At 38.7% G+C, this 134,384-nt stretch overlaps 2 protein-coding genes across 3 annotated transcripts; one reads left to right on the forward strand and one right to left on the reverse strand.

Annotated features, from left to right (window-relative positions):
• Positions 1 to 29,004: 29,004 nt before the first annotated feature.
• Positions 29,005 to 69,878, reverse strand: LOC140247000 (cornifelin-like). Its single transcript, XM_072326305.1, has 5 exons — positions 69,778 to 69,878; positions 47,379 to 47,439; positions 45,561 to 45,651; positions 35,366 to 35,505; positions 29,005 to 30,030 (listed from the first exon to the last, which is right to left on the reverse strand). The coding sequence occupies exons 2-5, from the start codon at positions 47,427 to 47,429 to the stop codon at positions 29,923 to 29,925; spliced, it is 390 nt and encodes a 129-aa protein (XP_072182406.1). The 5' UTR covers positions 47,430 to 47,439; positions 69,778 to 69,878; the 3' UTR covers positions 29,005 to 29,922.
• A 4,504-nt stretch (positions 69,879 to 74,382) lies between these two features.
• LOC140247001 (uncharacterized) lies at positions 74,383 to 104,774 on the forward strand. Of its 2 annotated transcripts, none has more exons than XM_072326307.1 (11): positions 74,383 to 74,516; positions 75,468 to 75,646; positions 76,357 to 76,475; positions 77,191 to 77,253; positions 80,452 to 80,616; positions 84,622 to 84,678; positions 87,835 to 87,889; positions 88,813 to 88,967; positions 91,170 to 91,288; positions 92,993 to 93,070; positions 103,610 to 104,774. In XM_072326307.1, the coding sequence occupies exons 2-11, from the start codon at positions 75,502 to 75,504 to the stop codon at positions 103,716 to 103,718; spliced, it is 1,065 nt and encodes a 354-aa protein (XP_072182408.1). In that variant the 5' UTR covers positions 74,383 to 74,516; positions 75,468 to 75,501; the 3' UTR covers positions 103,719 to 104,774. The 2 variants fall into 2 exon arrangements, with proteins under 2 accessions (XP_072182408.1, XP_072182407.1); XM_072326306.1 differs by having other exon boundaries at positions 74,401 to 74,516; positions 75,483 to 75,646.
• The last annotated feature ends 29,610 nt before the right edge of the window (positions 104,775 to 134,384 follow it).

Genomic DNA, 134,384 nt, shown 5'->3' on the forward strand with positions numbered 1-134,384 from the left:
ATTTAAACTCATCATTCTCATTTTTCTGCATGAAATTCACAATCAATGAAAAGATATGTCAAGAAGATTATAAAGTGCAAAAGTGTGACAACCTGTGGAAAGAAAGAAAACGCTTCAAAGGGTAGAAAAGTAACACTGAGTTCAGTTCAGATGAGCTGAGCTGAGTTGAGCTGAGTAGAGTTCCACTGAGTTGAGCTTATTTATGTTTTTCTTATTCATTTCATTTCATTTCTCCGATTGATATACACAAATAATTAAACATTATGTCAAACATATAACATTATAAAATGCAAGAGTTTTGACAACCTGAGGAAAAACTCGTGAAAGGGTACGAAATTACCACTCAGTTGATATGAGATGAGTTCAACTGAGTTATGCTTAGTTCAATTCAAAAAGAGGGTATTTCCATCTTGTTCATTTCATTTTCCTACTGAAATACGCAAGCATTGAAACAGTTTTGTTAAAACATACACTATAAAATGTTAAGGTTTGACAACTAGTTGAAAAAAAAAAGAAAAGACGAGAAAGGGTAAAAATGCAACACTGAGCTGAGTTGAGTTCAGATTCAGTTGAGTTGAGCTGAGCTTATTTCTCTTTTGTTATTTCATTTTGTTTTTCAATAGAAATACACATCACTGAAACAATATTTCAAACAAACATTATGAAATGCAGGAGTTTGAAGACCAGTGATGGGGGGAAAAGAAAACACGAGAAAGGGTAGAAAACTAACACTGAGCTGAGTAGAGATAAGTTGAGTTTTTACGTTATAAAATGCAACGTTTGACAACCAGTGGAAACAAAAAGGGTAGAAAAGTAAAATTGAGTCGAGTCAGATAATACGTAAACTGTAAGAATGTACAAATTGATGACAATAGCAGTGCTCAATTCCGTGACATTAGGCCTACTGACTATCGTGATTCACAATCCCAAATTATTCTAAAATTGCATAATTAATCAAAAGTAAGAGAGGAGAAAAGAGGAGACATCTACCATAAGCAAAGCCTAACCATACGACATGTATTGGCAGACGCCCTAGCAAATATATAAAATACATTCTAAAAATAGTTTAGAGCTTACTATACATTGTACTTGGCTTTGTTAATGGGATATCATTTTGCTCTTTTCTAGTATTTTTTTTTTTTTTTTTTGTCGTACATGCATTGCAGCATAGAGCTGGTAGTACGCACCGGCTTACAACCAGACACCTACTCAAACAGAGACACATTATTATACATGCATCCTGCAAGAATAACGGGGTGTGGGTATGTGCTCGGCTCCGAGCACAATAGTGTCATGGTTTGTTTGGTGGGATTCGAATCCATGAGGGTCTGCCCCATTTACTCTCGGGTATGCAGACCACGTGATCGCAAGAACAAGCGTTGGTCCCAGCACATTGCGCTGTATTGTCCAAAACAAACAAAGCTCAGAGCGTGCCATGGAACAGCCATTCTGAACTCAGACAGTAATGTGAAATTTCACACGTCCTTGTATTGTACCGTTGTTGTAATAAAGTAATGTTCCGTGAACATGATTTTACATAATCTCTGTTCAGATCGTGCAAATCTTGGATTGTCAATATCGTGGGCAGGACAATACGGCAACTAAAATCAAAGTTAAAGGGATGATATAGTTTTGGTTGAGATGGGGGCTTCAGGTTTCCAATTTCTTTTGTGAGACAATCAGAAACCTCTTATGATATGATGACAGCCCATACAATTCTAAGAGGAATTCAAAGTTTTAAATTGGTTCTGAATTAAATGGCTTAGATATCCAAAAACAAAAAATAACCTAATAAAGGTGGGACCCACCTTTTTTTAGGACCACTTTGTTTTATTTCTTTATATATATATTTCATTCATTCCAAAACCAATTTTAACAAACAAACTTTGAATTCCCTTTCGAATTGTATGCCATATATGTCATTAGTGGTTTCTAATTATTTCGTAAAAAAATCAAATTCTGAATCCCCCATCTCAACCAAAACTATAGCATCCCTTTAACGTGCAACAAATGAATATGACAGTATATCTTTAATTGCTGGGTAGATACGAGCGTGTGAGAGAGAGAAAGAGATATACAGACAGATAGACTGTTACACGAAGCAAGAGACAATGCACAATATGTCATGCTGAAAATCCTATGTCAAAAGTTCCGACTTATCTTCTTTTCTTTCTTTCTTTCTATTTTTTTTTGGGGGGGGGAGGAGGTAAATCACCTGCTACTCCAGGGATATTATGAAGCAGAGCGGAAGTATGAAAGAAACAGAGTGAGAAACGATTGAAAAATAAGTAGAATTCCATGTAGAGATATTTATGGAGAGACAGACAGAATAGATAGGGATTGGAATAGATAGATGGAGATATAGTGATAGATAGATAGATAGATAGATAGATAGATAGATAGATAGATAGATAGATAGACAGATAGATAGGTAGATAGATAGATTAGACTGATAAATGTAGACTCCAATAGATAGATGGGTAGCTGAATAGATAGATAGATAGATAGATAGATAGATAGATAGATAGATAGATAGATAGATCTTTCGTAGATAATTCCTAAGTGGTTTTTCATTATCTTACAAAAACGCTTGAAACCTGAAACGCCATCTCAACCGAAACCTTATTACCACCTATTTAAAGACATCCTTGTCAATCAAACCTTTGATTAACTTACAGACCATAAAAGTAAAAAATAATAACATCACTGAGGGAGAAAACTGCAAGGATTACCGTATGGTAATGAAATAACTAAAGTGCAAAAGGAATTCTCAACACAGTAATATAGCCAATTTCAAGCATTCTGGAATAACACTCGACCTACGTGTTTCGGAAGGCAAGGGGAATAAGATTACCTTTTCCTGGCATACCCGGCCAAAAAGTGTCTGTGCCATAAGGCGTAATGTGCTATATATGTTATATAGTTTATATGTTTGCATTGTAAGATATAGTATTGTTTATAGTATTATTATATCAATGAGTAAATGTACAATAGTAGATAGAAGAATTTAATATGAATAGTAATTGGTATAACAAATTAGTGTTGGTATACTGTCGTTGTTTTGTGCCAGTGTTCCACGTCTTACAAGCTGCTTGGCTTTTTAGTGGAATACTGTATTCCATCGTTATGATAATTTGCTATTTTTGTTGCCATGACAAAGTGCATTATTTCTTTATTACGACGTCATTCGTGCATATGCTTTATATTGGAAAAAAAATGCCCTTATCAGACGAATGAAAGACAATTCGACAACTTGTACCACTTTGAATCTAGTTCTGTTTTTCTTTATTTCTTGATGATGGAAATAGATAAACTACTGAACTGAATTGAATTGAAATTAAGATTACCTTTTCTACATTTCCACTATGTCAGTCAAAGGAATGTGTACTTACATGTATGCATAGAATTCTCAACACATTTCCGTTTTCAAACATACTGAAATAACACTCGACAGACCTGTTTCGGAAGACAGGGGAAATTAATATTAACCTTTACATATCCACTATTACAGTCGATGGATTGTGTACTTCTCTTCACTTTTTCAGTTCTCTTTATATTTGCTTTATATGGTTTTCCTACTGCGACAAATCTCGAAAGATCAGACCTGTCAATGGCAGTCCTCAATGACAAACCTCAAAGACACATGTTAACGAGCTACAGGGGAAAAAAAATGAAAAAGATAAAAAGAGGAAAAGGACGCAGGCACACATAACATATCAGAGTGACCTTCTGCATAACATTATACCCGAGACCCTCAGCACAAATCCGCCGTATGACATGTATGAAGAGCAAAGTGGAACAATTACTCCAATGAGAAAACCCGAGGGCAGCAGTGTGCATCGATTAATTCATTCATTACTGGAGCTCGTTCAATTCCCGCATTATCATAGAATGGCATTGAAGGTTATGCAAACATGGCTACCAATAGGCAACTGGCATAGGCTATTTAGTATTAGTAGAACAACATTTCCATTAATCAAAGCCAAAGTACATGGATACATAACTAAATGCGAGTATTCACTAATAACCTTTTTATATCCCCTGCTGTGGGATTTAAGCTCATTTGCCGCTACTTAAAATGTGGTTCATTTTCTACCCCAGCGTATTTACCTGGACTACTAAATCAAAACTATCGGTTACTTAAAAACAAAAGAGGCAGAGCCAAAATAACCACAGAATAGAATAACATACACATGACGACCAGTGCGGACGTTCAGGAAAACTTAAATTAGGGAGAGTTAATTGTGCGCAATGTAGCCTACAATTCAAATGGAATTCAATTCAATTCAATAGTTTATTTATTTCCATCATCACAAAGAAAGAAAAGAAAAAGTTGACATAATCCAAAGTGATACAATTTTTTTTTTTCAAATCAAATGACCTTCGACACTACCTGTCAAACACAGCAACTCTTACGTATAGGGATAAGACGGCCATGATATATCATAAAGATTTAACAATGTCAAGAATATTGTGTCTTTACAATCTAGTTACACAGCGAATCATCATTTCCGACACCATTGGCGATGTATAACTAAAGTCGATAGCTTCAAAAGAATTCGTAGGTGATACTTACGCGCCTCAAGACTCTCAAAAAACGCATTACAATCAAAGCGTTCAAATTAACTGAAGAAAAAGAACGAAGTCATTATATCATCCAGGTAATCATTAGAGAGCTTTTCCATAGCCACATGTGGGCGGGCAGAGAGACATATTAAGTGTGTGGAGATTAATGTAGGCGGCTTCGACGAGTATCGAAGGAATCTAAAAGTGCATTTATGTCATAATGTTTTTTTCTTGTTTTGTTTTGTTTTGTTTTCTTCTTTTCAACACATAGTGAATCTCTGACATTTCATCACGCAGTGGAAATAAAAACACGGAGGCCCCGTTGAAATATTATCTGGAACGTACTGAAAGAATCTTTACCATTCTCACTTAAGAGAGCAGAACAAGAGACAGCATTTGACAGAAATGTCAAAGAACCGCGATGCACATTACCTGAGAATAAGGAATGCCAGAGTGCGTTCTAAAGTCTCCTTCAACATGGGTGCGGGAAAGGAGGAAGTTAAGGTCTGTATGAATAAATGGTAGAGTGCCTCGGGAACATTCCAATCAGAGAGAGAAAAAAAAAAACAGAAGAGAAAAAGAAAAGAAGAAGAAGAAGCAAGCACATTATGACGAGTGGGGAATTGACGATATACCGACATTAATTACGAACGTACACGTTTGTTGCTATTCCTGAAGTATCAATGTCCAGAACTACGGGATTATGTTCAGGCATTAGAAGCATTGTATCAAGTTTGGGAAACATAAACTGTTTTGTCCATTATGGTACCAATACATCTGGTAGTATAGGCCTATGTCAAAATGAGGCAATCTAAATCTTCCTGTAAACTTACTGTTGAACGCGTCAGTCATGTAACATCTATCTACGAGTGATCGAACATACCAGCAGTATGGTGGGGTAACATCCCTTTGTAGAATTTACCATGCACAATGTGTACTGGTTTGTGTTAGGGCCATGTTGGAAACGGTTTAACAACATGCGATAATACCTGTCCTTCACGATATGTTATTTGAAGGTATTGTTAAAGTTAAATCCATTTCATTATCATTTCACAGTTCAGTGTTGGGATTGGGTGACAATGTGTATAATTATTGAGCCACTCCAATGTTGATCGTGTCCGAAAGATCCCCCTCCCCCCCCCCCCTCCTATAAGCAAAAAGCGTGCCTACACCATTAGGCTTGTGTACCTGAACTACTGAACCGCCCCTCAATTTATAAAATAAAATTGCAATAAACGAAATGGGTAATCTTCATGTATAGTCTTTCAACGCTGTCTCCGTCCTATAGTCTCTCTTAACCAGTTCCTTACGAGATCATGAAAATCCACTTTAAATGTGCCAGTAACCCCACACGTCCCCGTAGGAAACGGATTAACTGAGTGCTTTGACAGTTATTAGTGACTTTTCTGTTCTCGCCTGGCCTGGGCTGGGCAAAGTCTGGGCAATTAGCTAAATGCGATCCGACTCATCGTGTCCGGCATTCATCCAGTCTGTTCCGTAAAATTGGAATCCTGCTGTACCTGGTTATTCGTTCGCACTTCGGATCCTTGCTCTGTAATGGAGATGGTGGTGGGTGTGGTGGCGCTGGTGTGTTGATCGTGTTGGTGGGATTGGTGTTTGTGTTAGTGTTGTTGGTGGTGTTGGTGTTGTTGGTGTTGGCGTTGTTGTTTGTGGTGGTGGTGGACAGGTGGTGGTGTTAGGGTTGTGTTGATGGTGTTAGTGGCGGTGGTGTGGTATGGCGTGGTGATTGTGGTGGTGGTGTTGGGGGTGGTGATGGTGGTGTTGATGGTGGAGTTGATTTTGGCGGTGGTTGTGTGTGTGATGTTGGCGATGTTGGTGTTGGTGTTGGTGGGGGCATTCCCTTCCCGGTAACTGAGTGCGATGCATGTAACTATGGCAAATTGGATCTGCACTCTTCATGACGACATCCTGTAAATGCGAATTGCTTCAATAGATATTGGGGGGGGGGGGTATTCAGTATCTTTGTGTATTCATTCATGTACTTATGCATTCATTAATTTATTTCATCTTTTTTATCGACGTGTGCATCTATCAACACTCCCAATTGTTGTGTTTATTCATTAAGGCATTTGCTTTCTGGTACTCTCATTGGTAAAGAACCTTTTTTTTTCGGTATACTCTGTTTTACATCCCCACTCGACTTTGCAATTGTATTGTATATTAAAAATCTTGCAATGGCAAACGTCAAATTGACTTGCCATGATAACGAACCTACATATTCGCAAACTTGATAGCGTCACACCTTACAAAGCCAGCCAGCGATTCCCAGGCACGCGATCCTCCCCCCCCCCCCCCCCCCCCAGCCCGTCTATTGTCGGATGATCGCGATGGCCCTGACCGTCGCTCGAGACTCGCGGAACAAGAGTTTAGCCTTGATCAATGCTGTTTCGTATGATATCCGCAACTCACTCGATCGTGGATGACGCGCACAATATCCGCCGAGCAGGCTGATAAACAATACAGCGGTGACAGTTGGTCCGGAATCGCTACCTTTCCTTCCTTATCCACTCGCCCCCCCCCCTTTTTTTTTTTTTTTTTTTTTTTTGGGGGGGGGGGGTAATACAATTACCTTAACGTCAATGTTAATCTCTTCGCATTATAAATTTACAGTACACCATGTACTAGGTATATATATTTTTTGACTGCCCCACAATACCTATAGCATGCACTGGATGCTATTGCAACGGTACATTCAAAAGCACAATATGAAAAGTCATGCCTTGAGTTAAGAGATATATCATAATATGGGACCATAATATATATGTACTCAAACCTGTCTATAGAAGCCACCAAAGAGAAATGAAAAAAAAAAGTGGTTGATATACACAAGTGCCCGCTCTATAGACAGGTTGCTTTTCTCTCGGGGGAATGTTTCTAGTGACCGTATATTTACGGCTGGTGTCTGCTATAGACAGGTGGCCGCTAAGGCAGGTTTGACTGTATCTGCTTAAATGCTTAGAGCCTCAACTCTAACGATGACACTATTCTTAAAAGCAAATATGACAAAATAGTCAAATTGAGATAAAATACCTTGGTCACAATCATAATCGTTGGTGGTGGCTCACAAAGATTCAGGATGCGCTTCATTATGGCATTGAAATTTTAGCATTTATTTGTGTCGGCTGCTGAAATAATTGATACATTGTACATGACACGATTGAATGCAGATATCCTGTGACGCCCTCTTTGGAATCATCGTACTTCGTAAATTTGATGAGATTTTAAAAATAACTTTTTCCTTGATTGTTCACGCGACTATTTATCTATTATTCATTCAGTATGTAAATCATCAAGCAATCTTTTTCCAGAAGCAGATACTAGGGCGAAATCTTGAACAGCTGGAGTGAGAGAAAGAGAGAGAGAGAGAGAGAGAAGGAGATACAGACAGACAGACAGACAGACGAGAGAGGACCGACAGCGAAGGAGCAATACAAAATCAGGAGATCAGTTATCACAGTAAATCAAAGTGGTCTTAAATGTTAGGTGGGTCCCACCTTTCAGTATAGGACCACTTTGTTTTGGATATCCAGCCATTTTAAAACCAAATTTCATCAAGTAAACTTTGAATTCCTATTCCTCTAAGAATTGTTTGCTCTTTAATATTTCATATAAGAGGCATATATGCTCATTATCTCATAACAAAATGGAAACCTATAGTCCCAACTCAACCAAAACTACCCCGTCCCTTTAAGGGGATTTTATGGTATTGGATGAGATGATGGTAGGGCTTTAAACCTCTTTGCAAGATACCAAGAAACCCCTTATGAAATAGCACAGAGCATACAATTCTAAGAGGAATTCAAAGTTTGTTTGATGAAAATCGAGTTTGGAATGGCTGAGACATCCAAAAAACATAGTAAAACAAAGTGATCGTTGTAAAAGGTGGGTCCCACCTTTTATTAGGATTGCTCTATTTTGATATCTCAGCCATTTCAAAACCAATGTTCATCAAATAAACGTTGAATTCCTCTTGAATTACATCCCCTTTCACATTTCATATGAGATATCTCATTATCTCACCCCCCCCCCCCCCCAAAAAAAAAGTGTTAACATGAAACTAACAGAATGCGAGCCATTGGCCTCCAAGAACCCCTATGGCCACTACGCCGTGGTGATAACCTATGAGATAACCGAGTTATGAAACAGCGCACGAACGTATAGGCGCCTTGAAAATGCTGCTTAATTCAGATCACGCTTGTACGATGTGCCACGCTTATTTATCATTATAGGTTGTGTATGAAATTTGTGCATATTTGACTTATTGGCATATAAAGGGTTAATGCAATGAACAGATAAACCTAGGTGATGGAACGAAGAAAAACAAAGAAGAGGAGGGAAGATGAGGGAAGAGACACTGAGAGAGAGAGAGAGAGAGAGACAGGGAGAGAGAGAGAGAGAGAGAGGGAGAGAGGGAGGGAGAGAGGGAGAGAGGAAAGAGAGAATGAGACACAGTGTACAGTGACAGATAATGTATCATTTGCCCTTTACCATGTCTTCGAGCATATGAAGAGTTTGTTTGCAAAAACCAATAAGTCCATATTTGCCAAATGGAGATATTTGCGATTAAAGGTCAAGAAAAATAAAGAGAATAATAAGAAAAATTTTACTTCTTTTGACCATAACTTCAAAAATATACCTTTATACGTAGTGACCAACATATCATTTAAAAGGTATTATTTTGTACTTTATGACAAAGACCGTACTTCAAAATCTTCAAAAATGGACTTATCGGGTTTTGCAAACAAACTCTTCATATACACAGCCAAAATGATGAAGATAGACGAATGCAACGTTTACATTTTTTTTTTGTACGACACCTTTACTGACTGCACTACACTCCTGCATGTCGCAAAATTCTGTTTGGTTAAAGAAAATGTCGAATTTGGGCATGGTCATTAGTCTAAATACAGGACGAAAACGTCGCATAGATGTAGCCTTTATATTGTTCTTTTATCTTTTTGCAGTCATCGTTTCAAGGTTTTCGGTCCCTCGACAACAGATGACAGAGATCGGTAACTCGTAAGTGGGGAAGTAATTATTTTATTTTAAAAAAAAAATGTTTTTAGACCATATACCTGATAACGGAGAGAGTATAGCGACAATGCTCACTCCGTCAAAAGATAATTAAACAAGTTGAAATAGCACCTACGTAATTTTGCTTTGTAAAAACAGGAAGCAAGTGGCAAGCGTTAAATCTATTGCTGAAGCATTCATTGTTCTTTTACTACCAAAAATGTTAGCCTTCTCCCAAATGTGATCGTCACAAACTTGTATTGTAATGCGTTGGATGGTCATCATGCTTAAATGTCACATTGAAATATCATAAATCAGTAATATGATTATAGAGATGACAGTAATTAATTTAGAAAGGTGACTGTACGAGCATTAATGAAAATGTGTGATTTATAGTAGTGACATTAAGATTTCTAAGAGGAATAACAAAGATAAAAGAGAAAAGTAAATGATGAAAATAAAAAACTTGAAAATAAATCGACTATCATTGAGGCGAGGCTACGCCAGCACTGACTCAACCTTGTGATTCGCTTGCTGTGCGTTGTCCTCCGTAGCCATGGCAACGTGTTTCCTCAGATCGATATCTGTGGTTATTGTTGCTACGTCCTGGCAATTAAAGTGGCAAAGATCGGCATAATTTGCATAAGGTAATACCGAAGGGGAAATACCAATAACAATAACAACGAATACCCTTCATGTCTAGGATACTATTACTAGTATCTTGTTGTGTGTGTGTTATGCAACTTATCAGATGTTTGTGTGTAGGGCTCATGGATATGATGCTATACTATGATGTAAAACACATTTTGTGTGATGCGTGTGTGTATGTGTGTGTATGTATTCATCGCAAATGCACAATTGTGTTTACATGTGTGTGCCGTATATATATACACACATCATCACATGAAATGAGAAACATGAATTCCTTGGAGGTAAGTAAAGGTATATCTATAGGCCTATGCGTGTTTTAATTGTTCTTCACCCCTGCTAAGCATCATCGTATATCTTACCATGGAGTGGAATTGCTTCGCATAATTTTAAAGGTAGGGGATACCTTTTACAGATCTCCCAAAATGCAGCAAAACATTAAATATGAACCTCAGGGGACTTGTTTAGGCCACTGCTTAGAAATTTGGAAGTCAACAGTTATCTACAATTTGAATAATGCACAAAACTAAACTACTCAGTAGTTCTGTGTGTCAGCCACACTTAAGCCTTTTTGTTGCATTCTTCTGTATTTGTGATCTATAAACACAAATCTAAAAGTACAAGAGCTGATGTAATAACATATAGAGTGTGTGGCAAGATTGTATATAGAAATGTTTGTAAGTGTTGATGAACTTTCTTCACAAAATATACATGATGGACACACATGCAGTACATGGGTCTGCAAAGGTAGCCTAGTAATGTACTGGAATTTACGGTGAGCCCCGAAAACAATTCAATTCAAAATCTAACGGTCAAAAAAATGTACTAAATGTTACCTTCCACTTTCAATACTTTATGGGAGTTCTAAAATGATACTCTCTTCAACATACCACTGTATTTATACAACTCTTCATTTAAGGCGTGCAAATGGGATGCCCTACCTTTAAGCATCTTAAAAGTGTGAGTGGGGGGGGGGGGGGAGAAAAAGTGTGATGCGTTCCTTGAATACATTAAGATATTGATCGTATTGTTGACGTGCCTCCATTGTTTTTGTGGGTTTTTTTTCCAAAAATGGTGATAATGATAATTAGCTGGAGGTTTTGGTGTTTTTTTCATATCCAAAGAAATGATCATATTAGGCTACATATCAAGGGGTTGGATAACGTAACTCTGCGAGGGTTCATATAATGATAATAATATTAATAATAAGGTCTTATTTACCCACTAAGGGTAGCCTCTTCAATGTTGCCACTGCTCTCCCAGAGGGCCCTGCTATTTTCATTACCCTGCTCTACCAGAGGGCCCTGCTATTATCATCACCCTGCTCTACCAGGTACCCCATTTGACAACCTGGGCGGAGAGGGACTTATACCCCTTTTATACTGGGCGTTAGCTCGCTTCAGGTGCGGACCTGAAGCGAGGTAACCCTCAGTATAAAGGTCGAAAAATAGTTAGTCCGAGCTAAAGTTAGTCCCCTCTAGGGGGGTGGATCAGGTCAGCTTCAGAAGCGAGTAACGTATACCGTATAACAACGGAACTGAATTCGTACTCGTAAGTAAGCATGAAAAACTGTCACTGAATTTTCGCGCTCGTTGGAAGGACAGCAGGCTAATGGGGGGGGGGGGGTTGGGGACGATAGGTCTGGTCTTGCACGTAACCTTGGGTGGTCGAGAATGGCAGTATGAAACGACTTGGCCCGAGCTAAAGTTAGCTCGCTTCAGAAGCGAGCTAAAAGTCAATGACGTAAGCACTGGGCGGGATTCGAACTCGGGCCCCTCCGATTGGGAGTCGGGAGTCGTATCCACTATGCCACAGCGCCCCTACTATTATGACGTGTTGTTGCTCTGTACATAGATCTAGAAACATCTATCAGCCTTGATAGATGGTTAACTGCACTCCTGATCTTTAACAATTCATTCACTGTGAAAACAACACTGATCAGTCACGGATCACTTAATAAATAGATGAAAAAAACTAACATATAAACTTCAAATAAGAAGAATTTTGAGAGGATTTTTTTTTTCATTCGTCAGTAAACATCCTCGTTATTGTACTACCATAAGCTCTATTTAGATAAGAATATTGGAGGGTCGCTGCAGCAGCTTTCAGGTCTTCAGGTCTAATAGTAAAGATTGTGCACTTGTATGCAGAATTAAGGGATTTTTTTTTTTTTCCACACCAGGACCGTCGTTTTTATCCCTCGGTTTAAATTCATAAAGAAGGATGGAGTCTCAACTTTTTTTTGCATAGATGCATCTTTTTCCGCGCGGATAAAGGCTTCTACCACCATCTTTGGTATAGCATATGGCAGGTGAAAGATGACTGAATGTTTTGGAGCTATACGTGCCATGTGTTCATCATATGTCAAGATCGGGTTTCCCCAGAAGTTGGCGAGAACAGTGAACGATTCTACTCAATACGTTCACGGTCGGCTGTGTACTCCATACATTGAGCCCCTTCCTTTTCGGTTTGACATGGTTTCACTGGTTTCAACTGGTTTCATCTGGTTTCACCTGGTTTATCTGCTTCCAGCTAGATTTAGATGGTTACGGTATACACATGATCTTTAATCATTTATTCACTGTGGTATAATTCATGTGACGATTTAGTTTTACTCTGTTTGAAATGTACGTATACATGCATTCATAGTGTATGTGCATACATATTTTAATAATGTACTGGAACTCAACTCAAACATGATCACGTTATGTCCGGGAAATTAGGAAGAACGACGGCTGTAATGCATGAGCAGGCATCACAAGAATAATAGGCACACTAGCTTGCATTCAGTGTTTTCCGAGTAGCAACACGGAAATCCAGTATGATCCCTCTCTCACATACATGCTGTCGTAAATGTCTTTATTCCAGCTGAGCAGGACCGCATTATACAATACAATCATAATGTTGTTTATAAAGACCAAATCGCCTGCATGGGGGAATGAACATTAGTGTGCCATGTTTAGTGTGATGATGAATAGCGTGGGTATTACCCTGAACCATCTCTATTTCATTGTGACAAGTCTAGCCTGGCCCTATTATTCAGTGCTATCATCTACGTTCATAACATTACCAGTATCAACGCCACGATAATATGTTTAATCGACGTAATCAATGTAGCATCACCATTGTTGTCGAACCATCATTCTCATATTTTTTGTTACCATCATCATCATCGAAGACATTGTCCTCGTCATCATGACTCGGCTGTCATTATTACCACAGTTTATAACCATTACCAACACCTCAAACATCAACTTAATTATACCATCAACAAGTGACAAATACCTTAACATCAACGGGGCCTCTACCACAATCCCAATCACAATCTGCGTCATTTAAACTATCCTTTTCTTTAACACAATAAACTTTTAGTATTAAATTACAATGACTGAAATACAGGTGTCATTATAAAGTTACTATTCTTATCTTGATTATCATTGTGTACATTGTCTTTGTCAAAACATCAATATCATTTTCCAAGAGTCACATAATATTCCCAAAGCAGTGATCATCCTTGCGACATCATGGCCTTCATCATCATTAACATCACCACCATCATCTTCATCGTCATTGAATTGAATTGAATTGAATTGGATTGGATTGAATTGAATTAATTGAATTGGATTGAATTGAATTGAATTGAGTTGAATTGAATTGAACTGAATTGGATTGAATTGAACTGAATTGGACTGAAGTGAATTAAATTGAAATGAAATGGATTGAATTGAATTCAATTGGACTGAAGTGGATTGAATTGAATTGGAACGAATTGAATTGAATTGAACTGGACTAAATTGAATTGAATTGAATTGGACTGAAGTGAATTGAATTGAATTGGATTGAATTGAATTGAACTGAATTGGATTGAATTGAATTGAATTGGACTGAAGTGAATTGAATTGAAATAAATTTGATTGAATTGAATTCAATTGGACTGAAGTGGATTGAACTGAATTGGAATTAATTGAATTGAATTGAATTGAAACTGGACTGAATTGAATTGAATTGGACTGAATTGAATTGAATTGGACTAAAGTGAATTGAATTGAAATGAAATGAATTGGATTGGATTGAAATGATTACTTTGTTTTGTTTATACGTGGCCACTATATAAGGAAGCAATGAACGCTTGGAAGAAAGCGTCCAATATGTCCGAGGGACCAACGACACTAAATTCCCTGCGACAGACTATAGGCCAGTAAGGATTAGGTGTCAGTGTACGGCCACAACAGCTTCAGCAAGTGGACTTGGACCAATACCAGATATTGTTTGGCTGTCAGGTCTTATCCACTAATCCACAACAACCATCGTAATCACCGTGACTATTGGATCACTATCATCATAATCATCATCATCATCAACAATTATCAATAACCTCATTCTTCTCGTATGAAAATGGTTATCATCTACACCTGCTCACTGGCTTTTTATAGTCTGTACGATCGTTATCGTCATGGCAACGTTACTATCATCATCATCGTCGTCATCGTCATCCTCATCCTCATCATCATCATCAGCTTCACCATTACTGCAGCATAATGATAGAATTAAAACGAACAACAGGGGCTTATGATTTGATATTCTCATTTCTATGATAAGATGATTAATGATGAAAAACCACCTGTGAGATACCACGCAAAATTGACAAAAGTATGATTTCACGTCACCCATAGCAAGACCTATGCCAGACTTTCATTCTGTATGTAGGGAAATAAAGTAATTATCGCTTAAAAGACAAAGCAATGACAGACATACAAGAAGATGTGTGCATGCATCAACTATCAAATTCCTATATGACTTCTTTGGAGAGCGTTGATTGGGCCTTTTATAATTAGCTCGTCAGCAATACGCCCATGTAAAGCCGCCTACCATAGGCTGCCCCGTAAAGAATAAACAAGATACGACCCAGCCACTCCCTTTTAATACTACCAACACCAGAAAAGAAACGGAAACCGTCAAATCAGACATGCATCTTCTTTTCCACAATTGTCTTGCTCAATTAATCAAAAAATAACGCAGTGGCATGGCCGAAAGAAATGGATGAAGAGGTAAAAGAGAAAAACGATGAAATTCATCAGAAAAACTCACCTGAATTGATGATGTAGTTACTCCGTGAAGCTCTGCACTTCGTGAATAATGTGCGTGCGTTGAGGAGCTCCCGCCTTGCACTGTATCAGCGAATGCTTATTGCAGACGATACAAAACGCAGTGAATCACGTTTGCTTTTTCTCGCAGAACTAGGGTTTTTTGTCCTCTGTTTTTTTTTTCCCTCTCCATCTCTCCCACCTCCCTCTCTCTCTCTCTCTCTCTCTCTCTCTCTCTCTCAGCCTCTCTCCGTAGTCAAACCCAAGCCTGTTTTCGCTACAGCCAGTCTATTCAACATCACAAAAGCCAAACCGTTATGAGTAAATAGAGTCCGTCTGATGTTGGGAACAATTCATTATTCTCTTATAGAATAGAAAAAGAAGAAAAATTATTGCATTTTTTTTTCTCCCTCTCTCAGCACAGATATTGATGTCAATGGCTAGAGATCATAAGGTTACCCCAGGGTCGCATTTCAGTAGTATCTCTTCTTTCGCTTTCTCTTTCCCAATTCCAATATCTCTTTACATTTCTCAAAGACTTCTACATGATGTATTACTGCGTCTTTGAATAAACTTGTCAAATCAATGTCAGACAGGAGAGGTGCGCCCGTCCTAAGCTGATTTGGGAGACAATTGCGCTATCCCTACCCCCAGCCCTCCCCTCCCCCCCCCCCCCCCTTAGCTCTCTCTATCTACATATATACAGTATATACTCTACGACATTTTGACATCCGAAATATGAACGTTATTGACATACTTTTTACAGCGTTGGAGATAGATAGACAGGCAGATATATATATTTACTCTCTAAAAAAGAAAGAGTGAATTTTCACTCGATTTTCACTCCCCTTGGTAGTGACGTCAAGGATCACTAGAAGTGGAGTGAATTTCGAGTGAACAGAAATTTCACTCCAAAAGAGAGTGAAAAAAGACGGAAATTTTTTTGGTGGATGTTCACTCCTTTCTCACTCTAAATTCACTCCTGTCGTATTTCACTCTTTTGTCAGTCGTTTTTCACTCCGGAGTGAAAAAAGACGGAAATATTTCTGGTTGGATATTCACTCCTTTTTCACTCCAGGAGTGAAAAAAGACAGAAATATTTCTGCTTGGATATTCACTCCTTTCTCACTCTCAATTCACTCCTATTGTATTTTCCTCTTCTTTTGTTACTCCGGAGGTTTTTCACTCCTTTTTCATTCTTTTTTCAATCCCAAACGGAATTACACTCTACATGAGCACACATCTCTATCACAGCACTCAGTGCACTAGTTATTCAACCTGGAAGAAAAAGTGACAATATGGTGATGGATTTGGGAATAATGTAGGTGGTCTGGAGCCATTTCTGGATAATGAATACCAATCAAACTAATACAAACAAAAACAAAAAGTAACGTTCATAATATAGATATTTGTTAATATTAATGCATGTATTTTGAAGCAAACCATCCACCACTGGTAGCCCAGTGCATTGCCAACTTTGTGTTCCAGTTTTGAAAGTCATTCCTACCCGAGCTGGATCAATACATGAAACTGAATAAATATAAGCTAGTAATCCAAATGGCTGTAGTTTCATTCTTTCTTATTAATTTATTCTTTCTTTAAGTAGCATTGAGGGGGATATAAGAAGATAATGTACTAAATGCTACGCATGCTATGCTTTTTTTTATGAGCTGATTCTCTATATTTCATAAATGTGTGATGTCCACTGGATCACCTGAAAAAAAAAGAAAGGAATATACCTCTTGAAATATCTACACTTCAACTACAGAGCAGTACACCATTACAAACAGTCTTTATGTGCCGAGTATCTGGTTTTCCATGAATTATGTGGCCAATAATAATTTTACATATTTGTATCATTTAAGAACAACTGTCAGCATAATCATCACAAAGTCCCTGTAAATATGCTATTCTAGCTGTCATTCCCAAAGCTCTACAAATGAAGAGTTTGTTTGCAAAAACTGATAAGTCCATATGTGCCAAATGGAGATATTTGTGATTTAAGGTCAAGAAAAATGTAGAGAATAATAAGAAAATGTTTGCTTCTTTTGATCATAACTTCAAAAATGTACCTTTATATGTAGTGACCAATATATCATTTAAAATGTATTATTTTGTACTTTATGACAGAGACTGTACTTCAAAATCTCAAAAAATGGACTTATCAGTTTTTGTGAACAAACTCTTGAAATATTAACATCACACATTTCCCTGAAAATATGCCAAATTCATAAAGTTTGTGCAAAAGTGACAAATTTTACAAGTACCCTTCCTGAACATGTTTAATTTTTGACTACAAGTGAATATGGCATGTTCAATGATAAGCTACTAAAGACTTGCAAAGTATAGTCACCATTATCTATATTATAATACAAAAACAATTACACATGTAGTAGGAATTGTGATTGCTTTGAAAAATTGACAAAAATACAGAAATTTTCAATACTGCATGATTAATCAAGTTTGGATCCTCTGTCATGTAACACAGTGATGCTCTACAAGTACATTATACAAATACCTAAACTTACTCGATCAGAGAAGCATGGTCTTGACTTTAAGTCTTTAGGTGGGGTATTTATGTAGATGATAGAGCCAGAGGGGGGCCTCCCTGGAACCCCCCCCCCCCCCCAGACCTCGGCCATCAACTGTGCGATCATTACAAAATCCACACACAAATTGCCTGTGACACAATTTATAAAACGGTAATATTGATTTTCAAAAAAAAAAGTCACTTGGCTAAATTATGCTAATTTGAGTATGAATCAGACCATTTGCTGTAAAGTTCCAAAAAGGCACATTTTTTTTGGTGTAAATATTCTTTCTAGTGTCCATAGCAAATGTAAGAGAAAAAAAAATGTGCCATCAAAAAATTCTGAAGTATCTATTTTTTCTATTTACTCATGTATTTCTCTGTTTTTTACTTTTTGATTTTCACTGCCTTTTCAATTAAATTTGTCAGCGACACGTCCAGCATGAAAATATTTATGTTATTGATTACAATCAATAACCCCCCAAAATAATAATGCCTTCATGAAATTTGGCATGGAATGTCAAAGGGGGAGGAGGGCTCGTAGCCCCCCCCCCCCCCCCCCCCCCTCAACCGGGCCTACTATTTATGGAAAAAGAATTGCAATCAATACAGTTGACACAACATGCATCATATCATTGATCTTCTTCACTTACATAAGGCATCATTGTACAATATTGAACACTTGTAATCCTTCTGAGTTTTGCCAGATGTAGCAACAACTAATGCATGCAAACTGAATTTCTTATAGAGTGATTTCATGTGACGTCATGTTGGCCACCATAATGGTGGCTTCCATAGCAAAGGCGATCAATATTCACTCATGCATGCCTCTCTAACAAAGGTGTTCTTTTGCCTTAGGTTTCCCTGAAGTAAACATTGCTGCAGCTTTTGTATGCAGGCTTGATTTCTAGTCAGTTTTGGCAATTGACTTCACTATGGTGGGCAATTGTGACATCACTGCAAACACTCTATAGAGTAATTCCGTGAAGTTGGGGCACAAAGTGTTACATTTTAGCATAACTCAATACTAATTATGCTATACATATATTGTTTATAGTTGAGACTATACATTTTCCTGGAAATTTTGTGCCATTCAGACTCAATTTTGATGAAGTTGTTAAAACGATATGTAACGGTGTCCTGTAGCATCGTGACCCGTCCATGTAGCATCGTGATAGTTAAAATCTGATCCTAAAAGACAAATTAATGCAATTAGCTTGACCAAATTTGATACATGTATATGCATAATTACTAGATTAGTCAGACAGCTAAATATCTTAACCCTCCTTTCCACCGTTTTACTTTTACAAGAAAATTACACAATGTGTCACTATGCTAAGCGGTGGCCACCAAATGTTGCAAAAAGACACCGCATAGCATCATGATACATTTTGTGATTTTCTTTTAAAATTCAAACTGTGTACAGCAAATTTGAGATATTTAGCTATCTCATTCATATCTTGTAAATGCATATTGCATCAAATTTTGGTCAAGCTAATTGCCATAATTTGTCTCTTAGGACCAAATTTTAAAATATCACGATGCTACAGGACACTGCTTCATATTGTTTAATAACTTCATCAAAATCGAGTCTGAATGGCACAAAATTTCCAGGAAAATGTGTGGCCTCAATGCAAATGTAAAGCCTACAAACAAAAAATGTATAGCATAATTAATATTGAGTTATGCTGAAATGTATTTTTAAATATCATGATGCTACATGGACACTGCCCCAACTTCATGGAATTACCCACATCAAAATATGATTGTCAGTTGCAGGTTATCTTAATAATTTGTGACGAGGTCAAGGGAAGAATTATCCATAAGTTTGACTTGGCACATTAGTGAACTAATCTATTTGGCTCCATCTACTCTAACGCCATATATTTTTCAATGATGGGCTGCAGATGTTTGTGGAAAAAGAAGTTGAACCAGTTGAGCTTCTACCCTCAAGTTTTTCAAAGTACAGTACATCAATTACATAGAGGTGAAAATGTACAAAATAACTCTGGGTCCCGTAACCCTAGGGATCAATGATTCCATCAATTTTGTTTATTTTTCCCCCTACTCCAAAGAAGATGGATGCAATAAATTCGAGCACATGCATATTGTGCTGCATCAATGTTAATCAAAGGGGTGACAAATGTATGTGGTAACTTAATCACAACATGAAGACATGATCTTCATCCCAAGAGCATGGATGACCATTTGAAGAGTCTACTATTTAGCTGCTATTTGTAGAATCCCCCCCCCAAAAAAAAAAAAATAATTAATAAGATCGAAAAAATTACATGCAAGTGTCTGTCAACAGTTAACTTCTGTCTTGAATATGAGACCATAAAAAGATTTTATTCAAGCAAGTCAGAATTGCCTGGAGAGAAGGGGGTGCTTAATCATGAGCGCAGCCAGGTTCGTATCATGCGGAATGCCAAGCCAAACATTCTTTGATATGCTTGGAACACCTCACAGATGAATGTATTGATTAACATGTGGCCATGAAGAGGAGATTTTTTCTTGACAATATAAGTCAAAACTATTTTCAGTTACTAGTACAACAATCAACAATTTAAAGCATTAAGAAACTCTTTTCATCGGCGAGTCCGGTTCTACTTTTTATGTTGAAGTGCTGCAGTACATCCTGGTAACAGCTTCATGCTAAACTACCGCTGAGCCTGATGAGGCTGACTCTTCAACAAGAATGTAAGTTCCAACATCAGAGGAGCATATACTGTATCTCAAAAGATATCTCAAAAGAGGAAAAAGAGCAAGGGTATTTAGACCTAAACACCGATGGTAGCTGTCTCTTCTCATTGGGCTTCTAATCTTACGTTGGAATGGTGCTCGGTCAGGGGCTTGGTGGGAGCTGCAACTACTCTCTCTCTCTCTCTCTCTCTGCCTGAGGTGATGAGTGGTGTCATAGCTCCTCAAGGTCTTCAAACGATACTCAATGAATCCATGATCCTTGCCATACAGGTATACTCCTGAAATATAAGAATGCATTGTAAGTCAAAGTTTTTTCTTGAGTCTCAACAAATTTGACTTTGGCACAGAGTTGACTATAACTGATGAAGATCTGGTAGCAGTAGAAATACATGTAGTAGCACTCTTATGGAAGAAAACGAGAACAGGTTTATCATAAATGAACGGCACAACTGGCATGTTGGAGCTTATCAAGTTACATTATGTTACGTTAAAGCTATCGTTCATTGAACCTAAGTCATGGAATCAGGCCAATCTGCACACAAACTTTTTAGACATCTATGAGAAGGTACATCAAAGATTATAAAAAGTCCCCACATTGCCTATATATTTGCACAATGATTTAATTAAGAAATAGATGCAATTTCCCTGTAAAGGCCATTTTTTTTTTTTTTTTTTTGGGGGGGGGGGGGGGGGTCATGCCCATGACCTGAAAAACTTTGGGTCCTTGCCCCCTAACTAAACAAGGATGATCAACTCCTAGTTTGGCTGCTTAATTCTGTCCACTAGCTCTGGAGAAAAGTTGAAAATATTGAAGTTTTTGCAAGCTAGATGAATAAGATACCATGTATGTCACTTAAGCTTTCTGCTAAAAAGGGCTAAAAAAGTTGTAGATCACATAAACTTATGAGTATAAACTTACATGTCCTTTTGCACCTTGTGTGGCGTCTCACAAAGTGGGGTACTGCATTGCAACTGCCTTGGCTACAACGTCTTTTGCTCACTACTTGGGTATCTGAATTTAAAAAGAAAGCAAGAAGAATGTTAATCATATTATATGACGCAAATATATAACATCAAAAATTTGGCCCTCATCTTCATCTTTTAACGGACTGAACTATTTTTATGTTTTTTTCTTGGCATTAATTTTTATTGCTATTCAGTACCACTGTTTCAAGTACATTTATTGCTACTTGAGCCAGATATCAGTTAATACATATGAAAATTTCATGCAGATAGGTTAAGTGTGAATGTGCACAGTTAGTAGAAAAATTTATACAAGATGTGATTATCCATTGAACTTCATGGCACATCAACTCCAACTTTTTTATTCATCATTGTGATGATCATATCATAAGTATTAGGACTATTACCAAATCAATATACATGTGGCCTGATGGGGCTACCAAGAAAATAAGTCAGCGTGGAGTCTTGTACGTTAACTCTGTTTACATGTTTCATACAAGTATATCAGTCTTTATTTTTAAATCTATAACCATCACTTCATTAACAATGTTATACTTACCGGTCCCTTCTACTTTCTTTCTTTCTTTTTTTTTTTTTTGGGGGGGGGGGGCAAATTTTAGTCTGTTGTTCTCTATACTTGAGGAGACAATTAAAAAAAAAATGAACAGGCAAATTACATCGTTAGGCCTATATATTGGATGGAAATGTAGTACTAGACATGACAATGGGAAACTGGTATTCCAGACCAATTTTCAATAATTATAATAATAATATCTTAAATAATTGAACTTACGCTGTACAGTTTTCAGCTTCCATTTTCAACAATAAATATGCTACAATGATCTGGATGTGCAGATGTCTCCTCGGAACAGTCAGAACTCCTTCCCTCAGCTTTTGAAGTATCTCCTCCCCCTTGAAGTGACGTGTGTGTGTTGAATTCCTGGGCAAATAAGTAAAATTTAATGGTTTTATGAATCATACAAATGGCATGAGGATAGTAGGTCCCTCTAGTTTACATTATAAACTTGAAGTGCAAAATCATTCAACATACATATTTGACATAAGCAACAGCTCTACTTACACAACTCAAGACTGACCATAACATGGTTTTCACTTCTGTCGATACGGCAAGTACCCAGTACACATTTTTTCTTAAATACAAGTACTAACCTGTCAAGAAATTCATTTTCAGAGGGAAGGACAGCTCCAAAACTGCTCCATGAAGTATCTTGAAAATCATTTCTTCAAACAAAATAAAACCAACCAAGCATTCAGTCTCTTAATGTAGCCTCTTATGTAATTACTGAGACTCTAGAATGTAAAATAAATGTCAATCAATTTCAAACTAGTCTCCCTTCATTAATCATCGTGAAAAACAACAGAATAGCTTACAGCAGGGTTAGTGCAATGGAAGTCCATATCTCAGAGGCTCCTTCGCTGATGTTGGCCCGGTGTTTCCAGCATTCGTCAACCCTGAATTCAATGGCTAGTCGTTGACCACATCTGGTACTTTGCAATCTGGTGATCTGCACCCTCTTTGTGTGACAGAGACTGTACAGCTATCAATATCCGTCTTTGTGCTCCAAATGATGACCCCTACACCGAGTTCCTTTAAATCACCACCACTCCCAAAGAGCTGTCATGTATCTAAAACTGGAGGAAAGTATGAAAACACAAGGTTCAGAAATGGATTTAGAACTCGATCATTTCCACAAGACAATATGCAGTTGTTTTGTCCACACAAATACTAAGTGAGCACCAATACAAAAGCTAGTAGGCCTAATTACTTTTTTAGCTACATCAGCATATCTAACGTTAGAAAGACCCAAAGATGATCTCTGCCAAATTTCAATACCTAATAAGGTCACCTGTAACTTTCATAAAAAACAATGTTGAAACATAGAACCCGTCATCGTCTGCTACAAGGGGGATCGATCTCCATGACGTGTGATGAGCACGCTGATCTTTACAGCTAGAAGTGTGATGTCACAGTGGACCAACACTTAACACGAACAGTACACGCATCGTACTTCTTACCTAGTAGTAGGCCTACAGTACAAAATGTAGTAGATGATCACCACACATGACATGGGAGTGTACGTGGTACTAGTATATTCTCCCAGCTGTTTGGATACTCGAATGTAGTGGCAAATAAAAGTCCTTTTTACTACATACAGTGTATATAATGAACAATAATCATAAATCACCAAATTTCACCATTTTTCATTACCGTACTGATCGAGATCACCATCTCGTCTGGCAACACAGTGTCAGTGATTCGGCTGTCAACTCAACGATCTGATAGCAATGTAGAGTAGGCCTACGTGTCTAGTGCTAGGCGCTTGCTTTAGCACAGCTTTAATAGTAACAGTTATAGTATTTAATAAGTTCTATCTTTATTTACACTCGACTATAATTAATCTCTGTGTGATGAGTATGCTTGTACAATGTCAATTCAATGACTAACGACCAACGTTTCACTCATCACTCATTTTTTTTTTTGAAATCAGAACTCAAATTAACTGGTCTATTTTGTTTGAAAATTAGTTTCTAAAAAAGTTAAAGACTTTACATAGTCTGCGAATAGTTCAAGCCCTAGATCCCAACGTGTACAATTAAAGACTCAACGTATTATTACATCCCAACACCCACCAGTTGAGTTTCGGCCTCGGATTCTACAACTAGCTGTTCGTAAGGTGTTCTTCGACCAGCCCCATAGCTCACTGTGTATAAGGAAAGCCCCGGGCCCGGGGTTATTCGTAAGGTAACTTACATGTTCGTTTACGGAGAGGTATAACGTTAGACTAGCCCGTAATACTGGGAAAACTCAACAAGTTATAATTAGATCGATCTTTTATGGTTTGCTTACCTTCAAAAATGTGAATGATACCTCCGCCCCACTCAATTTGAAGACAGAAATTTTCTCACGTCCATCAGAACATCCAGCTAGGCTCTGATTCTCACGAATACCACACGCACGTAAATCTGTGATCCTATGCATAATACACGCACAGCTAGCACACACACAGCATGCACGCAATTGCACACAGTCCACGCACAGGCGACGCGTCGCTCTTCAGGTAAACCATGCCCGCGCCCAAGCCAGGGGAAATTGCGGCTGGTGATTGGCTTAGAGTAAACACATGACAAGGGAATTCTCAATTCCTATTGGCCTAGCCAAATGCGTTTAATTATGTATTCACTCGGAATTCACTCGGCTTAATTTTCACTCGGAATTCACTCGGCGAATAGGTTTCACACAAATTTCACTCGTTACAAGAGTGAAATTCACTCGACAACGAGTGAAAGTCACTCTTAATCGAGTGAAATTTTATTCACTCCTTGCGAGGAGTGAATTATTCACTCGAAAATTTTTAGAGAGTAGGTAGATAGATAGATAGATAGATAGATAGATAGATAGATAGATAGATAGATAATATGATAGGTAGATAGATAGATAGATGCATGGATGGCTGAATAGATAGATAGATAGATAGATAGATAGAGATAATCTCATAGATAGATAGATAGATAGATAGATAGATGAGAGATAATCTCATAGGTAGATAGATAAACAATAATATAGATATAGATATGATTTTTTTAGAGTAACTGTCAAGTACCTTGGATATAATTTTCAGATGTCATATTGTTGGATCTCAAGCAAATCTTCTGGTTTCACTTAATTAATATGTATTTAGAAAGATAGATATATAGATAAGATAGATAGATAAATAGATAGATAGATAGATAGATAGATAGATAGATAGATAGATAGATAGATAGATAGAGAGAAAATAAACGAGAGATGTATAGGCATCCCCCGTAGATTGTATACACAGACACTGACAAAATCAGACATAATTATACAGAGACAGAAAGGAAGAGAAAGGAAATAAACATACAGACAGAGAGGGGTAAGTAGAGCCCCAAACTCCTGAAGGATAATATACAGGTATATATATATATATATATATATATATATATATATATATATATATATAAGAGATACAAGAGAGAGATACATTATACAGATAGAGATGAAGGAAAAGGAATGGTGTAATTCAAAAATAGTCACACAGAAAGAGATGGACAGAGAGAGGGGGAGTGGGAGAACAGATAGAAACGAAACTCTCCCAGATGACAACAATGAAACCGTGTAGACAATGCGTGGGTACCGACGATCTGTGCCTCAGTGAGGGGTGCGACTCAAAACCATTGTACCTACAGCTACACTGTATAATTATCTTGTCACGTGTAAGACTCAAAAGCGTGTATTAATGATTCTGCCCAACCGTGTCTGTGTACTCACACACATCTTCTTAATATCAACCTGGGCTACAATGCTTTGAGGGTATTCTCTCCCCTTTCATTCCGTTGATCATTTTATGATACTCGTGATATATGGCTAGTATACATGCATGCATACCAAGCTCTCGTAAAATCAGCCTCTATACTTAAAGGGTTTCGGAACAGCTGCTGTGTGTATTGTATGTACATTGTTCATACTATAAGTTTTGTAATACCAATCCAGACGATTGGAATCAGTACAGTGATCCTCGACGTGTTCTTTTATTTTCTGTTCATTTTGTGTGCATTTGTCATTCAGATGTCTCAATAATTTTGTTGCATGTCGTTGTTTTTAAAAGAAATGCAACATTCTAGAACGATGATTAAAGAATGGAAGAAAGATATCGGCGGTGGATTGAAGTCTTCATTATCTTGCTCAATCAAAAATTGTATCAAGAGATGATTGTCTCTTTTTACCTCGTCAATAAGGGAGCGATGAATGCTATAAGGAAACAGTCTCGGGACCGAACATGAGGATTAGATGCCTTGAGTTGGCGGATTGGGGAGCAACTGCTGGGATCAGTGGACTTGAACAGGGAACCTTTTGATTGGCAGTACGGGGGCGACAATGGGTTGGTTCCATTCAATTCTAATGGTGGATGGATATCTAATTACAATGGGATATCAAATGAACAATCGCTTACTATTATGTGTGCATGCTCGTGTGTACAGGTGCTCCTCTGAAAGACCAGTTATTCCGTTGAAATGGTTACCGTAAGCAAGTAGTAACAAAAATAATATGTGAACCTTTAAAGGAAAAGATGAGCTCACACGCCATATTACAGAGATGTAAATTTGTGATTGATTGATTATAATTATCTTTCAGAAATCACAACTTTCTTCGTTTTGATCAGAATATCCTCAAACTTTAATATTCAGTCTTGTTCCAATCATATTTCTGCTTCTATTCACACGAACTCATTAATTTCAGGGTGGGCACCTATACTCTGTACACACGAAAATACACCTACACCTGCACACACCTGCACACACCTGCACACACACACACACACCCACACACACACACACACACACACACACACACACACATGCTTCCATTTCTACCATTGACCTTTTCCATTTATTCATTCGTTCGTTCCTTCATTCATTTTTCTTTTCCATCAATTTCGTGCAGAAGGGAATAAGTGTCAAGCTTTTCAATAATGAACACTGCAAAAAGTCCGGAGTTAAATATGAAACACCGAGCTGGTGTTAAATTTCCGGTGCTCATTCATGGTGTTAGATTAACACCTCCGGGTGTCATTTCAAAATTCATCAATTTCATCAATTTCGTGCAGAAGGGAATAAGTGTCAAGCTTTTCAATAATGAACACTGCAAAAAGTCCGGAGTTAAATATGAAACACCGAGCTGGTGTTAAATTTCCGGTGCTCATTCATGGTGTTAGATTAACACCTCCGGGTGTCATTTCAAAATTCATCAATTTCATCAATTTCGTGCAGAAGGGAATAAGTGTCAAGCTTTTCAATAATGAACACTGCAAAAAGTCCGGAGTTAAATATGAAACACCGAGCTGGTGTTAAATTTCCGGTGCTCATTCATGGTGTTAGATTAACACCTCCGGGTGTCATTTCAAAATTTAAAATTGTTTTTTGAATAGTTTCTTAGTTACAACACTTCTTGTTAATTTTGAACTTCAACAAGACGATAAAGTACTTGATTTTTGAAAAAATCTGTAAATACATTTACACCACAGTAACACCAGTTGGTGTGGTCCCCTATTGAAGCTGGACGGGTGTTATACCATTGAAATTAACATCACCAATATCAAATCAACACCATGCGGTGTCATTATTGAATTAACTCTAGCGCAGTGTCAAAAATATCACCAGCCACAGTGTCAAATTAACACCACGAAGTGCCAGGCGAACACTTTTTAACACCGTCACAATACATTTTCTACACCTGTGGGTGTGGTCCTCTACTGAAGTTTGATCGGTGTTAGATTTAACACCCATGGTGTTGATTCTAACACCGATGTTTTTACAATGAATACACGTACGTCATTTCAAATACAGGGTACGAATGACTCACAACCGTACGGCATGTCGTAAGATTCGATAAATTGTAATAATACAAAAAATAAAATGAAATACATTGTACAGTGTAGATCACATTTACGTTAGGAGTTGAGCAGTGTCACCAGGGAGGTGCTTATACATTGTAGCACCCTCCCTGCTGTCACATAGATTTCCAGCAACATTAACAATTATATTACCAACAGATGGCGCCCTACAGTTTCTCTTGTCGGGGACCGGTGAAGCAGCTGCAGCAGTCGGGTACACCGGGAGGCTGAACAGGGTGCATGGTCCTCATTTAGCTACCCAATATACCGGACTGTCGAGTTCGTTACCTTTTACTCAACTACAGGGTGTAAAACATGATGTACTGTACTAGTGAAGGTATATTTTTTATCAATAAGTTATTATTGTTGATGTACGCTTGGTCAAAGAATGATAGAAAACTATTTTTTTTAAAATCAACTACGGAGAACGTTTTTGCTCGTTTTTATTGACACAACCACTGCATACATAGTTACTCTCGTACATCTACCATGACCTTGAAAACAATTGTCACAAATGAAACACAGACACAAATTCTAATTTTATTGAAAGCCTCTTTATTATTTTATCAAAAAAAGTTACTTTAAGTTTGGACACAAAAAAAAAACAGTCGGTGACTTTACTGTTACACTTTTTTTTAAATATATCATGTACAATATAATGAGACATAAACTTACACACTAAGAATGATGGAGTAAAAAAAAAATAATAAAAAACACATAAATTGTACTTCAGCAAATAGGTACGTGGCAAAGTGTAAAAAACTGAGTCAGACATGATGGTTTTCAAACTTTTGCTCAAGGTATCAAAAGTACCTTAGACTCATGCCAAACATGTATCAACAGTCTTTCTTAGGCATATCATACTACAGCAGCAAGAACATAGACGAACGAAACCAATGATTATAAAATACTTGTAAGTTTTCCTTTCCTTTTCAAGCTTATTTCAGCACATTAGCAGTACTCCTTCTTTAAACTCTGCTCATTTGCTCCTGAGAGGACAGCGCAATCCCCCTCCCCCTTCACAAAATGAAAAGCCCCCCCCCAAAAAAAACAAAACAAAACAAAACAAAACAAAACAAAACAAAACAAAACAAAACAAACAAATCAAACAGGCAGGAGTTGTCCAGTCGTCAGTCATTGTCAGTAGGAACAAAAAAAAAAACTAAAAATCCCCCATGCAAAGACTATCAATTTTGAGTTTATCATTATGAAGAAGATCTAAAACAGTAGCTTGCATAAAGAACGCACGAGATTTGACCTACAGAATCATATGATAGTGTTAGCTGTATATGGTCTCTTCATGTACACTGTAACAACGCCAGTAATTTTATGTTTATTTCAGTGTTAGTGTCAGTGCAGTTCTTCAAAGGGATAAGTGTTTTAATGGGTTTTTTTTTTTTACTAATAAAAATAACTAACTTTTTTCACAACAGTATGCTTAGTAAGTGCGTGTCTTCAAGTAGCGTCTGCAAAACGACCATCCTCACTAACAATAAAAAAGAAATGACCATACTTCCCGAAATTAGGTATATGAAGAAAGCCAAAAGTGCTAGTATACTTCCACTTTTATGGCCTATTAGTCGTTGTGATTGCGTCAGCTCTTCACAAAGGAGGTTAATATCTTACAAAAAGGCGGCTACAGTCTTCATTCTTTTAATATACAAGCAAGATTTGGATGTGCATAATTTTTGTTAATAAACGTGTATGCCGATATTACAAGCCTGATGCTGCTCTACAAACCCACGTTTACGAATACGCAGTAATATAATTATTACAACATCACCTCAGGTTCCTGGAAAAACTACGGATAGGCACAACATACAGCATAAAATGAAAGAGACGCAGAACGTCCGCAACTACGAAGCCTATTGAGACGAATCACTGCAGCACCCTCTATCGACAGATCCAGTTCCATGTTGCCATTTCACGACAGGACCTGGTGCACAGGGCCGTGATCTTTTTACGCCTGCACGCGTCCGTCCTTGATACCCTTCACCTCACGGTGGAGTTGGCACTGCGCGCACGGCCCGCAGAAAGTGGTCGTGCAGCAGTCGTTCATCAGTGTACCCTACGCGCACACAACGGGTGAAGAAAACAATAATAATGACAGACATCAAAACCATTGAACAGTTTATGAGGAGGGGGTACTGTGGTAGGAAGTACTGGGTGTGGGGTGGTACGTGTTTGGGGTTGGGAGGGTTCATGGTGTTAAATGAGTTGGATCATGGATGTAGTACTTTGGATCTGGGAAAATAACGGAAAAGCTACGGATAATTTCAACCAAAGCTTCGATACTGTATAAACTTCTCAGAGATTTATTGATTCTGTTTGAACACTTGATCTTCTTGGGAAAACGTTATTCAACCAAAATCATCATCATTGTATTTTTGTGTGTCCATTGTATTCTTGCCAAATAAAAAACTAGAAATGTCGCTATGGCGACAGGTATGCCTCCGCCATAATGCATGCTTGTCCTAATAGGTATATAGTAGATCTTGACAATGTGTGATGAGAGTTTCACATAATTGGCAAAATATTAAAATGACGTTTGTCACATACAATATGTGTTGAGTGTTCACTTCCCTTGAATTAGTTTTAGTTGGATTAATTGTTATATTGTCTAAGAGAGCAGGTATTTGGGGATTTGAGGATTTTTACTGGACCTTTGACACTTTCATATATTTATGTATTGAACAATTTCCAAGGCATGGAGAAAAAATGTAATTTCAATATCAAATATTAAAAATGAAGCATTTTAACCGGACCTTTGACCCTTGACCTTTGACCACATGACCCTAAAATTCCTAAGAGAATCACTGTCAGGCAGTACATGCATAACTACGTGTATGTACTTAAGTTTCATGAGGATACCTTGGGCCACTTACGAGATATGGAGGAAGAAGTGAAACCATGCATTTACACTTGATCTTTGACCTTTTGACCTTTGACCTCTTGCCCCCCCCCCCCCAAAAAAAAAAAAAAAACTATCCAGAGAATCTCTATTGGGTAATATATGTATACACTAAGGTTTAAGAAAAATCCTTCAGGCATTGCATAGATATGAGGGAAATAGTTTAATTTTGAGGAGTTGACCTTGAGCTTTGACCCTTGACCTTTGATCCCCAAGACAAGGTAATCGCTGCTTGTCAGTACATGCATATGTACTAAGTTTCATAAATGTTCCTTGAACCATTTCCGAGATATGGAGACAAAAGTGAAATTTCAACATTTTCACTTGACCTTTGACCTTTGACCTTTACCTCATGGCCCGAATCTTTCTCTACAGAATCTTTATTGGGTAATACATGTATACACCAAGTTTCAAGAAAACACCTTCAGGCATTGCGTAGATATGGGGGAAATAGTGAAATTTTGAATTTGACCTTTGACCTTTGACCTTTGACCTATGGCCGATTTCACTAAAAAAACTAATGAAGTTATTGCCCCATCGTACATAATCCTTGGACAAAGTTTGGTGAAATTTGTTTAATCCAGTCTTGAGTTATCGCGTAACCGGACACAATTTGATGATTTGACCATTACCTTTTATCTTTTACCTCTGGCTGATATACCCAGAGACTCCAACCGCAAGTACCTTCTGATCTGGAGATTCTCCCGCCTGAAACCCCTAGCAAACGGGAGACTCTAACTTGATGTGCGCGAAGCGCATACCACGAGCGCGAAGTTCCTTGCGGCCTAGGGTTCTAGATGCTCTCTCGCGCTATCTAAGGCTTACTTTCAACATACAATGAAAATAAGTAAGACATCATTTTCAAGCGGGAGAAATTAAATCTCAAGCGGGAGAACGGGAAATTCTGCAAAAATGCGCTTTCGGCGGGAGATCTCCCGTCGAAAGCGGGAGAGTTGGAGTCTCTGTATCCCCCAAAGTCTTATCAAGTAATTGCCCCCATCATACTTCATACTTGAACCAAGTTTGGTAAAACTCCACTCAGTATTACTCAAGTTATCGCGTAAACAAATGGGGACGGTCGTACGTACGGACCTACGGACGGACGGACGAACAACCCGAAATCATAATGCCTCCGCCACCCTTCGGGCGGAGGCATAAAAAAGCAGTCGCAGAAACTAAACTGAGATTGAAATTGAAAATTGAAATTGACATACTGGGCACATTGGTACAATAATGTGGTACACTTGTATACCGTGCAGGAGCAAATATACACCTTTTGAAGTTATCCCGACTATACTTTCGGCATAAATAAAAATAATTCCACTTGATATGGGAATCGATGCGACAGACTCTCGGCTCAAGATGGAGTGTGAAGGCATTTCCACCATTACACCTAGCCAGTGATTATTATTACTATGAAGTATTTTTGTGTGCACAAAGATGTCCAAGACACAAGTTTCCACTGAAATATATTTCTGAGCCTACTAATAATAACTCCTAATATACTAATCACGAGAATTCATTGCTCGCATTTAATATTCTTATATGCATTTCAATGTCTGAATTATTATGCAAATCAGTATGAACTTACATTCACAGCACTATAATAATTTGCCATGCCTGTGGTCATCATTGTATCGTGAATGGTTACTGGCCACAAAGTCTTACACAATGTAACAGTTTAATGTTCTTGGCATGCTTATGCTGGCAAAACTCCATTTCCTTTCCCGAGCAAAAATCATACAGCGATGAGAATGGGATTTATAATGAAAATAGAAACTGACAATTCTCATCGTGGGGAAAACAAAGTTCAGTGACGACTCTGTGTATGCGACCATAACATTTCCGCATACTTGTAGTTCACTGCATCAATATTTACAGAAACGGAAAGAAAACACATAAAAGCAGACACCATTAGACAAACAGAACATGCAAACGAGAGTCTTTTGTCTCATAACTATGCTGGAGGCACGTAGGTTTAACTCTGTATTCTTTCAGTACATATTTGCACAGAAATGTGTAGTACACGTTTGACGTCACTGTCTAAGGTCCATGGCACACAATAAGCTTATACATTGTGTCTGTCATGACTACAGTCGAACTGACTGTGGGCTATCCTTTAAAAAAAAAAAGAAGAAAGAAAAAACGAATTTTGTCATATCGTCAATCATTTTCGCATGTCCACGTCAGCACTCTTTAAACAGGGGAATAAACCCCAAATAAACATACGGATTGAGTGAATGCAGCAATATAATTTAACGCATCAGTGGATGAAGTTTAAGGAAGATCGGACTTTCCGTTCAAAGGTTGTGAATTATTAAAGTCTCAGTGCAGCCATCGCTGGATGAGAAGACTACAACAATTGGCAACGTAATACTGTATTATTATGGAAAACGATATAAAGAAAATAATTAAACATGTTTTTATTTTTCTAGTAAAATGACAGAGTACTTGACTATATTTCTCTCAGATGGCAGAAAGAATAACATTATTATCAACTTAATACATGTATGTCAGTAACAGTTCATTAGAATGTGTATTTTTCATTGAAAAAAAAAAATGTAATACTGGGGAGTTCCCTTTTATGTTCTTTATATCGTTGCCCTGCGCTCGAATTGTTGTGTAATCTTCTTCTCCAGCAACGACGACACATGAACTCGACAAAGACTACCGGTATAAAATTCATAATTTTTGCACAGACTACCTGATTTTCTCGAGCTTCACAAATACGTAGTATACTTAGTGCATTCACTCGTCCATCCGTACATTTCGGGTAAATTCCCCTTATACTTAGCTAGCGCTGAGTACATGTACTCGCTTTCTGTTTTTTTAGATCTCCATTTAGTCCAACCACGATTAAGTCTCTGAATGTATTCCCTGACAGTATGGGCAGCCAAATTTTTAAGTATGTGTTTAGTTTAATGTTTAGTAGTACACATGTAGTAGTAGTAGTAGTAACAACAACAATAATAATAATAATAACAATAATAATAATAATAATAATAACAATAACAATAATAACAACAATGATAATAATAATAATAATAACAATAATAACGATAATACATGTACTAACAAATAATCCCGTCAGCCGAACACTATTTTCTCATAAATATTGACTTTATTTTGATGATGATTAGGCTCATATCCCTTCGTCTAAATCCAAAATCTAAAATAGTATGGATGTTGCGACAGATTGATAAATTACCCTTCATCGACGTAATCTAAACTCCTCTTATAACGTTTTGTAAGGAATAGTCATAATAAGAATCATGGGCAGGCATACTCGGGTGGGATTCGAATCCCTGATCCCCTGATTGCTTGACAAGCGTCGTATCCTCTAGACCACCGTGACTACACAGCTAGAGATGGTTCTGCCAAGTAAGGACCATCGCTCACTCTGAGGGTATTAATGCCGGTTTCTTTAGAGTTTGTGTGTGTGTGTGTGTGTGTGTGTGTGCGCGCGCGCGCGCGTGCGTGTCTGTGTCTTTTTTCTACACTGAAACATAAGCATTTAGTGAATGGCAATGACGCGAATAGTATTGTGAACCTACATTTCATCTGTAATTGGTCTTGAGGAAAATTGTCATTCCTCAATACATAAAGGTTACTTACCTAACGGTTATGATTTCAAATCGAATCAGTGACGAATCAGTCACAACTTCTTCAGATGGTCAGATTAATACGTGATGTGAACTGACCAATAGACATCAAAAGGAATATAAAAAAAAAATGAAAGCACAATCGTTGTGGTACCTCTATATTAATGGTGGGAAGACTACAGTTATCAAATGAAATTTGCCTTAATCCTAATCCCACCAGGTTTTTTGAGGGACTTGAAACCATCGGGGGGGGGGGGGGCCTTTTGGCCCCCCCCCCCCCTTCAGATCTCGGTCGTGGATCGCGCGATCCTCGCGAAAATTTGGACTAAGGTAGAGGCCAATGTAATCTACAAGACTGTATAGTTAGATTTTTCAAGTTTTAATTTATGTATTTTATATTAATTAATTTATGCTACTTTATGCAATTTTTTTTTTGCCTATAAATAAAAAAATAAAGCTCCAAGACGTATAATTTTTGGCGAACATATTCTTTTCAATATCCTCAACAATACTATTGAAGCAAAAATTTTATTGTTTATTGAATTTCTCATGTATTTCTTTGTTTTTTTACTTTTTGTTTTTGTTGTTTTTTCGTCAAAATTTATTGCAGAAACTTTTTAAAGCATAATCAGGCTAAAATAAATCATTATTAGGAAAGGAAAAATATTTATTTTTATATGAATTAATTGCAAAAACACAATTTACATTGGATTTGTACACAAAATCATGTTTTTGAGCAATTTTTGGGTCGACGAATTTTTTTCAAAGGGGCGTGGCTTCAAAACGGTATGCCCGGGAGCGACAAATTTGGTGTCAAAAGCGCGCGATACTTGAAAAAAAAAGTCATAAAATGTCGCGGCGAGAGTATCACGAAACAAAATATTACGTACCTGCACGTTGTGTCGTCCACGGTGAAGCGCCCTCATTGATATGAGTGGTGCAGGCAGACACATGGCTGTGCAACAGTTCTCGTTCATATCAGTAGCCACACAGCAAAGATGGCACGGCCCGAAGAAAAAGCCAAGCAGACCTGGTGCCAATAAGAACAATATGAACAAATAAAGCACAGTAAAAGTGAGTTTTGCAAAATATAGAATTTGTTAACCACGCACTACAGGAGGTTTCGATGTAGGCCTATTAACTCGTAAATTGGGCAATGAAAAGCGATAACTGGCCACGTTAACTATATTACATTGGAGGGATGCTCAATGAAAGGAGAACGAAGGTTTACCATCATACTACAAGACACCTGATAATTATAATTGATGGTCTCGATATACACTTTTACGAGGTTACACTGTCCTGACAAGCATAGTTTACATTGGAATATTTCTCTCCCCTGTCCTTTTGAAGGAAATGCCCAAATATCTCACAATAGCTGAGTGTTGAAAAAACTATCAAGAACACCTCGCTGTAGAATTGAAACTACCGGAGTTTTGAAACAAGATCCGACCGTTTTCTGCCAAAAGAATTTTTGCAACTCATGTTGCCAAACATAAGCTAGAAATGATCCCCATCAGGTGTAGGAACAAAATTATCTTGACAACTAATTAAGCGTTAATGGTCAATATCAATCATTTCCCCTCTCAGAGCCATCGTGATGCAAAAGTGCAAAAGGTTGTTGCTGTTGTTGTTATTGTTGTTGTTGTTGTTGTTGGTGGTGGTGGTGGTGGTGGTGGTGGTTTTTAGGATTTCATGTAAAAAAAAAAAAAACGAAAAAAAAAACGGGGACGTTTCGAGGAAATCTGTCACTTGCGACTTAGGATGCACTGACATCAACAAGCTGTTGTTGATGTTGTTGATTCTAATCATCACTGCTAGAGCAAACTTTCAAATGATAACTACACTGTAGATCTCTCTCAGAACTCCCGATACAGGTCCGTCTGCAATGAATCACACCACGGTTTACATTCTAGAGTCTGCTGTTATTTTTTTTTCCCGGCAGACAGTGAGGCGCCCGCACATCAATACTGCATGTGATACAAGTCTGCACGAGCTGGCTGCGTTCACGCATAATTCGCGTTTTGTCCTTCCACAAAGTCAAAACAAAAACAAATTATGATATCATTATTGGCAAAATGTCAGATTTTAAGCGTCATGTCCTAGTACGATAATAATTACATGAGATCCTAGGATTCCAGGCTAAGCGCCAAATAATAATCATGCATGCGTGTTGACAACGTAGAGCTGCGATGGCCGTTGAATCGGTTCAGGTCCAGAAATGGCGCAAAATCGTATCAATGACGTCAAAATCACTTTGAGTATCCAGACGATTGTGTTCAGTGTTTAGTCATGCAGCATGACAGACGGTGTTTGACACTGACACCTTAGGTTACACGCCACTGCACAACAGGGTCGCCAAGAACAAAAATATACGGGTGAACATTTCCTATTATTTACGCGGACCCATAACTCCTGCCGTACTAATTCAATGGTCTCTGCGCTGTAGCAATTTGCAAGAGAAGCGAGCAGACGTCGGGCTGACGGTGCCAATTTTATTTCACAAATAGCAAAAGCTTACCTCTAATTCTAATGAAATAGATAAATGTGTCAGTGATTCATACTTAGAATTATCATAAACAGTTTGATGACTTTACTCGGCAGTCATTTTAGGAGTACAACGGTAATGATTTATTATTGTGTTGTCATAATGCTTCATGTAACGTAAATGAGAAGCAGACACAAATCGAGTTTCCGAGTAAACAGTCACCTTGAAGGCATTTAATGGAACCCAGCTTCAGACCAGATACCCAGCAGTGTGTAGCAGACAGTAACCCTACAGTCACCGAGAGGTGGCGCTATATAACAAGCTTGACTTGTAACATTGATAATCATTAACAACACTGGCGTGATTGCCTTTCTTTTTTACTCTTTCATTTTTCACCTGAATGATAAAGAAAATATAAAAGCTCTACTTGAGCTTAACAAACCATTACCTTTAAAATGAATAAAGGTGTAAACTATTATAACATACAAGTAATTGCACTGTTCATGACCTATGATACTTTCAAGAGTAAACTGCCATGAACTATAATAGGCAAGCTGGCTTATAAAAACACTAAGCTAACACCTGAAAATAACAATTACACTAACACCTGACTTAGACACCAAGAGCGTAATCACAAAAACTTATTGGGTACCGTACGTTTAACAATAACACCAGATACGCATTCTACCATCAATTCTTCTCGTCAGCGTTAAAGAAAACAAAAACAATCATGAATTGTTACAAGTATATAACCATCACATCATACCAATACCTCTCTCAGACGTGCTGACACTGAGTCATACAGTCCTGATTGACATGAAACATACCGTTCAGCAAAAACAACAAATTTGACAATCATGTACGACCTGATGGGGCAAGCTAGGATGGCATGAAATAAGTAGCTCCTATAAAGGCATAGACTTACACAGTATAAACAAAAATATGAAATGATGTACAAAATGTTCATGTGGGGACACAGGAAATACACATATCTATATGAAAATAGAATTACATATGCACGTAGCAGAAAACATTGATATGTACGAGTAAAGGTGCAATTAGGGACAGGCACCAAACAGACACCAGAGAAGTAAATATATAAAGGTAACTGGGAAATATTAAGAAGATAAGGGTATGTGATAATAAACCTGGTATTACATACACTCAGAAACAAGAAGGCGTATGCACCCACTAAGGATATAAGCATCATATGTTATACACAGCACAAAGGGGCAAATCACTGAGACATAAGCGGGGTGACTGAAAAAAAATACACCTATAGAACATATCCACAACTAAATTATTCGCAGAACATACCAAGACAGCTAGGTGAGAGACAATAAAGATAAACAAGGATGTCATACAAAGACGTATTGGTAGAAATGAAGAATAAACATGATACAAGTACAGCTTAAAAGAAAAACAAAAAACGCCCGTTTGGGGCACCTCAGAAAAAAGGTTATGTTAAGGGACATAATGTAATAAACCAGATGGGGGAAATGAAATAACATATGTGGCACCAGGATAACATGGCTATAAGAGAGGTACATTGTAAGGATACACAGTGAGTGAGGGAAGGGGGGGCATTAATCTGAGGTAGCCAACAGTTCGCACAGAAAACAAAATACATGTACATTGTATATCATTGATTAATACATCAAATAATCATCAAACCTAGGTGGGAGGCGTCGGGAGCGCTGAGGGCGCCCAGTGGGGGTCACATGGGTGGGGGGACAACCTGGACCGTTAATAGTCGGAACAGTGGGGGCAGGTTCCTGGGGCAGAGGGGGAAGGGGGGCTTCAGGAGGGGGCTCCTGCAGGGGGACACACGGGACATCTGGCCCAGGAGGCAATGAGAGTTCCTGTGGAATGTCTCTGCAGGTGTCCGGGGGGAGCAAATCTCGCTCGTCATCTGGGGAAAGCAAGTCTGTCTCATCTTCGTCGGACATCTGGTGCTGGGGAGGAGCCACAAGGGGAACAGGGACCCTCATGCATTGCGATGTCTTCACACGATATGACGATTTTCTGAGCTGAGAGCCAATGAATTTGCGAATGTTACACCACTTGCCATCTATTGATGTTACAAGGTATCGAGGGCGTGCGGAGGACTTGCTGCGATCTGACCGGAGATAAACAAGGTCCCCAACTGCGAGAGGGTCATCATTGGGGAGGATGCGGGAGGGAGCCTTGGAACGCTCGCTGTGGGGATGGTTCGAAAGGCGCTGTTCATGTTGTGAAGAGATGAGGTCTGCATCCGACAGTGGAATTTGGCTGTGCGTGAATTGGTCACGCTGAGTCCACATTTCACGTGCAGAAAGGCCACGCGAGCGAAGACGGCTATTGAGTCGGGCAGTGGCGAGGGACAGGGACAAGGATGTCAGTGGTCCTCCGGAGGGCTCATGCCGCAGGATTTCATCTTCGAGTTCACGAATGGCCTTCTCAGCAACCGGGTTCTTATTGGGATTTTTGGCATGACCTACTTCAATGGAAAGGTGAAACTGGGCGAGCAGGGCATCATCTTGTAAGGAGGCGAAACCAGGGGCGGGGTCGGTGCGGATGACAGCAGGGGGCCCATCGAGCGGGCGAAGTTCCACACAGAGACGGATCAAGGTATCGCGAAGAGTATCTCTGCGCTCATCTGGAAGGAAACACGTGGCGGTGTAGGAAGTGACACATTCGCGGAGAAGTAAAATCAGTTGTTTCGAGCGCTTGATGACATCAGCGGCGAACGATGTACCCACGGCTGCGGGGGGATCGCCAGTGGTCTGAGGGACAACCGTGTGTGGAGCATTCCGCAGGGATGCACACTGATGGCAAGTGTCGGTGACACGTGTGATGGCAGAGTCCATGTCCAAGGCAAAAAAATGCCGGTTGACAACGGTCTTGAGTTGGTGGTGGGTGGGATGATCAAGTTGGAGATGGAGTGAAGTAAGCAGGCCATCAAGAACGCTACGGGGGATGATGATGCACTCGCGAGGTGACAGGAGAGCCTGTTCACGGCGGACAACCAACAGCCCATCTCTAGCTATGGTAGCAACACGGAGATAGCGTTTGACGTCTTTGATATTGGTCAGTTTCTTAGAAGGTCGGGTGCCCTGGAGAAGGTGAGCATGAGTGCGTCGCAAGTCTGGGCACTCAGATTGTATGCTGACCCACGCTGGACGGGAAGTGAAGGGTAACTTCTGCTTCCCTGTGAGCACGTCCGTAGGGGACACTCTGTGAACAACAGAATCCTCTGTCTGACGAATGAAGAGGCATACCTGACAAGAGGAATCAGTGCACTCTGGGGCATTCCTGCTAGCAAAATCTGACGGAACATTGGCAGATCCAGCCAGATGGAGCACGGCACATTGGAACCGGCTAACTGTGGACAGGAAGGTTGACACACGTGGGCTGGCAGAGAACTCACCACGACAGAGTTTTTCAAAAGCCTGTACACAGGGCTTGCTATCTGTGAGAATGCATGGCCGGTGCTTGGACTGCACAATGTACGGGCTGAAATACTTGCAGGATGCTGCAATAGAAAGGGCCTCTATCTCACATGGGAGCCAAGTAACCTGCCGATCACGAAGTTTGGAGCTAAAGAAACCAGCTACCTGTGGCTTTCCTTGTCGTGTTATGTACAATGTGGCACCAATACCATGATCTTTGACAGCACCATCAGTAACAATCCAAAGCTGGTCGGATGGTCGGGGAAGGGTAATGGCACGGGGGGAGGCTAAGGCTTCCTGAGCGGTCTTGAAAAATGAACGCAGGTCATCGGACCAATCAATGCGATCACTCGACTGACCACCAGCAATTGCGGCGTCCAGTGGTGTGAGGAAGATAGCGCAATGTGGGAGAACACGGGCGAGCATCTTATATGCCCCAATGAAGGAACGCATTCCTTTCACAGTAGTAGGAGGGGGGCATGAGGCAAGCGCCGCAATGCGATGAGGGCTCGCTTGTAGGGTCCCTTGGGACCAGATCCAGCCCAGGACCGTGGTAGACTTTGGGCAAATCACAGTCTTACGGGCTGAAAGATGAAGGCCTGACTTTCGGAGGGCATGCAGGACACGTGACCAATTCTGGAGGAGCTCCTCGGGGGTATCACCACCAATGAACAAGTCGTCTGCAAGTTTCACAACAATACCTTCCACAAGTAGATCCCCAAGCACGCGACACATCAGCTCTTCAAGAGCAGTTTCTGAGCCTGGCATGCCCATGGCACAGCGTGTATACACACGGACTCCACGATAGGGGGTTGCAACACCACAATACTTCATCGAGGCCTTGGACAGGGGAATTTGATAAAAAGCATTGGTGAGATCTGTGGCAATGAGATGTTTCCATTGACCAATTTTTCTGAGGGTGGAATCAACATCAGGCATAAGGGAGGGCTGAGGCTTGGCATAACGGCCTACATCGGCAAAAGCTGTAACAAGGCGGAAGCCGCCGTTGGCCTTCTTCACAAGGAAGGATGGATTCAGGTACTCAACAGAGATGCCCACATCTTCTGGGCGAGCAAAGACACCCTGTTGTTCTAGTTCATCGAATTTCTCTTGGAGATCAACCAAAGAGTTACGGGAGTAAAGTGGCAAGCGACCCTTGCGTTGGGGAGGCTGAACCGGGCCCATGTTGACAACGGCCTCAAACGGGCCAACAGCACCATTATACCCAGTGAAGGCAGGGTCAAAAACATCATCGAACTCCGCATGGAGAGACTGAAAGTCATGTTTCGTACCAATGGGGATAATGCAATCAGGATCGAGCAATATTGGGTCAGAAAAACGATGCTCAGTATCACGTGAGACACCACTGGGCACGGGCCTATCGGGTACACGGGGGAGGTCATCAGACTGAGGCTCTGAAGGAACGTAGACCGGACGGACCTGGCAGAAATGTTCATGTTTACGGATCAGGCGGGGTTGAGGCGTAAGATTAGGGATACGCACTTTGCCTGCTACACTGGAGACCATGCACGGTTCAGGCCAAGATGGATCAGTTGGGGGAACACCTTTCTGAGGGACAATCCTGGGCTCAAGGGCAAGTGTGTCATGAGACAGTAGCTCATCAGGAACTGACAGCTCGACGAATTCACCAGGCAAAAGCACAGTAGACTGAGATGGGGCACGAAGGACATGAGCACGGCGAACTGCATGTGTCACATTGTCCGAAGGCCTGCGAGAACCATATGAAATGATCATGTCATCACCCACACACACCTGGCGTTTAGCAGGACGAACCGACACATCATTGTGCTCCATGAATGGGGTACCTGCGAGTACTTCTACATCAAGATTATCAATGACCAAACCCTCAAACACGAATGACTTGCCGTCACGAGTGAAGGACAGAGTGGTCTCCCCAACAACATCAAGGGGGGAAGACCCATCGGCTTGATGAGCAGACTGCGAGCTGGGTTTTATGACACCCTGGAGGGACTGGACAGTAGAAGCTCTGATCATGTTACCAGTAGCACCACTGTCGACAGTGATGCGAACGACCTGGTGCCCGCAAAACGCATCAAAATATGGAGACTGACGGACCTGGACTCTGAGGGCCGATGAAGAGTCGCTGGTAGCCGTATCATCCTTCAGAGGGACAGGCTCAGACAGGTGGACCTGTTCAACTTGGCACAAATCATCAATCTCATCATCAGACTCTAAAATATGTGCAACCTGGCGGGCCTTAGCAATGAATCGCCTGTCTGCTTCGGGTAAGTACGTACACTCACTTAAATAATGAGTGTCTGGCCGGCGCGCTTCACGACAGAGAGGACAGTATTTACTGTTGCGCTGGGGGGTGCGAGTCTGCAGATTGCGGCGACTGCGGGGCATTGGAGCACGCTGGGGGCGTAGGCCTACAGGGCGCGGGGAAGGGGAGGTCAGGGTGCGCATAGCACGAGAACTCTCTGTGGTGTGGATTTCATCCAAAAGACTATCTAATGCCTGAGAGATTTCGGGTTTCAGTGAAGCTAGGGTACGAGAGCGCAATTCTGTCCCGTAGCGCTGCTTGACCAGGCGAGGAAGATCTGAATGAATGAGTTGGAGCCAAGTGAGGACGATAAGGTTTTCCAACGTGGGAGTAAGCTCCTCATCTTCGCTAACACGCTTACCATGGTGAGTTATGCCACCTGCGGATGTGAGCAGGTTGTCTTCGATAAAGGCCACCACCCTTTGGTAGAGGTCCTCAGGACGCTCATCCGGCTCTAGTTTGATGTCACTGAAATCAAGAAAGTGAGCGCCGGTACTTTGAAACCCATAATGAAGCCTGATCTTCCCCCAAATATCGTTGAGGGAGGTGGAAGTCTTGACTATGGAATTGCGTGAGATAATGGGACAATAATTAGCGATCTGTCCGAGCATAAGCTCAAGCATACTGGCTTTCTGGTGTGCTGATTTTCGAGACCCAGTCGGGACGCTTTCTGGGTCATCAACAAAGCCACGGAGTGGGCAAGATTTAGATTTTTGAGCCCATGAGCAATCATCATCTAGGAACGGCGCAAAATTTGAGTCTAGGGTGAGAGTGTACACTAAGTTTTGTCGCCAATTTTCGAATGAATTGACTGTTTCACGTTTGGTGAGACACCATTGCTTGGGTGCTCTTGGAGCTGAGGCCATCACTAAAGCCTATAGGTGGGACCGTAATGTAAGAGAAAAACAAGGAACTTACACCAACTCTGGATCGTTGGCCGATTTGGAGCTCAGCAAGCTTAACGTCTGCTTGTGCAGGTGAAAACAAATCCTCAGGAGTAGGTAACGTTTCCAGAGCTGCCACCACGTAAATGAGAAGCAGACACAAATCGAGTTTCCGAGTAAACAGTCACCTTGAAGGCATTTAATGGAACCCAGCTTCAGACCAGATACCCAGCAGTGTGTAGCAGACAGTAACCCTACAGTCACCGAGAGGTGGCGCTATATAACAAGCTTGACTTGTAACATTGATAATCATTAACAACACTGGCGTAATGCTTATTCAGCAAGTTGGCAACTGTTGGTCGGGAAAGTTGGAGTCGGGCTAAAGTTCGCACTGACGGCTGTTGGGCGAATCAGGGAGGTGGAACCCCCTAGCAATTTCGTTTGCTGAAGTAACTAACTGAATCATTTATTTCTAAATTATCCTGTCAGAGGAAAGAGTTTCTACCGGCTCTTAAGAATAGTCATATTTACTCACTAAGATTGCATACAATGTCTTTGCATTGCAACTGATTGGAAAATGGCCCTATAAACATAGATGTAAATAATCACTGAATTGATCAGTGTTTTAGTAGTAGGCATGATAAAAGATATCATTGGCGTACGTACTCGAGCAGGATTCGAACCTACGACCTCCAATCACCGGACAGGCGTCATCGCCACTAGACCACCGACATTGACCGAGCTTCCGCCCGACAGCAAGTGTTGGTTCTAATCCTTATAGCATGCAGCAGGGATTATTCAAATTCATGAACCTCGACACATCGAAGGAAAATATTTCATGAATTTGAATATCTTTGTATTCACAAAACCTACAAAAGTGCGGTTTCGTCTCCAAGTCTGTGCTCACGACAGTCAGGGTAATTAGCATGGGGTCATATCCCACGAAACCGACACCCACGAGTCATATAGCCCACGAGTCATACAACCCTCGAGACATACAGCCCACGAGTCATATAGCCCACGAGTCATATAGCCCACGAGTCATACAACCCTCGAGTCATACAGCCCACGAGTCATATAGTCCACGAGTCATATAGCCCACGAGTCATACAAACCTTGAGTCATACAGCCCACAAGTCATACAGCCCACGAGTCATACAACCCTTGAGTCATACAGCCCACAAGTCATACAGCCCACAAGTCATACAGCCCACGAGTCATACAGCCCTCGAGTCATATCGCCCATGAGTTCGACAATAGACAAAAGGTTCACGAGTTCTACATCATAACACGGGGCTTAACGTGTCGGTATCGTGGGCCTTGTTTGCCTAGTGTCGAACTCATGAGCTGTATGACTCGTGGGCTGTATAATTCGTTGGTGTCAAATCGTGACGTGCATCAAACAGCATAGGGCCCTTCAAAATGGTTTCAGCATGGCTGGCTGTGAAAACGAATGATGTTCTTTATTCCCAACGTTCGTTAATCCGAGAATAGAATAAGGTTGGTTATTCCGAAGATTTATTCCGAAACACTCAAGTCTCCTACAAAAATTATCCGAAAATGAAAGCGGGTTCGTTAATAATCCGAACACTAATTTTGAGACGTTATTACGAAGGTTGGTAGACCATGACTGTGTACCAGTTCCATAGTCCTACTCTGCATATGACAGGTAATGACACGCTTACAAAAATATCAGTGAATAAGTTGTAGTAAATATGCATTTAATGTACCACAATTTTAGTGATCGACAAACTATCAGACAACAATGAAATTAATCATCGCACATTTACCCAGTACCCCCAGTATCCGTTTTGCATTTCTAAGTGTTTAAGCTTCAGTCCAACTATAATTGATATCCAGGATACATATCATATAATTGTTTAATAAGCGATGAAAGTTTATCCTTTCCCATTTTCTTTCACGTATCACAGTAATAATATTGTACAGTTTTAGCGGCAGCAGTAGTAGTGTACTTACACACGGGGATGTCGCTGAAGCAGTCAAAAAGACTCGAACTCCAATCACGAGGGACGCCGCGGGGCATCAGCGGGTTCGACGTCGTGGTCATCTGCCAGTTCGAAAAAAGAAAGGGGGAGGGAAAATGAGGTAAAACAACGACGCAAATTACACAGTAAGAGGGGATTCATTCCTGATGATAAAGACATGGTATAGTTTTGGTTGAGATGGGTCTTTAGGTTTTCATCCTTCGTTGTGAGAGATAAAGACAAACCTCTTATGAAATAATTATGAAAAAGCATACAATTCCAAAAGGATTTCAAAGTTTATTTGGTGAAAACTGGTTTTGAAATAGCCGAGATATCGAGAACAAAGCGATCCTAATAAAGGAACTGGTGTGACCTGGCTTTTATTAGGATTGCATTGTTTTACTTTGTTTGGGGATATCTCAGCCATTTCAAAACCGATTTTCACCAAATAAGTTTTAAATTCCTGTTAGGCCTAGAATTTTAGGTGGTTTCTAAGCTGAATCCTCATCTCAACCAATACGATCCTTTGAAGTTACATGGTATATAAATGAAAAGAGGGAAATCAGAAGTATAAGACCAGTGAAAAATCGGGAAAACGGACACACCAAAAAAAGTTATGAACTGACTGTTACAGTTTAGAAAGCAAGACAAGATGGCAATTTTGAGTGACATAGATGTTGAGCAGCGATCTATTCTGTCTGAAAACCAAAGTTTGATTTTTCTCAAGAGAAACATTTTGTTCCCACCTGTTCTTGGTACATGTATAATTAGAATAAAACGCTTTTACAATCACATGTCCTCCCAGACAGTTCCGTCTTCCCTCAAATATTTCATGAACATAAAAATTAGTGATGGTTTTGTGTAGAAAAGTTACGGAGAGCTGCTCAACACGTAGGTGTACGTCACACCAGGGTCTCTTACATCCCTAGTCACACGGAGTTGCCAATTTTCTTACTCCCTAGATTTCACCTCATAACCTTTTAGTGTATCAGGGTACTGTCTGATTTCTCCAAAAAGAAATCATTGATCTACTATAATGATTATTATCTGCCTTTTCCGTCTTCATGCAAAGCAGCACAATATCGGGATAGGCCTTTCCTTTAAGTATAAAAAGAACTATTAAAGCATCTGTATATCTAAGGAAGACACTTTATCCACATATCTATCTACCCATGGTGCAAAAAGCAGCTGCACGTTTTACGAACATTATAGGCATACTGCGTCATAATGCCTCCTTGGGCAGAGTAAACAAAGTTAAAGAATAGCGAATGTCTGCATTGACAACTGGAACTTTTCGATTGTGTGGACGTGGACGCCTTTCTCGTAAAAGAGCGATTCCAAATTGCTGCAGTCCATTCGTTATCTCCGCGGTGTTATCACCCATTTCGTGCACGCCGTTCACGACGTACTGCTATGACGTCATGGCCACTTCCCCTCCAGCGGGTTGCGTCTTCATTGCGTTGTGCAATGAGCCAGGTGCGTTGCTATGTCAGTGCATAAATCATGTTTTGCTACGCATACATATAGCCTCCCAGTTCATACAGCCATGCTATTCCGATGCTCGAGCACCATTCATGTACATGATGTATATTCATTAGCAACGGGAGTTTTTTGGTAAAGGTAGTGCGCATGTGCAAAGATTGCTACATCATGAATATTATAGAGCACATTGGGACGTGAAATCCTAGGAAGACGCGTTCGTCATTCTGGCGTTGGACGTGCTGGATAACCTGGATCAAGCGCAGTTGTATTACCTCGACGTCCACGTCCAGGGTTATCGCTAGGGACACCGCAGGCCTGAACAACTTACCTGAATCACCTGGCCGGCGATTGGCTGTTGCATCACAACGGTTGTTGCCATGGTGATAAGTCTGTGAGATGAACAGAAGGGGGGAAGAGAACAACAATAAAAACAACTAAGATGAAGTTTTTGACATCGATTCAGATTTCTCCTATACGACCATGTATGTGAATTTATTCACTGCATTGTGAAAAAAAAAGAAAGCGAAACATTTTGAATCCATTTTTCATAAAAATTACACATTCCATCAACTTGATACTGACATACTTATGTAAGGGTAGCAGTTATTTTTTCCTGCTTTCTGAAAGCGATTAGTCAAATGCTCTTTCATAATGATAGAAAAGTGATTTTTTTTTTTTTTGGGGGGGGGGGATTTTCTTTATATTTGCAAAAGGGATAATACAGAAACTGGTTCTGATAATAATACATCATTATAATTCTAATCTGCAGGTTTAAGATTTACTTTTGAAAGTGCTCTGTGTCACGTTAGCCTGAAAGGCCGCTATATCATTATAGTATAATAATCAGGAGGTATGTCATTTGAGCGAGAAGAATTTAACTTTGATGCTCACGTAACTTCACGGGAGGATTTTTTTTTTTTTCAATTTACTATATTAAACGATATTCCGTGCCAGGTAAACGTAATTCAACCCCCCCCCCCCCCCCCTCCGAAAAAAAATAAGTAATTACATAAGCTACATTGCAAAATTTATAGTAAAAAAAAATGATGAAAATTGGGTAAATATTACTTAAAATCACCGCAACTTCTAGAGTGCGTATAACTTCCTTATTAATTGTTTCTTATACGATTAGGATCAAATTTTCGCTGTTTTGTCTGGTAACTCTAGCTTGTCCCTCATTGCTCTGTACTATACCAAAGCGTAACTTATGAGCAGAATTATTGTCCGGTTTTTGTTTTTGTTTTTTTTTTTTTTTCTAGATTTCACTGAAAGTTTGAAAAGATTTTATTTTCTGCATTTCATATTTTCTTTCAGAATAACAAAAATAACAAAGGCAGGTTCAATTACACAAATACAATTCTGAAAATTATTGACATATTACATAGTAAGTCATATTTTGTATGTAAAGACAAATGAAACGTTAAATAACATTCAAAATGTTTATATGGCCAATAATGACTTAATTCACAGTACAATATATAATATATACATATGATGCAGAGGGCCGCCGTTATAAGCCGTGCTTGAACAGACGGACAGCCGGAGTTAAATTACCATTTTTTATTGTAGTACTTGAACACTAATACAGATGGGCCATGTTAAAGTGCGCGTAAATCCAGTTTTATACAATTACTTGCTAAACAGGAGTGGTGCCTGTGAGTGCGTGTGCAGGTGATGAAGCGCGAAAGTGTTGATGGTCAGCACTTCTAAGAAAATGATTGGATATGTTATAATATGGGCGAAGGGTCAAGCAGCAAAGTAAAAGAAAAGGAAAAGGGGGTGGACCAAATATTGCCTTGTTGTTGAGTATAAGAGGTACATGTTTAATGATTACTGTACCGTATGATATTGTGCCAAGAAATATTTCTTTGTATTTGCCTTAAAGGAATAGAGAGAAGTGCACTGTTTTATGTGGAGAGGGAGTGAATTCCAAATATCAGGCCCGTTATGCCGAATTGATTTTTGAGCTAATAGGAGTTTAGGGTTATTCAAATGGAAATCATTACGATGGCGCGTGGGGTAAGCATGGACATCCCTGTTAAGGGAAAATGCGTTGTGGAAGAGTGGGAGTAGATTTTGCGTGTATTTGAACATAAATATTGCTGTTTGAAATTTGTGTATATCGTCAACTTTAAGAACTTTTAGTCTAAGGAATAATGGATCAGTATGTTCTAGATAATGTGAGTTGGTACATATTCTTATTGCCTTTTTCTGTAAAAGAAAAATAACATTTACTTTGGTTTTATTACAGTTTCCCCAGACAACATTACAATAATTAATGTACGGTAAGATTAATGCATTGTATAACATAATGAGTACTTTTTCCGTTACAGAATATTTTAATCTCCGAAGTATTCCAATGGCTTTGGATATTAATGTGGTTATATTGTCAATGTGGTTATTCCAATTTAAGTTGGAGTCAAGGGTTACCCCTAAGAACTTGGTTGATTTTTTTCCAATAATGGGCATACCATCAATAATAATGTTATTAGGCATTATCGGTTGCAAATGTGAAGTATTGAAGTTTATAAAACACGTTTTATCTATATTTAGTGATAATTTATTGCATTTAAACCATGTAGAAATTTTTGCAAGCTCAGAATTAAGTATATCAACTAGTGTGTTTAAACAGTTGTGAGAGTAGAAGACACTGGTATCGTCCGCGAATAATACATAGGTGAGAAGGGTTGAGGAATTTATGATATCGTTGATATATATAAGAAAAAGTAGAGGTCCTAAAATGGATCCCTGTGGTACACCGCAAGTAATATATGACTTAAGCGAGGTACTTGAATGAAATGCTACGTATTGCTGACGTTGGGATAAATAATCTCGGAACCAGGAAAGAACTATTCCTCTTATGCCATAATTATGTAGCTTTTTTAATAAAATTCCATGGTCTATTGTATCAAAGGCCTTGCTCAGGTCCATAAAAACTCCTATCACGTGCTGTTTGTTCGCAATAGAATCGATAATTTTGTCACAAGTTTGAATGATTGCAAAATCTGTAGAAAAACCTTTGCGAAAGCCAAATTGGTTAGGATTTAAAATGTGGTTATCAACCAGAAACTTATACAAACGTTTATGTGCAATCTTTTCAAGGATTTTGGAAATGACGGGCAATAATGAAATTGGACGATAATTCTTTATTTGGGACGCATCATCTTTTTTGTGAATAGGGATTACTTTCGCAATCTTTAAAGAATTTGGGAAGATCCCAGTAGATAATGATAAGTTACAAATATGTACTATGGGGGTTACTAAAAAATGTATTATTTGTTTTAGTAAATGCATACTTAATCCATCGTGGCCACAAGATCTACTCGACTTAAAAGATCGAACAATATTCAGTATTTCATTTTCATTCGTGGGAGTAAAGAATAAAGAATTATTATTACTTTCTGGAAGGTAATCTGTAAAATTCCCAGCGTTTGGAAGTATTGTTGAGGCGAGATTGGGGCCTATGTTGGTAAAGAACTTATTAAAACAATTTGCAATGATTTCAGGGTCGTTAATATCTTGGTCATTTTCGGAAATAACGGTCGGGAGTTCTTTCTTTTTATTCTTAATAAGGTCATTGATAGTTCGCCACAGTTTGGATTTACTGTCCTTATTTGATTCTAGTATGTCTGAATAATATCGCTTTCGAGATGCCCGGATTAATGTGGTTAATGTATTTCGATATGTTCTGTATTTTGCTTTGTTCTGTGGTGTTGGTTTACGTAAGGACATTTTATATAAGCGATTACGGGTGAGTATAGAACGCATTAGCCCTTTGGTAATCCATGGTTGTTTTGTTTTTGCGCGATTGTTCTCATTAACTAAGGGAATACGATTATTATAATAATAAAGAAATTTATGCAAAAACATTTCGTAAGATAAATTCGCGTCATTGACCGAAGTCACATCTTGCCATTGTTCGCGTGATAAATCAGATATTAATGAATTAATATTTTCGTGAGATTCTTTTCTTCGCGTTCTATAGCATTTTTGTTTTGGTTGAACGTTTCCAATCTGCTCGTGAATGGTAAATATTGGAAGATGATCAGATATATCTGAATAAAGTATGCCATTAGTATAGTTTTTATCAATAATGTTAGAGAAGATGTTGTCGATTAAAGTCTCAGTTGACGTGGTGTTACAGATTCTCGTAGGCTTATTAATGTGAGGATAAAGACTACTTAATGATAATGTGTTATGAAATCTAGAAGAATTATGGTTTGTCGTACTTAGTAAATCAATATTGTAATCCCCCATTAAGAACAAACTTTTATTTTCATGAATAATTGTATTTGAAAAAATTTCAATGCTGTCTAGAAATAAATCTATTTCGTTATTTGGTGATCTATAGATAATACCTATAATAATATTTTTAGTTTTATCATTTATAATTTCGACGAATAAACTTTCAACACCATTAATGGATAAGTCAGGTCGGAGTTTGTAACGAAGTTGATTATGTATATACAAGGCTACTCCACCTCCTCTTCCAGTCCTTCTATCTGCACGAATCATATCATAATTTTGAATACTAAACATATTTGGGGAGACATAATGCAACCAAGTTTCAGAAATTCCTATTACGGAAAAGGCAAAATGGTGAAGAGAGTTTAAGAGCGTTTCGATTGATTCAAAGTTCTTATTCAAGCTTCGTGAATTGATATGAATGAGGCTGAAGTATTTATCTATGGAAAAACTGTGAACAGATCGACTGTCATTTCCAGTTTGGGGGCAAAATTCGGAATTGAATTCGTCAATTGTGAAGTATTCACTATGATGATCTGTTAAATATTGGTCCTCAGCTTCGGGTGCAGGTTCGTTATTCATTATTCAAAGGAGAACACGATGGAAGAAATGGAGGCCATTGAACACAGACGCGCGTCGTACTGTGGGTGAGTGCAAGTGAATGAGTGGAAGGTTGCCTATTGTGTGTGTGCATCTCGCGTGCGAGAGGGAAAGATACAAAATGTTTAGCTTTACTGGATTCGGACAGTTATGGCAGACTATCTTTGTGAAGTGCAGGAAATATTACAAGTCTCTGATAAATATCTTTATATGATAATTTAGGACAAAACTTATTATTTTGTTCAGTAGAAGTTTGTAGAAATTTGTAAATTGGAATAATACGAAGAAATAGTTCAGAATTAATGAATACTAAAAGTCGTCGAATATGACTGTAATTGTTCGAGAAATATATACATCAAAAATTCGCAAGAAACAAAATCTGGCATAAGATACTGTAGCGATTCTCAAAACTAAATTCACGATAGTATGAATGCGAGGAATATCAGAAAAAATATAGATATCATTTACAGTCTCACTAATTCTTAATTTCCGATACCCCAACAGATAGTTGTTGGAACAGGTTTGTGACTTGTTATTATGTAAATAAACATCTTGGAACCGTAAACATTTGAAAATTTCAAGCTTCTCTTGAAAATTGAAAATGACTCATGCATCTTGGACGATCGGGTGCAACAAAATTTTAGTGATGCATGTTGCCTATGCTGCATGCATGATAAGAAGCAATCAGTAAGGTGCATGCATCTAGTATCATGCGTTTGAACAAAGACATAAAATTATCAATTGGAACAAAAACCAAAAGGCTACGGATATGGCGTTTTTACCCCTTTCCGCACACAATAAAAAAAAAAACAACAACAACTGAATTTGAATAATTCAGTACACTATAATAGTATCACTGGTGTTTTAACTACATAATGTACATAAATCAGGTAGAATAAGTAGATCGATAAATTGATCGATTGTAAGTAGATCGATCGATCATGAAAATTGAAAATGAATCGTGCGTCTTGCACGATCGAGTGCAACAAAACTTTGATGATGAATGTTGCCTATGTTGCATGCATAATAATGAAGCACACAGTAAAATGCATGTATCTAGTATCATGCGTTTGAACAAAGACATAAAATTATCAATTGAAACAAAAACCAAAAGGCTACAGATATGGCGTTTTTGCCCCTTTTCGCACACAATAAGAAAAACAACAACTGAATTTGAATAATTCAGTACACTATGATAGTATCACTGGTGTTTTAACTTCATAAATCAAGTGGAATAAGTAGATCGATAAATTGATCGATTATAAGTAGATCGATCGATCATGAAAATTGAAAATGAATCGTGCGTCTTGCACGATCGGGTGCAACAAAACTTTAATGATGGATGTTGCCTATGTTGCATGTACAATAATGAAGCAAACAGTAAGGTGCATGTATCTAGTATCATGCGTTTGAAGAAAGACATAAAATTATCAATTGGAACAAAAACCAAAAGGCTACGGATATGGCGTTTTTGCCCCTTTTCGCACACAAAAAGAAAAACAACAACTGAAACACTGCGTGTTTCAGTTTCGTTCTGTTTTTATTTGTTGTTGTTTTTTCATTCACTGAAATTGCACTGCACGTTTGCGAAATTTTCCCTTGAATCGAGTGCTTCTGATACCAAAGTAGTTTGATGGACGGTGATTAAATCTTGCCCTGAAACAATAGACGGCCTCCAACTTTTTTCCTTCTAGTATGATGATTAGCCTGAAATAACGTACACGCTTGACAGCATTTATAAACACTAGTGGCTGCGAAAGAGTCTACAGTTTCGGCGTGTCGCGGCAGAGGTCACATAGCTCTGCTTCCACGGGGTCAAAGGTCGGGCCTATGTAGCTCTATATCCCCACCGACCAGTAATGTAAACTTACTCGAAAACACACCCAGGGAGTGGTGTTGGTGGTGGTGTGTGTGTGTGGGGGGGGGGGCGCTCTTTCAACTGGTCCCTGGTAAAACAAAACATAATCCCCCGCCTCCACACCCACACACGCAAGTTATCGCATACGCTAAAACAGAACAGAACAAAACGAGAGCCGGGCGTTGCTGGAGAAATGCATCCAAACACAACTACCGCCACCTGCACTAAGAGAAAGAAGTCTGCCCTACTTTGGCAAAAGGAAGCAAGTGACAAAAGAGACATTTCTCGTAAAAGAGCAAAATGCGTCTGTCATTTACACTGACGTCAATGGACTATTATGATGTCTTATCTAACATATCTCTTAGTAGGATGAGTGTTTCTGCATGAAATTTGGCCTGGAAGAAGAGCTCATTATGTGAATTATGAAAACATCAAAAACTCAAATTCGGATGGTATGTCACTTGCTTCCTTTTTCCAAAGTAGGGCAGAAGTTTGTTTGTGTTTTTTTTTTCTTTTTCTGTTTTATAGCCCATGCAGTGGGGTGCAGAGACTTGAGCATTATTTGTCTCTGTATACTTCCATGTTGCCAATGACGATTGAAGTAGGCCTTAACGTGAAATGCTACTGACATTTTGCACCTTTGTTTAACATTCTGAATCCTGAAGGGTTAACGGTGAACTTTTCGTTCGTCTCTGACTTCAGTCTCGAAATATAAGGGGTATAAATATCTATCAACCAAATCGGAGAGACTAACGATAGAAATTTAATGAGAATTACAGTAAATAGAATAAAAGGGGTGCGAAAGAAGTAGGCATATAGGCAGGAGTCGAAACAAGGCCTCCTTTTACAGCGTGGTTGGCATCAACCTCCTGAACAATACATTTAACGGCACAGACGTGTAACTTACAGGGCAAATCCACCTCCATAGACATGTGGATTGAATGAATACAGTAATGTAAGCCAGTTCGGAGATAGCTCATGTGCGGTGCACATGGGTACAAATAACCTTTCATTTTTCTCAGTTGGTTAGACACTTCACTCAATTCAAAGCGACATAATGCAGCAGCTTGCCCAACATAGCAATTTATGGAACTCGTATTCTAACAAAGAATGAACCTGTGTAGATGAAATGACCAGAATGGTTCGTCTATCAACACTTTGGGAAGCATCTATTTCATTGTGCTGTTTTGAATACATTAACACACTTTTTTTGTTAACATTGCCAAATACCAGGCTTGCTGTCAGGTGGATGTACCGGCAGGCACCATTTATGAGGATTCATGAATAATCATAGCATTACAGATGCTTATCTCAGTGAAATTAAAAACCAACCTGTCTCTCGGTACAAAATGACCTTTTTCTGCTCATGCTCAAACCGGAACCCCGAACTGGCTTATTAGTAGAACACATCAGTGAAAGTTTGAGGAAAATCGGACAATCCGTTCAAAAGTTATGAATTTTTTAAGTTTCTGCTCAGTCACTGCCGGATGAGAAGTCTACTACAGCTTGTGATGTCTCATGTGTAGAACGATAGAATAAAGAAAATATATAAAAAAAAAAAAATCAGCATATTTTCACTTTTCTCGCATAGTAAAAGAACGATTGACTTGCCTCTTTTATAGAAGGCAGGGGGGATAATATTACCCTAAAGCCTAAACATACGTCAGTGACAAGTCGGAAAAAATGTGTAGTTCCCCCCCCCAAAAAAAAAATAGATAAATAAATCAATCAATCAATAAATAAATAAAATTTTGAGAAATTCTCATTTAAATTCCCCTTATATCGTTCTACGCATGTGACACCATACGCTGTAGTAGTCTTCTCTTCCAGCAGTAACTGTGTAGATACTTTAAAAATTCTTAAATTTTGTCATTGCTGCACTCACTTAATCATTAGTCCGATATGAAGGTGGACTTGTCTTTAGAGTGGATGGCTAGTAACTGATCAGTGGGAATCAGTGGAAATGCTGGGGGATGATTGTTCCAATTCTTGTGATATTCATTTAAGAGTACATTATATCTATTGTTGTGTGAAAATTATTTGCTTCAGACTCAGAATGGTCTCATAATATTCAAGTAATGTGCAGTTTAACGTTTCCAGGCTAGCATGCCTGTACAGTGTATGTGTATTGTATGTGTGAGGATGTGTTTGCGTGTGTGTGTGTGTGTGTGTGTGTGTGTGTTGCAGGATTTGCAATAGATTTTGGGGAGTTGCAATTAATTGCAACTTTCTTGCAACACCCCCTACCTGTGCTATGGCAGCGAGGAATCGGAATATGTATCGCTCTGGAAGGACGATGTCATGATTGTGTTGCAACTTGTTTTTCTATCCCTCTCTCACCCCCCCCCCCCCCCCCCCTCTGACTATCGATCACTCTTTCCCTCTCTCTCCCGCGTCTCGGGGATGGGCGGGGGGGGGGGGGGTTATAAGGATCTACATAATTTTATATACAGGATATGATCAAGGTTAGTTAATCTTCGGTCGATTGCAACACGAACAGTAATCGGTACTGGTATACGCATACCAGTACCGATTACTGGCCAAGCGTCGACGTTCTAATGAGAAAAGGAAAAGTGCAGATGACAGGACAGGAAAGAACATGCATGCAAACTTCATTTATAGCTTTCTGAACTCTTTGATTTTGGGTTTGGTTTCTCTTGTTAAGGTTTAATCGTTGTTCTTGTTTATAGGGCTGGAGGGACCGTACCTCCTTGGAGGAACGAGTGAGGGAGAAGCAAATGGGCCTAGGTCCATGGGAGAAGGGAGGGGTCCCGAGGCAGGGGAGAGAGAAAAGATTTGAAAGCAGAAATACCAGAAAACATTTTGCACACGTAACTGTGTATTCCCCCTGAAACCGAAACGTTCTTTGTTGATCAGATGAGGAGTGCAACTCTTTGTTGGCTTTCTGTTTTGTTTTTTCTTTCTTTCTTTCTTTCCTTCCTTCCTTCCTTCTTTCTTTCTTTCTTTATTGTACGAAGGTCGTAAGCAAGAAAATATAAAGGAAATTCCACAAAAATTCATTTTCATGAAAATTACACATTCCATCAACTTGATACTGACATATAGAGTTAAGGGTAGCAATTGAAGAGTTTGTTCGCAAAAACCGATAAGTCCATATTTGTCAAATGGATATATTTGCGATTAAAGGTCAAGAAAAATAAAGAGAATAATAAGAAATTTATTGTTTCTTTTGACCATAACTTCAAAAATGTACCTTTATGTAGTGACCAATACATCATTAAGGTATTATTTTCCACTTTATGACAGAGACCGTATTTCAAAATCTTCAAAAATGGACTTATCGGTTTTTGCAAACAAACTCTTCAATCATTCCCCCTGCTTTCTGAAAGCGGTTAGTCAAGTGCTCTATCATTATGCTAGAAAAGTGAATTTTGAGGATTTTTCTTTGTATTGTTGTCCACACATACACTGTACGTCATAACCTCTAATAGTCTCCTCATCCAGCAGTTTCAACGCCAAAACTTTACAAATTCATAACTTTCACTGATGTGTTCTACCAATGTCGCTGCTTTCACTCAGTCCGCATTACTCTGTGGGTTTGGGTTTCCTTAATCAATCAACATAGGCCTATATATTCATTTGGGTTTCTTTCTCATTTTATTTTTAAATGACAATGTGTGTGCAGAAATGTGTTTTGTGGAAGTTCCGCTTGGCGGTACGTGACAATGTAAATTATCATTGTAAATACGTAACAATACGCATGTGCTGTTTTCAATGTCAGATCACACAAAAACTAATGGACTTAAAGCTCTCGTGTGTGCCAGTAGGTGGTACTGCGATTTATGATAATTAGGTTTCGATATACAGTGCTGTGCGGTTCCTTCCTGTACGCCTATCATTGTTTCGAGTTTTGATATGGCAATCAATTATTATTGTGCGTTATACGAATCAACGCATTAAAAAATTTTTGTGTGCCACTTAAATTTCCGGTTCCCTCTAGGCCTATATGAACATCTTCGGAAGCCATCAAATCGTATAGAATGGTTTATCACTTGTGGTCAAATCAAATAGCTAAATATGCACCCAAAGAGGTATCTCCTCAGTGCATAGCACCGTATCATTAATATGCATTTTGGAATCTCATGTACAATGAGCAAAGTCAAAGCTGACTGAAGGCATAAAGGTTTTATGAAAATCGAACGCGAAATAACTTTCGAGACTGCAATGTTTCACACGTTACTAAGCAGGAAGGTAAGAGCAGGGAGGTCACCTCCCTGGTGAGAGGTACCGTCCCTGGTCTTAGTGATGTTACCACGGTAACGGTCCCAAAAATCACCCTTTGGATTGACCTACATGATACTCATCTTCAAATCATTCAAAATTTTCACTGAATTTCTGCTTCCATTTGGGGTATGGACATGAAAAGAAAAACCATTCACATTGCACGTCATTCACAAAACTTGGACCAATCAAATTTTTTTTTAATGCTTATAACAGTTATACAAGAGTTATACCTGAAAAAAGGGCATGATTTTCATATTGTGTGTGTTTGTGTGTGTGTGTTCTGATAAGTGAGAGAATTGTGACTTGGTGATATCATTTTCTCAGGGAGCTCAGGTAGTAGTGTAGTATGCGTGAGTAGATTCAATTATCACTGTGGTCATGCACCACCGATTTCACTGTTATGTGAAAATAATGTTGAAACTTTGGTATTCCATTAGGTCCATTGTGTCTCATTCTGTCTTTCTATCTTTCTTTTCTTTTTTCTTTCTTTTTTTCTCTCTTCCTCTCCCTCTCTTCCCTCTCCCTCTATGTTCCACAAAAGACACGGCTTCGCATGGCCAATTCTCTTACAAATGCAAATATGCGGAAAACCATAGAGAACAGTTATATGCAATTAGTTTCCACATGTTCAAATACAAATTCTTCGCTTTTCATTCCGCTTTTCATTCCTCCCCCCCCCCCCCCTCCCCCGGTTCCTTTGTGATGCACCCACGCATCCCGGTTATGATGGTTAGAGCTTATTGTGATTTCCTTTGTCCTTTTTTATTTCCGCCCAAAGTTCATCTGTAGGCCTGTAATTTAAGTTTGCACAGGCGAGGCGGTACCACCCTGCAGTACTCGCTTGCCCCAACCTATTTCGTTTTCAATGCACAGGTGTTCGATATCATGGATAAAAACGAGGATATTATATCACGTAACTTGTCGGTGCACAACTTAAAATTAGTGTAACCAGGGAGGTCTCACCTCCCTGATACAACAGGATTCATGCTACACACTGTGGAAATGGGATGCTATGTATGGGCGTAGACAAAATCATGTTTTATAGCAGGGAACGAAAATTGCATCTACTCGTATCACACACATACACACACACGCACAGACACAGGACAACAACAGCAAGAACAAATTAAATATAATCATGTGAATATTGAGTATGTGTCAATGATTGCTATCATTATAGGGTCATACACATTTAGGAATAGGCTTATATTATATTCATATCATTTTTTATCAATGTCTCATAATTCTCATCAAGCGTACAATGTACCCTGCTTTATGATTATATGAAGGGTTTGTTCGCAAAAACCGATAAGTCCATTTTTGAAGATTTTGAAGTATGGTGTCTGTCCTAAAGTACAAAAATACCTTTAAAATGATATATTGGTCACTTGTCATAAAAGGTACATTTTTGAAGTTATGGTCAAAAGAAGCAAAAATTTTCGCTTCATTCTCTTTATTTTTCTTGACCTTTAATCGCAAATATCTCCATTTGGCAAATATGGACTTATCGGTTTTTGCGAACAAACTCTTCATATGTTGACATCTCATTCCTGTATTCACTTTGTAATTACCCATGTGTTATTGATTATCTATTGGATAGGCAGGGGAAATAACTTGAATAACCTTTGCACATGCGCTACAACGTGAATTTGTAGTGATGCTGGACTATGATAATGAATATAATATTATAGGCCTATGCGTTTGCCTTGAGAAGTTCTAGGGTTCGAGTATAATACCATGGTCACAGAAAACAAATTAGGATTATCATATGGACAGCCTCTCTGTCCACAGTACCTGGGTCATGGCTCAACTTTCCGATTGCATTTGAACTTTTTTTTTCCCCTGTTGGAAAAAAAAAAATGCCTGATTATTGTAAGCACTCCGTAACTCGTTAATCCGAAAAAAAAATAATAATAAGGTTCGTTAAGCCAAACATTCGACATCATTTCGAAGATCCGAAATGAAACAAGGTTCGTTATTCCGAAGGTTTTTTATTCCATTTATAGGTGAGCTATAATCCGAAAATAAAATCAAGTTCGAAATACCGAGGTGAGTACTATGCAGGCTGTGCGAAGGAACGAATAACTCTCGACATCAAAAACCTTATTTCGTCTTTGGATTAACGAACCATTAGAAAAACGAACCTTCGGAATTGAGAACCTTTGGAATAACTCATGTTCGGTTCATCCGGGACCTATCTCTCCTCGCGCACAACCGTCCGTGCTGATTGGCCTTTGCATAATCAAGATCGGTCTTGCATTAAAGGGATGGTACAGTATTGATGAAGATGAGAATTGGGCTTTTAACTTTTTGCGAGATGCCAAAAAGACACATATGATATAGTACAGAACGTACCATTTTAAGAGGAATTCAAAGTTTATTTGATGAAAATCGGGTTTGGAATGATTGAAACATCCAAAAACAAAGTAAAACAAAGCGATCGTAGTATAAAAGTGTGGGTCCCACACTTTACTAGAATCACTCTTTTTTGGATATCTCAGCCATTTAAAAACCAATTTTCATCAAATAAACGTTGAATTCCTCATAGAATTACATGCTCTTTCATATTTCACACGAGGTTTCTCATTATCTCACCAAAAATGTTAGAAACCTGAAATAGGTCTCAACCAAAACTGTACGATCCCTCTGACTTCCTCTGTGCGAGGGACTTTGGAGAGAGTAATCAAAGTTATGGGGTACCAAAGTACAGAAACAGCCATAGCTTTGATTAGGCCTACAGGTTAATGCGTGTTGATGCTAATCATCATTAAATAACACACACTTGCAGGCGAGTGATGTGATAGGTACAAAGCTTATCAGTCATGACAGGTGCTTTATCATAGACTATTCCTTCCCTGTAAATCGGCCTGCACTGTTCACCCCCTTCCGCTCTCACCCCCCCCCCCCCCCCCCCCTCAAGAAAAAAAAAAGAAAAAAAAAATCCGGCCTCGCCTACCTATCCCAACTTACCCTCCCATTATTCACCGGTGCTGTAACGAGTCTGAAATTTCACCTTTTTTTTTTTTCTTTGCGACCCACTTTAGGACTTCCGCCGCGACACGAGTCAATGCAATATCCGTATGGAAGGAAGATTGCAACATCGCGACGAAATTATCCCGGTATATAATTTCAGCGATGAAAAGTTTCCAATGCTTTTGTCAAGAGAGACAGATATACAACGTACAATAAAAAAAAAAAATGAATGAATACGAAGAATATGAAAAAGAATACCTGGTGATTGACGAATTTCTAATCACACGAAATCATTTCTATTATTCTATAGGTACACCATGAGTGAAAGGAATATTATGTAAGAAAAGGGGTGTGTCTTATTCTTTTTCCAAATTTTCGCTGATCTACTTTAATTTTTCTGTTTTATACAAAGCCATATCAGGATGAAATTTCGATTTGATAAAACAAGGATCATTATGTAAAACTATACACTATAAGCGAATTAATTATACACTTTGATTATCATATTCTCGGTAAAGTGGCCAAACATGCACAAAACCAATTGATATGATATCATGTAATGTAGTCTACGGAACAGAGAGACGACTTTGACTAAGAGATCTTGCTTTGATTTTTTTGTCTGTACTGTATAGCATTGCTTTACAATTACACCAAGTTTACATTGCATAATGTGGCATTACACAGTATGATTTTTGTAGTACAATTTCAACACTTTTTGTTGCTTTGTAATTTCATGTTCGTTATCTGTAATAAAATCAAATGCGTTACGTCTCAAATTCCACATACAGATTGCCAGAGAATGATGATTGTCTAGTATCAAAACTAACAATAACGACTGATATTGATCAGAACCAATACAAAACGCTCAAGCTGGATTTGAATGATCACACGGCTTCAAACTTTCATGTTTGGAATTTGAGTTTCAAATAGTCAACCACGCGCCCTTCATTAGGAATAGGATGCGGATTGAGCAGTAAAATAGCTTTAAGTTTGGGGGTGGGGTGGGGACGGATCGATATCCAGGTAGAAAATGAAGTCTTTAGATTACGCCATAAAGTCAAGCAACATGACGTTATCTATGAAAATTGTAATCATACTGACAAGCTATTTAGAAAATCATCCACAGAAAACAGCCTAATATGGGAAATCCAGTCACTTCCTGAAGTATACAATGAGAAGTTGTGACCCACCTTTCATTAGGACCACTTCATTTTACGTTATTTTTGAATATCTCAAGTATTTCAAAACCAATTTTCATTAAAGAAATGAATTTCTCTAAGAATTGTATGCTCTTTTAGATATATCATCAGTGGTTTCTAATCATCTCGCACTAAGTTGAAATAATTATGAATCCCCCATCCACTAAAACTATACCATCATAATCACGGCATTCTGGTGTGGCTCAAGGCTTGTCGTCTGAACGTGACTATTATGAAAACAATATACTCCGTATAAATGCGTCGTTGAGACATTTTGATACCTCAAATTCCATACCAGCTCTCTAACCTTACAGTAACTAAAAATCAAACACACAAACAAAAGTTACGTTCAGACGACAAGCCCTAACCTCGAGGTTAGGAAACCTTGAGGCTTGCCCCCTAACTTCGACGTGTGTCCACACGATGAATCTTAACTTCGAGGTTACGAAACCTCGAGGTTAAATTCCTGCCCCTTTGAGTGAGTTGATTTTTGCGTCCACATGGTGCTTAACTACGAGTGGGGACCCCCGCGGCTCGTGGTTAGAGCGCTAACCATAAGATTTCTCGTGGCTCATCGAGCTAACCTCGAGGTTAGCTAACTACGAGTGCGTCTTCACGGTCCCTAACTACAAGCTCTAAACTTGAGGTTCCCTAACCTCGAGGTTTGTCGTCTGAACGTAACTATTGTCATGCGTGGAAAACTACACCCACAATAATTGTCCCTACCAAGAAGGTAACTACCTCCTTGCCTATACTTTGCGTACTTGCTGACATAGTAGCAATGTAGTAATAGTATAGTAATATAGTGATAGTAATAGTAATAGTAATAGTAATAGTAATAGTAATAGTAATAGTAGTAATGTTTCCAGGTTAGCATGCCTGTACAGTGACGGGGCATTAAACTGTGCACATTACTTGAATATGAGACCGTTCTGAAGCAAATAATTTTCAAACACAACAATAGATATATAATGTACTCTTAAATGAATTCCACCAGAATTGGAACAATCATCCCCCAGTATTCCCACTGATCAGTTACTAGCCATCTCCTTTAAAACTTCTATTCAGAGGTTTCTTGCTATGTTTGTAGGGTATAAATGATAGTGAAATATAAACCCAAGTGTGTGGGTCTGAACTTCTCTCATCATGCAAAGATGAAAACCAAAGACGCTCATCTCTGCTATCTTTGATGAAAACCCTTAATCTAAAGCGGTTCCGTGATCAGTAATTTTTAAGTTGCATGCGCATAGCCAACACCTTTGATCAGTGGTTTAAAAACAAACAAACAAACAAACAAACAAACAAAAGAAAACAAAAGCGTTCTTCTTCAAGTTTTGAAACACATTATCATTGGGCCTACTTCCCAATGAAATCTGGCGCGAGTTGACGAGCAGGTGACGTGTACTTTGGTTTCCTGTTGTTGTTGTTGTTGTTGTTGTAGTTGTTGTTTTGATTTTAAGGCGTGTGTTCCTTTGATGTTGCTGTTGTTTTGTTTTAATGGCGTGTATCACTCAAGATTGAGTATATACGCCATTTATTTCCTCTCTAGGAACCAAGTAGCCTTTTGTCAAGGCCCTCTATCTGTGTGATGGCTTTGAATGGGGACCGAAGCTGTCAAGCTCAGGTACGTGAGTTCGCTTCGTTTGCTCACATTCGCTCACCACAATACAGGGAGAGGGCCTTGGTAAAAGGCTAGGAACCATGCGATTTCAACACCGACCTCCACTATCACAGATAGGTCGGTGCTAAATACCAGTGAGGCGAAGGTCACACCGGAAGGGGATATGTACAGGCGACGTCTTCCTTGGCACAGGGCCAGCATTTGAAAGCAACAGGTGAATAATATTACATACCATCAGTGAAATTTAAGCTAAATCGGACAACCCGCCAAAAATTTCGGATTTTTAAAGGATTGCTAGGGATGATATAGTTACGTTTGAGACCTGGCTTCACGTTCTTGACTTCTTCTTTTTTATATGAGGTAATGAGGAACTTCTAATGAAATTTGAAAGAGCACGTAATTCTCTTGTTTTTGAAATGGCCGAGATATCCGAAACAAAGCATCTAAAAATAAAAGATGGGATCCACCTTTATGGCGATCGCTTTATTTTACTTTGTTTTTGGATATCTCAGCCATTTCAAACCGATTTTTCATCAAATAAAATTTGAGTTCCTGTTAGAATGGCATGTTGTGTAACATTTTGATATTAAAGTGGTTTCTCCTTCTCTCGGCAAAAAAACGATAAAAGTTCCATCCTCATCTCCACTCTACTTTACTATCCCTTTAAACGGCATGTACTCTACCATCAACACACAAGGCGGCTACTCACGATTATATTCCAACCAAAACTTCAACCAAAACAATGGAAATCCAGAAATACGTTGCCCGATGTTAACGGATTTTCATTGATGTTAATGCTCTCTGTAGCATTATGTACAAGGAAAAAACAACTATGATTGAACAATACATCAAACATAGATGACAAATTCAATTCAGTCCAATTTTCTTTCCCTTGCAGATGCGATTGCTGGATGGCAACATCGCACTTTGTTATATGGCTTTCGAATGATTCCTTTAGTTTAATTTCCAAACATTTCAACATAATCAGACTTGGATGATTGGATCAATTTGCGAACTTGAGTAAAGTGGAGAGAATCATGAAAGCAGTGTTTATACACGGAGCTCCTATAGTAGCTGCATGGTTTTATGGGCGTGGGGCGTGGGAAGGAATGCTACGTGCTATGGACACAACAGCTATGGCGTATTAAAGCAATGGCGCGTGTAAAATCGCTTTCTAATCATAACATTCGCGTGTGAGTTAAAAAAACAAGACTAAAGAAATACGAGATGTATAACTGTGTGTATGCTAAGACACACGAATGTGAAGTGGAGAGTTCGAAGTTGGCTAGCAAAAAACATACAATGGAAAACAGTGACACTTTGCCATCTGAGCTGCCCTTTCTCACTCACTCCCTTTACCCCCACCTTCCAGTTTATCTATGTATGTATGTATGTATCTATCTATCTATCTATCTAATCTGTCTATCTCTCTATGTATATATCTGTCTATCTATCTATGTATATATCTGTCTAATCTATCTATCGATCGATCTATCTATCTCTCCATCTATCTATCTCTGTCTTCTGTTATAATTCATAAGCACATCTCTAAATTTCCTGCTATGGTTTGGGAGTTACCACATGTAGCTTCGTAATACATAAGCTTGTCTTGTGTTTCGCTGTGTATTCTGCGTCCAAGCAGGGAGGTGTCACCTCTCTGGTCCAAGACGAATGAAGTCAACTTATTGGCATGACCACCTACAAACCTTGGCACGCTTCCCCTCATCCAGGGAGGTGGAAAGCACCTCCCTGCCTCACCATAATTAGCCTACACGTCACATTCGCTTCTTACCAGCAGTGCTGATGACAACATAGACCTTTGATTGTGTGATGTGAAATTGAAAAACTGATATTGAAATTATGAGACCGTTATCGTGAACGGACGGACTATTAAAACGCAAGCCGCTGGTGTGGCCAACGCCCGACAGACGCAAGTATTCAGTCTAATACGATTTTAATCGTCTTGGCGTGAAATACGAATTATCGCGTTGTTTAACGAGCATCACATTTTTGTTGTTTTTGTTGTTGTTGCTGTTGTTGTTGTTGTTCTGTACAAAGTCAACAGAGTTTTCTATGAGGCTACATACCTGAATAAGTCATCCATATACCCCGCCTTTTCTATCGTTGGCCATTCCTTCATTATTATTTCAAAATAACCTTCTGCACGAAAAAAACAAAAACAAAAAAAAAACGGCACAGCTATCTAATCGAGTAATTGTCTGTGGTAATGGTAACGTTAAAATCATTATTCTCAATCGTCATCCTCTGTAAGTTATATTAATTTTCCGCTTGGTCTGAACTGATGTGCTCAAGTCCCTAAGGTTGTTTCTGATTCGCAAGGCGGATCATTCACAGCCTTAAAGGACAAGTTCAACTTCATAGACATGTGGGTTGAGTGAATGCAGCAATATTAGTAGAGTACATCACTGAAAGTTTGAGGAAAATCGGACAATCCGTTCAAAAGTTTTGAATTTTTGAAGTTTCTGCTCAGTCACGGCTGGATGAGGAGACTACTATAGCTTGTGATGTCACATGAGTACAACGATATAAAGAAAGTATAAAGAAAATTCAACATATTTTCACTTTTCTCGCATAACAAAAAAACATTCGACTTCTCTCTTTCAGAAGGCAAGGGAAATAATATTTCCCTTAACATATGTCAGTAACGAGTCGAAGAAATGTGCACTTTATTAAAAAAACCAAGTTTTGTGAAATTCTCTTTTTATTTTCCTTATGCCGTTGTACGCATGTGACATTATTACACTATAGTAGTCTCCTCATTCATCAGTGATTGCACAGATGAACGGATTGTCGAATTTTCCCCAAACTTTCACTGATGTGTTCTACTTATATTGTTGCATTCACTCAATCCATATGTATATGAAGGTGGACTTGTCCTTAATTTTAAGAGGGCATATCATATACGAGTGACCTCTTCCGGTTGAAATGGTCCTGTTCTTTTAATAACCCTTGTTGTACCGCTGACTTTGGACAGTGTGTAGGCCCTACTTGTTATCACTGAGGGTTTTCTAGGCTAATCGGCACTCAATGCACATGAAGAAGAGTTAATTTACCGGATTGTACACTGATTTTCCCATTCCTTTTACCATCACCAAGACGAAAGAAGAAGAAGAAAAAGGAGAAGAAGAAGAAGAAGAAGAAGAAGAAGAAGAAGAAGAAGAATAGAAGAAAACGACGAGAGGGGGTTGCATGTGTTTGCCTGCGAGCGCGTGTGTGTATGCGTGATACAAGCTTTAGGTACTAAACATACTACATTGTAGTTTTGGTTGAGACCTAAGTCTAGATTTCTAACATTTTTGCACGAGATATCGTGAGAAACCTCTCATGAAATATGAAAGAGCATGTAATTATAAGTGGAACATTAATGTTAATTCGATGAAAATTGGTTTTGAAATGGCTGAGATACCGAAAACAGAGCAATCCTAATAAAAGGTGGGGTTTTGCAATCGCTTTGTTTTACTTCGTTTATTGGATGTCTCGGCCATTTCAAAACCGATATTCATCAACCTAATAAGCTTTGAATTCCTTTTAGAATGGAATGCTCTGCACTATTTCGTTAGTGGAAGTTTTGGTATCTCGCAAAAAGTTAAAAGCCCAATCTTCATCTCCACCCGCATCCCTTTAAACGCTCAATCCAGACCTCATCTCCACCAATTTTATACCATCAAGCAATTTTGTCTCACCTCCCTGGTTTGACGCACAGCAGGGAGGTGGATATTCCCACCTCCCGGTTTTAGCTCTGATAGAGCGACACGCCCAAACCCCCTAGTTTGCAGGCACAAACCCTTGTTGGTCGTAAAGGAGTCTGCGCCAAGACTACTACTTGCACCACTTTGGCACTGTCCCCCATAGGCCCTGTGTTGAAGCTTCTCCCAACAAGGGGAGAGGCTGCAGTGTAGTGGCGCGTGTATTAGTCTTGGCGCATGCAGACTCCTATACGACCAACAAGGGTTTGTGCCTGCAAACTACAAACCCCCATGCATGATATCGCGATAGGCCTAGTTTGCAGGCACAAGCCCTTGTTGGTCGTATTAGGAGTCTGCATGTGCCAAGACTAATACACGCACCACTGCACTGCAGCCTCAGTCTCCACAGTGCCGAAGTGGTGCATATAGTAGTCTTGGCGCAGACTCCTTTACGACCAACATGGGTTTGTGCCTGCAAACTACGATAGACCCGACTTGTTTGGAGCTGCAACATAGCGCCATGGTTTAATACACACTGGAGCAATGGATGGAGACCTCCTCCTATACTCCATACAACTTTGTTGCTTTTACAGCAGTGGACAACTGCCACTTACTATGATCGTCACTGGCCTTGTGTCAGGCCGCTGTGCTATAGGCTTAGGTGAGAAAGATCACAGCTGGTGCAAACCATGGTCGTAAAATAATATATCCCATGTCTACCACATTGATAGACTGCCGAGCTTTGCCATGAATCAATATTGATCATCGTCACCGCCAAACAGTCAACTTTCTCATGGTTGCAAAAATCGCCCGCAAACGTTTCATTCACGTTATTACCTTTCAATTTCAAGTGAGAATAGGAGAGATGAAATGTACACTGAGTCTCACAAAATACAGGCACACAAAAATATACAAATTATATTCATACATTTACACACCTGCAGTAAGCACTCATATCAAGAATCATTTTTATTCAGTATTATTATATTTAATACAACAACCAGGACACACTGACAGTACACTGCAAAAAGTCCGGTGTTAAATAGTGAACACCGAGCTGGTGTTAAATTTTCGGTGCTCATTTATGGTGTTATATTAACACCTCCGGGTGTCATTTCCAAATTTTAAAATGTTTTTTGAAGAGTTTCTTAGTAACTGCACTTCTTGTTGATTTTTAATTTAAACAAGACGATCAAGAATTTTACATTAAAATACTAGATTTTTGAAAAAATGTGAAAATAAATTTACACCAAAGTAACACCAGCTGGTGTGGTCTCTTATTGAAGCTGGACAGGTGTTAAACCATTGATATTAACACCAACAAATATCAAATCAACACCATGTGGTGTCATTTTTGAATTAACACCAGTACAGTGTCAAATTAACACCAGGAAGTGTCAAGTGAACACTTTTCAACACCATCACGGTGCATTTTTAACACCTGTGGGTGTGGTCCTTTATTGAAGTTTGATCGGTGTTAGATTTAACACCCGTGGTGTTAAATCTAACACCGATGTTATAACAGTGTATAGTTATAGAGATGCATACACAATAACATATTCCCAGCAGACTCAGCTCACAGACACAATCACAATGGTTGGAAGATGCCATTATGGAAACGGACGGAAAAGATTGTTGTCACAGATTATTGAGGAAAGAGCCCAGGCCCAGGTGGTTTTACTTTAGTTGACCCAAAGATCGGTCTGTATCTTGTCGTCAGGGATATTATAATGTTCCGCAGAGACTATAATCTTGCATGCTTCACGGAATCCCCTCCTCTATGACTATTATGTCCACGGAGGAGAGTTGTAAAAGTACCCAAAAAAAAAAAAAAATATGATAAAAGACTCCTCCAGAGCAGTATGGTGGAGATATGGGAGGAACATGGCGCACAGTTTGGGCGGCTGGGAATAAAACACGGAGGATGTAGTGAAGAGGAGAGCGTAGAGGGTTCATAAGGCCTCGTAATATTTATGGCCCCACCCGTGATGAAAGAGGAGAAAAATGCAGAGAACAGAGTGCTGGGGAGGGAATTAAGCAGGGGCGGATCCAGGGAGGACCGCAACCGGCGCACGCCCCCCTTTATTTTTTGTTGAAACAAAAGAAATAAAAAGAAAAAAAATGGGGGGAGGGGTGCGTGCGCCCCCCTTTAATTTTGTAAACACGCCCCCTCTTTACGGAATTCCTGGATCCGCCCCTGTTAAGTGCAGGGCCACATACAGCACATAATACTGAACAAGACTGTCCCGAGTAAGGCTGAGAGAGGAATTGAACTTTACCTTTCTTCGGCTGCAGAGCGTCAAAGTAGAGAGTTAGTGGCAATCCACACCTTGCTTGCTGACGGCAAGAACTTCAACAGAAGGCTGCACTTTCGACGACCACCAAAAACAAACTGATGGCGAAATACTAAACACGCCTGCGCGTTTGTGTGTGATGTGAAGGTAACTCAAAACTGTCAGTGCACCACATCCGCACAGCACACGCAGTCTCAGCTGCAGCAACGCGGGAACATTTTTTTTTTTTTTTTTTTTGGATGTCTCTGTTGTTGTTGTTTTGTTTTTTCTCCGTTACCCCGAATTCCGGAGTTTACTGATACTGTATCATAATGCTCTTAGTGTAGCACGACACGGCCGATGCAAGGACATATGGGACACAGCGTAGACCTACTGATCACGTTTTCTATCCAACTTTCCTAGCCTGTTGATTTGATGTGATTTGATTTGATTTCTTTCCTTTTCTTTTCATTTCATTTCCCTTCATTTTCATTCCTGTATGACATTGCTTTACGATCACACAAATTTTCATTCATTTCATTAAACACTGTGTACACAAAATATGGCATTTGTGGCTTTTTGGAACAATTTCAATTTCCATGTAATTTTGATATGCCAAGAATAAGCACTAACGTAAGCTCGACTGTACAGTTTGGCAGCCGATGACATCGATATTATAAAACAATAAGAGATACAACATCGAACATAATAATATGCGACTCACCCGTTCGATTCTTTCGGGCGCACCTATAGTATGCTGTGCAAGGTGAGGAGAGAATCGGAAAGTTTTAGAACCATAACGACAGAATTTTCCCCCGCAAGATGCATCTGTGTCAAATTGGTGTACACTGTCCGTCAACGTCTAGTTTTCTGCTCACGTTTGTGGTATAGCGCCATCTATGTTACAGGTATATACATTTTTGGTTTAGATGGGCTGCTGTAACAGGACTGGTTTGCAACGTTTTTTAATGATTTTTTTTTAAAGATAATGTAAAGCCTCTTTTGAAATATTTAAGAGCACGTAATTCTAGAGAAATTCAAAGCTCATTTGATGAAAATTGATTTTGAAATGGCTGAGATCTCCAACACAAAGCGGTCATAATATAAGGTGGCACCATCTTTTACTAGGATCGCTTTGTTTTACGTAGGTATCTTGCAAAAAGTTAAAGGCTGAATCCTCACCTCAACCAAGACTATAGCATGCCTAAAAGAGAGAGGAAAAATATCCAACAGTTTTATTGCTCACTCAACACATCTTGTTGTTTTGTTGTTGTTTTAAAGAACGAAAGGAGAGAGAGAGAGAAAATGGGGCCCTATAAAAAATAATTTGCCCCAGACAGCACTTAACATAAACAAACATTATAAATCTTATAGAGATATAAACAAGAATATCAAATATATACCAAGTCTCCACGAGGGAGCTCATATTGTCTCCACGAGGGAGCTCATATTATCTCCACAAAGGAGCTCATTACGTCTCCATGAGGGAGCTCATATGATATTGATGAATACCTCATATTCTTCAAACAAACTCAAATAACTACACAATACACGCGCGCGTGTACCACACACTAACTCATCCACGTGCACACACTCAAACACACACACTATACACCTCCAACCACGCACATACATACCAATACAACCCAATGTAATATACGGTGTTTAGATAGAGCACACACACAATATTATGTTTTACAAAATAGATAAGATTACTATGGCTGTATCATTATTTCGAGAAAAAAAAATACAGTGTTTATATCAAGACACGTCTTGTCATGAGTAAGTCTCTCTCTTCCCTGGACAACTGTCAATAAAATTTATCAGGAGACACCAAAACATTCACTATCCGGCTTATGACAATGACTTAAAAAAAAAAAATGTATGCCCAAATCATGATATTATGTCTTACATTGTCACATGATTTAGGTAAGGGGATGGTACAGCATTGGTGGAGATGAGAATTTGGGCTTTTAACTTTTTGCGAGATACCAAGAAATCACGTATGAAATAGTACAGAGCATACCATTTTAAGATGAATTCAAAGTTTATTTGATGAAAATCGGGTTTGGAATGACTGAAACATCAAAAAAAAAAACAAAACAAAACAAAACAAAGTAAAACAAAGCGATCTTAAGAAAGTCCCACACTTTATTAGAATCGCTCGTTTTGGGATATCTCAGCCATTTCAAAACCAATTTTCATCAAATAAACGTTGAATTCCTCCTAGAATTACATGCTCTTTCATATTTCATAAGAGGTTTCTCATTATCTCACCAAAAACTGTTAGAAACCTGAAATTAGGTCTCAACCAAAAATACAGTATACGATCCCTTTAAAAATGTAATGAAGTCGAGATTCGTCGTCTTGGACATCTATCAACCATTTATGCCTGATAATGAAATCATAACAATAAGTATTGCATAATATCATTATACTTTTATTACAGTGAGAAATGTTTTGAATTCATGTTTTTGTTTTGTTTTGTTTTTTTGTTTTTCAAGCCATGCAAGGTTGATCGCGAAATCTTATAACATATTACATGAATTCAGCGAATGATTTTGGAAGTCCATCGGACGTTTTAGAAAAATTGTTCAACAATCTGTAAAAATAATTGATTTCTGCTTTGTTTGATTTTAGTTAATTTTATGTGCAGCCTTCTCAAGACTGCAACTCTGCAAGAATCATACTGTGATGTCACGATGGAGTGAGGATACAAATTACCAAAATAAAAGTAATTTCACAAAGTCTTCCTTTCTATAACGGAAAGTTCACATTGATCCCTTGACCTGTAGTGAATATTCTAATGCGAAAATAATAATAATGATAATAATAATAATAATAATAATAATAATAATAATAATAATAATAATAAGTGCCTACTGTTCACATTTTTCTTGTGTAGGAAATAGTTTTGAGGCTCTTTCGATGTACAGTGAAATTATTTTGTTCGTGTGTCTGTGTCTGTGTCTGTGTGTGTCTGTCTGTCTGTCTAAGACGGAGAGAGATAGGGAAGAGCAAGAGTGAGAGAGAAAAAAAAAGGGGGAGAGAGGGAGGGAGAGAGAGAATTCCTTTACATTTGAGATTGTTCTATTTACTTTATACTGTGTCATCACGAAAGTGAGAGTTCCATTTGCAAGAGGGGCACATATCAGTGGAACCCATGGTACTTTTACAAATCCGATCCAGAGAAAACATTACGAAAAAAACAAACGATTCGACAACAACAACAACGACAACAACAACAAAACATTTATAAGAAATTCATAACTTCACAAAGTATTGCACAAGACAGTGAAGAGTTTGATCGCGAAACGGGTTGTGCGTCAATATGTAAGACATCACAAAATAGGCCTTACTTCTCTTTAAGTCCATCACCAGTGTCACTTGTTACTATAAGGATTACAGATGCTATGAATAAAACGAGCCCAGTGTCTTCATTATTTTGTTTGTTTCGGTGGTGTTTGTTTGTTTGTTTGTTTGTTTGTTTGTTTCATTTGCATCTGAGAAGATGGCTGGATCTAGCGCATATTCAGTCAGGTGCTCACAGTACCTGGACTTTCATGGGGTCCAGCTGGGTGTGAGGCGGTACTGCCTTCACCCGGTATTCCGGGTTAAACACGCTTGGGCAGGTCCAATGGTCTAGTGGCAATAATTATCTCAAATTAACAGGAATGGAGTTAACTCATTTCCCGATTAAAATTCTCAGAACGATAATCTGATCCCCCCTTACCCTTCGTTAGATTACCCACGAAGGAAATTGAATAACAAATAGAATTCTAAAGACACTTGCTTAGAATTGAATTCACATTGAGGGAAAAACAGCAGAGAAGGACAAATTCAGAGAGGCGGGGTGAGGAGAGAAATTAAAGGCCGGGGAGGGACGAGATTTGCGAATGTGTAATTATACATGTACTATGTTACTTATGTGTGTAAGCAAGAAGAAAATCGACACATTTAATGTGTCGATTATGATTAGCTTTATTTTCCCCAATGATGTGAAAAAGGGAGAGAAAAAAAAAAAAAAACAACAACCCAGAAGTGACACACATTATTTTCTAAGCAGCTGCCCGAGCCGGATGATGTGCACTCATCTCATCAGTCTTACCGTTGTACGAAAGTATAGGCCTAACGTACATTATTACATAATATTAGTCACATAGGCCTGCCAGGGAGGTGGAAGAGTCTCTTCCCACCTCCCTGGGCCTACAGTCTTGGATTTTCGCTTCATATTGAAATCTCGGGATTTGCAAACTGTAAATGGACCAATTTATACTATAATGTATTGCGATGGTAAGTATGCAAAACATTGAAAAAGTCGTGTAACGTTGATGCATTCTGTAGTCATTATTGTAAATTATTATGTTTAGTTTCATTTTTTTTTTAATTCTTCGTTTGTTTTTGTTTGTACACTTAGTTTTGAAACACCACCACGGACTCAATCGCGAGATGGCAGTACAGAACTTTGAAAAACTGAGCAGTAAAGCTCTCATTATTTGGCTATCTCTCGCGCTGCTGTTCTCTTTGCATTGTAATATGCATGCTGCTGGCAGCAACACTAGTCTTAGCAGTTTTTATACTGATCCGTCGTCGACCGTCTGAGTACAGTCATTACTTCTGTTAATACTAGAAATAGGCAATGTGAGGTCTAACCTAGGTAGACTGTAATCGAATTAAACATTACTGGCAGTGTCGTAACTTTTGGACTTGCACTTTCCCCGGCTAGTAACGGCACTAATAAAATCGTAAGTTTGGAGATTTTACAGATTTCGAGAAATACATCAAATAAGCTGTGACAGTTATCCGCGAATGTGTCATTATTATCAGTCCCACGCGTAGCAAACTGTGTTTGAACTGATGCTTTGATCTATCCAATAAAAATACATAAAAGGCAACAGTTAGGGTCTAGACTCTAGATCTAGGCCATGCTGTTTTGTCTAAGGAATACTCGGAAAACTAGTTGATTCTAGTAAACAGATAGCTGTAGAGGTCTAGATCCACTGGTTTATCTTCATGAATACTGAACACTCGATGCTTTACACTTTGTCACTAAAATGTTTTAGCTTCATACCCATGGCTATGATGGCCATAGGCATAAATTAACTTTATGCCAAATTTGCGAATACAAGAGTTTCTACAGTCTAGAAACTAATGTCAAATGATGAACAGGTGGTGAAACGTGAAATCATACCGATGTGGTTTCCTGGTCAAGCCTACCCTGGCCTAGGCTATGGCATGCCATTACTCATTTATTAGTTTTCTAGAACAGAACCAAGCCAATGAAATGTTAAAACTTAAAATCTTCTTCAAGATTGGATAATCAGTGATAATAGATTACCGGTAGGCCCTACCTTCTTTTTCTTCCATTAAGTACAGTCATCTTTTGTGGAGTATTGTCAGGATTAATCGTCGGACATGATGATATAGAAGTAGAACTCGGATGATGTAGAACTCAGTTCTGGTACGTCATCATGTCCCACAGTGGATTCTGACAAATTAATCATGACAATACTCAACAAAAGATTTTATGGCTGTGCATAGGCCTAGACCATATCATGACATTCTTTGATGATTTTTCATTTCATGTAGACTCTATAGACTCTAGATCTCTGGACCTTATCGACCAAGCTGTTGTAGTCAACCTCAGAGTGCAGATGTTCCCATGTAGGTATGCCTATTGTATTATTGTTTGTCAGCTTCTCTACATACAGCCATAAACCACCATCAAACATGTCTGTGGAGCAAGGGCTGTGCAGCTTTGAGGCACATGATAAGGTTTTCTTCCTGAGTACCCGCATTGAACGCGATGAGGAGGATGCTACGTTCAGCATCAAGCTGATTGATTCTGAAAGTCTCCACGCCTGGGAAGGGGAATGTAAGTAGAAACTGAGTGTGTGTATAACAATAAACATGTTGTTTTGTTAGTCTTTGTTTGTGTGCGTGGGTGTGTGTGTGTGTGTGTTATTGTTTGTATGTGTGCAGTTGTACATGAGTACTCGTGTGGAAAGAAGAGCGTCATCAATATCAAATCATGCCGTAGATCTGAACCTACATTGCACAACACTTGATACATTTTAATCTTAAATACAATCTGTGGACATCCAGGCCAATATCCTTTGCTTCCAAACTTCTAGAATAGAAATGCATCTTTATAATTTTTATACAATCTGATGTAGAATTCTTCAGAAGAGGAGCCTCTTACCCTAAAAGTACATTGATATTGCCTGATTTTAATTCCGTGAAATTAAAGAGATGAAATGTAATTAAAAGTCACACAAAATATTTGCCCACTTTCATTTTTGTGCTTTCTTCATGTTGCGCCTGAAAAGTTCCACGCTGCAAACATTTCCACTTTTATAGTATAAGAAGATACTAAGACTTGGTGCATGCAGTGCCTGTATTTTAATCACAGAAATGTATACCAATAACAAGAATTTACGATAAGCAATTACACTTGGGAATGCAATTTTGGACATGTGCTCTTTAGTCTTTTAATAGTACCAGGCATAATAAATCTTTTTAACGTGTTTACTGATTTCTTTTAATTGTTTGTTGTCATTGTTGTTGTTGTTGTTTATTCCCTAGTGAGGGGTGATCACAAAAAACGGGCAGAAGAAGTGGGGATGTTGCAGGAGGAATACATCAACCAAACAAGCAAAGCACTGACAAGACAAAACATGGGCGACCTCAAATTTGAATATCAGGTACACAAAGTTTACATCATCTTGTCACTGTAAAATTGCTTGATTTGTGTCATTCTTTTTTTTTTTTTTTTCAATTTGTTGAATGTTCCTAGAAATTGGAAGACTTTTGTTAGTGTAGTCACTTGTCACAACAAATGCCTTAAAAGATTTCAAACTAATGTTTTTTTTTATTTTTTAGTTTATTTTGTTTTTATTTTTTATTTATTATTTTTTTTTCATTTATTTGTTTTTTCTTAGGGGGGTGGTTCCACACACAGTCAAGGCAGACTCTCAGTGTGCTGATACTTCTTATTACACTCGTCAAAGCCCCTATTCCATAAAGTAGCTTTCTTGCGAGTTTATGCTCTTTAATTTGCTTAATGCTTAAAACAACCAGTCTAGATAGACAAAGTAGATAGATGGATAGATAGATAGATAAATAGATGAATAGAAAGATAGATAAATAGATAGATAGATGATAGATAATTGATAGATAAATGGATAAATAGATTGAAAGATTGAAAGATAGATATAGATAGATAGATGGATGGATAGATACATGAAGAAAAACCTTTCAATCATCTCTTTCAAGTTTTGGCCAAATAACTGAAATAATCCACCGGTCTCCCCCTCCCCCTCCCCCTTGATAGTGACACAGGATCATAGAATCCACCTCTAGGGCAATCATCTTCTTTAATAGTGTTGATAGGAAGGATGTTTGTTTACCTTAACACAGGTGAGCTCCTCGGGCGGGAACGGAAAGGTGTTATCGTGGAAGAAAGCTGTATCTTCAATCAAGGTATGTGAAATATATTTTAAATATTTCCTGAAGCGTAGCATCTCTCAGGTGGAAACACATTCATCCACCTCTGAATTTCGTGTCTCTTATCTGAGTTTTTGTTTGTTTGTTTGTTTGTTTTTGCTATATCGATCAAAATGCATGCATTGCAGACTACAGTATTTGTGTTTTTCGTGTACAGTATGTGTGCGTGTTCTGTATGGCCTGATGCAATGTTTTTGTGCAATTATGCAGCTGTACCTCCTTTTTTGTATTGATGCTTTTGCAGATTTCTGATTCTTCCTTTTGTGTGGCCAACCCATTCGGCAGCCAGGCATTAAGATTAACTTGCCAAGTATTTTCGTCAGCATTTCAATCCAGCCAAAGTTGACCAAGTTACTGGATAGGCAGGCTCAATCAGGTGTAGCAATGTACATCAGTCCAACATAAAGGCCATGGCGATACCATAGAGATTAAGCCCCCGTCACACTACAGCGTATAAATCAGCGAATGCCTAGCGGATGGGCAAAATTTGGCAAAGTCCAGATACGCTCGAATCCGCTCGAATCCGCAAGCAAAACGTCGTTTTCGAACGTTCGCCTAACGAATGATGAGCATATGCTAACCGTGTTACGAGCGGATTAAGTAGCGAATGAAAGCGAATGCGTACAGTCCGTCCAGCGGATGCCGAGCGGACAAAGCGAATGAGGAGCGAATGCCCAACATATGCAGAGCGATACTGCGGCAGTCACGTGACGGATCTCGACTGACGCACATTTTCCCAAATCATTTTGAGTAGTGACAGTGTCGAGTAACGTTGTGATTGTGAGAATGGCCCCCAAAAGAAGGAAGGAGAAGTCACCACCAGGTGCTGCTGATGTCATTACCCTCGACAGTCCTCAAGATTCCTTTGTTCCTTCTGATGATCACGTTGACGATGATGTGGGGAGTCCAACATCCTCCATTACGTCTGGTGCCTCCAACTGTTCCTAGCCTGGACCTTCAGCGAAAAAAAAAGCCAGAGGCAAACGCCGGGACTTTAATATCCCGGAAGTTCGATGAGAAGCTGATTATACAACCTGAACTGCCCTCGTCTTCGGATCCAGGCCCTGGTCCACATCGTTCTTCGATGTTTTCCTCTCCTCCGTTTTCTCTTGTCTTGGATGTATTTGGCGATTGCCAGCTGGTTTAGGTCATGCTCATGTTGATGAACAGCTAGAAGATATTGCATCTGAAATCTCTGAGCGTCCTCCATTTCTGATGACCAACTGATAAATGCTACCTGTGCTGTCCAGATTTGCTGTGCGAAGTTTGGACGAACGGCGAACGAATGAGAAGCGAACGCAGAGCGACCACAACTTTCGATCAGCGGGCGCTAAGCGACCACAAAGCGTATTGTCATTCCGTTCGTCATCCGCTCAAGATTTTGGACATGTCCAAAATCAAAATTTGTCTCCGGCGGATCTCTGCGAATCGCTGCGAACAGCTAGCGGATACAGCGAACGCCAAGCGGGTCACGAACGATGAGCAGCGGATGTGAGCGTATCTCCAAATTTTCGGATCCGCTGGGCATTCGTTGGCTAGATACGCTCTAGTGTGACGGGGGCTTTAGAGGCATTAGGTAATCTATATTCATTGACAATTGAAGACCTGAATATAAGAATGACCCAAGTCCAATTTTTGGCCAAATTCAGGTTGACATGGGAAATTGTAGCTTATGCATGGACTCATCTTGTGTATAAATGATAAATCCTAATTACCCCCGGAAGTGCCTGAAATAAATGAGTTAAATCTTATATGAATGTAAGAATGAAGGACTTGGGTCATTCTTACATTCATATTTTAACGCCCTCTCTCATCCTTCTCTTATCTCTATAGCAGAATATCATGTATATGAATCAAAGAACGACCCAAGTCCATATGAATCAAAGAACGACCCAAGTCCATCACACAAAATGGCCTCTCCACAATTAATGTAAATGTTAATTGTCATAATGATATATGTTCTAATTTGTACAATGTTGCCTTCCCATCACAGTTAAATAGAATATTATTGGACAAATGAAAAAGATATGAAGTTTTGTTAAGTTTACTCGAAATGGTCTTCCATGGACTTGGGTCGTTCTTTAATATTCAGATACTCAATTACGTGTAGTTTGGAGACATCTGTTTGTACCAATTGGTGAAGAACTCTCAAGCCAGTGTACCATTGAACAGAGAGGAGAGAGTTCTGAAGAATGTAGAGGGTGTGTATATTGATGAATATTGTCACAGAAATGACAATGAATAGTGACCAGTTTTAGGTCACCTGTCAAAGAGACTTTATTTCGCTTCTTCACCAAACACGTGACTGTAGCGTGACCTCTGACCCTGGTCAGGGTGTGTGCTTGTACAGATGCCTCGCACAATCAAAGGAGCTTGCAAAAACATAACACAGAATTCTTTTGTGACAAATATGTGTAGTTCAGTTGTAACACAAAAAATGCTACCACTGTACAAAATTGTCCACCAAAGCCACAAATATAAGAAAATGTCACTAATTTTCTCTATAAAGCATAATATTGTAGACGCTTTATTCGAAAAGCGATTTTGAGTAAAACTATTGTTCACATTATAGTTATTTAAACATACAACTTTAGATAACATTCTACTGATTAGCATTTTCATGTTGGTTATTTTTATCTCTAACTCACAATTAAAAGCTATTTTGAAGCATTCATCAAGGGATGGTATTGTTTTGGTTGAGAATTGGCTTCAGGTTTCCAACTTTTTTTTTTTTTTGTGAGATGATGATAAACCTTTTTATGGAATATGAAAGAGCATACAATCCTAAGAGGAATTCAAAGTTTATTACTTGATAACAGTTGGTTTCCTTTTTGAAATGGCTGAGATATCCAGAAACTAAAAGGTCCTAATAAAAGGTGGGACCCACTTTTTTTTTTAGGACCACTGTGTTTTACTATGTTTTTGGACCAATTCAAAACCGATTTTCATCAAATCAATTTTGAATATCTCTTGGAATATGATGCTCGTTAATATGTCATAAGTCGTTTGTAACTATCTTGCATTAAGTTGAAATCTGAATCTTCAATTTCAACTAAAACTGTACCATCCCTTTAGAGCTGTTTGTTTGATTGTTTATATTATATGCAAATGTTAGCATGGAGCTTTGAAAGAATAACCGACCAACACGTGATTACATCTTTCATATACAATCAGCTGCAGCTTGGTTCTGTGCCCTTGGAGCCCGTGGTGTCATCGCCGGATGCGATGAAAGATATTCTGTTGTATTCCATTGAAGCAGCCACAGACCTGAAGAGCGCCATCTGTAGGCTGGAGACGGAAAATGAGCGTTTGTCCAGTGAGCGAGCCCAGGCCCTAAAGGTAGGCAGTATTCTCGGGCTTGGTTGCCTTTTGACTCTTGTCCTAGCTACCATCTAGTCTTAGTCAGCACTGTTATGCAACGACTTGTAATTACCTCCGCCAACCATTGGTGTGTCCGTGTGCAAAATAACTCAAACCGTTGTGAACGGGTTTAGGTGAAATTTGCAGGAAAGGTTGAGCATGACACAAGAAACAGATGATTAAATTTTGGTAGTGATCCGGGAATTTTTATGGATTTTATGAAGGATTTTCGATATTTTGGCAGGTAGGGTCAATGAACTTGGGAGTTCAAACTGCATATTTTTGAGGTTTTCATACGTGCATTAGAGTGCGTGCCATAAGCGTCTTTGGTGCGCGCTCTAGTTTCTGGTCCAAGGCAAGGCACGCTGCGCAGCTGGTATTGATGACGTAACAAAAGGTTTCTATAATTGGGAAATTGGGTGATTTTCAGCATACGTACGTATGGGTAGAACTCACTGATCTCTACAGAAGAACAAGATCAGTGATGGAAATGAGTTGCTTGTTGGAGGTCTGTGTTCTCAGAGTGCTTCTCTAGTTTGACATGGATTCAGTACATTTTATGTGTGGAAATACATTGTGCTCATGCACAGTGTGTTGGGTATGTTTGAAGTAGTGTAAGGTTCTCACTTGGTTTTTATTGTGTCTGTACAAGAAATATTATGTCTATCTATGGTGTTGCAGTGAACAGCATGTCTCATTCATTCCATAGTATTCCATCTCACCGCCACCCTTCCACAGACAAGTTCTTATCGTTCTCTGGTTTCTTTCTCTCATCAAGATCTTCTGATATGCTGACAGCCACTTTCTATTCCTACTTCCTTTCCGCTCCCCCTGTCATTTGTCTTCACCTCATCTCACGATATCAGCGATGTAAACGTAAACGACATCAGAAAGTCACTGGGACATGTTTTGTAAACATGATGTACAGTGATGTATCAAATGTAAATGTGTTGGATTGTTATACTGGAGAACAGTGAATAAAGAAGACTTGCATTCTGACTCCAGAGCCAAGCAGTCATGCCTCCATTATTCTTCTGAGTCCATATGGCTGCGTTCACATAGAAGTATACTATTCGGGTATTCGGGCTCGTTTTTCGAGGGCACGCGAATAGCTTGAATCGAACGATAGGATTTCCTCACACCGGTTCACATAAGAGGGCACTATTCGAAAGTACGAATAGCTGCGAAAAGTATAGCAAAGTGGGAATCGAGCTTGTTCGATTTTCTTGCAGCGTATACCGTCTCTCGTTTATGAAATAATGACAATTTTGGCCTGGATTTGCCCTTTAGCAAAAATAAGCATGTAGATTGACATTCTGATGCAGTTTAGAAATTGTTAATAAGATTTGCTGGGATGTAGGAGGAAGAAATCCTCACTACATGGGATGGTGAGTTGACGGTGCGGGTGATGGTGTATTCGGTGCTTGAATAGCGAATAGCGAATAGCGAATACCGAATACCGAATACCGAATACTTCTATGTGAAAGCAGCCTAAGCATCCAACTAACCCCACAAAACACAAAAGTTTTGACAATAATTCTAACAAAACTTGTTTAATCATGGTCACACTGAAATTAAATAGGAAATACTACCCCAGGTTGGTCTCTTATGCCATACAGTGGTATCATTTGATAAAATCATTTGATAAAATGTCACAGACATCTTGTTAGTAGGAAATAGGATGCTACAATCAGGGGCGGATCCAGGAATTCCGTAAAGGGGAGGCGCCTTTACACAATATAAAGGGGTGCGCCAGAGCCCCTCCCCCCCCCCCCATTTTTTCTTTTTATTTCTTTTGTTTTAACAAAAAATAAAGAGGGGATGTGGGCCCGATGCGCCCCCCCCCCCTCTGAATCCGCCACAGGCAATGTATACTTACAGTGCACTCCCGTTACAGAGAACACGGTTATAACGAAATTTCGTTATAACGAAAGAAAACTGCCAGTCCCGAGCAATTCGTTATAACGGGAGTGCACTGTACTTTCAACAACCAGACAGAATAATCATATAAAGTGTTTTCACATCTTTTGTAACTGATTTTCAGGAAGGTTCCACTACAGTTTGATCACCTAATTTCTTCACCTTTTTTTTATTTTAAACACCAGCAAATATTGGCTATATGGTGGAGCTAATTCATATTTGTCCATTCCTGCCAACTATCTATCTCCAGGATAATTATGACATAATTCCACTATCAAAGCTAAAGGGAAATACCACCAAGAGAACAATGTGTGAACCTTGTCGAAACCTTGTGGCATACTGCAAGTGTTTCTAGCACAGTGTAGCTGAAAACTTGTGTTTAATATAGCATGTTCCTTGTGCGAAATTTGGCTCGCATGCCTTTACCAAGCATCAGTGGCTCTTGATGTCTTTGAACAAGACAGACTTTAGGTGTGAGTTTCTTCAAGGACAAGTTCACCTTCATTAACATATTAGGATTGAGAGAATGTAGCAATATTTGTAGAACACATCATTGAAAGTTTGAGGAAAATCGGACAATCCGTTCAAAAGTTATGCATTTTTGAAGTTTCTGTGCAGTCACCGCTGGATGAGAAGACTACTACAGTGTATGATGTCACATGCGTACAACAATGTATGGAAAATATAAAGAGAATTTCACAAAATTTCATCTTCTGAAAAAAGTACACATTCCCTTGACTCGTTACTGACATATGTTATGGGTAATATTATTCCCATTGCCTTTAGAAAGAGGCAAGTCAAGTGCTCTTTTATTATGCGAAAAAAGTGAAAATATGTTGAATTTTCTTTACATTTTCTTTATACTGTTGTACTCATATGACATCACAAGCCTTAGTAGTCTCCTTATCCAGCGGTTCCAACACAAAAATTTTAAAAATTCATACCTTTTGCATCGATTGTCCAATTTTCCTCAAACTTTCACTAATGTGTTCTACTAATATTGCTGCATTCTCTCAATCCTTATGTTTATAAAGGTGAAATTGTTCTTTAAATTTGTCTCCCTCAACCAGTTAAATTTGTTAAGATCGCAACTGCTGATATGTAAATTAACAAACATGTCAGAAAATAGGAACCAGTGGGACTCGATCCTGTCATCTACTGCTTTCCGGGCAACGACACTACCACCAGGCTGCCCCTGGTTGCCGGCGGTGACACGATGAACAATCAACAAATACCCAAGAGGGAGACATATTGAAGAAACTCACACCTGGGCCCTGTTTCATAAAGCTGTTCATAAAGTTATGAACAACTTACGAGCGACTGGTGATCAGTTCTGATGTGCTATACTTATCAGAATTTCCATAATTCACCACAAGAACTGATCACCAGTCGCTCGTAAGTCGTTCGTAACTTTACGAACAGCTTTATGAAACACCCCCCAGAACCTTCACCCCTCTAAATGATAGATTTCTTTCAAGGCAGACTTTATGCTGTGTGCTGCAGGCAAAAAAACAAAAAACAAAACAAAAAGAAAAAATACCGGAGAATAAAAAATAAAATTGATTGATGGAGGTAAATTGTCATGATGTGTTTTAATAGTAAAAAATTTGCATACAGTTGAACCTCTCGTATCCGGACAAGTCGGGACCGGGGCTCATCCGGATAAGGGATTTGGCCGGATACGGGAGACTCAATGCTTTATACATGTACATATACATACACATGTACTGATGTTGCCCATTGTAGTACCACATGTAGTAATGTGTATACTGCAACCTTTTCATTGTTACACTCAGTAACAGACCCCAAAATAGAGGTGTATGTTAATGTTGGAAGTAATATGTAATTCATGTGTGTTTGTGTAGGAGTTCTCAAGGAGTTGGGAATCCCCCTTTCCTCCGGTAATTATAAAAAAAAAGAAAAGAAAATCACGGCGAGATTGCGTCCGTATAATAGAGAGATCCGGATAAAGGGAGGCCGGATAAGAGAGGTTCAACTGTACTTCATTATTTGCGCCTCACAGTCATGCATTCAATGTTCTTTGTCACATGGATCTTATTGCAGAGGCTAGAGAGATGTGTGGTACAGAAGGAAGACATGGAGGCTGATCTGTATGCTAAGGTAGGCAACCTTGGATGATTACTGTGATACCATCATCTGCATGATTTTCAGCGGGACCAGAATAATCCTTTCCCCCCTTTTGTTTAAACCCTAACCAGGCAAGGCTATTTTGGCTGTTCTGTGGCTGGGGGAGGGTTGAGTCAACCCCACCCTAACAATGTACTTGGAAAAAAAAAATCTGGTATCAAAATTAATTTCTTGTAAATTATGCATTTTATTGCTTTATGAATTTCTTATATATTCTTTTTCTTTTTGGACCTTTCATTTTATCATTTTTTTTAAGCAAAATTTATGGCAGAACCTATTTCAAGCATAATTATGCTAAAATCAATTGATTTCATCAAGATGCATGAAAAAAAAATCATATCTTTTTGAATAAGTTGAGAAAACTCCACTTGCATAGACTTTGTACACAAAATCATGTTTTTGAGCCATTTTTGGTCGGACAAGCATGTATAAAAGGTTGTGCAGTGTCGTAACAGTATGCCCAATTTTTGCAGAAATGGTGTCAAAAGATGTGTGAGACTTTAACCCTATTCAAACTGGGGGGGGTCAAATTGACCCCCCCTCGACATTTCGTGCCACGATTCCGCAACGCGCAAAGATTTTGCCGCGTCGTGTCTTGACTTTTTTCATTGAAGTCTCCCGCATATTTTGAGACCAAATTTGCGACGTCCGGGTACACCGTTCTGAAGTTACGCAATGTTTTGCATATGCATGTCAACGCGAAAATGGCTCAAATTCATGATTTTGTGTGCAAATCCAATGCAAATTGTGTTTTTTTATTTAATTGATATCAATTAGATTATTTCAACTTTTAACCATTGAAATTACTCAATTCTGATATAGATAAGCTTGAAAAAGTGCCTGCAACAAATTTTGGCAAAACAACAATAGAAAACAAAAGGTCGAAAAAACAATAAAATACATAAGAAATTAAGAAAACAATAAAAAACAAAAGAAACTGAATTTGATTACGCTATTTTTTACAAGAAAATTGTTTGATGTGTCTTGAGGAACTCTGACACAAAAATTCAGCAATCCTTCAATCTTTTTAATGGAGTTATAGGTGAAAATATGATTTCATACGTAAATTTGCATAATTAATTTATTAAAAAATACAAAATCAAATTTTTTTATTGTATGACCATAAGATCTTGTAGTTGACATCCGGCTCTATGTTCAGGCAAAATTTTGCGGCGATCGCGCGATCGGCGACCGAGATCTGAAGGGGGGATAAATTGACCCCCCCCCCCCCCCCAGTAAAAACTTGGTCTCAAATAGCCCAGTTAGAATAGGGTTAAAGTGAAAAGTCAGGAGCAGCGTAGTTAAAAAAATTTACCCTTTAAAAATATACCCTGTAAATTTTGAAGTGATTCTGTTTTGGGGAGTTTTGAGAGTTGTCAGATATTTTAGTAATTAACACATCTCAAAAACATTGCCTCTTATCGCACAAAATATGATGTATATCTTCCCCAAGGCCTAAAATTGCTTCTCGTCATAAGAAGGAATGCTACTGCTTTCTTATTCCTTCAGTGTGGTTCCTGACCACGAATTCAACCTTTTGTGAAATTGTCTTCCAAGTCCCGTTTTTGCGAAAAAATTATACTTGCAAAGTAAATGATGTATCACAAGCCATAGGTATAATTATGCCCTCAAGATGTTGTCAGGAGTTGTGCAAAAAGCTTCAAACGGTTTCTCCAAGGATGCTTTGTTGACAAGTCTTAAAGGGAAGATAAACCCCAAGAACAATGTGGATTGAGTGAAAGCAGCAACATTAGTAGAACACATCAGTGAAAGTTTGAAGAAAATCGGACAATCGATGCAAAAGTTATGAATTTTTAAAGTTTTGGTGTTGGAACTGCTGGATGAGGAGACTACTAGAGGTTACGACGTATGAGTGGACTACAATATCAAGAAAATATAAAGAAAATACTACAAAAATCCATTTTTCATGAAAATTACAAATTCCATCAACTTGATATTGACATATGTTAAGGGTAGCAATTATTCCCCCTGCTTTCTGAAAGCGGTTGGTCCACTGCTCTTTCATAATTCTAGAAAAGTGAATTTTTGTTGAATATCCTTTATATTTTCTTTGTATTGTTGTCCACTCATACGTCATATCCTCTAGTAGTCTCCTCATCCAGCGGTTCCAACACCAAAACTTTAAAAATTCATAACTTTTGCATCGATTGTCCGATTTTTCTCAAACTTTCACTGATGTGTTCTACTAATGTTGCTGCTTTCACTCAATCCACATTGCTCTTTGGGTTTACCTTCCCTTTAACTTCTCAAGCCCTCTCTTGTGTCTGTGGGGGGTTCATGGAATCAGATTTGTCAGTGGAATATCTCCCAGGGGTACAAGCTGAAACATGGATCACATCAGTTGGACAAAGTTGACTTCAATGCATCAGAGCAAAACGTCTTAGGATAGAAAAGAAAAATGGTATGTGAAATGAGAATGCAAATGAAATAGGTGATAATAATAATAATAAAAAAAAAACAAGTTAGTTAAAAAAAACACAAAAACACTACCCTTTCTGTGGACAACAATTGAGTATCTGAATATAAGAACGACCCAAGTCCATGGAAGGCCATTTCGAGTAAACTTAAAAAGACTTCATATCTAACTGTGATGGGAAGGCAACATTGTATACAAATTAGAACAGATATTATCATGACAATTAACATTTACATTAATAGTGGAGAGGCCATTTTGTGTGATGGACTTGGGTCGTTCTTTGAATCATATGGACTTGGGTCGTTCTTTGAATCATATACAGGATAGGCTGCAATATTAGATGAGAGAAGCGCTGAGAGAGGGCGCTATAATATGAATGTAAAAATGACCCAAGTCCTAGACTTGGGTCATTCTTACATTCGTATAAGATTTCGCTCATGCATTTCAGGCACTTCCGGCGGTAATTAGGATTTTAATATCATTTATACACAAGATGAGTCCATGCATAAGCTACAATTTCCCATGTCAAACTGAATTTGGCCGAAAATTGGACTTGGGTCTTTCTTATATTCAGGTCTTCAATTAAGTAGTCATCAAATTGGCTTTTATCCATTTCCTTGGAATGGTACTTGCTGAAGGGCTTTCCAGGAAGTGTCATGTGAATATGTCTGCTCGCTGATCTTTTTCTGCAGTTTGCAACCATTTTGAATGAGAAGAAAGCCAAAATCAGAGAGCTGAAACAAAAAGGTAAGAGAGTCGGGTTTTGCCCAAGCGCTTTTAACTATGGATTGATCAGAAGGATTGACCCCAACAGATATGCAGAATTGATTTGGCAAAAAAAAAAAAATGTAATATGTCTGTTGTGGCATTTCCGAGATGTCCAAGACTTTAAATATTAGTTTTAATGTGTTCCCTGTTTCTCTACAGTTGAATCAATTTCAAAGATATGTTGTCTTTAAGCAGTGGACAACATTCTTCTTCTTTACATGGTGAAATCATGTAATAAAGCTATTTTTTTGTTGTTTAAATATGTCAAAGTAGAGATGTGTTGTCTTTCCAGCATACTTTAACTTGGCATACTGTATATGCATAATTTGGCAAACACAAGGTATGTCGTAATGCATGCTCTTTACAGCTGTATTGTAATATGGCAGAACAACGCATGTCATCATACAAGCTCTGTGCAATTGTACTGTAATTTTTCAAAACAATGCATCTGGACTTCAGTTGTGTTGGATCCCATTGAATGTGTCATGCTGCTGTGATGTAAAACTTTTCTTAAATTTGATTAATTTATTCCATTAAAAAGCTTAACTATTTCAGATGAAAAAAAAAAACCTTAATGTGTCAAAGAATCTAAACTGACAAAGGTTACAAAAACAGGAATATACATGTATGTTGTTTTTCATTTATAGTATCTGATGAGTGGAAAACATTAGGTTAAAAAGATCACAAAAGGTGAATATGAAAACTGGAGGCATTCTGATGCAGGGGCACAAAGTTTGAAAGGGAGGGTAGGACGAGGGCCTTCCAGAACCATTCCAGTCTGTTTTAGGATTAAAGAACACACCTGCTCATCTCCAAAGGTCATTGCGAAGGTCCATGGTTGATGGAGATTTTACACCACTTCTTGTCCAGTTTCTTCATCCATTTCCTGTCTTGACCGTCAGGTAACCGACAGATCGAGGCAGAGGATGATGACGGCCAAGGTCAGAGGTCAAATCAATCCCCTGACACGGTCAATCCGCAAGGTGAGGCGGAGGAGGAGATGGAGGTGGACGGGGACAATGACGACGATGCTGCAGACACGGATGAAGAACGAGAGGTGAGCTAATATCTGCATGGCCAGAACCGTAATAGGGGAAAGGTTTCCCTAGTTACGTGGATTGTCTGATTCAGCAAAATTTAAATTAAAAGCGGAAATTCACCCCTAATATAAGTGTGGAATCAGCGATTGCAGGTGTATTAGTGGTAAACATCAGGGAAGGTTGAGGACTATCAGACCACCTGTTCAAAAGTTTTTGTTTGTTTTTTTCTTTAATGAAGTTTTGAAGGGGAATGAAATCCAAATATGTGGATTGAGTGTTTGCCGAAATACGCAACACATCAGTGAGAGGTGATAAAAATTGGACAATTGTTTAAAACATGAATTAAAAAAAAAAAAAAAAATTATAAATCAGTGTGCCACCATCATTGGATAAGAAGACTCAACAAATAGTGATGTGACAGTAAGATAACAATATGAAGAAATTAAAGTATGTTGGAGCAATTACTTGATTAGATTTTGGGTGAAATCGGCCAAAGGTCAAGGTCAAATCATGAAATTGTATTTGTTTACGCGATGACTCAAGACTGGACTGAGCAAATTTCACCAAACTTTGTGCGAGTATGATGGGACAATTACTTGAGTAGTGTGTTAGTGAAATCGGACGGAGGTCAAAGGTCAAAGATCAAGGTCAAATCCTAAAATTTATATGTTTACGTGATGATTCAAAACTGGATGAAGCAGCTTTCACCAAACTTGGTCCAAGGATGATGTATGATGGGGCAATTAGTTGAGTAGATTTTAGTGACATTAGCAAGAGGTCAAAGGTCAAAAGGTCAAGGTCAAATGCTAAAAATGTTGCTATTTCCCCCACATCTATGCGTTGCCCGAGGATATTTTCTTGAAACTTAGTGTAGACATGTCATAAGTTCAAATGTCAAACGGTCAAAAATTAGGTGAAAATGTTACAATTTCACTTTTCTCGCAGATGGTTTAATGTATTCTCATGGAACTTGGTACATACGCATGTACTGACTGGCAGGGATTATCTAGGGAATTTAGGGGTCATGGGTCAATAGTCTGGGGTCAAAGGTCAAGGTCAACTTCTCAAAATTTTACTATTTCCCTCATATACTAGTAAATGCAATGCTTGCATTATTAGTTTTAAAACTTAATATATATATATATGTATTACCTAATGGAGATTCTCTGGGAAATTTCCTGCCAGAAGGTCAAAGGTTAAGGGTCAAAGGCCAGGTTTAAATGCAAAAAAAATATATATATTTTTTGTACTGTTTTTATGTAATTACACTCTTTCTTCATACCTTGAGAATTACTCAGTGCATAAACTTATAAAAGGGTCGGTCAGAAGTCAAGTAAAAATCCTCAATTCCCCAAATATGTGTACCTGCACTCTTAGACAATTATAGCAAACCCATTTCAAGGAAAGTGAACATTCAAGATATTTCTGACAAACCTGTCATTTCAGTATTTTGCCAGTTATGTGAAAATGTCATCACACATTGTGAAGACATTGTACTATACACATATTAGGAGAATCATGCATTATTGCGGAGGCATCAGTCGCGATAAATTTCTAGTCATTTTTCTGGCATAATGATAGAGCATGTTGCTTGCTTCTTTTAGAAGGAAGGGTTAGCGATATTTCCCTTTAAAACATAACACGTCAGTATCAAGTCAAATGGCTGCATTTTATCATAAAAAGATAACAGTTTGTGGAATTCTCCTTATTTCTTTCCAGATAGTTAACCACTGACCTACTATGACATCACAAAGTGTTGTTGGTAATGAAGTTAGGAAATGTTATCTCCCATAATGTTAATGTAACGAATAGTCTCAAAGGCAAATTATCTCAGGAAGAGGAACATTACTTTTTCTCTTAATCGTGCCTGTGGTTCCCAATCCCAAATGCAACAGTGTAAAACTTGTGTCCCAAGGTGAAATGTGCAAAAGATTATGCTTCAGAAATATATTGCTTATACAGTAAAACAAACAAATGAAGGAATATTCAAAAAAAAGACAGCACAATTGCTTGACCCAAGACAGTAGAGGGTCAAAAATAGCAGTTAGTTTTTATGTATTTTTCTAGCATTGTTTGTCACTTTTTTTGTATCAACTGTCTGGTTTTGTTTGTTTCACACCTTTCTGTCAAGTTATATGTTTTTCACAGGGTAGAAATTCTCCAATCACCTTGTGTTATTTTATGCAAGTGGCAAAACAAAAACTTGTTTTCATTGGCAGAAAGATGCTGTGAGTAGAAAGCGGCAGAAGAAGTGTGAGGCTACCTCGAGCAGGGTTGAGCCGGAAGAATCAGACCTTTTTGATGAAGAGCCTCATCAGGAATCGTCCAACAACCCAAGGCAAGTACTCTCCTCTCCCCTACTCCTAACTTTCTATTTTTACCTCCACCAAAGGAGGAAGAGGTTACGTGATTGTCGCCGTTGATTTGTCTGTTTGCAAAAAAGCTCAAAAAGTTGTTAGTGAACAGATTGAACGAAACTTGCAGGAAAACTTGACAGTGACACAAAGAAAAGATGATTCAATTTTGGTAGTGATCCGGGAATTGTTATAGATTTTTGAAGGATTTTTTAATCTTTTTGAAAATAGGGTCAATGAACTTGCGAGTTCAAGTTGCACATATTACAGGTTTACATAAGCATAGCTGCAAGCTGATGACGTAAACAAAAGACTTCTATTACATGTATTAGGAAATTGGGAAGTTTTCAGCATGGATGTATAATAATGTGGGGGGGGGATGGGAGGGGGAAATGAGCTGCTTGGTTGAGGTCATTTTACACAGTGGATTTTGTGCAATATAAAGTCATATTATTATACAAAACCAGGTACCTGAATGAGGTGACTGGGGTCAGCGAACCTGCATTTCTAACTGATATCAGCCTTGATCATTATGGTGTATGTTCGTACGAGTTTACAGCAGAACAAGCAAAAAACTAAATCAGGAAATACTGTAAAACCCCCTTTTTTTAGACAGCAGGAGAACAAATCCTGATAGAATAAACTCTGATATTTTATCAAACCCACTTTTCTCAGCATTTTAACACAAAGAAACATGAATTTAGGCCACTGAAGCAGGTTTCTATTCATACCTCGCACCCGATCAATATTTCCATTGTTCATGGGTACATGTAGTTGACCGTAGAAAGGGGGACACAATGAAGCGCTTGACTGCCTTCACACAGCTGGATTACCAACCTGTGTGCCTCTATGTCGATGGGCGAAAAGAATCTCGTTTAGGGGCATTAAAGGCACTCAGAGAATTGCGGAAGGAACGGGTAATTCGTTTTGCAATCAACTCTTCATTTCTATGTAATGAAATGATAGATACATGTATGTGGTGGACTGTTTAGCAAGTGTGTGTTTACAAGGATGGTACAGTATTGTTGGAGGTGAGAATTGGGCTTCTAACTTTTTGCGAGATACCAAGAAAAAACTTATGATATAGTACAGAGCACACCATTTTACGAGGAATTCAAAGTTTATTTGATGAAAATCAGGTTTGGAATGACTGAAACATCCAAAAACAAAGTAAAACAAAGAGATCGTAATAAAGTGTGGGTCCCACACTTTATCAGAATCGCTCTTTTTTTTATATCTCAGCCATTTCAAAACCAATTTTCATCAAATAAACGTTGAATTCCTCATAGAATTTCATGCTCTTTCATATTTCATAAGAGGTTTCTCATTATCTCACCAAAAATGTTAGAAACCAGAAATTAGGTTTCAACCAAAACTGTACGATCCCTTTAAATATCAAAGCACTCATTTGCCAACCATTATCTTCCATTATTAATTTTGCCAGGATAGGCTTAGTTTGCTTTTCCCTTTTCTTTGAATGCAACTGAAACAATGAAATAATCACAAGATCAACCAAAGGCTCTCATGAAACATTGTGACACATTAACAGTGTATGATAAAACAGCAACAAAAACAACAACAACAGCAAGCGGTAGAAAGTACATGAATATGGCTTTCAGAACTTTGTGGGTAAACTCACAGCGTGTAGCCCAGTAGGAGTCCGTAACTGTTTTTTTTTCTCTATGCAGAAGAAGGAGAAGAGTACCTCAGATGAAGAAATCAGCCTCGGGGGGAAAACCTGCTATTCCCAAAGTATCATCTGGCGGGTGAGTCGGGAAGATCAAGAGTGTTTCACCACACCGATCTCACTGGGAGTTGCGAACGAGGTTCCCACCTTCGTAAAAATTTCATATAGCACAGCATAGTTAAAGGGAAGGTAAACCCAAAGAGCAATGTGGATTGAGTGAAAGCAGCAACATTAGTAGAACACATCAGTGAAAGTTTGAGAAAAATCGGACAATCGATGCAAAAGTTATGAATTTTTAAAATTTTGGTGTTGGAACCGCTGGATGAGGAGACTACTAGAGGATATGACGTATGAGTGGACAACAATACAAAGAAAATATAAAGGATATTCAACAAAAAATCACTTTTCTAGAATTATAGAGCAGTGGACCAACCGCTTTCAGAAAGCAGGGGGAATAATTGCTACCCTTAACATATGTCAATATCAAGTTGATGGAATTTGTAATTTTCATGAAAAATGGATATTTGTAGTATTTTCTTTGTATTTTCTTGATATTGTAGTCCACTCATACGTCATAACCTCTAGTAGTCTCCTCATCCAGCGGTTCCAACACCAAAACTTAAAAAATTCATAACTTTTGCATCGATTGTCCGATTTTCTTCAAACTTTCACTGATGTGTTCTACTATGTTGCTGCTTTCACTCAATCCACATTGTTCTTGGGGTTTATCTTCCCTTTAAGAAAAGCATCAAACATTGAAGTGCCCTCCATCTTCAACACCGCCCCCCCCCCCCTCTTCTTTGTTCACTTTTGATTTTTCTTCCACTTCGTCTTTGTTTTCTAATTTATGGCTTTAGTTTCGTCTTCTTCATTATCTTTTGTTTTTCTTTTCCTTTTTAGTTTCATTTGATCTCATTTTGGTGTTTTTGCAGGAAAACTTCACCCAAATATATGTGTGGATTGAGTGAATGGAGCGATATCACTGCAACAAAACTGAGAAATGAATAGAATAATCAAATGAAAGAGCACTTACCTCTTTCAGGAAGCAGGGAAACAGGTTTACCCTGTATCATGTGTCAGTAAACAGTTGAGGAAATTTGTACTTTTTATTCAGTACCAAAAAAGAAGTGTGATTTGGAGGACTCCTATTTATATTTTCTTTATACAGTTATACTGCAGTGATATCATCCAAAAACTGTTGAAGTCTTCTTACATTGACAACTCATGACTTTTTTAAACAGATTATGTGATTTTCATCAGACTTTTGCTGATGAAGAGCACTTCACTTGCCTCTGACAGGATGCAGGGGAAATAATCTTACCCTTAACTTAAGTCTACATTTATACATGTACATGTACATGTACATCTGTAACAAATCGAGGGAATGAGTAATACTATTTTTCAAAGGAAAATGAAGTTTTTGTGAAACTGTTAGTAGTCTTCTCATCCAGCAGTTACTGCACAGAAACTTAAGAAATTTGTAACTTTAGGATAGATTGTCTGATTTTCTCAAACTTTTCGCTGATGTGTTCTATGATGCTTCATTCATTAATCTACCCCAGAATTTAAGACAAATCATTGATATAAATTCATTCAAGTCTGCTTTGAAAACGCATTTGTTTACGGTGTAAGCAGACATGAAGCTCGCTACCATCACTGTAATTGGAATTGCATGAATTTGCATAATCTTGCATAGGGACATTATGCACTATGTGTTATGTGCTATAATCACTGTCAATTATTATCATTATTCACAAAACCCACACAGATATATTTGGGTTAACTTGTCTTTAAAGGGATTTCATAGTTTTGGTTGGGATTGGGATTGAGCTTTTAATTTTTAAGCCAGATGATAATGAAACCACTTAAAAATATTAAAGAGCAATGTAGTTCTTAGAGTAATTCAAAGTTTCCTTGATGAAAATCGGTTTTGAAATGGCTGCAATATCCAAAAACAGAGTAAAACAAAATGGTCCTAATAAAAGATGGGTCCCACCTTTTGTTATGAACATTTTGTTTGGGATATCTCAGTCATTTCAAAACCAATTTTCATCAAATAAACTTTGAATTCCTCTAGAATTGTATGATCTTTCATATTTCATAAAGAGTTTCTCCATTTTCTCCCTCAAAAAGTTGGAAACCTGACGCTCCATCTCAACCAAAAATGCACCATCTCTTTAACCCTAAAGGGGCGGTGGGGGGGAGATTCTGCCCCCCCCCCTCGACGTTTCGCGCTATAATTCTGTAACGCAAGAAGGCCTCATTGCGAGGCTTCTTGACTTTCTTTGTTCAAGTCTCGCGCAACTTTTGAGACCAAATTTGCAACGTCCGCGCATACTTTTTCAAAGCCATGCCCATATTTGTAATGGCATGTCACCCCAAAACAGGCACAATTTTGTGATTTTGTGTACATTTCCTATGGAAAACAGTGCTCTGTTATGAAAGTCATGAAAACCTGATTATTTTTGTACAATTAATCACTTTTATTGATTAGTTTTATGGTAATTATGGTAGAAAAGTTGTCAGGGACAATTTCCAATAAAAAACGAAGAAAAATTAATAATTGATTGTTTCAAAAAATCTTATGACACAATCTGGTAGATTTTGACGTGAGTGTCACGCATAACAAATTTCGTCGCAATCGCTCCTCTGATGGCCGTTGGAGGTTCTCCTCTCTCCCTGCGCCCTGTTGCAAAGTATTGTAGCTTTAGATTGCGCGAGGACGAGACCTGTAACAAAAAAAGTAAATAAATAAAACGCCGCCCTCCCTCCCCTTTGATCAGTGCATGAGTAGCCCTTTGCGTCGTAAATTGAGCAGACGCAAAAATGGCTCAGAACGCGTAGTGAAAGCTCAAGCGACACGAGATGACAATAGATCGATTTTGATAAGCGATTCTGCGTATGCTGAGAACGTGTGTTTTGTTGTTGTTTTTCTTTTTTCTTTTTTTTTATTTCCTCTGAACGACCGGGTGGCGAACATCTAAAGCTCGTTCATATCTGTATGTCTAATTATTCTATGTGATTACAGAAGTCGTCCTGATTCTTGGCATATTTTGTCCAGTGAAATGTATATATTCATTTCTCGTCTACTGGAAAAAAAGAAGAAAACTAGATATATCGCTACGGCTACTGATATGCCTCCGCCATAATGCATGGTTCTCCTAATAGGTCTATAGTACAATGTCTTGACAATGTGTGATGACAGTTTCACACAATTGGCAAAATATTAAAATGACAGGTTTGCCACAAATACGCTGAATGTTCACTTTCCTAGAACTAGGTTCAATTGGATGAATGATTAAAATGTCAGAGTGCAGGTATTTGGGGAACTGATGATTTTTACTTGACTTTTGACCCTTTTATAAGTTTATGTATTGAGTAATTTTCAAGGTATTGAGAAAAAGTATAATTTCAGTATCAAATGGGAAAATAGCATTATCTAAACCTGGCCTTTGACCTTTGACCTCACAGTTCCAAAGAGAATCACTGTTAGGTTGAACACGCATAAATATGTAAGTTTCATGCTGATACCTTGAGTTACTTTTGAGAATGGAGGAAAAAGTGCAATTCAGCACTTTCACTTGACCTTTGACCTTTTGGCAAGAAACTTCCCACAGAATATATATTGGGTAATACATGCATACATCAAGTTAAAAAAAAAAAAACCTTCAGGCATTGCATAAATATAAGGAAAGTAGTGATATTTTGAGGAGTTGACCTTGACCTTTGACCCCCTGACCTTTGAACCATGACCCCCAACTTCCCTAGATAATCACTGCCCATTGGAACAAGCATATATACTAAGTTCCATGAAGATACCTTGAACCATTTGCGAGATATGGAGAAAAACAAATTTTCAACCATTTTTTTAACAAAATAACCTGTGACCTTTGACCTTTGACCCCGTGACCCTAAAATCCAAAAAAAAAAGTACTAGTATTATTCCCCCAGGATATACCCTCATACCAAGTTTGATGTAAAACCACCACATGGTTCTTGAGATATTGACAAAAACAAAACGGAACGGACGTACGTACGGACGGACGTACGGACGGACGGACGACCCGAAAACATAATGCCTCCGGCCACTTCGTTGGCGGAGGCATAAAAAATCGTGCAACTTAAGTCAGTTCTGTTGTGCAGGTTCATGTTTATAGGTTGCCATCATCATATAACATTGGACATTGTTGTAGAAGTCAATTTAAAAGAAAAATTCATTTCCATAAATTCCAACCGAAATGACACATGAAATCGACCAAAAACTTGAACAAATCGAAAACTGTTCAACAAAGAGTCCGATTTCCCTCAAACTTTTACAGCTTTTGGTAATGATCTTTGAGAATTCTGCACTCGCTGCAACAATATGTATTACAGTAATACGCTTCGGCAAAGCCATCTGTCACTAAGTAGAGATTTGCAATTTTCAACTTACAACCCTTCTGTAGAAAATGTATCTGACACGAAAAAGGTGAAACATTACTAGCATTTTTCTGGACTTTGTTTGTAGAATTTGCTCAACTGCCAATATTACCATTGTTGTCTTCTGGTAACTCCATAATTTATATGCTGCTTTTACGTCATTTTCCCGGCGGCTACGGCAGTCACGTTTCAGACCACATTGGGGGGGGGGGGGGGGGCAGAATTCCCCCCCCCCCCCCCCCAATTTTGTGATTTTTGTGTACATTTCCTATGGCAAACAGTGCTCTGTCATGAAAGTCATAAAAACCTCATTATTTTTACAGTTAATCTCTTTCATTGATTAATTTTATGCTAATTGTGGTAGAAAAGTGGTCAGTGACAATTTCCAATAAAAAAACATAGAAAAAAACAAAAGTTGAAAAACAATGAAATACATAAGAATTGAAATGAGTTTTGGAAATTTTGTGATGTACAATATTGTTGAATATGCTAAAGCAGATTTACAGACCAAAAAGTAGACTCTCAATGCTTTTAATTAGGCTAAAATGTGATCTTGAGCTTAGTTTACATAATTAATTGATTAAAATTAGAAATTGATTGTTTAAAAAAATCTTATGACACAATCTTGTAGATTATGACGTGGGTGTCATGCATGCCAAATTTTGTTGCCATCGCACCACCGATGGCCGAGATCTCGGGAGGGGGGGGGGGGCGGAAATCGCCGCCCCTCTGGTTTTAGCATAGCCAAAAAAGCCCGGCCTGATTAGGGTTAACCCCTTGCCTATAACCTTAACTGATATCCACCGCAACGAGCTATAGTCTTCAACAATTTACGCGAGGTGGAATATGATGTATGATGATTTTTTTTTTTCCTCTAAACGTCCGGGTGGAAGACATCTAAAGGTCGTTAATATCTCTTTATGTCTAATTATTCTAAGTGATTAAATCATCCTGAATCTGGTGATATTTTGTCCAGTGAAATGTATGTAGTAATTTCTCGTCTACTGGAAAAAAGAAAAAAAAAATCATGCAACTTCAGTCAGTTTTATGATTATAGGTTACCATAATCATATAACATTGGACATTGTTGTAGAAGTCAATTTAAAAGAAAAATTCTTGTCATTGTCAATGAATTCAAACAGAAAAGACACATGAAATCGACCAAAACTTAGAACAAATCAAAAACTGCTTAACGAAGTGTCCAATTTCCCTCAATTTTTACAGCTTTTGACAGTAATCTTTTAGAATACTGCATTTGCTGCAACAACATGATAATGCGCTTCAGCAAAGCCATCTTTAATCGAGTAGATATTTGTAATTTTCAATTTACACCCCTTCTGTAGAAAATGTAGCCGGCTTCAAAAGAAATGAAAGAGGTAAAACCGTACTAGCATTTACCTGGACTTTACTTGCAGAATTTGCTCAACAGCCCGTATTACCATTTTTGTCTTTCGGTAACTCCTTATGCTGCGTTTACGCCGTTTTCCCGGCGGCCACGGAAGTTACGTTTCAGACCACCTTTCACTAGACGGGATGGACGTGAGACAACGCGGTGGGACGTGATGTTAAACGCGACGGGCCGTGATTGCCGTAGATGCCGTGCCAGATTTTTGAACTGTCAAAAAATTTGCCACTGTAGTCCCGGTGCTAAAGAGAAACCTCGTTGGCCGTACTAATACGGGATAAAAAAACACAAAAGAACAAAAACAAAAAACAAAACAAAAAATAAAAAACGTGACAGGACTTTGTTACAGGACCGAAACAAAACTTGGGGCGGTCCATAGTGGAATGTGACGGAAAATATCATGTAGTCTAGGTTTGTCAGACGCCATAAGACCGACCTCATAATATAGCCTAGCCACATATTCACCGGAGCAAGGACTGGCACGGACAAGACTAGAATATGTAGAGGGGGAAAACAGAAGAATATCCCATCTACCACTACGTTTCGGGTAAACGGGGCTGCCGGGAACATGGTGTACACGTAGCATAGGCCTAAAGTACGACCTCTAACAATATCCAGCCGTGTCGGAACCGGCGCCCGTCCGGATAAGCGATTTGGTCGGATATGGGAGACGCCGTTTTCCCGGCGGCCACGGAAGTTACGTTTCAGACCATCTTTGACTAGACGGGATGGACGTGAGACAACGCGGTGGGACGTGATGTTAAACGCGACGGGCCGTGATTGCCGTAGATGCCGTGCCAGATTTTTGAACTGTCAAAAAATTTGCCACTGTATATCCAGCCGTGTCGGAACCGGCGCCCGTCCGGATAAGCGATTTGGTCGGATATGGGAGAACTTTTTTTTTTTTTTTTTTTTACATGAGTATAAGTAGAGGCTGCTTTCCCAGTAGTAGTAGCTACATAGATATCCCTGCACGGCAACTGTAGTGGAATTTATGCTAGCCTTCGCTAAATGTCATGAAATTCTTAACATGATTCTGCAGAAAATATGGGATTAAAGGCGTGAATCTTGTAGAAGGTTTGGTTGTGCGTGAAGTGTTTTTCTTCTTCACTGCTTGGAAGCGTGCCGGGATGAGCGAGGGATGAGTATCCGAGGGCGGACTGTATTTGAATATTTTAGGCTCACGTCTGAGCTAAATTATGTCTTCTGACTGTATTATTTCTCTTCTTCACTGGTGCTAAAGAAATTAAGCACGGCGATAGGAATTTGTTGAGACAGCCTAACTCGTAAAAAAGGCCAGATACTGTGTTTTCCATGAAGTAGTTCTGCATCTTTTCGAGGTGATTCGTCGTAGCAAATTAAAGCTTCAACCAACCTTTATAATATATGATCATTTCATTAGCTGTATATAGCTCCTGTACACTACTGAGGACTTTATCAAGCCGAACGAGTTCACCTTCACTGCCCATACATAACGGTGATGGTTTGGCTTTAGATAGGACGAACTGGACCGTAAACTGGGTGACAAAACGTGTTCAGAATCCCTATTTAGACCAGGATTAGTCCTTCTATTGAAAATCCATCTTCCTATTTAAAATGTTCACAAGCAGGGTTTTGGCTAGCCTTTCGTCAAGGCCCTCTCGCCGTATGGTGAAGACAGCCCAGCTGAGTGGGTTAGCCCGATACAGCGAGATGGCCTTAACCAAAGGCTAGGTTTTTCTACGGCATGTTTCTCAGAAACGGCTAGAATTGCTGGGTGTCTATACTGGCTTTCCATGTCTTTTGAATCAGTGGCCTCACAGTTTCTCCATTGGTCCCATAAAGAGATTGTGCTAGCCCGCTCCACATGCTGCTCACGTTCACGCCTTGCCTTGCCGTAACGGCTTTCATCCGCAACGAGCGATAGTACAATAGTACTCAATTTGCGCGGGTTGGGATGCGATATCACGTCAAAGTTACGAAGGCTTGCAAAAGGCTACAATCTCCCTAAACATGACACGCCATTAAAACCAAAACAGCAACAACAACAATTGGCGAATCTATTCATTTGTTGTTGTTGTTGTTGTTGGTGGTGGTGGTGGTGGTGGCCGGTGTTTTTGTTTTTATGCCTCCGCCACGAAGTGGTGCCGGAGGCATTATGTTTTCGGGTTGTCCGTCCGTCCGTACGTACGTCCGTACGTCTGTACGTCCGTACGTCCGTCCGCTTTCGTTTACGCGATAACTTCAGTAATATTTACTGGAATTTTACCAAACTTGGTCCAAGTATGAAGTATGATGGGGCAACGATTTGATAAGATTTTGGGTGAAATTGGCTGAAGGTCAAAGGTCAAAGGTCAAGGTCAAATCATGAAATTGTATCCGTTTACGCGATAACTCAAGACTGTATGGAGCAAATTTCACCAAACTTTGTTGGATGATGATGTATGATGGGACAATTACTTGATTAGTTTTTCAGTGAAATCGGACAGAGGTCAAAGGTCAAAGATCAAGGTCAAATCCTAAAATTTATCTGTTTATGTGATAACTCAAAACTGGATGAAGCAGCTTTCACCAAACTTGGTCCAAGGATGATGTATGATGGGACAATTAGTTGAGTAGATTCTAGTGACATTGACAAGAGGTCAAAGGTCAAAAGGTCAAGGTCAAATGCTAAAAATGTTGCTATTTCCCCCATATCTATGCAATGCCCGCAGTTATTTTCTTGAAACTTAGTGTAGACATGTACTACTGCGTAAGGATTCTCCAGAGAGAGTTTCATGTCATAAGGTCAAAGGTCAAAAGGTCAAAGGTTAGGTGAAAATGTTGCAATATCACTTTTCTCACAAATTGTTCAATGTATCTTCATGGAACATGGTACATATGCATGTACTGACTGGCAGGGATTATCTAGGGAATTTAGGGGTCATGGGTCAATAGTCAGCGGTTCAAAGGTCAAGGTCAACTCCTCAAAATGTTACTACTGTATTTCCCTCATACATGTATACTAGTATATGCAATGATTGCATTATTAGTTTTAAAAGTTTTTAATATATGTACATGTATTACTTGATGGAGATTCTCTTGGAAATTTCCAGCCAGAAGGTCAAAGGTCAAAGGTTAAGGGTCAAAGGTCAGGTTTAAATGAAAAAAAAATTGTACTGTAATTACACTCTTTCTTCATACCTTGAAAATTATACTCAATGCATAAACTTATAATAAGGTCGGTCAGAAGTCGAGTAAAAATTTTCAATTCCCCAAATATGTGTACCTGTACTCTTTAATAGACAATTATAGCAAACCCAGTTCGTGGAAAGTGAACATTCAAGATATTTCTGACAAACCTGTTATTTTGATATTTTGCCAGTTATGTGAAACTGTCATCACACATTGTCAAGACATTGTACTATACACCTATTGGGAGAATCATGCATTATGGCGGAGGCATCAGTCGCCGTAGCGACATTTCTAGTTGTTTTTGTTTTTTTGTTGGTTTGTTTGTTTTTTGTCACGTCGCGTTGCCCATTGACTTCCAATTAGGAGGCACGCAGAAACGCACACGTGGGTGGATTCGATTCAAACTACCGGTTTGTTTTGTGAATGTGGTTCTGTATAAGTCAATGAATAAAGATTATGAAAAACGCACACACATACCACTAAGTTCAGGGGCGGATCTAGCTTTTTATAAAGGAGGGGGTTGGGGGCGGTATGCGAGGGAGCGTAGCGACCGAGCCCGAGCGAGCGGAGGGAGCGAGGGGGGGGGGGGGAGGGTGTGGGAGGGGGGTGTCCCCCCTCCCACAGTAGGGAGAACTTTTGAAAATCTGTGTGTGAAAATGGCGTTTTCTTGCATCTAAAACACCACTATTTTTGGTATAGAGGTCATTGCCATAAATAGAAAAAAATAAAATTACAAGTTAAAAAAAAAAGATAAGATCAAAAAAAAAAAGTGGTCCCCGGATTTTTTTTTTTTTTTTTTTTTTTTTTTTGGGGGGGGGGGGTTGCAACCCCCCCCCCACCCCCCCCCCCCCCCTCTAGATCCGCTTCTGAAGTTCCTTCTTCTGACTGCACATTCCATCGTAGGGTATAGGGCCGAGGTGTCACCCCTCCCCCCCCCCCCCCCCCCCATCCAACCATCGCCAAAAACGAAACATTTTGCCACAATGAAAAATAACAGATATGGGGGGGGGGGGGGAACCCCGAAGAATACTGTATCCGGCGAGTTTACCCCCATATTCCACCACCAACCTTGCATATTCCTTGGACCCCCCATCAAGTACTGAAATGGGCCTTTGAACATACTTCCCCTCGAGCCATTCAGACCCCCCCCCCCCCGAAATTTAGAAATTTACATGAAGAAATTAGGGTCCCTGCTTTTCTCAGGACAACGAATATGCACAAAGCCCGAGTTTACGTTGGTTTACGTCTATGATCAGTGAACTAAAACAGAGCGCGAAATCGGTTTACTTTTCACAAGCACGAAATCAGCGCGCAATGGTGCCGTGCATGATCTGTCACGCACGTGAATTACGCAGGAAAAAATTTGCATAATTCATAGAATTCGGGCCAAAGCGTCTGGTACTCTTCTCTATTCATATCTATTCATGTATTTATTTGTTTGGTTATCAAGCAATTAATGTATTCATTCATTCATTCGTTCTTTCACGCATGCATTCATTCATTCATTCTTTCATTTATTCATTCATTCATTTCTCAATTCATTTATTTATCAATAAATTCATTAATTCATTCATTTCTCCATTCATGTGTTTATTGATTGACTCATTCATTCATCATTCATTCATCTATTTTTCATTTCAGAACACCTTCGACATCGAAGACGCCGTCGTTGACGAAGACGCCATCGAGAGAGAAGACCCAAGGACTGCCGGCATCGGAGAGTGTTGATGACCTTTGCGATCAGATCTGACCTCATCCCGCTTTCTGATCTCCAAGTAAAATGTTACCTCGGAATGATAAACAGCTGGACAGGGCACGGACAACACTCGCTATTTTCGCGTACAGATATTTTCGCGAATGAGGATGACACGGACATTATATTTCCAGATTTCACGAATTGACTGCGAGGCTATCGTAAGTAGGCCTGCGCTATTACGAGTACCCTGCATAGCGCATATCGACATTTTCGCGTAGATCTAGTTGTAAATTCGCGGTCCAACAGTGATTCGAGGAATCCGCAAAAATTATACCCTCGCGAAGATAACGACTTAAAGTAGGAATTTCCTCCATCGAAGTTCGATTCTATGTAAGTGAAGGTGACTTTGATGAAAGTGAAATCAAACGAAAGTAATGATAGAAAATGTATCATAATCGGAAATAGAATGAGTGTTGTTGGTTTCATTTTCTATTTTTAGAGTTTCAAATATTTTCACGGAAAATTGATGACTGTCACAAGCGAATATGTGACATCATTGTAGCTGACGTTTGATAAAAATGTCCATCATACCAACTCTCAAAGCTTCCTGGTAAATAATCAATTACTGTACTTATTTTCCTATTTGCCAAGTAATGCCATTTGCAATAATCAATGACGTTGTTGCAGTACTATTTGTGTTTTGTGTTGACATGAAAAAGAAATCACGCATTGTGTAGGAGAAATAACTAAGTACGCAAAAAAAGAAAAAAACCGTCAGATCAATGAAAGTTGAACAAAAAAATATCTTCATCAGTTTACATGTCTGCAGTGTATCCATCGATTGCTAGTCTCTGTGCCCCAGTCCGCTTCTTTAAAAAAAGAGGAATAGCCAAATTTTGAGATATAGTTAATTAATTCTATGTTAAATTGAGCAAGATGTGATAATTCAACAAAGAAAACTAACCCCAACTTGTTAAAACTTTGGGTGCTAATTTCCAAAAGCGCAGAGCGAACAGCCCAAAGAATGTCCAAGGAGGTCCCTTAAAGGGGAAATCCCGTCCAAATAATAAAGGTAGTCTGATAAGCAAGAGTTCAATGGTAAAATTTTGATCAAAATCGGGTGAAAAATAATGACGTTATGACATTTTGAAGTTTCGCATATTTTTCAGGAAACAGTTTTTGAACTGTCAATATGAATATGTAATGGCAAAGTGAGCATGTCATTCCCTCGCAACTTGCCATTATAGTTTGTACATAAAGTTTTTGGAACTTCCAGTTTTTCATTCAAACGCATAAATGCCCGAGGATCAAATCTTGGTTTCTTTAACTGATCACTATTCTGAAGTTATTCAATCAAGAATAACATGCTTCAGACTTCATTGACAGAAACACTGAATTTTTGTCATTCATTTGTACATGATCAATGGGAAATTATGAGGCTATGACATTGTAAGCTCATTCATTTCCATATTCATATCTGCTGTACATGAACTGTTTTGCAGAAATTAGCAAAACTTCAAAACGTCGTAACCTCCTTATTTTTCATCAAATTTCAGTCAAATCACTAGTACGTTGAACTCGTAAGATTTTACTGTTTTCATGATACCAACTTATATTTGAACTGGATTTGCCCTATGTGGCACACTGCCGTGGCGGAATTTCTCAAAGTAATGATACAATGTATAATAGTCATAAATATGCTTTATCTTTGTCTCTTCCATCAAGTACCAGGTAAGCAGTGAACCGATGTGAATGTAACACTTAAAGCTGGGTAGAAATTCAATTCAACAAACGCTGAACTGGCTAATGTTTCCTTAATGGAAAGTACAGTAAACTTTGCATAAGTGGTTGTCATTGAGACTGAAGAAAGTACCTTGACCCATACAGGATTCGCTTCTAGGGAGAGTCGAGATTTTGTTTGTTTGTTTGTTTGTTTGTTTGTTTGTTTGTTTGTTTTTTAAAAGATTTTTTTTTTCTTCGATTCGTTCGCGCCGTAGGCCTACATATGATTTACATGTTTATATGCATGTCTTAATGGGTGTTTAGACACGTTTTTATGCCTCCGCCACGAAGTGGTGCCGGAGGCATTATGTTTTCGGGTTGTCCGTCCGTCCGTCCTTCCGTCCGTCCGTCCGTCCGTCCTTCCGTCCGTCCGTCCGTCCGTCCGTCCGTCTGTAATGAATTTTGTGGACAAGGTAACTATCGAAACCTGTTGAGGTATCCTAATGAAACTTGGCATGTGTGTGTATTAGGGGGTGAAGTTGTGCCTATCAACTTTTGAGTGCACATGCTCAAGGTCAAAGGTCAAAAGGTCAAGGTCAAATACATAAAATGTCACTATTTCCACCATATCTATTGAATGCCTGAAGATATTTTCTTGAACCTTAGTGTATACATGTTTTACCCAATTAAGATTCTCTGGTGAAAGTTTGGGTCATGAGGTCAAAGGTCAAAAGGTCAGGGTCAAATACATAAAATTTCACTATTTCCACCATATCTATTGAATGCCTGAAGAGATTTTCTTGAAACTTAGTGTATACATGTATTACCCAATTAAGATTCTCTGGTGAAAGTTTGGGTCATGAGGTCAAAGGTCAAAAGGTCAAGTAAAAATATTAAAACTTCTTTTTTTTCTCCGTACCTTGGAAAATTGTTCAAGGTATCTTCATGGAACATAGTATATACATAATACTGACTGGAAGTGATTATCTAAAGAATGTAGGGTTCATGGGGTCAATGGTCAGGGGTCAAAGGTCAAGTGCAAGACTTAAAGATTTTACTATTACCCTCATATTTATGCAATGCCAGCAGGGTTATTTTTTTACACTTGGTGTATGCGTGTGTAACCTAATAGAAATTCTCTGGAAATTTTTTTCTCTCTCTTTTTACCTCAAAGGTCAAAAGGTCAAAACTAACTTTTTCCTCCATATCTCGGAAGTGGCTCAAGTTACCTTGAAACTTAGTACATATTATGCATGTTCTACCTGAAAGTAATTATCTTATGAATTTTAGGGTCAAGGGCTAGATGAAAATGGTAACAATTTACTATTCAATTCAGAAATTGCACTTTTTCTCCACACCTGTACCTTGAAAATTACTCAATGTCTAAATGTATGAATGGGTCAAAGTCAAGTTAAAGTCCTTAAATCCCTAGATACATGCTCTCCTATTCATCCAATTAAACCTACGTCAAGGAGGGTGAACATTCAACACATTTGTGACAAACTTGTGCATGTCATTCCAATATTTTGCCAATTTTGTGAAAATGTAATCACACAGTGTCCACATGTACTATCTACACCTATTGGGAAAATCATGCATTATGGCGGAGGCATACCAGTCGCCAAAGCGACATTTCTAGTTAATACTTGTTTTTCTGCTTTGTTTATATTTGTTTTGTGTGGATTCGTCCGTAAATTGTGTGAGTTCCATTGAATTTTAAAAGAGTATTGCTTTGATAGATTTTACATGGAAATACATGCACACTGCGCTACAGTGTACGACAAAGCGCAACTGTTTGGGTTCATGCGGAAGTCAGTCTATGTTTGTGTGTGTCACATAGTCGCAGGTCGTCGCTCATAAAGTTTGTAGGTCAATGTTTCTGTTCGGTACTATACACAGAAATAGCCAGTCATAATCCACTAGCAGTTATCACAGCCAATTGAACCTCATTTTGATACACTTGATCGACCAAAGAACACGTACTGAATACACTATCGTTACACCGGTTGTTTGTTTGTTTGTTTGTTTGTTTGTTGTTTGCAGTCTTTCGGAAAGTGCATCAAAAAACATCAAAAAGTCGATTTTTTTTTTTGATTTTTTTTTTTTTTTTTTTTGGTGTTCTTTCGTAAGTTCCACGGATGTTAAACACTTTGCTACCGGCAAGATTTAGTGACGGATGACAAGAAGGCTCTGTGGAACGGGGATATTCATTTTAACGTAAATCAAATCAACTTTAACTGAAATACGATCTGTATTGTGCGAGAATTTGATAAAACGGGCCACATTTTTAGTGTGACATGTATATTTTACCAGCGGTGCCTCATGTGCGATAGCACAGTGTTGTGACATAATGCAGCTATCATTCAAAGTCTTATCGTGAGGTATGGTATATAGGCCTACCGACCTGAGGAAAGTACACTAATCGCATGTGCCGTGCACTGTACTGGTAGTTGGTTGCCACAAACGCATCTTTCTTTCGCTCCGTACTCGTATTCTACTGATTTTTGTCATAGATTTGTAGTATGTAGATAAATCCGATAACCATCATGTCATAAAAGTATTGTAATCTGGTTGTTTTGTAACAGTTTTGATAGCTTTGAGTACATGCTCGCCTGACTCAGTAAATCGTCTTTCTGAATAATGATTGTAAATATATTCTCCGCTTCCAGGGCACTTTATTGACTTGCAGTTTTCGAAGATTATCAGTAAAAATCTAACTGTATTTTCGTTTCATGCTCATTGTAGTTGCTAAGAATGTGCAATGTTCATTGCATTCTACATATTATATTGAAATGTAATATAAACACAATAAATTGTGAAGCCTATGATAGATGCGTGATATTAACCTTTCAATGTTGAGAATGTTTAAAATGGAGGGGGAGGCTAAAACGCATAGCTCAAAACGTGTTATACACAGAGCCCCGAATTCACGAAGGTGGTACATTATTGAAACAATGGTTGAAACCATGGACAATTTGTATGGAGTGCCAAGTGTCGCATGGCTTATTTCGTTACGAATTTATCATTTCGTTTCGTTGCAAAATGATCATTTCGTCGATAAAATGAATGATTTCGTCAGGAAATAAGCCATGTGACACTTGGCGCTCCATACAATTGTTCATGGTTTAAACCATGGTTTCGTTTGTACCACCTTCGTGAATTCGGGCCATAATTATTATCGTATCTGGGCTACCGTGTGTGACGCATATTGAGGTGATGTGTAAATCTGTACATGTACATTGTATAGACATATCTGTTCCGTGACTGTTCGTGGGCAGTCCAGGGTGTGGCGTAGAATTAAGATAGAAGAGTAGGGCCCCGTTGCTAGAAATTTTGCGTTTAAACGCAACTTGCAACTGATTGTCCCTGCGAATCAAAATCATTGTTGCATGCATGTCTTCTTAATAGGGCAGACCCTGAGCCAATCAGAATGGTTGTTTCAAAATTAGCAATTATTTGCAATTGATTGCAACTTTCTTGCAACGGGGACTAGGTCCAATAGTAGGGGTGCGGTCAAACGCGAGTAAACCCCTCGGATTATTTTTCGGATCGCTGTCTGCGATGTATTAACCCGTTCAATACTGAATTCTGAAATCCCCATAGACTTAATACACAGACCACCAGGTTGCCGTAGAGCGTACATGTCCATGACTTGAATAGGGGCCGCGAAATAAAGTGAGTGTGCGTATGTATTGTGTGAGGGATGGGGCTGGGGAAGGGGGTAGGGTTTGGAAAAGGGGGAGGGTCACGAGTCTTGGGGGAAAGAAACAGGTTGAATAAGGAGTAGTTATGTTCATAATTGCGTTAAGAGCCTATGTCTCTACCCCTTTTCAATGGAAAGAATGTCGAGGCGTATAGTAACCCTCTTATGGTCACTGATTTTGTGCATGTGTGTGTGTGTGTGCGTGCGTGTGTGTTACATTTTGTTCCTTTGTTATGAGCTGAAGTGTGTGTGTGTGTGTGTGTGTGTGTGTGTGACACTTCAGGTTGTATGTATTTTTAGTGTAATGTATACACTTGATGTGATTTGTTACGGAGGGAGTTAATGATTCTACTTATATCTTTGCAGTATTAAGTCCTTGGCACGTTGGATGTAAAAACCATCACGGTTTACTTTGTTAGAACGGCTTCAGAATCCTGTAAAGTGCTTTCGTCCCTGATGACCGTTGGTCGTGTTGTAATTTTAGCAGAACTCAGCATCGTGAGTAATTTGATCGAGGAAAAGAAATGAACTGTTTTACTCATTGTAAATTGATAATACTAATAAATTCAGTATTGATTTATTGATTCACTTTTATCACAGTTCGTTATTCCGAAGGTTCGTTATACGGACCCTATATCATTTCGGATCAACGAACCTTCGAATAGCGAACCCTATTTCATTTTCGGATTCACGAACCTTCGGAATAACGAACCTTATTTCATTTTCGGATAAATGAGCCTTCGAAATAGCGAACCCTATTTCATTTTCGGATTAACGAACCTTCGGAATAACGAACCCTCGGAATGACCGTTCGATATATCAAATTCAGATGTTTTCTACTTATAAATTGTCGTAAACGACGAAGAAATGAAATCATGCGACCAACCTTTTGACACAAATGATCAACATGAACATCCCATTTAAGTTCAGCATCAATATAGAGGCCCAAGTATTTTACACTCTTTGCTTGATTTATCACATGGCCTTTTATGCTAAGATCCAATCTATTATACCTTTTAATCATAATGACGATTCCCAATGAGCATACTCAGTTTTTTCATAATTAATTTTCAGTTTATTTTTGGTAATCCACTTGTCGAGTTTCAAAAGCTCATATCGCCAAATTGATTGAACTGTACGCGGGTCTTTATGAGAAACATATAAAACTGTGTCGTCCGCATACAAATGTACGCTGCATAAGTCGAATACAGAAGGTAAATCGTTGATAAATATAATGAATAGCAAAGGACCTATAAGATAGATCCTTGAGGCACCCCCAGCCCAATGGGTAATTCTTCAGAAATACAATTCCCTATACTAGTAACAATCCTCCGATCCGAGAGATAGCTTTCAAACCATTTAAGCGAGGTGCTACCGATCCCTATTTTATGCATTTTATTGAGAAGGCATTTTACATTGACCAGGTCGAAAGCCTTTTGAAGATCGACAAATGCGGCACCTGTATACATTCCTTCATCCATGGCTTTTTAACCACGCATCCGTGACCTTAATCAGTGCTGTGGAAGTAGAATGATTCGAGCGAAAACCCGATTGCTCTATTGTGAGTATATCATTCTGATTCAAATGCAGAATCAACTGTTTTTGTACGACTCTCTCAAGGATTTTGGATAAACATGACAATATAGAAATTGGTCGGTAATTATGTGGAATCGAATCATCAAGCCATGGGGATTTGTTTGCACGCACTCTCTTAGTTTTAAGATTACATAAGACACAAGGATATTGTGTAACCATATTTGCCAGTACAATTTCAATATCAACACCTTTCGATTTTCTGTAAGTGATATAATTTACGCCTGATTGAGTCTGATGGGCTTTCCATAATAAGGTAGCTCATTGAGTGGTCGCTTTAATACACCATTGTGTATAACACCAGAAGACTTTATCATTTCAGTACTGTTCGTTAACATTTATGATCGATATAAGCGATGCAGATTCATTAGTACAAAATTCGGGTACATTTGGTTGTGTATAACTCTCTTTACAACTTTTATGTTAATATCATCATATCCGGCACTGGTAGTTGATTTTAAGTTACAGACTATGTCTATAAGTTCTTTCTCAGTAACAGGGTTAAAATAAATAGTGCGTTCATTTACTTTCACATATTGCATGAAATTATCAGTAAGATCTAGTGTAAACTTTGAATTCAAATTATATCAAATATTAACGAAATACTTATTCATAACATCACATATTTCTTTCTTATCAGATACTTTCTCGCAATTCTTTAATATTCTATTGCACTTGAATGTGTTATTTTCTTTACCCATTGCTTTATTTATAATATTCCAATTTTTTTTTTGTACTTCCATTACATTTGTTTAACTGTCCGACATAATATTGTTTTTTGGCAAGTTTAATCATATTTGTAACATTGTTTCGACATTTCTTATACACAGTCTCATGATTGTCACATTGAAAATGCATTTCCAGGTTGTTTCCTGTACATCACCTATCGGTCATTCAACTAGACAAACATGTTTACGCGTAGGGATGACGAGACAAAGAGTGCGAGTGAGTGAGCGAGAGAGAAAGCGAGAGTGAGAGAGAGAAAGTGATAGGACAGGTGTAAATGTTTTACAAGTCGCGCCATCGATGACCGAGAGGAGTTCATTTATTTTTGCATGTCAATTAATGTAGAAAGAAAAGACAGGAAATAGCTCCAGTTCCGGGAGAGTGCGGCATAGGTGTTTTCGTTCAAGTCCTTTTAGTTGTATCAAATATTCCAAATGCCTCGAAAAGGAGTGTCGTAGTCGAGTAGCAATTTAACAGAAGAGTTGGATCTTTTCGGGGCAGACACCATTTTGTTTTCACCGAGAGAACATTGAGTTAGCTCCGTGATGGCAGGACACAAACCTGCCACACCCAGGCGCCAGTTGGCAAGATAATTTCGTGTCTAAGCCCAATTTCGTTTGCGGCCAGGAGCCGTCCGTCCACCTTACCGTCAGCCTGTGTACTGGCTGAGTAGAGTTCAGATTTTGTTTGCTGCCAGAAGGCGTATTCCAACAGCCTTTGCAGCCTTCCAGTAGACAAGAAGAAGAGGCATTTTGGTTATATTACACCGGTCATTGGTAAGTTAAATTGCGATTTGATTTCTGTTTTGTCGTGTACAAGGATGTGAATGTGTTTCAGGGCACCACATATAGCCCCGGAGAACCCCGTGAATAAGTGATAAAGTATATTATAATGGTGTATAAGTTTTGAAAACGATGCGGTGATGTTTGACAAGCTATGGACTGTTATATTTCCAATGTTTGAAACATTTCATTATGTGAATTTGTATGTTAATTGGATAATAATGCAGTTCTCAAATTTTCGCTGTGATGTCAGGAGTTTAAGCTGAGAATCTTTTTTTGTGTGTGAGTAGACCACACCCCATTGGTATATGTTGCATTCAAATAATTTTGTAGATGGCGCCGAGGCCGAGGTCGAGTCCACTCCCAGGCCGACGCATTCGCAGCAGAGCGACTGTGTCCGCCCCTCGCTAGGGAGGACTTTGGACGCCAATGAATACGGGACGCGGGTCCTTCGCGACACTTTGGAGCTGGAACAGCAACCTCGCATATAAGGACGCTCCACCCACGAATCAGTTCATGTTCTGGAAGCGAACAGTTTGATAATTAATGTGACTCTATGGACAACGCAGGTGAGCGATGAACCTGGCGGGTGCATGACACCCTGTAGACATGATTGGTTATGATGTGGAAGTGTGGAAGTAGAGAGATGAGGGTCATGTTAAATTGGTAAAAAGATGAATATAATGTGCACATAATTTGAATATTGGTATTTATATACTCCAGGATAATTGCGGGTTAGCACAGAACCCGGATGTAAACGGAAGCAGTGTAATTGAAGACAAGTGTTCTAACCGCGGTAAACCGTCGTGCGTGCAGGCTGGTCATCTCAGGATCAGCACTACGGTGGTGTGAACCAAAATAGTGTTGCGCTTGATAGCAGATAGTGGTATTGTCAGGGACAACGAATTGATAGTGAAGCTGTTATAAGTATTCTGAACAAGTGTCAAGCCAAAATTACAAGTGGAACCGGACCAAGGCAGGGTCCCGTCCACATGGTTGTCGAATATAAGAGTATTGTAATTTAATCTATCTCACTCAGAATTTTGATTTTGCATTTTATGTTGGTCACAACTCCTCGATTTCAGTCCTGTAAATATTCCACAAATGCTATATTAAATTGTACATTAAAGTGAATGGCACGAGTGTGATTGAGTATTATTTAAGTCCGCCCATGTGACAATGATGTTCACTCGGATTCTTTACAAATAATCTACACAAACGACACTTTCTTTTACACAACTTACGAATTTCATATGAAGAGTTTGTTCGCAAAAACCGATAAGTCCATTATTTGCCAAATGGAGATAATTGCGATTAAAGGTCAAGAAAAATAATGAGAATAATAAGAAATTTTTTGCTTCTGTTGACCATAACTTCAAAAGTATACCTTTATATGTAGTGACCAATTATATATAATTTAAAAGGGATTATTTTGTACTTTATGACAGAGACCGTACTTCAAAACCTTCAAAAATGGACTTATCGGTTTTTGCGAACAAACTCTTGGTATGTTATCCATGGTTTACCTTTCTTAAGTTCTTTTTTTTTAACACACTCTTTTAGGAAAACAAAAATTGTAAACATTTGAAAACTTAATCAAAAAATCACTATACATAGTATTAACATCACATGCGTCAGGTGACCATTCCACATTCTCCATCATACGTACACAAAGAGTGATATTTTTCTTATTGATATCCCGCTTTTCATAAATAATTTGTCTTGCTTTGGGACTTGACGCTATTATCAGAAATACAAAATACGGGTAAATGATCAGATATAATTATCTGTAAAAAGGGCTCCTGAATGAATAACACAAGTGTCATTTTTAAGTACATTCTCTAAAGAGTGGCAGTTTGTTTTGTGATTCGCGTGGGGCATTGTACTGAAGGGAACAGGGAGTACAACATCAACATATCTAAAAATTCATTAACATCTTGCAATTTCCCGGCATTCAATAAATTTATGTTAAAATCACTCATCAAATATAATATTTTCTTTTCGTTATGTACAACGTCTAAAATATGAGATAAGTAAAAACGAAACTCATCAGTACTTTGATTTGGAGGTCGGTAAACAACACCAACTATTGACGAACTCTTATAATTTTCAATTTCCACAAAAATACTTTCAATGAAATCATTGTTATACATCTAAATCAACGCGTCTCTTACATTCAATATCATTTAATACATACACACCAACTCCTCCACGCTTAGTTTTTCTATGATTTTCCTCAAATTTATAATTATCAATATTATACAAAGACAATGGAATATTCTCATGAAACCATGTTTCAGTTATGCCTACAATAGAGGGTTGTACAGATAGTCTAAAAACAATGTAACCCCATCATAGTTATGACACAAACTGCGGGTATTTACATGCACACAAAATATCTTATCATGAAGTTATTTGAATTCAAAATTACTGTCTAAAAGCTTATTAGATTCATTACTTGTCAAATATCCCTGCGAGAAGACATTCTCCTCAGAGTCAGAAGGAGTTAGATAATCCTTAAGAATCAACATTGTCAAGGAGCTGAAAATGACGGTAATTATTCTTACTGGACATTACAATGAAACAACGAAAATACACACAAACATAACTACAGAATAGTTGAAATAACTATCACACTATTGGCAAATTAAGGAAAAACAACGCAAAAATTAAAATGGTATAGACCTAGATCGTATTATGATTGTAGTCTGTCGATGCTAAACTTTACTTCGGCGGAATATTGACATATTGATTTTAGACATTTTTGGTATAGGCGTACTTCTTGAAAATGGCGTCACTTTTTTTGTGACATTTTCGAAATAGTACACATTACCTAGTGTGAAATGATGTCACAATGGACATTAGCTACCAACAAACCATGGCTATAACCAGTGACGTAGGATCTGTCATCAGGAGCCGCGTCCGATGAACTTCGATCAGTCCCTTTCTTACCAGTAGGAATATGAGCGAATTTCACCGGCCTATGGGCAATTCCATGGGAATGTGGACATGGCACTAAAATTTCAAGTTTATCATATTGCAAAAGAATTACTCATTATGTATTACCCGTATATTGAAGTTAAAGAAACTAAAAGAATTAGATCAATTGGTCAAATATTTCCTGAGAAACAGCTACAAATGTCGAAGACAATTTTTCAGTCATCCAAATTGCTAAAATGCATGCTTAACTTAATATACATTTTTTTAATAGAAAAATTCTGCTAGAACTTCAATTGATTTATTTTGAAGAAGCAAATTTGTTCTACTTCAGTCTCCCATGAGGAAAATTTTATGCCACTTTCAAAAAATTTTAATCACCACATGAAAGTTCAGCCCTTGAGCCATGTAACGCGAGTTACCGAAACAAGAAATATTTTTCATTCTGAAGGAAGCAGTGGAGGTAATTATTGGGAATCATAATTTTCTAAATTCATCTCACCCTGATACTGTACACAGGATGTTGACTTGAATAAACACTGTTATCACATTAAAAATGTCAATGAAAAGTGTAACGCGAGATACCGTGTAACGCGAGTTACCGGCATGTAACGCGAGTTACCGACTATAAACTCAAGTTTCCACCAACATAAGCAAATTTTAACACTTAATTGAGCTAGATTGTGGTGAAACAATCAAATGCAGTGTTATACACACTATGCTGGACTGATACAAAGGAGGGCAGCCTAAAAAACTGTGATTGTATATTAATACCCATCAAGGCCACTGATCACATGCCACATTGAAGAGTCTAGCCAGACTTTCACTGCATGTGTACATACTACATCCAGCAGTGAATGAGAACATGAAATTTATTTTCTGAATATCCTGCATCAGTATTTCAGAATTTTTATTACAGAATGCTGTAAAGCAGCAAGTGTTGGTTCTAATCCTTATTCGGTGGTCTAGTGAAGATGACGCCTATCCGGAGATCAGGAGGTTGTGGGTTCGAATCCTGCTCGAGTATGTATGCTCATGATTTTTTGTCATGGGTACTACTAAAATACTGATTAATTCAGTGCTTATTTACGTCGATGTAGTGCAATTTGTCAATCAGTTGCAATGAAAACATCTCAACGGAAGAATTTCATGAAATTGAATAATTATGCAGTACCCGCTGCATGCTGTAAGAATTCCAGAACCAACACTTGCTGTTGGGCGAAAGCTCGGTAGTCTAGTGGAGATGATGCCCGTCCGGTGATCAGGAGGTCTTAGGTTCGAATACTGCTCGAGTATGTACGCCCGTGACTTTTTTATCATGGCTACTACTAAAACGCTGATCAATTCAGTGCTTATTTACGTCGATGTAGGGTAATAAGCCAGTTCATAATCCACTTCAGCTCATGTACACATTGGTACAAATGACCTTTCTTTTTACTCAGTTGGTTCGGCACTTCACTTGTTTTCAAAGCGGCATAATGCAATTTAAATACATAGCAATTTAAATGGAATTCATGTTCAAAACAAGAGTGAACTTGCATTTAGATCAGGGGATCAGAATACTCTCATCAGTTTATAATTTAGCAGGCATCCATTTCATCGTTTTGTATTGAATGTACATGTAGTAACAGCTTATTTCCTTTTATATTGCGAAATACCATTCTTGCTGTCAGGTGGATGTGCTGGAAAGCATCATTTAGATAAGGATCGCATGAATAATCATTGCATCACAGATGCTTATCTCAGTGAATTTACAAACCAAAATGTCTGTTAGTACAAAGTTAGTTCCCTTTTGAATAGCAGTTAGTACCTTTCTCTGCTCATGCGCAAAGTGGAATTACGAGCTGGTCTATTTGTCAATCAGTTGCAAGGAAATGTACTAGTTTTCACTCACAAAGATAGGATTTGAATTTTTGAAAGATTGTAAGCTTTTTTTGTAAACTTGTAGATAGGGTTTGATACTTTTATGTTCTGTTTTAAAAAGACTTTCAACACTTTTCATCTTTACACTCTGAAAATTACAATGCACTTATACACCTAAATCATCTGGGTATATTCAAACATATTCAAGGTCTCTATGAGGAGTGAAGCTCTTATTAGTCTTAAACGCATTCTTCTATTGGGTTCATTAGTAAAATATTTGTTTAACATTTATTCATTTTACTATCTACAAAAATAAGCATATTATTCTCAAAATATTCAACACAAGATTCATTGCCATCAGAACAGTTGTATGTCATCAATTTGTGTCACCCTGTATTAGTGGACATAATGTAACGCGAGTTACCGTAACGCGAGTTACCGACATAAAGGCTCCCTACATTTTACCAGGTCATTGTTACTCAACTTTGATAGTGTTAATTTATGAGTCCTAACCCACTATCAATTCAAGGTAGGAAAAGTTTTATCAAGATTGTCTAGTACGAGGAGACTTTCCAAAAAGAGGTCTTTATAGAATTGACCATGTCCTTTTTGTGTAACGCGAGTTACAAAAATTAAATGATTCAAGAATCCCAACATGTTTGTCCTTTATTTTTCTTTTTGGATTCATTTAGTTGGTGTATGTCTACTTAACCCATGATGAAAAAAGTAGCTTTTAGATCCTACCAATTACAAAGATATTGGCACATTATTCCATAAAATAAAGTACCCATTATTTGTAACGCGAGTTGCCGTGGAATTGCCCCTATGTATTACACTATACTCAACACCAATCGAGGTGTAGGAATTCACATTTGCCTTCCTTGATAATTGGAATAACTTCAGAGAAGCCATTGCATTGCTCGTTCTATCTTCAGAGAAACCTTCAAAAAGACGGGACGTCATTCAACAAATTCAAAACAGGGTATAGGAGTCTCCGAAGACTTTCTTTTAAAATAATCGCAAAGCGAGGAAGCTCCGCTCTATAATTAAGTTGAGATATTTGCGATTGGCATTTTTTTTACTAACAAAGTGAAATATCACTGGAAATGTTTCGTTTTTTTTTTTTTGTTTTGTCTGATGATCCGGACTTACTTCGAAATGTTCGAAAGTGGCGCATCGCCCGTTTTTGCGATCAAACTATTCATAAAGTAAACAAGCGTGTGTGCGCGCTGTAGCGTGTCCATCCGCCCATCCAGGGAGGTAAGTATACCCCCTGACCCATTACCAGTAGCACAAGACACTTTTTATTAACAGGCAAAACCCGTCCGAACATAATCCCTATCCCACTCCCATTGCACTCCGGACGCCTGCTTCGTAAACCTTCCTCCCGTGAAGTTTCAAGGCACGACGCAAACAACCACCGGATAATGCTCCATACTTCTACGGACGCACTCCGTGGTGTATGGGATTTTACATAGGACCTATATATCCAGTGTTACTGAAAACGCATAAAACTAATGTGAGTTTGGAAAGTTCTGAAGCCAGTTGGACAATATACATGTAAGCTGACGTCTTTACCTACATTGGATTAGAGGTAAGATGCTGTTGGTCTACTTTTTTTCCGTTAGATTGTAGTTTCAGTTGATCTTATTTCTCAACTCCTTGTTCAACGAACTTCATTATGACAAAAAGTAAATCGACAATTTTGGTATTCGATAATCGGAATATAATTTACGTACGTGTAATTCGTCCTATCTTACGGTATAGGCCTACAGGTGGAGGACACCGCCCTTAGGCTGCTTTCACATAGAAGTATTCGGTATTCGCTATTCGCTATTCGCTATTCGCTATTCGCTATTCGCTATTCGAGCACCGAATACACCATCACCCGCACCGTCAACTCACCATCCCATGTAGTGAGGATTTCTTCCTCCTACATCGCAGCAAATCTTATTAACACTAAACTGCATCAGAATGTCGGTCTACATGCTTATATTTGCAAACGGGCAAATCCAGACCAAAAGTGTCATTATTTCATAAACGAGAGACGGTATACGCTGCAAGAAAATCGAACAAGCTCGATTCCCACTTTGCTATACTTTTCGCAGGTATTCGGTACTTTCGAATAGTGCCCTCTTATGTGAACCGGTGTGAGGAAATCCTATCGTTCGATTCAAGCTATTCGCGTGCCCTCGAAAAACGAGCCCGAATACCCGAATAGTATACTTCTATGTGAAAGCAGCCTAATGGCATGTATGGGCAAGCAATTTCTTTGCCTTGGATAACGGCCTCTTAGCGACATAGTTTTATTATCATTATTATTAGTCGTAGTGGTACAATTCCATACATTCCAGTCAAATATTAAACAATCCAACCAAATCACTCTGCGCCTCTGAGCAAGAGTTGGTAGTTTAAGTTGCACAGGGCATAGTATGACATTATGACACATTATTATGACACGATATGACAAATTCCTATATGCCTATACGCCAAGTTCATTCATTTTCATCAGGGAGATGAAACCTTTATGTTCTATGTTAGTGGACACACCGACTGACGGTGATCAATGTTCAGGCAAACTATCATGGAAAGATAACTGACTGATTAACTGTCTATCATGAGTGGTGTCGTGTATAGTCTTCACAATATCAAACTTGTATTTTTCTCTCGTAAGACTTTAGTGCTTACAATATTTATGGCTGGCGCTCTGAAATGCGTGTGTGTTGGGGGAGGGAGGCACTTCAGACTGTTGGTGCCACTTCCGGGTTTCACCAGCTAACCCCCCCCCCCCCCCCCCTCATAAAAAAAAAAAGATAAAAAGGATACAAAGGTCTTTAGCGCAACTTCTGTAGGGTACCACTCCCGGGATTCAACATCGATTTTGATATGGAATAATATTAGTCAAGATATGCATGAAGAGTGCGACATGCAGCATATGACAAGGAGAGATCGCTCTTTCTATTTCAACCCCTCCGATATGTTGAAAATATTCCATAAATTGCATTACACTGGACTCTGATTATCACAATTCATACTTCTCGCCATATTCGTCTATCCTGTATTCTGTCAATCTCATAGAGAGGAAACCGATTCTATATCTCCATTTCTTTTTATCTCACTATCTTGAGAGAGAGAGAAAAAAAACCAGCGTCGTCATTCCCTATACGGCCCGAATAATTCCTAGACGTTTCACTTTTTAGTACATATACGATGTTCACGAACCTATTGACTGGACGTTTGCAACGTATGCATAATATTATTATACCCAGAATGATGCCCAATCCTGACCCACTGTCTGCGACTCGCGCCCGTCAATCTCCGACATAAACGGAGGGAGGAAAAGACGATGCAACTTTAATACGACGGTCATAATAGTGCTCAATATCCTGCACTTGTCATAAGAACTACGTGAGACGTGCCGATTAGTGATTTGTGATGGTTATGTGATTTGTCGTATCCCGAATGTCTGCATACATGACTTTGATGAATATTGAGTACGTGCCTTGTGGGTGATTATCATTTTGTATCTCTATACTTCATGATTCCACTTTACCTCCTGCAAAAGCTACCTACATGTAGCAACACTTATTGCATAAAATATTTTGCTTGACGACATTGCGCAGCCTCTCTTTTTCTCCTATCTTGTGAGCACAATACTGTGAGTTTTACTACATTTTCCTAATTGCATTTGACCCAATGCCGACCTCGGGTATAAGCAGGACGACGTGGAATGCATTGCTTACGTGGCTGATACAGTCTTAAAGCGATACATAAAGGGAGGAGAATTTCTGACTTCTATTCGTCAAGCGGAACGACACGATGCCATGAATAAAGATTAGTGAGGGAAGGATTACAGGCCGCGAGTCCAACTTGAAAAGCCACACAAAGGAAATGGAGAACCTCAGTTCCATCAGGGAGGTGGAAAGAGTTAGTTCTCTTTCCACCTCCCTGGTTCCATCATTGAAAGACAACGCTCAGCTCTGGACAATCTTGGGCGAGCTGTTCAAAAACTTGGAACAATACTGTACTCCGCATGAATCGCCTCCGTTTTCACGGCATACCAGAATCAGCTGGTGAGGACGCTGCCGCATTTCCTGGGAGAAGATAAAACTCGCATTGTCCACGAATACGATGGTATTCGTGAACAGTGTGGTGTACTCTCAATAACTTTCTACATTGAGAGCTATGATAGTCACACTATAACACCACATGCACATCACCTGAAGATTCTGTTCAAGTTTGAATATTGGTAGATAATCCAGGAAGGTCAAATGGTCAATGAACTTTCTCTGATTTAGTGTCATATTACATTGTTTGCTCTCAATAACGAATTTCCACAACTTTGAGCTGTATACTCTACAAAACTCAAACATGGGTATATCTGCTAAAGATAGATGCCTGCCAAGTACTTGGTTAAATTGAACAATGTAAAAGGTCAGAAGTAAAACTCTAGAACTAATACACACTGTACATTAAAAAAAAAACAACAACCAAAACAAAAAAACAAACATTTAATGACAGAGTGTAAATGTGGGCGAGGACGATTGTGTTTGTCTGAATTGTCATGAGTTACGTGTGTGTAGATGTTCATTTGTTTTCCACAAAAAAAAAAACAACTTGTTTTTTGAGTGGAAGATGCAGTGATACTGTATTAGTTAAGATTTAAAAGCTCTGAAGTAGGATCCTGAATTATGTTGTCATTTTTTTCTCACTCTAGGGTGCAAGTCTAGTCAGCATTTGTAAGTATCAAGTTGACCTGACTATTACAAAGGTCAAAGATCCCAAAATTGAATGATTACATACAGAAAACCAAGTATTTTTCAGTATATTTTCTAGAAATCCGTGGGGTTTTTTTTCTCCCCTCCCTTCCCCCTTCTTCCCCTCTTTTCCCCTTCCTTTTTCCTTCTTTTTCCCCCTCCAAGCAGTCCATTATGCCCTGGTTCGCACCGAGAGGTATCATTAATGGACTTGAATCCTTCAAGCATGTCAAGGAAGAATGAAGACGACTCCCTGTCGGCAAGCAGACCAAGGGTGACACGCAACAGTAGGCGCAATGAAAGGCCTCGAACAGTCACTGTTTATTCTGACTATTGTTACCTATTACATGAGCAACTCATCCAAACCCCGTATCCTCAAAGGAACGAAAATGGGGATTGAGGAAGACTTGGCTAAAAGCAACGCCCAACTACTTAAAGAAAAAAAAAGAAGAAAGTCCTTCCAGCCTGGTCTCGGATGGCAGCTTTCTTGCCCTCCTCCCAGCAAGTGATGGAAGGATGGTCAAAAATAGTCATTACTCGTGAAAGTGATCTAGATAGAATATCAATGATCGGGTATAGATTGTCATTCTCATTTCAATCGATATAGAGGCGAGGGAATTCTGATCACCTTTGAACTTATGTATGATAATACAGCACGACACTAGCTATTATTCGTATGATTATAAACGTAAGATGTATTTTGTGAACTCTTTTTATTTTGTTTTGTTTTTGTTTTTGTTTTATTGATTATTGGTTCATTATGGTTACCCTTGCGTGTCCTACTCTATACATCTGCGAAAATAACCAAAAGGGATTACAATGTACGAGGTGTAAAAAAGGGGAAAAGGGAAAATGATTTTATATTCGAGGAGGTTGAAAATGGGATTATAACAATACATAGGTTGTGTATTCTGAGCGTGTTCTCAATACTCTATAAAAACATTCACATATACACTGGACAGCAAAAGAAAGTACCCACTTCTGTCGAAGGCCGCATAAAAAAAATTCACCCCGTAGAAATATACAATTTTTGTACACAGGTGTGCTACAATGTCCCTTACTTATCACATGCACATAAGCAAGTGAATGTCTTCATAACAAAGAAGAACTTGACATGCACAGCATCTCGGTCATTGAATTAAAAGTCCCACACAACAGCACTTTCCACCATACAAAAATGGCCACTGAATGGATAACATTTTTAAACAACCAATATGTCAAAGTGAACGCCTGTTTTGTCAAAATGATGTTAATGAGTGTATTCTGCATTTAGGGATGCTATCCTTCCTGATTATGCTAATTTTCAGAAAAAATAAGTTCGCTCTTTAGACTGGACATTACTTTACTCTGCTCTAAGCAAGCTTCCATCAGGAAAATTATGCCACGTCTTGTAAGGCTTGTAAGGCTCATTCTGTTACATTTTGTGACTTTTGATTCAGTGACCAAGATGCTGTGCATGTCATTTTTTTTTCTTTGTAATAAAGATAATCACTTGCTATTGGGTATGTGATTACTAATGGATATTGCAGCATACCTGTGTACAAAAATTGTTTATTTCTAGGTGGTGAATTTTTGTGTGCAGCCTTTGACAGAAGTGGGTACTTTCTTTTGCTGTCCAGTGTATATAACAGCCAGTGGCGTACCGTGGGTCAAGACATTGGGGGGGGGGGGGCACCTCGTGGAAAAGTAATTTTGAGGGTGTGTATACTTGGGCGTGCGTGCGTGTGTATATGTGTGTGTGCCTGTGTGCATGCGCTGTCAGTCTGCAAACCTAATGGGGACTACAATACATAACGGAATGTGATACATTCCACAGCGCAGTCATTGAGCAACATTGTAAGTTTTCCTAACATGGATTATGGAATGGCGGTGTGAAATGAAAAATTACTGGCAGCAACATCGGGAGAATTGCGTAACGATTAGATGCGAGCGAGCGAAGCGAGCGAGCTTGAAAATTTTGACATTGTACAGTCCAAAAACTGCCGTTTGTAGCTATATATTTTTCGCTTTGGAAATGAAGGGGGCGCACCGGGCGCAACTGCTGGCAATTACTGGCAGCAACATCAGGAGAATGACATAACAATTAAATGCGAGCGAGCGAAGCAAGCGAGCTTGAAAATTTTACATTCCTAAAACTGCCGTTTGTATAGCTAATTATTTTTTCGCTTTGGAAATTAAGAGGGGGCGCCCGGTGTGCCCCCCCCCCCCCCTCCCCCACTGGATCCGCCACTGGTAGTCAAGGGTGTCTGTTCATGTTCATGATTGGGGGAGGTATGACCAGCGAGGGGGCGTCGAAGCTCAGTGACCAAGCGGGGGGAGGATGTCCAAAATCTGCAATTTAGAGCATCCCCTTATTGTCAACCAGGAATCACGCTGAATCTCAATATTTAAGTTTGTCGGCTCCGGGTTTTTTGAACAATATTTCACTGTATATACCTCTTTTAATTATGGTTTAGAAAAAAATCTTAGAAAAATATCTTAGTCTTGATCACCCTTTCATGTCGATTTCAAAAGCAGTTTACTAACCCTTGAATTACCATTTTGGTTAGTCGTTTTGTTTTTCTTTTAACCAGCGGGTGGGGGGGGGGGAGGGGCACGTGCCTCCCATGCCCCCTTCCCGTAGTTACGCCACTCTACAGCTGTTCATTTTAAAAACTGTCATTGTCTGATGCTTATATAGGCTAATATTTGTGATAAACTTAAAAAAAAAAAGATGTCTAGTGAAATTATCATCCTTATTACCAAAGAGATAAACTTCAGGATGAAGTGAATAAGTTTATAAGGATGATATTGATTGGAACCGGAGAAAATAAGGCTACATAATATATATCATTGGAAAAGAGATTACAGGATTATTGGAAATGAATAATGATTATTGCGTAATACAGTTACTTCGAAAATGAGAAAATGAAAGCGATCATTTATTGTTGTAAATATTTCGTCAGCTAACACAGCTGGTGAGAATGTGCATGGAGTATCATAAAAACAGTGCCACTGAAAGATGTTGCAAAGCTGTCTGAATCAGATACATGTTTCAGAGATCATATTGTAATGATTCTAATATTCTTTTCTGTCTATGTTGATGAACCGGTTGATTCGTTCTCACTGCAACTTTTCACTTTATGAAGAGGTGTTTAAACATGAAAAATAAGAAATCATCAGGACTTGATGGTATTCCAATGCACATTAGCTGCTCCTATTATAGTGTATCCCTTATCTGATGAATATATAGGTCATTGTGTAAAGGCACAATTTCCTGATGGAAACGGACAAAGAATATTCCATTATTCAAATCTGCTAGTGACAAGAATCTCCTAGAAAAAAAAAAACCGTCCTACAGTTACTGTCCTATATATATTTGTGTTCTGTTTCTAACATCATTGGAAAAAAAAAAATGTTATGAGGCAACTACCATGTTATATAAAACTCAATGGTATAACTTTCACTAAACCAGTCAGGTTTCGGAGAAGAGCATTCGAATACCACTTGATTGCTCGATAAAAAGTGATGGATGATTGGTTACACGCCATTGACAGCACAGAGTCGCAGGCACTGCATTGCCATGATTACGTCTGTTGAGAATGTGAAGGGCCACTAAACCCATGTTGGGGCGGTGTTCATTGACATGTAAAAGGCATTTGACACCATGGAGCGTTGTGTGATGATAAAAGAAGCTACACTGTATTGGTGTTTCCGATGAAAGCCTTCGCTGGTTCGAGAATTATTTGTCTGGTAAGCAAATACGTAACTTACGTAATACCTAATTTTGAAATGAAAATGTCGGATCCTTAAAAAGCCCTCAGTATGTACGGAGTGCCACAAGGCTCCTTGTGACGGCCGCTCCTCTTTACAATCTATAATTGAGGACATTGCCAAACAGATTTCAGTGGCGGATCTAGCGGATAGCTCACCCTTGGGGCATTTCATGAAGCGTTTTGGTCGGATATTTTTCTGACAAACTGTTACAAGCTATGGAAATCCTTGCATCTGATTGGCTGAGAGCAAATTTATCCGACAAAGTTGTCGGACAATTAATGTTTCATGAAATGCCCCCCTGGTGCGCCCCCATTTATTTTTTTTTAAACAAAAGAAATAAAAATAAAAAATGGGGGAGGGGTTTGTGCATCCTCCTCCCCCCCCCCCCTTTAATTTTGTAAAGGCACCCCCTCTTTGCAGAATTCCTGGATTCCGCCCCTGGACTTGAAGTGTGCAGTTTTCATTCGTATGCAGAAAACACTATTCTGAATTTTCCTAAATTTGACAGCAATTAAATTGAACTGGCCATTAACATTGACTTGAATGGCATTAATAGATGGATGTGTTTGAAAAAGCTGGGCTCTCATGTTTATAAAACTGAATATCTGTTGATATGGGCCTCTCGCTATCTTCAGCAGATGCAATGTCATAAAGTGGTAATGTTGTCGATCCAAACAAATAGTGACGTTCCTTGGATTTACAATAATAGAATCAAAACTTCAACTGAAATATTCACATATACATGTAAGCGCTGTGCGTGAAGATAAGCAAAAGTTTTGTAGGTCGCCTCCGTTACAGATTTCATGAACATGGTATTAAGATAATTTAAAATTCTATAGTTATTATTTAAACCTATGTGCGATTATTCATTTCATTTCATTTCATTTATTTCCACATCCGGATAAAAAGCATTTACAAAGAATACAGGAACGATACAGACACAGTACCAAGAACATTTTTACAAAAAGTCCCTACCGTGGGAGGGGGTATCCCCCCTCCCACACCCTCCCCCCGCTCGGTCGCTTCGCTCCCTCGCCGAGGATCTCACACAATCACATTATCATGTACTCGGCCGTATGTTCTTGTGTTCTTTGTAATCACCTAGCATTAATGATGATAAGAAAGATCACGTGGAAGTGCGCCATGACACTAAGGTTTTCAAACCAATGCTTTTTATATTACATTCATGTGATAAATATACTTCCAAATGATAAACCATGCACATACTCATGAAAGACGCGAATTTCAATACAAAACAAAAATGCAACGTCCACAGAACGTTTTGAATATTCTTAAAAGGTTTTACTGACGTCTATAACGTGCAAGGTTTTCTGCAGGTCCTTAAAAATTTGAAAGGTTTTTATCGTTTTTTTAAATGTTTAAAAAACATTTTTCCAACGTTCATTTGAAACGTTTTAAATACGTCGAAAACCTTCCACAAAAAGACGTTCTGAAAACGTTGTGACAAAACGTCCAAAACGTTCAGAAAACGTCCAAATGTTAGCTGGGATCATAATAAGTGATTATGCTCCGATAAAATTATAAAATCCTACTATTATTATTATTATATAAATATATATATATATTTCTTTATTTATTTATTTTTTGGTCTGGATCTTTTCTTGATCATTTTCACTTGGAGGGATTTCTTAAAGGGGAAGGCTAGTAACTGATCAGTGGGAATCAGTGGAAATGCTGGGAGATGATTGTTCCAATCCTTATGGGATTCATTCAAGAGTTCATTGTATTGTTGTGTGAAAATGATTTGCTTCAGAACGGTCTCATATTCAAGTAATGTGCAGATTAATGCTCCGTCACTGACCAGGGACGCTAACCTGGAAGCATTAAACTGCACATTACTCGAATATAAGACCATTCTGAAGCAAATAATTTTCACACTACCATAGATATACAATGAACTCTTGAATGAATCCCATAATGATTGGAACAATCATCTCCCAGCATTTCCACTGATTCCCACTGATCAGTTACTAGCCTTCCCCTTTAATATTAGTTTTAAGTGTACGTACCTAAAACAGCACCTAAATCATTTCATACAATGAAAAAAAAAATGTCATGCATCTTTATGTCAAGGGTAATAATGATATCAAATACATTGTATTGATGTTGAACCAGAATACCGAGTACACTAACGATGGGTTGGGGTGTACAGTGGTGTATACCATGTATACTGGTGGACAATTTTACTGCCATAGATTGATTGGTACAAACCAGCACCAAACGCCACAGACATTGTATTGATCCTAACCTCCTTTGAATACGGGGACGTTTTATCTCTCCTGGGCCCCGTTGCTAGAAACTTTGCGTTTAAACGCAACTTGCAACTGATTGTCACTGGCCAATCAAAATCATTGTTGCATGCATGTCTTCTTAATAGGGCAGACCCTGAGCCAATCAGAATGGTTGTTTCAAAATTAGCAATTATTTGCAATTGATTGCAACTTTCTTGCAACGGGGCCCTGGACGCATAACGATTTTTTTCTCTGTTTTCCTTAGAAGACGCCCAGAGTGCCTATGCAGTGCTGTTCTGGTTGACTGCGCTGTCAGTCGCTACTACACGTCCTTTCTGTAGTTAACCCCTTCCATACTGAATTCTGACATCCCCATAGACTTTAATACACAGGCCACCAGGTTCCCATATGGAACGGGTTATAACAACCGGGGGGGGGGGGTGGTCAATGAAAGAAGAAGAAAAGAAGAAAGAAGAAAGCTTTCTATCAAGGTGACGTTTTACCGTCTTCTTCAGCTTGGTATTTTAGCGACTCTTCCCATATTGCATGTACGAATAAGAGGATACTTGGAATGAGTACTGAACAACTGTGATGGCGCACTCCTATCTTTGGATAGTTCTCTCTAAACAAGGACCAACAAACGGTCCTCTAATGACTTATTTCTTCCTTCTTTACTGCCTTGTCTGGCAGTGTACAGGCGAGAATCGGACAAGCTTTCTGATTGGCCGAGAGATGTCTTTGTTACAAAGGTATGCAGAAATTTGCATGCGTTAGTGCAGTTGGTATATTATAGGACTGGAGACAAAAATTAGCGGATGCGCTCTCATCTGAAATATTCATCTCGTATCGTGCAACAAATATGATTTGAGTAAACTAGGAAAGCATGTTTATTATACGAGGGATTCGAGTCCATATTAAAGGAATGTAATTGTCTTTTACAACATCGCACTTCAATCAGCTATTGATACAAGAACAGTGACTGCTACAACTCCCGGAAGAAGTAAGTTTTGATGGAGTATTTCTCGTTTGCACCACATACATGTTTCCTGTCTACCAAACTTATCCTCAAGAAGACGGCCAGAAACATTTCCTTTTTTTTCTTTTTTTTTTTTAGATGAAAATGTAGCAATCGCAGTCTAAACGTCATAGCAGACCTAAATTACGTGAATTACGTTTTCGGATGTTGAGCTCTTTTACTTCACTTTGATCAAGTAAAACATTATTTTGTTTTCATAAAGATATCGTCTGTGTATGTCTATTTTGAAACTATTGATTAAAGTCGTGGCAGCATTTGATCGTAAAGCTCACTATAGCAACCGCTTCGACGGTTGGGGCATATGGGGCTACTACACATAAATGTACAGTCATCGCTGGTAAATTAATTCATACACGTTTTTGTCAATAATATTTTAAACACGCTCTCTGCTTTGGTTTTTCAAAACTGCCGACATCTAGCATGGATGAAAAAAAGACGGAGCGTGGGGAAATCTAAAAGCTACGCATGCGCAGAAAATTAGAACTCTCTGAAAACAGGACAAATGCTTGTGTATTTGTTGTATACAGTATGTCAAAAAAAAATACCTGGTATACAATCAAATTTTCGCATTGATAACACCCAATATGATTAAAGGACAAGTTCACCTTCATTAACATGTGGGTTGAGTGAATGCAGCAATATTAGTAGAGCACATCACTGACAGTTTGAGGAAAAGTTGTTCAGCATTCTTTATTATATCAATAAACAATGTAACATGAAAGGCCTAGGTTGTCTCCTGGATTGAGCAGGAGGCACAAGGCAAAGAAAGGACAATACAGAAAAACATGTAAATACATCATACATTGTAAAGAAAAACACACTCAGTTACAGTTACGTACTCACAAACAAATTTACCAAAGATACATTTATACACAAACAAATTAAAATATGCAATACATATATTTCATTTCAAAAACTGAAATAATACAACTTCACCTCATTCTATTATTTTCATTTCTTTACGTTTTATATAAATCGTTCTCATAAAACCTTTCTCTCTCTCCCTCCCTCCCTCATTCTCTCTCTCTCTTCTCTTCTCTCTCTGCCTTCCCCCTGCTTTCCTTATACCTTTCTTTTACTCCATTACCATTAATTCACTTTACACCTTCTTAACTTCTTCTCCAAAAACTCTTCTTTAACTTTCTCAGTAAAAATAACAACAATTAACAATACCCAAATCCTATAACATCACATCTAACATATCATATACTAACAATAAACTGAATCTCAAGTTCTTTTTTCCTTATATAAACCTGAACATAAAATCTTAACACAAAAAAAAAAACACTTTAGTAATAATATAAATGAATATACAAACATCCTATCTAAAATCATCAACCGCCACACATTATATACTCATGGTAAGTCAAACGCCAATACTTGCTTTCAACTTCACAGTGTAAGTAAAGCTTTAACATTCCTGGTGGGTTCTTTACGTGCATAATAGATGGCATAAGAGGAAACAATAGATATTTTGGACAGGGCCTGGATGTGGGGTTTCGTTTTTGCTCGTTTGTCTGCGAATCTTAGTATTGAACAGATTTTCTTTTTTGTTTTCTTTCGTAACTAGTCCTCGAGAGCCAATTGCGAAGCAAATAAGATCGCACTTGTAACCATGGGATTCAATGTCTGCTTGAAGGGGCGCATATTTTTCTTCTTTTCTTTTATTTGCATCTGTGATATTGGGCTCAAATGGAACTGTCAATTCTGCAATTACAACGTGCTTATCTCTCTTGTTCACTATCACAATATCGGGGCGTTCTGCTGTAACCACAACATCAGGGGGTATGGTGCCACCATTCACGCGATGACCATCTAAATCTGCATACAAATCCAAATTTCCAGTACAAGTAATGTTATCGCTGATAACATTCTTCACATAATTCAAAATGCTGTCATGTCTGTAATTACATCGCTCTTGTTCCAACGCTCTTTTACAATTATTCAATGTGTGGAAAAGCGTTTTATGATTACCACACAAATAACAACGTGAATTCAATTTCTTTCCCCATCTGCGGAGATTATCACCTGAAGGTAGAGAGTTGATGGATGCTCTCGTGATAAAACTGAGGGCGCTTTTTGGAAAAGAGAACATAATTGAACGCCATGTCAGATCCGAATTCTCTAATTGCAAAAGCTTTAAAATCCGTTCAAAAGTTATGAATTTTTGAAATTTCTGCTCACTCAAGGCTGGATGAGAAGACTACTATAGCTTGTGATGTCACATGACTACACCGATATAAAGAAAGAATAGAGAAATTTCAACATAAATATATTTTCACTTTTCTCGCATAACAAAAGAAGACTTGACTTCTCTCTTTCAGAAGGCAGGGGGAATAATATTACCCTTAACATATGTCAGTAACAAGTCAAAGAAATGTGCACTTTATTCAAACTGTGAGTAATGTTTTGAGAAATTCTCTTTTTATTTTATTTATATGGTTGTACGCATATGACATCACACACCGTAGTAGTCTTCTCATCCAGCAGTGACTACGCAGATAAATTCATAACTTTTGAACGGATTGTCCGATTTTCCCCAAACTTTCACTGATGTGTTCTACTAATATTGCTGCATTCACTCAATCCACATGTATATGAAGGTGGACTTGTCCTTTAAACTGTCTAAATGTTACTTCAGGGTCTTAGAATATAACATCTTAGCTCTATTTCGCAGAAAATCCATTCAATAAGCCAGTTCGGAGATAGGTCGTGTGCACATGGGTAAAAAAAAAAAAAAAAAAAAAAAAAAAAGACTTTTCATTTTTCTCAGTTGGTTAGGCACTTCACTGAATTCAAAGCGACATAATGCAGCAGCTTGCCCAACATAGCGATTTATGGAACTCGTATTCTAACAAAGAATGAACCTGTGTAGATGAAGTGACCAGAATGGTTCGTCATTCAACACTTTGGGAAGGATCTATTTCATTGTGCTGTTTTGAATACATTAACAAACTTTTTCTGTTTACATTGCTAATATCATGGCTTGCTGTCTGGATGTATACTGGCAGGCACCATTTATAAGGATTCCATGAATAATCATAGCATTACAGATGCTTATCTCAGTGAAATTAAGAACCAGACTGTCTCTCGGTACAAATGACCTTTTTCTGCTCATGCTCAAACTGGAACCCCGAACTGGCTTATTTGGTTACAATTTTATTTGGTTACAAAAAGTTGTAAAGCATGTCATGGGTCTGATTCTTCCGAGTTTAGCACTTCGATGCTTTTGTGTGTGAATACAATAGATAGAACTTGGAGGGGAGAGATTCTTGACATCCTCTACAAAATTCCTCGTTTCTCTATGACCACTGAAGCAAATCGAATGGGGTTTCTGTAAGATGTGGGCAATGACTTATAGTTTCATACCCTGAATTTATATTGTATTTGCTTTGCATTGATTCACTATTTTCAAAAATATCATTGCGGAGGGTGCCGTATTTTTGTTTCTTTTTTTTTTTTTTTTTTTTTTTGGGGGGGGGGGACTTACGGTACTGTAAGGAAATCATCCTTGAACAATTTACATTTACCTGCCAGCAAAGGCAATATTTCGCAATATCAAAAGAAAATGATTAGTTGTTACATTCAGTGCTCGATAATGAATTGGCTCCTTTCCAAAGGGCCAATTGATTGATCATTCTGGTCTGCATTCACCTGGTCTACTCAAGTTCATCCTTTGTTTGAACATGGCTGATAGATAGATACACTGTAAAAACATCGGTGTTAGATTTAACGCCATGGGTGTTAAATCTAACACCGATCAAGTGTTAATAGAGGACCACACCCACGGGTGTAGAAAATGCATTGTGATGGTGTTCAAAAATGTTCACCTGGCACTTCGTGGTGTTAATTTGACACTGTGCTGGTGTTAATTCAATAATGACACCGCTGCATGGCGTTGATTTGATATTGCTGGTATTAATGCCAATGGTATAAAACCCGTCCAGCTTCAATAGGAGACCACACCAACTGTGGTGTAAATGTGTTTACACATTATATTTCAAATATCAAGTACTTTATCGGAAAATTCTTGATCGTCTTGTTGAAGTTCATAATCAACAAAGAGTGCAGTTACTAAGAAACTCTTCAAAAATCAATTTTGCATTTTGAAATGACACCCGGAGGTGTTAATCTAACACCATAAATGAGCACCGAAAATTTAACACCAGCTCAGTGTTTCATATTCAACACCGGACTTTTTGCAGTGTACGTCGGGCAAGCTAATGCCTTCTGTTGCTTAAAAAGTGGTGGAGTGCCTAATCAACTGAAAAAGAAGAAAGGTCATTTGCGCATGGGCTACTGCAGTATTAAATCCCGAACTGGCTTATCATCAACTATCGCATAAAAAGTTAGCATTACACTGTAAAAACATCGGTGTTAGATTTAACACCATGGGTATTAAATCTAACACCGATCAAACTTCAATAGAGGACCACACCCACAGGTGTAGAAAATGTACTGTGACGGTGTTAAAAAGTGTTCACCTGGCACTTCGTGGTGTTAATTTGACACTGTGCCTGGTGATATTTTTGACACTGCGCTAGAGTTAATTCATTAATGACACCGCATGGTGTTGATTTGATATTGGTGGTATTAATTTAAATGGTATAACACCCGTCCAGCTTCAATAGGAGGCCACACCAACAGGTGTTACTGTGGTGTAAATGTGTTTACACTTTTTTTCAAAAATCAAGTACTTTATCAGAAAATTCTTCATCGTCTTTTTCAGAATTAACGAGAAATTCAGTCCCTAAGAAACTACTAGTATTCAAAAAAGCAATTTTATATTTTGAAATGACACCCGGAAGTGTTAATCTAACACCGTGAATGAGCACCGGAAATTTAACACCAGCTCGGTGTTTCATATTTGACACCGGACTTTTTGCAGTGCACGTTTTGTGTAATCTTGTTTTCCAGGTCTAGTCCCTGCATGAAGGTGAAAATATTTCGGATATGCTACTGCGTGCTTCAGCGTATTCAATAACATTTCATAATAAAATAAGTACAATTGTACTCTGTACTATTTTAAGTGATTATGTTTACTTATCCTATCCTCTACACACTCACTAATTGCTAAAAAAAAATAGACAAACTAACTAGACAAACTGGTTGTAGACGAAACGGTATACGACCATGTGGGTTGAGACGGCATGGGTATTTAGTAGACGAAGTGGGAGTAGACCAAGTGATAATGATAGATCCCCGTTGTATAGAGCACATAACTTTTCGGCGGTACTGAGAATATGTACAAAAGGAGAGACACATTATGTTCCTTCTTCTTCTCCACAACACTTCCCTGGTCCATGTAAAGCCTTTACAGTTCACGCAGTTAAATGCCCCAGAATTCTGTCTGACGCTTTCATCCTGGACAAGATGGTATTCACCCATAATGTCCGCTGGTGGTGTTCTATTTCTAATGGAGCTATGTCCTAGTTGTGATCACTATGTTAAAAAACAAGGGATATCCTTAATTCGGTTTCCATAAAAAAAAATTGTTACAAAATGATTTCATTTCGCTCGAAATTTTATCAATATTTGAATCTATTGTTAAAACCCGCCTTGCCACGGACGATAAAGTGGATAGGTTTAACGG

Source organism: Diadema setosum, chromosome 3, assembly GCF_964275005.1.
Source record: "Diadema setosum chromosome 3, eeDiaSeto1, whole genome shotgun sequence".
NCBI lineage: Eukaryota > Metazoa > Echinodermata > Echinoidea > Diadematoida > Diadematidae > Diadema > Diadema setosum.

Bases quoted from the DNA above. Each gene is read 5' to 3' on its own strand.
- LOC140247000 (XM_072326305.1), bottom strand. From the start codon at position 47,429: ATGGCAACAACCGTTGTGATGCAACAGCCAATCGCCGGCCAGGTGATT. The intron at 35,506-45,560 runs GTAAGTACACTA...TATTGGCACCAG, and splicing joins CTTCAGCGACATCCCCGTGT to GTCTGCTTGGCTTTTTCTTC. The intron at 30,031-35,365 runs GTACGTAATATT...GTGTGCGCGTAG, and splicing joins GTGGACGACACAACGTGCAG to GGTACACTGATGAACGACTG.
- LOC140247001 (XM_072326307.1), top strand. From the start codon at position 75,502: ATGTCTGTGGAGCAAGGGCTGTGCAGCTTTGAGGCACATGATAAGGTT. The intron at 75,647-76,356 runs GTAAGTAGAAAC...TTTATTCCCTAG, and splicing joins CCACGCCTGGGAAGGGGAAT to TGAGGGGTGATCACAAAAAA. The intron at 84,679-87,834 runs GTAGGCAACCTT...CTTTTTCTGCAG, and splicing joins AGGCTGATCTGTATGCTAAG to TTTGCAACCATTTTGAATGA.